The sequence below is a fragment of the Mustela nivalis genome (assembly GCF_964662115.1).
Source record: "Mustela nivalis genome assembly, chromosome: 5".
NCBI classification, from domain to species: Eukaryota; Metazoa; Chordata; class Mammalia; order Carnivora; family Mustelidae; genus Mustela; species Mustela nivalis.
The window spans coordinates 133,781,675-133,925,853 of record NC_139024.1 but is presented as its reverse complement, the minus strand read 5'-3'; the positions used below and the strand labels follow the sequence as shown (position 1 = coordinate 133,925,853).

The 144,179-nt window shown below is 44.1% G+C and overlaps 2 protein-coding genes and 1 long non-coding RNA gene across 9 annotated transcripts; 1 reads left to right on the top strand and 2 right to left on the bottom strand.

Annotated features, from left to right (window-relative positions):
• The first annotated feature begins 46,845 nt into the window (after positions 1-46,845).
• On the top strand, positions 46,846-53,865 carry GMDS (GDP-mannose 4,6-dehydratase). Of its 7 annotated transcripts, none has more exons than XR_014311870.1 (3): positions 46,846-46,865; positions 53,036-53,104; positions 53,419-53,865. XR_014311870.1 is itself a non-coding variant. In XM_082730987.1 (3 exons), the coding sequence occupies exons 1-3, from the start codon at positions 49,538-49,540 to the stop codon at positions 53,479-53,481; spliced, it is 279 nt and encodes a 92-aa protein (XP_082587113.1). In that variant the 5' UTR covers positions 49,523-49,537; the 3' UTR covers positions 53,482-53,865. The 7 variants fall into 7 exon arrangements, 1 of the variants encoding a protein (XP_082587113.1); XM_082730987.1 differs by lacking the exon at positions 46,846-46,865 and adding an exon at positions 49,523-49,684; XR_014311871.1 differs by lacking the exon at positions 46,846-46,865 and adding an exon at positions 52,075-52,200.
• A 10,367-nt stretch (positions 53,866-64,232) lies between these two features.
• FOXC1 (forkhead box C1) lies at positions 64,233-67,837 on the bottom strand. The gene has a single exon (XM_082729438.1). The coding sequence runs from the start codon at positions 67,757-67,759 to the stop codon at positions 66,101-66,103; it is 1,659 nt and encodes a 552-aa protein (XP_082585564.1). The 5' UTR covers positions 67,760-67,837; the 3' UTR covers positions 64,233-66,100.
• Positions 67,838-71,361: 3,524 nt separating this feature from the next.
• Positions 71,362-74,045, bottom strand: LOC309864842. The gene is made up of 2 exons (XR_014311784.1): positions 73,853-74,045; positions 71,362-72,216 (listed from the first exon to the last, which is right to left on the bottom strand). It is a non-coding gene; the product is annotated as an uncharacterized lncRNA (long non-coding RNA).
• Positions 74,046-144,179: the final 70,134 nt, after the last annotated feature.

Below are 144,179 nucleotides of genomic sequence, written 5' to 3'. Positions count from 1 at the left end.
AACACAAGTGAAATGAAAACACCTCTCATGTCTAAAGCTTTTATTCCCCCAAATCAGCATATCCTGTCATTTCTATATGATACCCATCCATCCGATCCTTGGAACCTATGGGGGTAAATCCTCACATCCTATTTGCTGAAATTAAGAGAAAAGCCAGCACTGAAGCCAGGCTTTCTGGGTCTCCAACATCAGCTTTTCAGCCAGTTTTGGGGGTTAAAATAATTTGTCCTTTGTGACAGGGTTTAAAGCTGATATCCTAAAACCTTTAAAACTAGGGCCATCAGTGGGGTAAAATGCATATTATAGGAACCAATCCCAAACAGAAAAGAAGTTAGCATACTCAGCAGAGTGAGGTTTCTACATACTCACTGTGCATGTGTTTTCTTTCCCTCCTCAACATTGCCCACGCAGAGACCCTCTCAGGAACAACCGAACCAATAGTGGTGCTTTCTTTATTGGAATTTAAATGTCAGAGATTTTGCAGGAAAATTCAGATTCCTCTATCTGAGAAATCAGAAGACCTTGAGCCCTGGGTGCATGGTCACACACTAATGTTGTCTGCCTGCTGCCTGGGTCTAGTGTGCATGTTGTGACCCTGCTCCACACAGGTGGCAAAAGTACCAGCATAGTCACAGAACAAAAACCTGAATCCCTTTAGCTGGGGAGTCTTTGTGAAGCTGATGAGAAATGCTAACAGTTCGCCTAATGTTGGTTGTTAGTGTGGTTGGGGTACAGAGCTGGAGAGGGGAGCCCCAGGAGATCTTGTTTGGGCTTAACACAATACTGGCCTTTTCCTATCTAAAAGTGTGACATGTTATAAAGTGTGCTAAGACTTTGGGGACGGGTGTAGACTCTTTTTTCTCTTTGCTTTGTATTTGTCCTAGAGTAAGCTGTAGAACATAGTAAATAAATCTCACTCACAATTTCTGAAGTACTTTAAAATCACTCAAATCACCCACAATTACATCTGCAATTGGAAAAGTAATGTGTAAGTATTCAGAAAGCATCCAAGTTTTGGAAGAAAAGAGCATTGCACAAACATAGAACATTATCAAATACTGAAGGTTGAAAGACTTGTTAAGTGAAGGGTACATAATTTGGAGCCAGATCTTCTAAGTCTGAATCCCATAATCTTCCCATTTAAAAAGGGAGGTAGGGTGCCTGGCTGACTCTTCTGTCGGTAGAGCATGCAACTTCTGATCTTGGGGTTGCAGGATCAAGTCCCACACTGGATATAGAGATTGCTTAAAAAATAAAATCTTAAAAAAAGGAGAAATTTCCAGGTGAATATGCTAAACGCAAGTCCACAGCATTCTTTTTATTCAACTTCCAGCACTTTATTAGGGTGTTCAAGGAGACCAGAGGGTCTGTTGGATTTCATTAGACCCTCCCAGCCCTCAGTAACCACCTTTGGTGAAAGCCCTTTCTGTCAGGCAGTCGTGCTGTACACCTAGTTGTGCCATAGTCCTGCTGGGCAAGGAGCCTTTTGTAATTTCCCAAACTTCAGATTCTGAACACTATAGGGCTACTTTCCTCTGTGCCATTTTAGAACCATGCATGCTAGAACACAGCCAACTGAAAAATAAGTGGCTTTTCCAACAATGTGACAGAATTTGCAATGCGATGTCATACATGTCTGTCAAGCAGAAGCTATTATCACATTCTGACAAGTGCCAACATGTCCAGGTAGCAGGATACCACCAAGAGGGAAATGAGGAGACACGTCCCTCTCCCTGCCCTGAAATACACCCTGTGCCCATCGCCTCTCTGGGGCGTGTGTGCGCACATGCACACTTCTTTCTTTTTAGCCGCCCTCTAGGGAGGTAGCAATACATGTGAACTGTCAGAGGGAAAAGACCAAGAATTAAATAGTATTATCTCTGGTCCACTTTTGTGCCTCTTCTTTAGGAAACACCTTCCAGAGTGATTTCCCATGAAAAGCAGTCTTTGAGGTCACTTACATCAGTTTGAGAAATGACAGGCACTCTTGAGCACTCACCCTGGACAGATGTCCTCACAGACTTAGTTCTGTAGTATGCCTGGTTGGGAGCACCCTGAGCAGAGGTAATTACAGGGGGAGCTGCTCTGTGATTCTTACAGCTCAGATGTTGCATCTAGAATATATGCCATCAATGGCACTTTGCCTTTATAATTCTATAACGTGAGGATCTATAACGTGAGGATCTCAAAGAACATTATCAATGTGACATTATGCATTCTGATACAGCTCCCAAGGGAGGAAAGCCAAAGACAAGCACCATTCCTTGATGTAAAAGACAGACCACAGTAAAGAATTAGAGCTAAAATCTGACCCAAGCTTTATATTGCACAATACTTCAGAGGACAGAGATTTAAGAAGAGAAATCAGTATTGGGGCGCGTGGGTGGCCCAGTGGGTTAAGCCTCTGCCTTTGGCTCAGGTCATGATCTCGGGGTTCTGGGATCAAGCCCCGCATCAAGCTCTCTGCTAATTGGGGAGCCTGCTCCCCTGCCCTACCTCTCTGTCTGACTCCCTGCCTACTTGTGATCTCTCTCTGTCAAATAAATAAATAAAATCTTAAAAAGAAAGAAACAAAGAAAGAAAGAAAGAAAGAAAGAAATCAGTATCATAGGCAAAGAGATTCTGATTGGAACTCCAAAACGTTTCATTCCTTACTTGGATCCGGCCCCCATTTATTCACTGTAACTCATCTCCTGTCTGTCCTGTTCACTAACCCAGCTACCCAGGACCATGTCTTGTCACTCTGGAGGATTCTGAAAGACGTCAGGTTGGTGAAGGGCCCACATCCTCAATATTTGTGTTAGTCACAGAGAAAGGCTTTGTGAGTGAAGGTTTCTTCTGAGACTTGGTGACATGATGATGCCCTGTTGAATGCCTGGATGTTAAATACGATCGAGTCTCTTAGATGTAGAATCTCCTTTCTATGGCTAACTGAAAATATAATCTACAAAACAAGTCTGAGTTCAGTTTACAACACCCAGCCTAATGTGTAAAATTACAGACTAGTTGAAATTAATGATCAATTTGACAGGTATTTGTGCATTATGACTGTAGTTTATCCACAGTACAACATCCAAGAACAATATATTCCATTGTCAGTCTTTTACTTTGTTTTCTTTCTTTTTTTTTTTTTCTTGTCTCCAGGAGACCAATTAATTGTTCAAAGGTAATATATAGAGGAGATTTCAAGAGCATTTACTTTGGCACAGTCTCTGCCCCTTTGTGGTCTATCTAACAATAAAGCTAAAATTTGTTTTGTAATGATGGTTCCAGTTGGACTGGAATCCCTTTGAAGTTCCTGCATTTTGCTGTTGTGAGAGCTGAAGATATTATTTGATTGCAATAAAACACTCTGTACATTATCAAAATATGGTGCACACCAAAGTGTAGCAACTTGCAGTGGCCAGACTTCCCTTGCAGGTGTTCTGCATGAGTGGAGCACATAGCAAATAAAGGTGTGCCTTCCTCTACATCCATTTAGTGCTCAATCATTACTCCATGGGCCATTCATGGACCTTAAACTCCCCGCGAGGTCAATATCAGCAAGTATAGGGAGCACTCATTTAGATGATAGGTTACTTTTACTATCGGAATCATATTCTGGGTCATAGAATGTGCTGGGGTGCATGCTTATTTTAAACAAATAATGAAATCCCCAGAGTGTTGAGTGACACTGCTGACTGGGCTGTGTTCCATTGCTTGTGTAAATGAAAATACTTAAAGTGATTTTTATGATAATTTTAAATAATCAAAAGAAACGCCTGAAAATATATTTTGGCACAGAGAAATCCCTCTTTACAGGAACTTATAAATATGTCACATGGAAAAATAATTATAAAATCTATTTTAATCTGTTACCTCTGGCTGAGTCCTAAGTTAAAATTTTCTACCTGTCTGATTTTTACCACTGCCTCTGCCTTATGTGTTGCCTTTTCACATTCAATCTGAGTTGCATTTAGTTGAGAAAAAAGAAATGTCCATTGAACTCACTTCTAGTTTCCACTCCAACATATAAGAAATGGAGAAGTTCTCATCCCTGTCCTCACAACAAGAAAAAAACTGAACAAACTGAAAGTCAACAACTCTTCTTAGATACTGCAGAGAACTGAGGTCATGAGGCAAACTGTTGCCCCCAAATTGGAGAGAGACGTGAATACAGAGAATCAGAGCTCATCAGGAGCAGAAACTTCCACTGGGCCAGCAGCAGGAAGGAACACATCAGTGGTGATTAGTTGTTGGAGGTTGAGTGTGGACAAGCTTGAGAGATCAAAACTCTTGGGGGCCCAGGATTAGAGGGACCCCACACTTTCATGAGTTTTCCTGGCTCTCAGAGTGAAGATCAGAGAATTAGGAATGAGGAAAAATCCCTCATGCTTTTGTCAGGAGGAGAAAAGTAACCATTTTAAAATATGCCCAGAGAGATCAGTCCCCTTTAACAAAGGCTTTCTCTCAAGGAAAAGTATTTTATCGTAGCCTACCTGATGTGAGGAAAGGCAGATACTCACCTCCAGCTCCTTCTAGCTCTCTTGCATCACTTAAGATGGAGAGGAGGAAAACTGAGAGCTTATGAAGGTCACAGCCCAGGGACACAGACCCAGCAATAGAGTGAGAACTAACCATAGGATTATAGACTGTTTCCTCCACTCCCACATTTTAACACTGCATCAGCAGGCCCCCTGTATAATAATGGGGGCTTACAACTGAAAGAGCAAGGGTCAGACTGCATTTAAGAAGGAATCTATAGGGAAACCCAAAGACAGAAGGGGAAACAAAAACAAGGATGCTGGAGGAAATTTTAGCTTCTGACACAGCTACAGCAAATACTAAACACAGCCTAACTCGTAGCCAGATAAACATAAACCTTACACCAGAGGCTTGTTGACCTTAGTTTCTTTTATCCAATACGTCAAATCTGGCTCTCACCTACAAGATATGATAAAAGGCAAAAGACACAGCCTGAAGGGGAGGGGGGGGGGAAGAAGTGGGATACAGGGATTCTTTAAGTCAGCGAAATTCTTCTGTACAACACTGTGATGGTAGGCAGATACGTGCCATTATACATTCATCAGCACCCAGAGACTTTATGAGGCAAAGAGGGAACCTAGTGCAGACTGTGGACTTGAGTCAGTGCACTGATATTGGTTCATCAGTTGTTGTAAATATACCCCTCTAATGCAATATATTAATAATAGGGGAAATTGTGCAGGAAATAGAGGAGGAAAAGCATAGATGGGAACTCTCTATACTTTCTATGTAATTTTTCTGTAAAGCTCAAAATGCTCTAAAAAATACAGACTATTGAGAAAAGAAGGAAGCCCTTTTTGACAACTTAACTGAAGAGAGGTCATAGTGAGAAACTTGTAGACTAATCATGCCAAAAAAGTGGTGGGAGGGAAGATGGGATATGGCAATGCACTGACCACGTGGCCCTATAATTTCTGGCAACCAGGCAGCCTGTGGATTTGCACAGGCATCATTCTGCTGAGGGTGAGCAGACCGGACAGCCCATGATGTTAGAGAGAAAATAATTGGTATTAGTGATGGCCTGAAACTGGAGAGGTCCTCTGAAATCCCAAACCTCATTTGTTTTCACGAAAGTTCAAACCACGGTGGGCCTGCTTGATCCTCTGCCAGCTGCTGTTGGCTGATCGATGGTTTGTTTCATGCTGTGTTTAAAAATATGGAATTAAGAATTGGGTGGTACGTTCCGAATCCCTGCTGAAATGTCTGGCTGGGCGTGGTGGGGAGTGCAGAGCCAGCAAGAAGTTGTGTTTCCCGACGTACCCAGAAAGGACACTAGGGAATGGAGTTCTCTCCAGCCCGGTGACGTCTCTGGCTTCAGACCAGCAGGACTCAGAAAACCTCCTAAGACAGGGAAGGAAGAATACAGCAAGAGACAGGCCACATCACCCATAAATAAATACCACCCCCACCCCCCAACCCCGGGCAATTTGCCTTACCACTGTTCAATTGCCTTGTGAGGTGTTTGGATTCTCTTGAGACTCTTTTCACTTTCCGGAAGATTTTCAGTCCAGCGGCAAAATAGGTCTTCTCTCTACACTGTGGGAAACCTCTGCAGTCTATCATTTCTTGGGGTCCTCTTGACCAGTCTCAGAACTGCTTCTCAGAATCTGATTTGCTTATTAAGGAGACCAGGCATTCTGAAATGCCTCTTTTTACACTGATCTTAAAGACTTAAATAATGACAGAGGATGTTTGACATAAAACTAGAAATTCCAGAAAGATTTCTCTTTCTCCGAATTATCACTCTGATGCAGGAATTAAAATTCTGGGTTTCCTTATATTTACGCATGCCTATGCGCATACATGCATGCGTGCGCGCGCGCACACACACACACAAGCCACCTAATGAGTTGCTCACTTTCTATCACATCATCCTATTTTTCCCACTGACTTCTCCCTCGCTTCCATTTTTATCTGAACCACCCACCACCCCTGCGCCCCAGTGCTCTCGCATTCTCTCACGATTCCATCTACTTTCTTCCTTTCATCTTGATGTGGGCACCAAATGGCCTTCATAATTTTGGAAAACACAACATAGCAATGGCTTCAAATTTGCCAGGACTCTCAACCCCCACCATCATCCATGAAGCCAGCCCCAAGTGTGATTTTACTGGGTGACTACTAGGCACTGTCTAATCCAGGACAGAACTTTCCTCTGTAGAAATACAATAAGGAAGTACACAGTGGTATTGGATCTGTGATTTTGCCTTTTTAAATTTTTCCTATGCATACTCAGGAATGTACAAAATGCTTACCTCTTAAATCATCAGAATGATGTCATTCATTCAGTGTCTCTGTTTACTCAGTGGTTTACGTGTCTATACGTTGGTGAGTATGAGCCTACAAAATAATAATGCCCTTTATCAGTAGTCTTTTGTGGTGGTGCGGAGTGCTGGTGGTGTTGCTTTTGGCCTAATTCCAGTGGGAAGTCATTCACCTCGTCACTGTGGCACTTCACAGAAGAGCAGCCTAACAGAAAAGCTGCTTTCAGTTGCTTACTTACTCTGAACAGGGCATAGAGTGAGAGACAGCCTTTTAAACACATGTACCAACATGAATGTGTCTGAAAACTCATAAATGAGAGTGATAAGCCTGCCACAAGGCTCCAACAGGCTGGCATCTTTGTAGGTCACAGTTTGCTTAGAAAGGGCGAGCTTAGTGAGGCTGATTAACACCTTGGACAAGCTTCATGTGCTGGGGCCTTTGTGTGTTACTGTGGTCTGCAGGACACTGCCATCAGAACTTTGCCGCCCGTCCTTAGACTCATGCCTTCCAAAGGCCCTCATGGTTGCTGGGAGATGAGCAACATGGAAATGAGCTTCATTGCCTCAAATTTCGAAAAGCCCTGCAGCAATGTGGTGACAGCAAAACTGAACAAAAGTGAGTCTGGCTGAGCGAGGAAAGATGAACAACTTGTAAGAGGCGTGGTTCATTGAATCCAGCCTCAGAGCAAGAGTTTTCATGTTTTCAGAATGAAGATGCATTTTTTTAAAGAAGTACTAGGTACTCACCCCAGGCCATGGTTTGACCTGCAGATGACTTCAGCTTTTGGAATCATGGAATGCAGAATGAAAACTAAAAATATAGCTGAAGACAAAAGACACAGGAGATGATTATCTCTTTTACTACTGAACTCTTACCTTAGGAAGATTTTGTTTAGAGAATATAAGTCTATTTAATTTTCCTCATTTTAAGTGCCCTTTTTAATTACAAACCAACTTTAAAAAATTCTAACTTTTCATGCTAATGTACTTTTTCTCTGTCTTATCCCCATATGAATAAACCATTGCCATTTAAATAGCTGACCTTCTCATTAATTAAGAAAACCTAAGCATCAATCACCAGTCATGAGGCCTCGGAAGCTTATAAATCCCTCATTCCAGCCAGTGATACCTCAAGTGGGAAAGGCTTACTAATGATCAGATAGTTTCCCCAGACATTCTCATCTCACTTTTAGTGCAGGGGAAAAAGGCAAACCAACAGAAACCCTTAGTCCTGCAATAGCCCTTTCAAATCAAAGCAAAAGAAGTGTTGTGTCTGAAAGTTGTGTACAACACCTGGGCACAGACATCCCCTCCTGCCTCTGGTCCTCGTTTCAAGCATTTCACACCCTCTCCTTTCCAAGGCACCACCCTTTCGCACTGCAATCCCAGAAGGCTGCCCAGCATGGCCGCGAAGCTCCCTCATTCTCACCCCACCTCAGCTGGGGCTGAGATCGTGCACTGGATTCTTCCTGAAGATTTGATGGGTCTAAAAACACTATTCAATATTTCTACTCCTTCATACAGCTGAGGGGACGTTCCTGAGAAGCCCACCAAGCCTTCCGTGAGAGGGCTTCTCTGGTCTCTACCATCACCTGACCACATTGGACAGGTCATGACAGCTTTTGATGGCAATCCTCTGCATCTAAGTGGAAACTCGATGCATTCACTGTGGAGTGCTCTAGAAGGTGATGACATCATTTTTCAACACCCCCATTTAAATAGCAAAACACACAATGCATATTGTTTCTTTTTATTTAAGGAACAAAGGAAGGTGTTATTCACGAAGCCCATTTTTCTCTCTAAACAAACGTTTCATACATTTGCTGAAACCTAAAGATGAGAACAGTCTTAAAGATCATAGAATTCTAGGATGCCTGGGTGGCTTAGTCGAGTAAGCGTCTGCCTTCGTCTCGTGTCATGATCCCAGGTCCTGGGATAGAGCCCTATGTCAGTCTCCCTCCTCAGTGGGGAGCCTACTTCTCCCTCTGTCTGCCATTGCCCCTGCTTGTGCGCGCTCTCTCTCTCTCATCTTTCTGGCAAATAAATAAATAAAATCCTTAAAAAAAAACCACAGAATTCTGAATTATGTCCCAGAGAAACATGTACCTGGGAAGCATAGAGCCAGAATTGAAGAGCCTGGGAAAAAATGAGATACCACCTCCTCTGAAGTACACAGTCCCAGATGAGCAGGTGAGGCTCTACAGATGCTCATGAAATTTCCAAAAACTGACTATGACAGCACCAAGCTTAGGTCCCAACCCTCCCAAGGCCTACATCAGTGCTTCATCCCTTTCTCCCATGAAATAAAGGCCTCTTCTGCCTTCTCCTTCTGAAGAAAATAATTATAATGACTCTTTTAATCAAGTTAGCAAGACATTTGACAAAGTTTCATTTGACCTCAGCATTAGAGTTGAAGGCTATGGAGCATTCTTTCTTCAATAGTGTGGATTTGAGTTAGACATATGTTCCCTTCAAATCTGTGACTCTTCACTAATTCCAGTGTATATGAGGTCCACGTGACAATCCCTTTTGAGAACTCACTGGCTTTTGTTGTCCTGAGCCAATGCCTTGCTCCGTGTTTGATGTTGCAAGAATCGGGCAGCACATATTCCAAAACACCTTATTCCTAAGGTGATAGTATTTTTTCGCCATAATGGAGAATGTTCTGTTTTGGTGTTTAGGTTCCTTTTTTCCCCTGTGTCTTTGAAAATATTTATATTTCTTGCCTTTTTTTTTTGAAAACTTATAATTTATAACTCCAAGATTTTTTTATCTTATTGATAAAACATTTTTCAAGGTAATTTCCATTAGTGTTTATAATAAATCCTACAGTGATGCAAGTATTTGTTCGTCAGTGCACAATTTTAGCATTTTAACAGAAAGTGATGGTATTCTACTTATTTGGAAACTAAGCCACAAAGTGACTAGATACTCTTTTTATACCAAACAAACAAACAAACAAAAAAAAAATTGAACACCGCCCACGTTTATCTTTTTGAAATAGCCTCACATTGTGTATATTTATTTACAAATCATAAATATATTCTTATATTTTATAGAACATCTAAGTTTCATTCATTTGAGATGTTAATAAATAAAGAACAATGTAATGATCACTACCTTCATTCTTCCGGGGTATGTATGTGGCTGCAACTTGACTGGAATGTCAGCTGCATGCAGATTTGGGAAAATTATGATATCATGACCTAAGATGCTTGCATGGGGAGAGGGTCCCAATCTTCATTAGAAAGAAACTTAACCAGGACAATAAATATGTTCAGTGTCTCTTAAAATGTCCAGGTTACTGATAACTGGGACACACTTTTTCATTTTTTATTGGAATGGTCACCTTAGAGTAAACCTTTGGGATAGAAGAAAAACTCATAAAAATATGTCACTTAAAAAAATGCAGAAGCGTTTCAGACCAACTCTCTACCCATTCTTATGCTGCCATTATACCAACTGGTCTTCAGAAAGGACTGTCACCATCAATTTTTCATTTTTAAAGGACTTTAATTCTTTCAGCATGTTCATATGGTTTTATAAAGCCCCAGATACCCAGCAAATCCCCTTGGTGTTGTAAGACAAGATTGCTGTTAAAAAATGTTTAGGCTTAGTCAGCTTCTTCTCACCGCTGACTTCATGAGGGGCTCTGGGAAATGGTGTTTATACTAAGCTTAAATTGATAGGGCAAGTTTAATGCAGCAGGGTCAAAGGTACAACTGCTTAGCTGGTCTCATCAACCACTCAAGTTTCAGCATTGGTTTATAAAGAAAGGTCTGTAATGATAACATCTGGCTGCTTGAGCGTGACTGCGTTTTGCCTACTATGATTGAATGGAATTTAATGGTGGGGAGGAGAAAACCTAGGGCAATTTCATTCTTGAATTATGGTTCCAGATGGACAAGGCAAAATGGCAGACTTTGATCAATCTGAGTCCAGCCATCTAGCAGTTTGTTGAGCAGACTTGCTTCTTCTATCTCTACCCCACCTCTGGCCCCCTGTAAGGGGGCTTGCTGAGTCAATGGCTGAGGCCCAGTGTGCACACAGCTGCAAATAGGCTCATGATACTCTGTGATCAAGGGTGACTCTTTGGTCTTGCTCATCTAGCCAGGCTCTGACTTGTTGTCCTGTGAGGACTCTAAGGGTACCTGTGCTGCACAGAAAACACGGTGCCCTCCCCTCACACGTTGCTCCATAAATGGCTGCTAACCAGCTGGGAGATTCATTTGCTAGACAGAAGGTGCCCAGCTGAGTTCATGTTGTTAAAGAAGAGGTGAAGTTATTTCCAGATCTCCACCATTGTTCCAGTTAGCTGCTTTGTGCCTAGCTTACAAAGACACCATGACATTGGGAACCAAAAAATGTAAAGATGTCATAAATCAGCTATAGATGTTACAGGAGATACCTACTACATAAGTCCTCCAGCTGATCCAAGTTATACCCCAGGGACTGATTCAAATTTTACCACAGTACCTGAAGAGTCTTGTATATTCTGTGGATACCCAATTTACTCTGTTATTAATCATAACCCCATAACATAAAAGCTTATTATATAAGTTCATGTTGGTTAAGGCCTTTTGAAGTCTTCTTGGCTATATCTTTGGATTATTGAGTATCTATGTAACTTTTCAAATTTGCAAGAATATTTTTTAAATACAAACAAGTAGGTAGACAAAAACTTAAGTAAATGATGACAGAGATTTACCTCTGTAATACCATGAGGCTATGAGAGTGGGAAGAGCCATTCTCTGATGCTTCACATTTGCCATATGCACTCTACAAATGTGCAATGTTCTTTGTGTTGGTGCATCTTCAGGACCACTAGGAGAGGAGACCTAGCCCACCAGACCCAGAGCATGAACTGAAAAGGGTAGCGAAGGAGATGTATACCTGTGGTACAGGTGAGAGGACTTGGCCAGGATGTGATTCCCACTTCTAGGACCTCAAAGCAGTCTGACCTTAGGGGGTTCACATAGCCCTTGGTTTTTTATCCATAATATGGGACAGATGCCTAATCTACTTAACCTACCACATACTTGCCCCTGTGGCTTTTTGAGAATAAAAAGTGATATACACAAAAGCCCTTCTGGGGACTCCAAGTCTACTTGAATGGAAGTGTCATTATCATTCCTCCCAAATGGCTGATTCCTATTAATGTGACCAGAGGTCAAGTTTAACTTCTCTAGGTCACATTAGAAATTAGAAATAAGGTCCCCAGAAAGATACATTCTACTTATTTCATGATTCAACTTAATATAACAAATCCAAACTTACCGAATAAATTAAGGATAGATTTAGAAAACAGTTATCATTTTAGCTCAGTGGAATCTTTTTCAGGGAGCAACTTCCTCATTACATTTAAGACATGAGTACACGTACAGAAGTTCTGTTTTTCTAGTGCTGTAGCCATTGTGTGAAACAAGGCACGTATATATTCTTCTCCCTCTTCTCCATCATCCTGCCATTGCCTTCTCTATTTTGCTCTCTTCCAGCTGAAACTCACTAAACATTGACAAAGTGCACCTGCAGATGAAATACTGAATGGGACTATATGGCCACCAAAGAGGAAGGGAGGCTTGTTCTTGTTCCAGGAAGAGAGGAAAACCCAGATCAAAAACAACATCAAAACCCTGGGCTATGCATATCCCTATCAGATACTCATTCCTGCCCTAGAAAATGGGAGAAAGTAATGTATAGCATAAGCCCGAGATAAGTCTCTATCTTCTTTGCACTAACAAGCCAAAGGTCTGCCTCCCTTTCCCTTTTATATTAATATTTCATTATTACTTTCAATTCCTAGGCCAGCCCATTACCTCTCTCACACACAGAATTGAAACCCCTTAAAATAATTGTGATTATATACTCTGTGCCGTTAAAAGCATGAGCCACCTTTGAATTCAGAGGAAAAAGATAAACTTCCAACTGCCAATTCCATGAATCATGCTCTGTCCAAGGGAGTTCTACATGTGGAAAGCCAACTGTGTACATAGAAAGATATATATATATTTACACAGCACATATGTCATGTGTAAGTGAGCTTGATGAACGCTATTGAACTAAAACATGTTAATTCCGCAGTTAGGACCATTTTAACTTCAATTTCAAAATGTTTTTACTGTCCTGTACCTTCGATATCATTGAGGTAAAGAAAACTCTACCCCTGTGTGCAGCCTTTTTACTGCTGTACTGGGATTTTTCCAAATTAAATATTATGTTTAAATATTAAATATTAGCATTTTTCTCTTAATTAGTAGACCAGAATTGCAGCTAATCAGGGAAGATTTTACATGAGGCTTGAACCCATCAATGCTGGGAGAGTCACACACTGAATCCCTTTTTATTCATTTGGCCTACACTCAGAAGAGCATCATGTCCAGCTTTATGGGGTTGTCTGTGTTCTAAATACAAAAGTGGGCCCAGACATAGTGGAGTTAGAATTCTAAGAGGACCCTCTTTCATTGAAGGCCCCTCTAAGGAGAAATGATTCCTCTCCATCAGGGGAGAAAACTCTGTCTTCCATACAAGTGGACAGTGAAGTCATAGGCGCTCACCTCAGTATCCCTTCGGATGACACAGGACAATGGAGGACAATGGGATTTGAGGGGGAGCTGGCAGGTGAGGCCCGAGTCAGAGGGAAAAAGGAGATGCCTGTATGCTCAGAAATTTCTGTAGTCAGAGGTGGCCCAGACTTTTATTGGTTTTGACCAAACGCGGATACAAGATTCAGGAAACAAAGAGCCGATTCTTGGTCTTAAAAATCAATTATTAAGATTCAAAGTTGGTTTTTTGGAATAGGAGTGAGTAACACTTTAGAGTCAGTTTGACAAAAAGAGTCACCAGATTTAAAAAAAAAAAAAAAAAAACCTTCATGGATTATTTTTTTCTTTGTAAGCAACTTAGCCTAATTATTAGAAAGAAATTATAATCGGTGATACATATAGATATTAAACACTTACCCAACAAAATCTTATTGGGTGTCAAGCATTGCTATAGGCCCTGGGGTGCAAGGTACCTGCTCATAGGATGTTTACATACTAATGGGAGGGCAGAAACCATAAATCATTGAGTATGTTCAGGGGAGATGGTGTGCTATGAAGAAAATAAAGCAAGGTAAGCGCTGATCAAAGAAGGCCTCCCTAAAGATAAGATATTTGAGCAAAGCCATAAAGGAAGTGAGGGAGCAGGCCACACAGATCTTCAGAGGAAGGATGCTCAGTGAGTGCAAAGGCCCTGTGGCAAGTGTTTTTGCCAATTGAAGGAACAGCAGGGGAGCCAATGTGCCTGAGAGAATGAGCAAGGGCTAGAGGAGGAGAGGAGGTTAGAGAAGTAACCAAGAGCCAGTCAACACAAGGCAACACAGTCCATTGTTAGCATTTGGGGTTCTAATGTCTTGTAGTGGGATTATTTTGGCAGGAGGAATGCCTCAGTGCAACTTGCGTTCATGAAAACATCTAGTTGCTATGAGAAGAAGTCTTTAGGAGGCACTAGTGGAAGCAGGGAGAAAGTGACTTGGTTTTCTACTATTCTAGGAAACTTGGGGTTCAATTAAATAGGTCAGAACAAGAGGGAATTTGGGGGTGCTTTGGTGGAGGGTGTTCTAGTTTGAGCTGGGTTCATAAAAGGAAGCAGTGACTAACTTTTTTGAGCTAACATCCTCAACTCTGGTGTGTTCTGCCTGCATAGTTTCCACACCCTCAATTCCCATTATTTCCCAGTAGCCCTCATAAAGATTTCAAACACATCTCAAGTTGAATTTATCTCTTTCCTTTTCCAATTCATGCTCTAGAAAAGCTGTAAGATGCTAGGAAAAGCTACAATCTGGTCTTTAGTACCATATTTGAGCAGTGAGCTCTCTGAAAATAAGAAATTTTATATCTCCATGAAAGGGTTCATAGAAGGAAATGTCATATTTGAGAGGAGGGCACCAGACTTCTCATGATTTCCAGAAAGGGGGGAAGTAGGAAGCTTTTAGTAAAATAAATAAATGCAAACCTCTGTCCTCATTCTGACAGTCTCCTTGTGAGGATTTGTAGACTAGGAAAGTTTCGCTTCTGAGTCCTTGTTCAGTCATTCGTTCAACCAACATCCATTCATCCCCAAAGCAGTGTTCCTCAGTGCCCTCAGCATCTTGGTAGGAGACAGCACAAATGTTATTCCAGCATAATCCCCAAATTTACATTTTTATCAAATAACCAGAGAAACATTGGGATGACTTCATTCAATTAAAAAGTCAAGACATTTTCCTTGGCTCTCATGACAGTGTGTATAAGTTAACATCAGCTAGCCCATGTGGCATCCACTTGAATGACTCCTGGATAATGTGGTGAGTTACCACAACAGAGTTCACCCCAGCCCTCCCCACTTTCCTCAGACTGTTCTCAAGTCACCCCCGCTGCAGGATTGCAGAATTCAAAGTCTGGGCCTCCAGCACCATGCCATGGTCGCCTTTACAGCAGTCCCCAAGCTCCACCGTCTCCCCGTTGTTGGGGGAGGCCCTTGCATGAATTGAAGTGCCCAGAGTCCTCCCTTGTCTCCCACGGTGCAAGGTCATCACTGTTATCTAGACCCGGTTTGAATTCCAACTCTGCCAGAAAGTGGACTGTCAGTACCTCGATTTCCCACTCCTAAAATGCAGCTTAAAATAAAGCGCTGTTTCCACCTGATGGCCTTGATTTGAGGATTAAGTAAGTGAATATAGTTCCTGGCACACAGAAGACACTCAGAAGTGCTGGTTCTCTCTCTTCCTTGCCCAGAGTCCCCTTTCTGCCCCCAGTCACCCGATTCCTCCTCTGCCTTCCGCCTTCTGCCAGCATGTTCAGTTGCCAGAGCCATGTGCCACTCAGAATTCCCGAGCCCCCCTGCTGTAGTATTTCACTGGGTTCACGGTCACCTCCCCCATGTTCCCAGTGTCCATTTGTGTTGCTGTTGTCTTAGGTGACCTTTAGGTGATAGGCTCCTGCTGCCCTGCTTTCTCTTTACCTCCAGTTTTTCCTCCCTCAGTCGTCCAGCTGGGAGATAGCACAGCTCCCTTCCCCAGCTAGCCTGCTTGGGCCTTCTCCTGCAGCTAGACCCCATAGGGCGCCTCTGGCATGGTGAGGGGGATGCAGAAGCCAAGGGCTGGGTCCTTCCACCCCACTTGCTGCACCTGGACAAAGCAGTGGGTCAGCCAGAGCATGGCTCTCGCTCCCTTGGCCCGCTCTGGGTCAAACTATTCAGGGTCGGAAAGTAATCGAGGAGTGCATCAGCTTGTGGAATAGGACAAGGTCCAACAGACAGTCTGTGGGCTCAGCCTCCTCTGACGGTTTGTCAGCAGCTCTGCCGCAAGCGCCCGCCCTCAGCCAGAGGCACTTCTTCGCTCCGGGCAGTGAGGGCTCAGGCGGTGCGGTGAGCCAGCTGACTAAACCACTAGCACACCTGGGTGCGAGTTTGGATCAGGTGCTTCTAATTTACGTTCCCAGACCCACTCTGGGCTTGTTGTGTGGCCTCAAGCAAGCCACTTAACCTGTCTGTTTCCTTATATGTCAAATGGAGATAATAATACTTAACTACATCACAGGGGTGGATAGTGTATATTAATTAATTAATGTTTGTAAAGTGCTTTGAAGATGCAAAGCTGGTTAAGTGTTTAAGTATTCTGATGATAGTCCTTGCTTATTATTAGAACCTTCCCAGGTTCCTGGACCATCACTCACTGATTACGACTAGGTTCTAATAGCACCTGCTGTGCAATCCACTCAGGGATCTAAGGCACAACCCATGAGAATTTAGCCCAAATGGATTTATAATTTGAAAAAGATGTCAGTGAGGCCTGTGCCCAAATGTTGGGCCAGTTACCGGGCTCCCTAGCAATTTTCCAGAAGCCGAGAGGACTGCATCGTGGTATTTGCTGCAAATGGTGCTTGTTGTAATTGCTTTCATCTTTTATGTGGTGCTGCTCAGATATAGATTGAAAACTGCTTGCTGGGACTTGCGGTCTCCTTAGGCCATATCTCAAGGTCACGATGGGAGAAAATGGAGGCCATATGGTGTGGCCAGCACTGATTTATTTACAAATCCATGGAACTGTGCTGGAAAGAATGAGAGTTCCTAATATACTTGTCTTCCAGGCAGCTCTCTGAAAGATTCCAGGTGCTGTGCATGAATATTTTTTGCACCTCCTCTTTTGTGGTCATGTCTATTTTTAAAAGATTTTATAGTGGGATTTGGATTTCAGATTTGCCACTATCTTCCGTACTGCCCCATTACTTATACCGCACAAATGAATTAGGTAGGTTGAACTCAGGTACGAGGCTGCTAATAATCAGAATAAAAGGACTCTATCCCTAGCCATGTTAGAGATGTGGCTCTTACCCATCTGATCGAACAGAAGTGAACAGAACAGACTCTATCCCACAACTTAGAGCTTTGATCATACTCTCCCTGATAACTTAAATAAAAAATTAATTTCTGCATATTTTTCATTAACATTCATCTTCATTTTCTTCTGCTGGAAGTACCACTCATGACCCCTTACATTCTTTTCCTCATCAGCCTTTCCATACAGCCTTTCCTATGTGTGCAGTATTTTCAAAGTTTCTAAGAGCTGAAATGGCTTTCTTGGTTTTTCTGGATAGTTGGTGTTGCTTTCTCTTCTTTTCTTTTTTTAGATGTTGGATGAAAGTCTCCCTCTTCCAAGTTTTGTGTAAAGAATTAACTCTGAAGATCTTCAAAACTCCTAAAGCTGAAATCCTAGGTTTTATCTTAAAAAACCAAAACAAAACAAAACAAAAACCAATCCCATTAAGGCCCCTTGAATTTTAATTGGCACATGGATTGGTGGATTTACCTTGCCCTTCTCATGATTGCTCCAGATATGATTATCAGGACCTTTCCAGGCACGCTTAAGCAAGGAAGCATGAGCATGTATATAAAACAGCATGCATGTTATTTTCTTCAAGGTGCTACTTAAGTACCTGCTTTAAGAACACAAGCAGGTCCTTTGGGATGGAGAAGCAATGTGACACACAGTTAAGGCGCGGAGCCAAATACACTCTGCTCACACAGAATGTCTGTGTTCAAGCCACTGATACTTGGTGGGGGTGGGGGGAGGGGCGGTTGCACCACAAGGAGACTGAGTTTAAAGAGGACTCTTTTTTTCTGGTGAACATATGTTAACTTGCTAGGGATATAAAGTGGGTTGAAAATAGATGTTACTGTTTAAAAAAAAATAGACATCATGATTATGATCATCTTCTTGCTAGCAGCTAGCTTCAGTTTCCCCGAATAATAGAGTCTTTTTCAAGTGATTATGCTTGAAAGCCCTCTAAAGTTTGCTATGGTAAACTGTCAGAGTAACAGTGCCCATTACTTTAAACAGATTTATTATAACAAGAATCTTAGAAGGGGGTTGAGGAGAACCAGTGGAAAAGGAACGTGCTCTTATCTTATTGCCACCTCGCAACACTCGCAACCTTTGGTTCACCCATGGGCTGACATTGACCTCCCCAGGGCTCTCACCTACCTGCCAATCTCCTCCTCGCCATCCAGCCCTTCCTTCCTGCCTTTGTTCTTTGATGCAACATCTGATCCACCCACATCAAGATGCTCAGATTGTGACCCACACCATGATTCGGTGTAGATGAGGTGGCCCCTCACTAGACAGCCTTGCCCCAAGAGATGCTCTTTAGTTAAAACAGCGTCCCTGGGAGATCTTATTGGGGTGACGATGTTCTAATACTGATGTATGGTAATGGTTGCTTAATTCATTCGAGTAACTAAAGATCAGTAAGTTGTACAATTGAAATGGGTGAATTATATGATATGTAAAATATGTGACAGTTAAGTTGTTTAAAAAAAAAAAAGCCTGCCCCGAAGTTACTCCCAGCATGCAATCTCCCATGTTCCTACCCACCCAGCAGTGGGATTCTCCAGGCTCCCCCCCATGCACAAATCCTCACGTACCACCACAGAGGCCAGGCAGGGTCCGTTTTGCTCAGTGCTGAAGAGTTGGTCACTAGCTCATGAGGTGGCCCCTTCTACTGTCAGAAAGCTGTTGTATTTTTTTTTCCATTAAAGCCATGTTTTCCCTATTAAACTAAAACCTGCCTCTGTATAACTTCTATATTTATCTACACCCAAACAATGCCAATTCCTCGCCCATGTGAGTCTTTCAGATATTAGGGAACAACTCTCGGCCAAAGTTCTCGTCTCTAAGCAAACCCTAATTGCACCTCACCTTCCTCATTCCTTGGACATTTTTAACAACAGGCATTGCTGGGTAACACCACCATGCTTCCAAGGTGACTTTGTCGAGACATTGACTCCCCGGGGATGGTGCCTCAGTCGCTATTCTATAAGAAGAAGTTGAGTAAAGTAACCTTCAAGTGTTTCAGATTATGAACATATATGCTAGATTTTTAAAACGTGCTCTTTTATTCTTTAAAAAATTAATCTCTTTGATTCTTTAAAAAATTGATCAAAGAAATTCCTTTTTTCTTCATGATCACTGGACTTGATATGATTATTTCATTAAGTATATGAAGCATGGCATAAAAATAAGTGAAATAAGTCAGTCAGAGAAAAGACAAATAGTGTACAATTTTACTCATATGTGTAATTTAAGAAACAAAACAGATGAACATGGGGAAGGGAAGGAAAAATAAAATAATGTGAAAACAGAGAGGGAGGCAAACCGTAAGAGATGTTGAACTCTAGGAAACAAACTGAGGGTCACTGGAGGGGAAGTGGGAGGAGGTTAGGGTAATTGGGTGATGGGCACTAAGGAGGGCTCTTGATGGAATGAGCACTGGGTGTTATATATGACCAGTGAATTGTTAAATTCTACTCCTGAAACTAATAACACAGTATACATTAATTACATTGAATTTAAATAAAGAATTTTTTTAAAATGGAAAACAAGTCTTCTCACCTGACCCATGATGTCTATGATAGATTGCCACCTTCACACAAGGTGATTATATCTCTGCGTTCTGCCAGGGGGCTGAGGGTGTCCTGGCCAGCAGTCAGCAGACCTCTGCTCTTCAGTCCAGGTGCGAAAACTCTAAATGAAATGAGATTTCACAAATTGTGACTTCAGCTTTGAAACAGTGGACAAGCTGAAATGTGCTTATTAGAGAAGCAACTGCTGGCTAATAATTGATGTTTTCCCCTAAATCCCCATAAAGAGATAGTGTCACGTAGATATTCATTTATGAAGCACAGCAATGCTTATAAAGTCAGTTCATGATGAAGCAGCCCATTTGAAGAGAAGACGACCTCCAAAATAATGTCTTCCTGTTTAGAATTCAGGGCCATGTTTTCTAGGTCATCATTTGGATATCTATCTATTTGCAAACACATACCCTTCCCACTCCCAGCCTTGAATTGTTCCATGAGAACAGTCCAGAAGTATTGGACCCTGGTGCTGTGCAAGGCACGATTGAAGGGAGGAGCCCAGTTTCCAGGCCCAGGCCAGCATGACGCTATCCACAGAGCACATCTCATACTTGGGAACAGAGGACAGAAAAATTATTATGCAGGTTTTCCACTTCGGTTCTTTGTTACAGGACTCTTTTTAAAGAGTAAAGAATAAAATTAATGAAAGAGAATTTTGCTTAACTCTCAAGGGAGAAAGAAAACGAGTTGGGTAGGAACGAGGAGCCTAGGCTGCCTGTCCTTGATCATCACTTTTGATGGAAACATTTTACAGCACCCAAATGGTTGCTGCTTCTGAAGGACTACTCAGGACAGGAAATCAGGTCTCGCTTCACAAACTCAGGTAGTGAAAGAGCCGTGTGAATACCAGTTAATAAATGCCTCAGTCTGTTTTTAACAATGGAGGGTATCAGTGTCCTGCTTGAAAGCATTCCTAAGCTGGCCAATGTTGTAAAATAATACAGAAAACTGACGTTTTTATTGTGACACAAGTTACCATATAGCAGTTATCTGCTGGCTCATCTGGTTTTTATGATCCACGGTGTAGCTGTCATATCGAGACCTGAGCACTGTCCCCAGGCTCAGGCTCTCTCGTTTCAGCACCTGCCTGAGTGCATAAGCGCCACTTCCAGCGTGGAGCCTAATGGACTCTGTCTGCGGGCCTGTGCCAGACGAGCTCCGTCCTGGCTCTGTCTCCTTCACACTTCACTCTCAGCTCTATCTGAAAGAACAGCCACAAGACAGATACCACGTGCTCACGGCTGTGTTGTCTGTACTTCCTCTCATCAGGAATCTGATGAAATCCTCCTCGGATATTAGATGTCCGTGAGTCGGGCTCCCGATTCTCCTCCGTGGCAAAGCAAACTCTCTCAAGTGTCCTCTTCACCAAAGGAGTGCGGTGTGGCTGGATAATTCCCATCATCATTCATGAACTGCTGTACTGGGACCTATCTGGGTAGACAAAGGGCTCGATGGCCGCTCCCTGCCCGCTGAAACACTTCTCAGATGCTCCATGAGAGAGACTGCGATGTTGCCATGTCCACCACCTTACTGTGGCATAACATCATTGCATGAAAAAATTAATTCAACATTTTTAATCATTCAGATCTCTTGCAATGTCATGATCAACGGCCACAGGCTATAATAGATCAGGGCTTCAAGTTTCTTTGTTATCAGCTTGGTGCAGAGTGGAAGTTTGACTTCAGTGAAATGGGGTGCTGGCTGGAACAGGGTCCTGGTGAGATGTGTCTGGCCACATACAACTGCACTTGTCTCCCCCTTGAGAAAGCCTCCAGCATGGTCTTCTGGGAGGCTAGACCTCTGTCTCTCCTTGGGCATTGTGAATGTAATTGTAGAGTATATCCTGGTGAGGGACCACTGGAAGGAATGCTTGGCCCTTCTCCAACAGGGCGTACTGGACGTTATAGACCTTCGGTCCTTCCCTCAGTTCAGTTATACAGAGGGAAAGGGCCATAGTGTGCAGCCAGGAGCCAAACTTACATCGGAAAATATAAAGTTAACATTTTCTAACAATTGAGTCAGTCTACCTTACTGCATGTACTGATTCACCACTTACAAAGCTCTTTGCAGATGCTACCTCATTTGAGCCCGAATTTGCAATTCACGTTGGTAAATCTGCCTGGGGAACAGGGGGGAAGAGTAGGACAAAAAACATTTTTCTAAAATGAATAAATTGCTTCCTCATTGACAAAAAAAAAAAAAAAAAAGATAAATCTGGGTCTAATTTAGCAACTTAAATAGTAACTGACTGTGGAGGTAGTAACTTTCTCTTCCAAACTGCGCAGCTGGAAGGCCCTGTTGCCATCGGACCCCACGGGGCTTAGCACGTGCTTCTAGCAGTCAGAGCTCAAGAAGCAAAACTGAGTGCTTAGAGTAGTGAGGACATTTCCAAAACTCAAATACCAGTGACAACACTGGCATTTGTTTCTTTTTAAGAAAATTTTAATTAACCATATCTGAAAAATTGGCCAAGTCATGTTGGAAAATTAATCTTATTAAATTAAGATAATTCAGTTAGCTTAAAGAAGTGAAAATAAAGAGACTCAACTTAATGGATTTGGCAGATGTTGTCATATACCTGGGGTTATGGAGACAGACGTCCTATGTCCACCATTTACCGTCTATATGATCTTGACCAGTCACTTTGCTTCTTTATCTCTGTCTCCCCACATGTGCACTGGGCATTGGGATGTACTTGACAAAAAGATGTGACCCTGACTCTGAGGACATTATTGTTTACCATAGTGCATATATCATGGCCAAAAACAAAGCTCTGAATTGTGGATTCTGGGTTATATGTACAGTACATCCATTATCTTCTTCTTTCTAGTTTTGTATTAAAAATGTTAAAAGCTTTTGACTTAAAAAAAAAACTAATATAAATATTTTATATAAATGGAAAATTTTTCACCTAAAAAAGGAAATATATATGATATATATCAACATGAAATAGTTTGGAGTATCTTTAGAAATTTAAGAAAGGCTAGGTGCTACATGGAATTGTTGAATCACTAGATTGTACACCTGACCCTAATATAACGCTGTATGTTAAAATAACTAAATAATTTTGTAAAGAGAAATTTAAGAAAGGAATTATCAGAGTCCATGTACTCACCCCTGTACTTTTCTTAAAACCAGTATATTGAGTTCCCATGATGGAGGTAGTATTGTGCTAAGTGCCAATGAATTAAAAATCAAAGCTCAGATACCACCTAAAGGAGTAGTTCTGGTGTGACACTTTATGAAAGATAAAGGAGAGATTTGGTATAGTAATGACTAATTTATTTATTTATTTTTCAGTTGAGTATTAATGGAGTATTTTTTAATTGTGATAAATATACATAACATACGATTTAATGTATTCATCATTTTCCAGTATGCAGCTCAGTGGTATTGCCTACATTCACATTATTGTGAAACCATCACCACCATCCATCTCCAGAGTTCTTTCATCTCTCAGCACTGAAACTCTGCCCCCATTAAATATTAATCCCCATGCTCCCCACCCCTCCCCACAACCCCTCCAGTCCCTGGCAGGCAACATTCTACTTTCTGTCTCTGGGAATCTTACTACTACTCTGGGTACCTCATACAAGTGGAATCTTATAATATTTGCCTTTTTGTGTCCAGTTTATTTCACTCAGCATAATATCTTCAAGGTTCATCCATGTGACATGTGTCAGAATTTCCTTTCTTTTTAAAGCTAAGTAATGTTCCATTGTATGTATCTACCACATTTCATTTATCCATTCATATGTTAATGGACACTTTGTTGATTCCACCTTTTTAGGTGTTGCAAATAATGCTGGGGGTGGGGCCTGGGTGGCTCAGTGGGTCAAGCCTCTGCCTTCAGCACTGGTCATGGTCTCAGGGTCCTGGGATCAAGCTCCACATCGAGCTCTCTGCTTAGCAGGGAGCTTGCTTCCCCCTCTCTCTCTCTGCCTGCCTCTCTGCCTACTTGCGATCTCTCTCTCTCTGTCAAATAAATAAATAAAATCTTCTTTAAAAATGCTGTTATGTACATGGATGTACAAATATCTCTTTGAATAGCTAAAATTAGTAAGTCAGGAACTGACAGATATTGGTGAAAATGCAGAGATCAGGGAACACTCTTACACTGCTAGTGGGAATTCAAACTGGTGCAGCCACTCTGGAAAACAGCATGGAGGTTCCTCAAAAAGTTGAAAATAGAGCTACTCTATGACCCAGCAATTGCACTACTAGGTATTTATCCCAAAGGTACAAGTGTAATGATCTGAAGGGGCACCTGCACCCCAATGTTTATAGCAGCAATGTCCACAATAGCCAAACTATGGAAAGAGCCCTGATGTCCATCAACAGATGAATGGATAGGGAAGATGTCGTGTATATATGCAATGGAATATTAGTCAGCCATCAAAAAAATGAAATCTTGCCATTTGCAACAATATAGATGGAACTAGAGGGTGTTACGCTAAATGAAATAAGTCAGCCAGAGAAAGACAATTATCATATGACTTCACTTATATGTGGAATTTAAGAAACAAAACAGAGGATCACAGGGGAAGGAAAGGGAAAAAATAAAACAAGATGGAAAAGAGAAGGAGACAAAATGAGAGACTCTTAACCATAGGAACCAAACTGAGAGTCGCTGGAGGGGAGGTTGGTAAAGGGATGGGGTAACTGGGTGATGAGCATCAGGGAGGGCATGTGATGGGATGAGCACTGGGCTGGGTGTTATCTGCAACTTATGAATCCCTGAACTCTACCTCTGAAACTGATAACTAATAATACCCTATGTGAATTGATTGAATTTAAATTTAAAACAGCAGCAAATACCTCTTTGAGACCCTCCTTTTAATTCTTTTGGGTAGATACCTAGAAACAGAATTGATGAATCTTATATTAATTCTATTTTTTAAGCGCTCGCTTTGGCAACACATATACTAATTCTATTTTAAATTTTTGAGGAACGTCCCTACTGTTTTCCATAGCAGCTGTACTATTTTACATTGCCACCAACAGTGCTCAAGGATTCCAATTCCTCCACATCCTTACCAACAGTTATGTTCAATTTTTGTTTTCTTTTTAAGTAATAGTCATCCTAATGGTTGTGAGGTAGTATCTTATTATAGTTTTGATTTGTGTCGCCATTATGTTAGCAGTGTTGAGTATCTTTTCATTCGCTTATTGGCTATTTGTTTATCTTTGTTGAAGAAATGTCTATTCAAGTCTTTTGCCCATTTTTAAAACTTTGGTTATTTTGTTGTTGTTGAGTTGTAGGAGTTCTTTATACATTCTGAATATTATCCTCCTAGCACATAGATGATTTACAAATATTCTCTCCCATTCTGTAGGTTGCCTTTCCACTCTGTTCATTGTGTCCTTTGATACACAAAATTCTTAAATTCTGATGTAGTCCAGTTTATCTATTCTTTATTTTTATTGCCTGCACTTTTGGTCTCCTATTCAAGAAATTATTACCAGATCCAGTGTCTAAAACTTTTCCTTTGTTTTCTTCTGACAGTTTTATAATTTTAACTCTTAAGTTTAGGTCTTTCATCTATTTTGAGTCAACTTTTGTACATGGTGAAAGGTAAGGGTCCAACTTCAATCCAGGTTTCCTGGCATCATTTGTTTAAGACTGTCCTTTCCCCTCTTGAGTGGTCTTGGTACTCTTGTCAAAAAGTACGTGAGGGTTTATTTCTGGAATCTCTATTTCATTCCCTTGGTCTGTTCATCTGTCTTTATGCCAATACCACACTGCTTTGATTACCAGAACTTAGTAACAAGTTTTGAAGTCAGGAAGTGTGAGACCTCTAACTTTGTTCCTCTTTTTAAAGATTCTTTAACCTATTCTCAATCCCTTGAGACTCTGTGTGAATTTTAGTATGGATTTTTATTTCTGACAAAAGATCTATTGGGATTTTAATAAGGATTGCATTAAATGCACAGATTTCTTTGGCTAGTATTGTCATCTTAACAATATTAAGTCTTCCATTCCATGAACACAAGATGTCTTTCCATTTATTCCTGTCTTTTGCACTTGTTTTTGAAGCCCCATTATAAGCCCAGCACCATCTTTGATCAGGGGAAAAGGAAAAATTTAATATTTTTCCTAGAGCAGCTTACAGTCCAGTTTGAGTGAGACAAATTATAGAATAAGTCAAGACCACCAGAATCAGAAGGGGAAACAAACTGTAAGAGGCTCTTAACTATAGGAAACAAACTGAAGGTTACTAGAGGGGAGGTGGGTGGGGAGATGGGGTAACTTTGGTGATGGGCATTAAGGGGGGCATGTGATTTGATCAGCATTGGGGGTTATATGCAACTGACCAATCACTGACACTACCTCTGAAATTAATAATATGCTGTATGTTAACTAATTAAATTTAAATAAAATAAAATTTCTTTAAAAAGAATAAGTCAACGGCATAGGTGAGAAATGACACTTATTGAGTGCATCAAGGTGATGCCATGAGAGTCAGAGGCGGAAAGCCTTTCTGACCAGCATTAGGACCCCTGGGAGACTGATGGGAGTGGCAGAACGGAGAAAAGAAGCAGTAAAGCCAGGGATCCAGTGGGCTGGTGACCTGAGTGACCAGAAGTGGACTGGAAAGCTAAAATAAAAAGCAAGCAAGGGGCGCCTGGGTGGCTCAGTGGGTTAAGCTGCTGCCTTCGGCTCAGGTCATGATCTCAGGGTCCTGGGATCGAGTTCCGCATCGGGCTCTCTGCTCAGCAGGGAGCCTGTTTCCTCCTCTCTCTCTCTCTGCCTGCCTCTCTGCCTACTTGTGATCTCTCTCTGTCAAATAAATAAATAAAATCTTAAAAAAAAAAAAAAAAAAAAGAAAAAAGCAAGCAAGCCTGAGAGGTCAAGGGGAATCTTAAGCAGAAATGGATAACCTGGCAGAGACTGGGCAGAAAGCCCAGACAGCACCCCGTGTATATATGTGTGTGTAGCAGATTTGGCACATCTGACAAGCAGGGGAAGGACAAACAGCAAAATATAGACAGAAGGAGACCTTAGACAGTGTCTGAGCAGGCAAACAAACAAACAAAAAAACAGTTTCTTAGGAAACTCCTACCAATCTCAGATCTACCGGTTCAACCAAGAATATGCTTCGATTAATTCGCAGAGTTCTGTGTCACTATCAGTAAAGAGAACATAAAACAAGGAACTTTTGGTTCCAGGCATGTACAGTGCAGAGGATAGCCAGCTGAGCATGTGATATTGAAGTTCAGGGCGTTTCTTGCCAATCCATGCTTGGAAAAAAAGGCATCTGTGCAGTTGATTGTTTAGGACAGGAAGGAGGAAAGATTCCAACATTCTGATGATTATGAAGAGCCTGGTTCTACAGATTTTCACCCATTATCTTATCTAGTCTTCCTCACAGCTCTGTGGGGGCAGAGATCATGGCTTCCATCTAAAGATGAACAGGGATTGGGGCACCTGGGGGGCCCAGTTGGTTAAGCGTCTGACTCTTGGTTTGGGCTCAGGTCATGATCTCAGGGTTGTGAAATTGAGACCCACGATGAACAGGGAGGTGCAGAGAGATCGTCCCAGAAACATGAAACACCGAGCAGTCTCACCCCTACAACACTACTTGTATAACACTACTTAAAGGCCACATCCACATCCACTCATTCCAAGGTCAGGAATGCGGGAGGGCTTTAGATCTAAAGCCCGAACCAGGGCTTTAGATCTCCTGGGCAAGAGACCCACATGTGTTCTAATCCCTGATCATAGACATGGCCAACTGCTGCTCTACTACACACAGCATAGTCAGAGCCTTGGTGACCCAAGACCCAGAAATTGAGGCTCAGGGAGCATCCTGGAAGGGTGTTGTTTCCAGGAGAATGTCATCTTCCCTTCTCTGTCCCCTTCCGGGAAAAATCAGAAACACAGATCGAAGAACCTGTGTAGGATAGCCCATGAGGAAAGTGTACCAGGCCTCAGCAATTTGCTCCAGAGCACTCACTTAGATCAGCCTGACTCTTTGAACTCGTCACTGAGTCCTCCTAACCTGCATGACAGGAGTGAGCTAGGACAGGATGAGAACAAGCCATGGGGGTGAGTGTGGGCCGCTGCCTGCGTGCCGCGGCAGGCACAAGTCTGCCAGCCCCAAAGTGGCTCCTTGCCTGATTAGATCGAAGGGGAGTGTGCACACTTAAATAGTGGTGAAACCCAGCGTGGCCATAATTACTGAGATAAGGTGCTCGGAGGGAAACATGTACCTGTTGAAAGCCAAGCCTTGTTTTCATCCCAGGAAGAGTCCGGTAAAGCTACTCACCAATTTTCATGGTCAATCTGGTTCTGTCACAGGCCGTGGAGCTGGCCCTGCCTCCCCAGGAGGGCCTGGCAAGGTCACCAGCTATTTTTTTGTTTCATTCATTTGTTCATTTTCTTCCCAATCTAAGGAGACTGCCATCATTCTCTAAAACATTTAGTCAACAGATAGTGAGTTAAGAGGAGTTTCCCCCTCTGTCCTTGTATGTTATCCTACTTGGTGATTAAAGAAAAACAATAATTGGCAGCCTTCTTGGAGCCTTTCTGGTTCTACCCGGTTACTAATGGACTGTGCCGTGTCTTACATATTCTTTATTTATTTGAGAGAGAGAGAGAGTGAAAGAAAGCACAAGTGGAGAGGGAGGGGCAGAGGGAAAGGGAGAAGCAGACATCCTGCCAAGCAGGGTACCCCATGTGCGATTCCATCGTAGGACCCTGAGATCATAACCTGAGTGGAAGGAAATGCTTAACTGACTGAGCCACCCATGCGCCCCTCACATGTTCTTTAAATAGGTGCCACCATCCCAAGCCATCAACAGTACACTCAGGGGGAGTGTGGCCGCACGTCAAGGAGCCTCTTCCCATCTGTAAAGAAAGAAATTGATGTAGAGTTACTAGTTGTTGTTTTCTTGGCACGGAGCTTGGTCATTAAGAATGCTGTCAGAAGACAGGTGTTAGAGGCGAGTGCGCAAGTTAATCCTTCACGCCTTTGCGGGGCTCACAGCTGCCCTGACAGTTTCAGCTCTCTGGGCTCCGAGTGCAGTCACTGACTTCAGTCTCCAAACACTGAAGCAAGGGAAGGAAAAGGCTGCGGTGCTGGAGCTTAGAGCCTTAGAGCTGAGAGGGGCTTCAGGTGTCAACCCCAGCCCTGTCCCTTCACAGCTGAAGAACGTGAGGCCACACAGAAGTGCTTGGCTGCTCGCACCATCAGACCACCAGGTGGCTATTTACCTGGGGCCTTTCTCATAAGGTGAGGTTCAGATTTGCTGGCCAGGAGGCGTGCTGGAAAGTTCATTGTGTTCTTTTTAGGGCTCTCTGGAAGATACATTTGGGGAACTATGAAGCCAGGAACTGGTCACCCACATAAAGAAATAAAACATGTTAGAACTATTTTCTTAAAGAGGCATCAGGACCATAACATCTAAGAGGTGCCTTTGAAACACAGTAAAAATGTCTTTATTAGAAACTGATGCAATAAACTTTCCTTTAGGAATAAATAAGAGATGGCTTGGAAAGAACCTACTATGGTAACTGACCTTTTCGTTTGAGAATGAGTTGGAATGTAGCAAAAGAGAAAAAAATGCCCTTTGGCCTGCATATAAACAAGATGTAGAGATTAGGGCAAGAACATTTGGATCTATTGCGTTTGTACCTTGTGTAACATCTTTTCATCTCATAAGGTGCAATAATAGAGGATTTCAGTTCCTCTAGGAATCATAGTTTAATGAATGCATTATTAGAAAAATTAAAATGTATTATTACTTGTGCTCTACAAGAGGCTAGGTACACAGTGTTACAAACACTTTTAATATTGTTGCCACAGAACACATGAGAAGACTGTGTTATACTGAGATTGAAAAATTACCAAATAGTCTAATCTCCCAAACTGACCTCTGAGACTGAGTTTTCTCATCTGTTGGGGTTGAGGTGAGTCATAGCAAGACTACATAAAAACCCAACAGTGCGATAGTGTCATCTCTTCCCAGGTTTATTTGCTGAGAGCTGCATCACAATATTATTCTAAAACAGGACCCTAATGACCAGAAAGGGCTATTGCACACCTGTGCCGGTGAAGCCCAGTTTTATGGCAAGTGATTTTTAGCATCATCTGAAACCTAGCATGTGAATAGTATTTTGTAGCAATACTCTAAGTTAACACTTCTTTCAAAAATAAGAATTGAACTCTGGTTTCTCTTCAGATCGCATAAATCTTTCACCTTTTACAAAAATAAGAATTGTAATTACATTTGTGTATTTTAAAAGCTTGCCTTAAAAAGGCTCATGTTCTCTCTAGTTCTGATTCCATACAGTGTTGCCTTTATAGCCATTATATCTGGAAATATAAAGCAATAAATTCAAAGAGAAGCTCTAGGGAGAAGACTGTTTATGTTTTAGATCCTTTATCAGCAAGGTCTCCGCTGTAGCCAGCAGAAATATTAAACAGAGAGGCAGCAGTCACAGATCACCACAATATTTTTACACTTAGACCAATAAAATGCAGCTATTTTACGAGAGTGATTTCATTTAAAATTGTACATAGTTGCAGTGTTTCATTATTTGGGAGTGTTAATTAACCAAGCTACCTGTGCATTAAAGGATTATGAAACTAATAGATCTGACAATTCTCTGTGCAAACAACTTTGCATTTTTGTGGAGGAAATAAGAGCCACACTTTTCCTTGTACAGAGGAAAATTTAACTGTGTATCTTTAACATTGACTCAAAACTTTCTTAATTAGATTAGCAAGGAATAAGAGTTTAGCATAAGTGATGCTTTTTGTATGTTTTACTCACATAAATTCAGTAACATGGTGTTGCTAGTTACAAAATTGAGCCATACCTTATGGCGCAGCCCTCGACAGTGATGGCACCACAACCTGTAGAGCCTCCCGTGTTGCTGAATGCAGCTCCATAGGCAGTTTCCAAGAAGTAAGAATGCACACCCACCTCACCTCAGAAAGCATGGCATTGGAGAGAAAGGTTTTCTTCAAATCAAACTAGATGCTGAAATGTGCAGGTATGTTGAGATGTGACTTCCTGTGATAGCGTTTCACACAGAATAACTTACATCATCACTTTGAAAGAATAATAATAAGAAAATCCTGAGAAGAGAAGATACCATGGCCCAAATTATCAAGCCCCACGTCTGTTCTCATCAAATCAGACTTTCCTTCCTTAAAACAAGGAATCTGATCACTCTTTCAGGAAACAGATCTTGAGCACTAACTGTAGGCAGAATATGTGTCATTTGCTTGCAGTGTGGACAGTGTGGCAATAAGCCCCCCACATCTAGGATGTGGAGGATGGAGCTGTGTCAGTGGGAAGAGCGTAGAGCTGCCCGAGTCTGAAGGAAGACCAGGTCACTTAAGATCAGCAGCTCTGGGGAGAGGTGGCATCTAAGCTGGCTCCTGAGGAGTGGGTATGCTATGAGTAGGTCCAGATGGAAAGAAGGACATCCCAAGAAGAAGGAATAGCTTGTCCTTCCCACCCTGGCCTGAGAAGGTTTCTGTGACTCTGTAGGACTCAGCCCAGACACCCTCTCCTCTGCAAAACCTGTCTGTCCCATGAAAGAATGCACACCCATCTCACCTCCCTTTTCTCCTCCACTGTCCCCATGAATAGCCCCAGTCACTAAGCTGCCATGATTGGCTTAGAGGCCTATCTCCCTGACCATTCTGTGCACAGCTAAAGGTACTGTGTTAGTATCGGTGACTGGAAGCTCAGCCACATGGATGCTTCCAGACCTTTCAGCCTACTAAGGACTATCTTTAAAAACAAACAAACAAACAAACAAAAAAACCAACCCTGCTTAAATTCCTGTCCCTGTGTGCAAAAGGCAACGCAGTGTTTCTTCTCCCAGCAGTTGTGTGAATTACCTGGCTTCAGGGCGTCTCCTGCTTCTGCTGGGCTCTCCATCCTTGTCTGAATCTCCTGCATCTGCCATTTCCCACATCACATAGCAAATAAGACGTTCTGTCATTTCAAGGATGTGGCAGATAAGGTATATCTTAATGAATAAAACAGTTTAAAATCATCTATTGGACAGGCTGGTTCTCCCAAGTCTTTGGTCATTGTTCCCTATGGAGCACCAGTGCCCCCGGGAGAGGGGCCAAGAGCCTGTCCCTCTGGCACCTGCTCAGCTCCCCTACTAGGTCTTGTCACCTTTATGCAAAGTCTATTTTTTAAAAGACTTCATTTATTTATTTATTTATTTATTTATTTAGAGAAAAAGAGCGAGACTGTGGGTAAGAGGCAGAGGGAGAGAGAATCTGAAGCAGACCCCACACCCAGTACAGAGCCTGACTCAGGGCTCAATCCCACAACCAGGAAATCATGACCTGAGCCAAACCAACAGTCGAATACTCAACTGACTAAGCCACCGAGGCACCCCTGCAAAGTCCTTTCCTACTCAGCTCCCACCTGGCCAGGCCAGGGAAGGGGCAGGAGGCCTGACCTCCCGTGTCCAAGGGAGCCATCAAGACCTGATTGGGAGGCAGGCTGATTGAGACCCACCAGCTCTCTTTGTCCTCGCTTGTGAATTAACCTTCCCTCTCCAGTCTCGAGGTGTTTAGCTGTGTACTTTCAGCATGCAGTACCCGGAATGTGATGATCAGCATGAGATTAATGCTTCTTCTTTGGATTTCTAGATTCGGAAAGGTGGGGGAGACCTGAGTATGTGTGTGCTTCCTGGTCAGTCCAACCTTTCCTGAATGTAGGGAGTAAAACTGGAAAAGTAGCTTGAGATCAAACTGTCAAAGATATTAGAAGTCAGAGGAAGAACTTGGATTTTACTTAGCAACTAATAAAACTTTCTAATTGAAGGAATGTCCCAAAGAGCTTCTGAAAGAATGAGCAGCATCCCAGGGAGATAAGGGACACTGGAGCCAGGCAGACACTGGTCTTTGAAGGGAGCGGGGACTGTCGCCATCCAAGTACATGGATCTGAAGGCTATGAAAGGAAAATCTGAGAGCAATATATTTGAAAATGATGTGGGCAAAGTAGAGAAAAAAAAACTAAAGTTGACCAGAATTCTTAGTGGGGGAGGGGATGGTGATGGTTACAATGCAATAGGAATAGTGAAGGGAATACACTGACTTCATTTTAAGCATTCCTGTATCCATCCAACAGCTACTGAGTGCGTCCTGCGTGCCAGCCACAGTGCTAGATCTTGAAGATAGAGATAAATGAGAAAGGCACATCCTGCCCCTCGTGGAGCTTACATTTTAGGGAGGCTGACAGTAGAACAATAAATTAATTGACAAAGTAATTACAAGCTGTGAAGAGGGCCAGAAGGGACACTAAGAGGATGCTGTGATGGAAAGAAGCAGGGGAGAACTTCCAAAGGGGAGGGTCTGTGCTCAGGAGGCCATCCTGCATACTGCGTGGGTCCCTGCACATGGGCAAGGAACAATTTCTGCCCCCGTGGAACTTTCTTTCACCCAACTGGGGGAAAGAAGCTCAATGGCTAAAAGCAAAGGGCTGAGGAGTAAAGCAGGCCAGAAGCTGAAGCTCATCGCCCTCCACACCCAGCCAGCACTCTGTGATCTCAGGCAGGTTACTCTGTTTCCTCATCTGCAAACTGGAGATGATATCTAGCACCTAAAGTGACTGGGAGAATGAGGTACTATAGTAGACGGAAACCGCAGAGTGAGTGTGCAGGAGTCGTGGCCGCGGAAAGAGTGGTGGCCCGAGGCACAGAGGCACGCTGGGGCACCGGCCAGTGCTGGGGGCCATGCCCACATGTGTGTGCAGGTCCTGGAGGCTTGCACCGACGCAGCAGTGGTACCGTGAAAACACACCGAGCGCGGGAGGCCCAAGTACAAGGCTCTGAGAAAAGCAGGAGCAAAGGGCAGTCTGTGAAAGGTCTTGAGCTGGTCGGGGAGTTCAGTGTAGCTGCTCTATGGCCCTTTTCTGGAAATTGAGAGAAGCAGAAGGCTTGGGGGCCATGTTGAGGGCAGAGTTGGAAGCCCGGCAGGGCGTGTCACGTTGGTAATTTACCAGTGTTGCTGACAGGCCACCAGTCACAGTCATAGTGTGCGCGCCCAGGTCTGAAGGGCACTCACGTGCATACCGTAACTCACATGTTTCCTCAACACCCTCAAGGTGGGGTTGGGGGGGTCTCACCTGGCAGGGGAGGGTCTTCCTGGAGTTGGTCACGTCATCCTAGAGGCTACAGGCTAAGTGCTGGTGCTGTGGGCGTGGGCCTGCCAGGCCTGGCCTGCACAGCTGGAGGGTATCCAGGGAGCAGCTCAAGGTTGCCAGGGGAGCAGGGAAGAAATACAGAGTCAGGACCCAGCAGGATGCCTGCCATGGGGCTGGGCCTCGGGCTGGGAGCATAGGCATCCGGGGAAGCTGGGGGCTCAAGGGGCCTGTGAGTCCTGGGAGCCGGTCTGCTGAGGCAGAATCCGGATGTGGTCTTCTGGGATCGCTCACCTCCAGGGTGTTCTTCCTTGTGCTTTTCAGTGTTTCAAAGGGGCTTTTACAGGCTCCACTTGCCTCATTTAAGCAACTTGGGAGCCACTTGGTGATGGGAGTAATTAAAGCAAAAGAACCTCCCCGGGTAGGGCAGACATGGAAATGTCCAGCTGAACTGTGGACAGTCGGGCTGCAATTTAAGGAGAGCCCATTTTTCCTTATAATGCCTGTTGTGTACCCAGAAGTGGGCTGGGTCCCAGTGACACCAAACTGAGTAAGACCCCAAAATGCATATGGATCTGAGGAAGTGATCCTAGGACAGCTTCCCTTGGAAATTCTGATTCATTCAGCCTTGCTAAGGATCCCACCAACTCCTTTAAACAAAATCCACAAATTTGCTGAGGAACACTGATTTCGCTGAGGAAACCGAGATCAAGAAAGGTAGAGATCAAGAAAAGGAAAGAAAGTACCAGCTTGATCTGCCTGATGCCCACCTCCTCAGAAGACACCCCGAGGATGTAGCTGTGTCCACTCTTTCACGGCCAGAGGCCAGAGGCGGTGGTTGAAAGCCCCTGAGGAGTCCCCCCCATAAGCAGCTATTCCAAAAGAGGAAAAAAATTAAATCACAAAAAGAAAAGGAAAAGCTCCGAGTGAGGAGGGGTGTTACGTGAGGAGCAAAGGTAAGGAGATGCTTCTGGCTGGCTGCTCCTGGTGTGCACTGGGATCAGAGTCATCCTGCCCCGAGCACCACTGAGCCCCGTGACTTCCTGTAGGACTCAAGGGACAGCCCCTGCTGGGCCCCAGCTCCTCCCAGTCCTGACAGGCCTGGCACAGCTGGCACACAGACACTACCTGCAGGTCATGAGGCAGGTTCTATTAAGTCAAGATATTACACTGTGTTTCTACTCATGAGGATGAATAAACAGACTTCATTTATAACTCGAGATTATGGTCACCGGAAACCCAGTTCTCGAGCCCAGAGCACGAGGCTAGGTTGGCCTTCACCTGAGGAGAGGGCGGTATTTTAAAGGTATAAAAGGAGAAATGTATTTTCTCCCCCTCACCGAACCAACCATTTCACACAGGCCAGAACAGTTACAGAACTGATGACAAGGAAATAAGCTGAAATGAGGCAGATTTCAGAGAAATGCAGCCTGCCACTGTCCGCCGGTGTCTACAGAACATGACCTCCACGCAGAGAGCACTGGACAAAAGGAGAGAGCAATGTGGGGTGCAGAGGGCCAGGGGCGTCCCTTCTTAGCGGGTAACCAGCAAGAACGGGCAGGAAATCCCAAAGGGGCAGGTGGGGTCAGGGCCTTCTTTTGGGTGCTAAAGAACTTTCTAAGGTGTCTTGCATCATTCTGGGGAAAAAGATGTGTTGAGTTGCTAGGAGCTTTTATAGTTCCCCTCCATGAGGGTAAGCCAGAGAAGTACAAGGAGCCCCCACGACATATATACAGTATTAAACAGAAGGTTGGCCAATATTTAAAAGCCTCTACTGTAAGTGGCTCCTTGAGAAGGAAAGGAGAGAGAAGAGTGTAGCAGAGAGAGAAACCATTCGGGAGAAATGAGCTGGGAGCACCAGGCCCCCGAAGCATGATGTTCTGAGTCTTCAGACCTGAGCTCATCTGCCAGGATGGCTAATGCGTATTTTCCTCCTCTCCCCTCTGTGCCTCCTTGGATACTACGCCCTTGCCAGGGCTCCAGTCAGAGGGATAGTGGTGCAAGAAGCACTGAGTCACCCGATAAAGATCAAAGTGGCCGTTCAGGTTCTGCCACAGGCTCGAGTCAGGCACGGCTGTGAGCTGCCCTGACCATGGGGGAAGTGTCTCCCTCCTCTGAGAGGGAGAAGGTAAATCTTCTCTCCTAAAAGACCTCCTCTGTTCCATAACCCTGCGGCACCATCTGTGTGCTATTAATTGGCCTCCATTTATTTTTGCTAACTTGGTGACAGTGACTTAGGTTATCCCACAGAAACTTACAGTATTGGGTCTCACTCTACTCTTCCAGAAACTCCAGGGTGCCTACATGTAGAAGAGGACCCGAGTGAGCGAGGGATTCCTCTTGGGCTCTGGGCTTCGGAACTCCTCACAGAGTCTGTGTGTGCTGCTCTGGCCTCCATCCCTTTCCCCAGATGCCCCAAAATGGCTCCAATCTGATCACCAGCCCCTCGGTGGTCAAGTGGATCCCTGAAGCCACCCCTAGGCAGAGGGTCTGATGAGTACCCAGATGAAGAAATATATCCAGGGATCTTTTTGACAAAGTTATCGATCCTTACATCCTTACATCCTGGATTCACAGCTTACCTCACCCCACCTCGGGGGTTTCTGACCAGCCAGCTCCTATCACCACAGGGCCCTAGCTTGAGCTGCTTCCCCCACTTGGACTGGTGAATCTCGGTTGTCAGCCTAAGTCTCTCTGCCCCCAAGTCCCATGTGTTTTCACAGGGGTACGGTTTAAATAAATGAGGACAAGCAAGACAATGACAGGCTATGGGGAACTAACAGTCTGATGAGGTGTCGGCGGCGGAGTGCCGGGCAGCCACTTTGGAGAACCAGCTCCAAGGCCTGGCGTGGCCTCCAAGGCATCTGCTAGACGCCCTAGGCCCCGATGGAGCCTTCGTGTTACACACTGACAGTAGTCGCCATTTGTGGAGAGCCCGCCCAGCATCAGGCACTGTTCTAAGCACTTACGGTATCTCCGATCTTTATTACATGCAGATAGAATGTAACAGGTTTAAAATTATAAAACTGAGGCTTGGGTAGTGAGTGACAGTCAGTACTGGTATTCCGCTGAGGCCCAGCTCCGCCCGTCATGCTAAACTAGCCCTCCCGACTGTGAACCTGGGGTCCACAGCCAGCACGAGGGGGGAATTCCACACCACGCTGCCCCAGCCATCCCAACCTGCAAGTCACAGAAGGTTCTGTAACCCCCTTGTGCGCTTCAGCTCCTGATCTGACACCTACACTGTCTTTACCTTTGCCCTTTGCTGTCCTCCGTCCCACTCATGGTTCACGATCCAGCTCAGGGAGCATTTACTCTGAAAAGATCTCTGAGAGCCTTGGTCCCTGAAGGGCTGCAGTCCCCTCTTCTGGCCCTTTGTGAGGGTAGCTCTTCCTGGTTCCAAAGGGACCATGTTAAGACGAGTCCTCCCATTACTGATTTATGCAGGTGCCTCAGGGACAGGCTTACCCCAGGGCACATTTAAGGCCACCACAATGCTCATTCTCCTCCCCTTTCTTGTCCCTCTTCAGGTCTCAACCCTGTGCCTCCTCTCTGTACTCATGTGGCTTCCTCTCTGTTCACATGCTCTGGCCCACTCTGTGCTGTGGCACAAACCAGATGATACGCCACGAATTCGCTAGTCTCTTACTACAGGATCTTGAGCCACTCAAAGGCCAGGTGATTATGGCTACTGAGTGTGTGGATGGCTGAATGTTGCCAGAATTATGTAAAAAAAAAAATAAAATAAGCCAAAATATGCTTTTCAAATAGTAAAGCACTACACAGCTATTGTTTTGTGATAAATATTACTGTTGTTACTATCATCATGATGGTGATAATTAGACATCTCCCTCTTTCTGAGCTCTCACTGTCCAAACTCCAGAACTAAGTCCATCTGGATAAAGTCTTTAGATACACGTGTTCTCCAGACCCACTCCAGTAGCGATCTCTTTCACTACCCAGACCCTGAAACAGAAAAGGTATGCACCCTGAGGACTAGTTGTATTTCTGTTAGTCACGGTCATGGTGGTGGCATAAATAAGACCAGACAACTCTTGTGAATTCTATGAGTTGAAGTCTTTTTTTAGAAAAGGGTATTCCGAGGGGGTCAGATCTGAGCAAAGTCCATTTGGAAGTTTCCCAAACTCACAGAACTCCCATGTCAGGTGTCCCTCACTGTTGCTTGTGGTCCTAGAAAGCCAACAGTACCTCGAAGATTCCACCCCAAAGCCTGGTTCTGCTGAGGAACGTCTATGAGAATCTCACAGCCCAGTAGTGGCAGGGGGCAGGGGGGGACAGATTGAAAAGAATCCTTCCACAGGCAAATTGCCCTCTGGTCTATGTTTCAGCTGCTTACAAAGTCCATGATCATGACCATTCCTTATGGTGCTTAATTAGCTGAGAGTTGTGTTTTCTAGATGACATTAACCATAGGAACCAAAACAGAATAGTTTATCTTCAACCCTCTTATAAAACCTTCCACCACCACCCCCCACTGAAGAAGAACAATGAATTCACTTTTGCTGTAAACTCCACGGCTGCATTAAACTCCTTCACAGGGTGCCATTGAGAGCCATGTGCTTATGGCAAAGTGGTATCTGCTGGTATGCCCCCTTTTTGTTCTGACTTGGGTTTCCACTTCTGTACCTGCTCTTTGTACAACCTACACAGGCAGTCTAACCAGCAGTTTCAGTATTTCTGGACCTCGATGGAAGGCAAGGATAGTCCCCTTCTGTTATGTCTTCAACAAGTTCTCCAGGGTGGGACTTTGTCCCCATCAAGGGCATCTGCTCGATGGGAATGCATGACTTGACAGATTGTTGTACACATCAGCTGTCAGCCCACTTACTAAATGGAGAAGAAGGGAGGGAGTTTAGAGAAATGGGCTAATTACCTGGGCTGGAGTCTGAGAGACTGGGCTTTGGATCCAGGCTCTACCATGAATGGACACTGGGCACGTCATTTCGCCTGCCAAAGCCTCCCTTCCCTGTGGGGCACACAGGACTGCTAGAAGGTTTAACAGTGTGAGGTATGTAAAGTGCTTCTTGGTGCATAGCTCAGACAAGGGGCCCAATAAACAGATGCTTTTACTGCTGGCTCAGAGATCTCCCCAAGTCTCCCACCCCAAAGCTAGTCATGGGCACAGAGCCATTCTGAGTGAACAGCGGCCAGAGGCCCTCCACAACTGAGTCCCGAAGGGCCAGGGCTGGGGAGTGGGGGCAGCCCCCGACCCACTGAAGAGGGCACCTCACGTAGGAGCCCCCTGAGCAGAGGCTTTCTGACCTGGTGGCACTCCATACGGCAGGCCATCTGGTGATGAGCTTCATCAGTGGGAAGTATATCCCCCACTTTCACTGTATTTATTTACCGTGCGAGCGCCGCAGTGACACGCACAGCTCTGGGCAATAAGATACTGCCAGTATGTGTTTTACAGCCACAAGAGAGCTGAAACACTCAGTCTGGCAGGCTCTGTAGGAGGCTCCCCAAATGTCCAGGGATGCTTATCTGGGGAGTGTTTGAAGCCCTAGTTCCCTCTGGGCCTCTGGTGCAGCACACCACTACCCAAAATCCTGCCTCCCTCCTCGGGTCACTTGCCTCTGAACCAGCGCCCTCTGCGTGGAGCCTTCCAGCCCTGTGGGCACAGCATCCATGGGCAGAGGTGCAACTGGGCTGCAGAAGCCTCTGCCATCTGACTGTGCACTGAGTCACCAGCTCCCCCACTGCCTGGCTATACCTGGAACCGTGCTGAGGCTAAGCCAGACCAAGGCCTGCTAGAGCAGAACTCGAGAGCCACTGCTTCTGCTGCAGCCTCTGCGAGACAATGAGCCGTCGTTAGGCAAGGAGATGCCACACAGGATCCCTAAAGGTTGATGTAAGGAACGCAGCCCTGTGCAGGCACCAGCTATGCTAGCCCAGTAGCAAGCAGGGCCTTAGAAGGGACCTTGAAAATTCTTCCAGTCCCTCCCTTCCCTCATTGACAGATGAGGAAAGCTCAAGTGAAAGAACTCAGGCGACCGGACCAGAGCTAGGCCTCACCCCTGTGCTAGCTCCCACATCATCCTGGTTCCTATACAAAATCCTGGGACAATCAGGTTTGGGCAGGCCTTTCCAGTTCAGAAATCAAACTGAAGGAATTGACAGTGGTGGCGGTGAGGGCCGGGTGATGCGGCAGTAGGAAGCCCATTCTCAGGTGGATAGTGTGGGGGCGCGGGCTCTGAGCTCCTCCAAACTGGGGGCTCCTCCCTCCACCAAGCACCAACCTTCTGGGAACCTTCATGGGGCTCTGCGTAATGATGTTGAGTCTTTGATCCTATGAAGTCTCCGTACAACACAATTGAGGTGTCGCAGTAAAACAAAGTGAACATAACTTTGAACTGTGTCCCAGTCTTCATTTTTGCCAGACTTTCAACCCTGACTAGGCCCTTGTCAGTCCTAGCCCAATCTTTAGAACACCTCTCTTCCCCAAGGCTCAGGAATCCCAGGACCTTCTGTGTTGATGTCAATCTGTAAAGATAGGCCTACCTTCTATGCCAGTGAGCTTTTATAGACTTGATGTGGCCAGAATTCTAGAACCATCCAGTACTCTATCTTTGTCCCTCTTTCCTATGTTTATTTGCAGAGTACATCATGCACACCAAAGAAAATGAGGTTCCTGTTTGGTGCTTTTGTCAACTTACTGAGCAGGAGAAACAGCACAGAGATGTAAACATTCCTGGGAACAATTTCTTGTGGTCTGAGGAATTCACCCCTTGATTTTGGAGTGTGTCATCTCTATCATCACTTATTAGCTCCCTTAGATATTAAGAATGACACCACAGGGGACACTGCTCTGGAAATACTACATAGGAAAAAGTTCTGACTGCAGAGTTGTGTCCTGAAGGTGGTCTTAGGAAAGGGGAGAAGAGCAAGTCAACAGAAGCAGCAGAGGAAGCAGCAGCATTTGACATTGCTACCATGGCTGCAGGTTTGGTAAAAGAGTAGGATCTTGATATTTCCATAACCGAGAATTCCTCACATCTGGATAGAGCTGTTATTCCCAGAGCATTTTCACATACACTCTGGTGTTATTTTAGGCAAGATGGCAGAGTGCGAACCAAACTCTCGTTTTATCTGTGGACATGAAATCCCTGCTCCGCTGTGGGCAGCCATGCAGCTCAGACGTGGGGCTTTGTCATGAAGGCTGCTCAGACTGCAAACAGGGCACCTGCCAAGGGTTACTGTGCAGAATGTCACACTTGGAGCCCCCACCAAAGCTTTCATCAAAGTCAATCTGATTATTTTCCACTGCATTTTCCTGAAAGGATGTTATGATTTTCTAGATGTTTGGTGGCTGGCGATAAATCAGGCTTTTATGATGTCATGTGAAAGGCCACCTCTCGGACTTCCTCCTGCCACAAGCCACAGATTAAAAGCGGACCATGTCGGTGGGGCCTAGTGGACACAGGCTGGCTTAACCCTTTCCTTACACATCCTAAGGCACAGCTGAAGCTATGCCCTAGCTAGGGGTCATGGAAGAAGGTGAGCTGCCTTCCCCTCTCCTTCCTTTCACACGAACACAGCTGGGGCCTGTGGAAACCGAGCTCCTTTCTCCGAGTTAACCAGACTTCCTCAGCTGAGAGGCTTTGGCATCAAATCAAGATCCAAAACAAGACAGTGTGTTCCATGGAATGATATAAGAGAACACAGGTAATTTTACAAAAGTAATCTTTTCAAAGAGTCTCTGTTTCATAATCACGAAAATGAGGGCTTTCTTCAAAAGGAGATAAAATCTAATGCTGGTGTTGTGATAAAAAGTTACACTCATACTTTGCTGGTAGCATTTGTAAATTCATATAATGTCTTTGAAAGCGATGGAAAGGTCCCCATTCAAGCCAAAATCCTAGGAGTTCCCTATAAATCCTCTTTCCTCCAAATCCAGTCCTTCGGTGAGTCTTCTCTCTGCTCGCCTCACATGCTCCCCTCTCGCGCGGCCTCTCCTCCTGAGGCAGCCCCGCTCCGGCCTAGCCTGGAGCCCGTGAAAACATCCAACAGGGCATGTGCCCCTAGGGCCTGAGGCCTCTAGTGGCTCAGAACACAATCCAAATCTGTATTGTGCGTAGCTGGCTGATAAAGGACTATGCATTTTATTTATTTTTTTCAAGATTTTATTTATTATTTGACACAGAGAGACACAGCAAGAGAGGGAACACAAGTAGGGGAAGTGGGAGAGGGAGAAGCAGGCTTCCCGCCAAGCGGGGAGCCTATGTAGCTCTGGATCCCAGGACCGTGGGATCATGACTTAAGGCACTTAAAGACTGAGCCACCCAGGTGCCCCAGGACTAAGCATTTTAAAGCAAAGCCAAATTCTTTCTACGTAGATGAGTGAACCTTTATGTACTTAGACTTTGGTTAAAAAATTGAAAATTCCAGCATGTTTCAGTCTGTGTCCCATTCTCTTGAGAACGAGTGGAGAAAAAGAAGGTGCCTTCCAAAAAGGGGAATTGGTAGGGACAGTTTAAATCTGACCAGGATTCTGCTCACACAGGAGGAAGTGAAGGGTGGGGCACCATCTTCGCCGCCCTCCGGAGCTCAAACGTGTCCTCCTTCGGCCAGAAGAGGTCTGGCCCTTCTACCGCACAGGAGGCCAGGCTCCTGCCCTCTGGCCCCGGGAAGTCCCCTGGGCCCTGTGTCCTACAGGGCCAGCTGGGCAGAGTCCTGACTCCTAACTGCAGTAGCCTGGACCTAATCCCTTCAAGAGTGGCCAGATGTTTCTAGACTGGGTGGCACAAACACATTAAAGAGTGGCGGCTCATTAGGGAGGGAAAGGAGTTAGAGCATGCCCGGCAAAAGTCCCTTAGCCACCCTTTTAAACATTTAGCTAAATGTCCCTTGCTCACTTGGAAAAATTACACTGGCATCTGAAAATCAGACTTCTGAACTAGTTGAGTTAGCCAGCTATATGATTGTGGCCGACCAGATGCAGACACTAGAGAGTCAAGTCTTGCAAAAACATGGCTTTGCTGGGAGAGGCCTGGGCCCCATGGGAGGAATTAGCCAGCAGGCCAGGCATGGTCTGGCCTTTTTTTTTTTTTACCTCTCCAAATTCTTTTTGGGCTCTGATTCCCTTCATTCAATTTGTCCAGACTCAGTGGCCTTCTCTCTGCCCCTCAGACCAGGGGTGTTGCTCCCTACCGTCCATGTACCTGTGGTGTCCCCGGGAGACCCAGCTACCTCAGGACTTAATGGGACTGGCTTTTTCTTGTCATTCAAATCTTGGATCACATGTCACCTATTTGGGAAGGCCTTCTCCAGCCAGCCTTCCCACTCTTTATCCAGCTGGCTTCCTCTTCAGTCTTCGTCGAACACTCTCAGTAGCGGACATGGTCTTACTCACATCTCCTGTACTCTGGACTGTCTACCCTGACTGGAACATAAGCTCATGGCAAGGGCCTTGTCTTGTCCACAGCTACGTCCCAGCTCTAATACTGTAAACATTTGGCAAGAAACAATCAAGAGCATATGAAACATTTATAATAATTAGGGAAAAGTAGAATACAAAATCCTGCATACTCTGGTTACAATTATTCAAAAAATGATCTAAAAATAGAAGTCGGATTACATGCAAGGTTGAAGTAACATGAAAGCATGAAAGAAACACTATAAGACAACCCACTTGAAAAAATTACATTTTTGAGCCGCCTGGGTAGATCAGTCAGTTGAACATCAGACTCTTGATTTTGGCTCAGAGTCATGAGATCGAACGCTGCTTTCGGCTCTACACAGCACAGGGGCTGCTTGAGATTCTCTGTCCTTCTCCCTCTACCCCTCCCCCAATGTGCTCTTAATTAATTAATTAATTAATCAGATTTTTTAAAAAGATTTTATTTATTTATTTGACAGACAGAGATCACAAGCAGGCAGAGAGGCAGGCAGAGAGAGAGGAAGGGAAGCAGGCTCCCTGCTGAGCAGAGATTCCCGATTCGGGGCCTGATCCCAGGACCCTAGGATCATGACATTAGCCGAAGGCAGAGGCTTTAACCCACTGAGCCACTCAAGCACCCTTAATCAAATCTTCTTAAAAAGATTACATTTTCATCCATGATGTTACTATAAGAAATTAAAAGGATAGCTTTCCCTATACCTTAGTGATAAAAGCAACAATATTAGCCCTAACAGTGTTAAATAAATTAGAAATAGTACTAGCTACATTCCATATGTCATCTTGAATTCTCACAATCCTTCAAGATAGGTGATGCTTTCCCTATTTTACACCTGGTTTAAAATCTGAGGCTCAGAAACACTGAGAAACTTGCCCTCCAAGGTCACACAGCTATGGGGTTAAGCCATGATACCAAGCCAGGTTCTGTCCCTTGATATCTCTGTGTTGGTGGTGGTGCCAAAGAATCCTTTGTTCATGAGACCTAAGTTATATACAGTGACATGCACTTCACTATATATTTTGGTCCACTTTGACAAATAGATGCACTCATGTTTGCTCTGCTCCTATCATACAGAGAAGATCACCCAAGAGTTTCTTCCCACACCTTCCCTGTTGATCCTCTTTCCCCTGTAACCACTATCTAATATCTATCACCATCGATTAGAATGCTGATACCGGAATGTCATACGCATTGAATCATATTGTATCGACTCTTCTCCATTCATCTCTTTCATCCAGCTCTGGAGTAGGTTGATATTTCCATATGTTGATACAGTATTTATTCTTTAGAGACCTTTGTGCCACTCAATTAATGCAGCATAAAGTATATTGCTCATGGTACTTTTAGGGAGAGTTTGTCCTACTGAGCATTGTGAGTGCTGGACTAAGAATCAGAAATCCTGGCTTTTTGTCCAGAACCCTACCACTAGATGGCTTTGTGACATTAAATCAAGTTATTTGTTTAAATGTCTCTATACACATGTTCAGATACAGGATTCTGTTCCTCTTATAAATATACATAAGAAAGACTGCCAGGTTACATATGCAGCAGCCTAGTAAGCTCTCTACTAACCATGATAATAGGAAACCAAACGAATGGATAGATAAAAATCATAGAAGGGTAAATAAAATATCTGTCTTAATATACTTTTTTCCCCTAATGTCTCTCAAAACCCTTACTAACAAAGGTCCTCGTAGTTGTCTTAATTTCTCCTCAAATATGAAAGTCCTCAGAGAAACAATGGAAAAACAAGAATTTGGATGTAGTGAGCTGCCTGGTTAGTCCTAGAGTTTCTTAACAAGTTACTGAGGGAATGACTGTTGGAAGGAATCTAGGGGTATACATTTGAATGACTCTGTCATATAATTTTTATTTTGGTTGGGAGAAGGATGAATGGATGGATGGATGGATGAATTGAAAGAGGGAAGGAAAGATTACTGAAGGGAGTTTCTTGAATGTGAGTGGTGTGTGGTACAATATAAATTGAGAAAAACCCCAAAGGAAAAAAATCTATATTATGGAGGCATTCGTATTACTGGCCATATTCTTTGGCACTATTATTCAGAGAGAAGGCAGAGCCCTTTCTATGGGGTGGGGCGTATTTCCTATTACACTGAAAGGCAACAAGCTGATGGAAAATCACCTTCCCCTGGTGCTATCAGGGGTCTCCTGTGGCCCTAGTCGGCCTTCCTCGAGGGGCAAGGTGTCTCCTAGCCACAGGCAGGCTGAAGATAAGCCGTGGGACAGAGCTGGGCTTTAATCCCCACTGATACTTGGTATGGTGCTTTCATCGCTAGCAAACAGCCACCTGAAACAGATATAAGATCTCTTGAGTTGCATTTTGAATGTGATTGTCTGGAGATTTAATTAGCTGATGTGTGTAAAGTGCTTTGAGGGTAAAAAGTACTAAATGGCAAAAGCAAGGCCGCCTGCTTCTCGTGCTCCAGAGTGCCACTTGCCAATTAGGTCACCACAGTCTTTAATCGGTCCGCTTAAAGGTGCTTTATCTCCTTTCCTCGGGGTTTGTGTCACCTCCTACCAGCATGGGTAAATCTTCACACCCAAGATCCAGTTATTAAGAGCAACCAGTAATTTCCAGCGAAGATGGTGCTGGCTTTGAAGCCTGGAATGCTGAGGTCACTAACAATCTTATCTCCCTTTCATTAAGCGGCTCTGCATCACAACTGTGAGTCAGCGCCCCCACCCCCCCCCCATCAGCTGCTTAGAGTGAAGATCAGTGAAGAAATCAGAACCAAGAGGGCTCCAGTTACAGTACTTAATCTAGCTTTCCCTAGCTTGATACTCCTGTAAGCACTGGGGATCAAGACATAAAGCTAACAGCAACAGCAAAAATTAACTCTGAGATTACAAGTATAGGTGCAGAACAGATACAAAAAGCCATAGGGCCTCATCAATGTGTGTGATGCAAGACTGCATTCCCCAATTGTACCACTGGTTTTATTTAAAGCAACCGACTCATGAGTAGACAGCTCCCCCACAGCTATAAGGCACAGCTTCTAAAAAATACTTTCCTTTGCTCAGCTCACTCAAAGCCTGACGGAACAGGACAGGCCGCACAGGCCCCTGGTGCCGGAGGGTGCAGATGGCCAGACAGTTGTTGGGACCGTGCTGAAAGGGCACCCTGCTCCCCTCCTGCGGCAGGAGAAGCCGGGCCTCAGCGTGGCATGAACTGTATGGAGCTGTGTGTCTGTTCCATGAAGGATAGAGGACCACTGTCCTCGTCTCTACATGTCTCAAGCCTGTCTGCCTTAAGGGACTTCCTCCACAGCATTTTTTAAAACTATTTTAAAAATTGGTGTGTTTAAGTCCTGTATTTCCTGCACACGATTGTGTTGTCAGTGTGTCTTCTAGAACCCTTTTTGCCTAATGACATTTCTCTTTTTATGCTAACCATATTTTTAGAGTACACGTAGAAAAGACATGTCTATATGTCGGCTGCACTATGAATGCCATTAGTTGGATTCTCTCTTAATACAGTGAATACTTTTTACCACCTTAGGCCGTACTGACATACAAGTGGACACCAAAGGAAGACAATGTTCTCATTTACTTTCCACGAGAGCTCTGCCATGCTCGGTATGCTTTTCCAGTAGTGTCTGGGACATACCCGTGGACAGATCTATTTCTTTCCCTTGCTTAGTAGCTCCTGATAGCTCCTGATTCCGAATGACAAATGCTATCCATTGAAACTAAGTGGCCCCCAACCCAGAAAAATGGGATCAATGAGGGGTCACAGGATCCTAGAGACGCCCTCAGGCACCAAGCAGGAGGTCACTGAAGTATACAGCCTGAGCCATAAGTAACAGGCAGGGCTCACATGCCAGGCCACCAGTGGGGGTGACAGCGGTGATGATGTGAGGGCTCTGCCAGGCTTTCAGTCTAGGGTACATATGTGTCACCCTGTGCCAAGTGCCTCCCAGCAGCCTCCACCCGGGTAACTGAGGACAGGGACACAATGCAGGGCCTGCTCACACTGTTTTGCTCCCTTTGCCACTTTATCTCTACTGTCAGTACGCCTGTCGGAGCCGGTGCTGACTGACTCAATTTCCCTGAGGTTGAGCCCGAGCATTGTTTGGGGTCTGACGGCATTCTGTCAGCCCCTGCTGATGGACAGTCCCACTGAGTCCAGCTTCCTGAGCAGACGAGACAGCCTGCTGTTTTCTTCTTGTCTCTTATCACCCCTTGTCATTAAAGGAGAGGCCTGGCTTCAACTTCAATTTGTGCTGATATACAGCAGTAAAAGGGAAGAGAGGGGGAAACGTTTGTTACCGTTATTAAGGCCGTTGCCTTTCTTACTGCTGTGAGATTCATTCCCTGTCCGGAAGGGTTTCAATCAAATGATATATTTGTGAGCACGTAAGAGTTTAAACTGCCTGGTAAGAGACATACTATATTGCGAACTTTCTGGGGGAACTCTTTGGTTTCTTTTTTTTCCCCCATTCTTACCGACTCCCAGCTGCTCGTCTTGAATCTTAACTGGGATATTCTGTGCAACTTTAAAGCTTTTTCCATTTTACTGAAGTTTGTTTTGTTTTGTTTTGCTTTTAGTATTTCTTTCTAAAAAGAAGCCTTTCCCCCAAGAGTAAAGTTTTCCTGCTCACTCCACATTAGCATAAAGTTAGATCAAGAACCAAATTTGTTTCATTCTTTTATTCCCTTGGAACCTGAGCTATTCCTCAATTTTGCTTTTTTTTTTTTTTTTGAAAAGTAGAAGGAAAGAAATGAATACCCAGTGTTACTCACATTTCCATATTTTAAATTCTTGAAGACGTCTAACCAGGGCTTTCACCCGTCTTAGTTTTCCTTATTAACATCCCCTGTCCATACATCTTCTCCTTATTTATAGCACTCAAGAGTCAGTTTATTTCAATATGCACATTAGAAATTTAACAACATCCTGCCAAAAGAGCTCACACTTTCAAAATGTTTCTCCACCTAAACAGATGTCCTTTGCAAACCTTACAGCTGACCTGTTGAGAAACATGGTATCCAACACATAATTTGAAATAAATATTAAAATTTTCCCAATGCAACCACAGTGAAAAGGGGGAGAGAAAGAACATGACTCTGTGAACTTTGAAAAATTATCCTGTGTGATCAATCTATTTAATAGCATTCCCCACAGAGATTTTAGGGAAGATGGGTGGGTGTTAAAGGCATTTAATGTGTTAAATAATGATCAAAATTAAAAAAAGATTGCAGGGAGTGAGAGGAAAGAAAACTAAGCAGTGTAATTTAAAGATGTGTTGTTATCTTGATCAAGATTTTAAAAAAGGCACCCAGGAGATTTGAGGAAAGGGAACTATAGTTATAGTAGAAGATAATGGCACAGCATGGTCTCTACTTTTCTGGATTTTATGTTAACTACTGTGGGCTCAGGAACTGGCTTAATGACTTTTCCAGGATTTGGTCTGGCCCTTTATCAGTTCACTATAACAAGAACATAAGCCAGGAAAGCCTGAAAAATTGCTGCAGCAAAACATGCCCTCCTACCGTGCTGCTGTTTGCAACTCGGGCCATTGGCATTGGGCCTGTCAGGTTTATGCCTAGACAGAGCCACTGTCAGAGGACAGCTCCGAAAGGTCTGACGAGTCAACGGTAGTCAGGGAGTCCGAGAAAAATTAAGGGGGCTCCAGGCATCTGGACATGCACGTTCTCTTTGCTCATGCTGTTTTGCTGCTGTAAAATACTCAGCTAAACCTAATTGAATTTGACAATAATAAATCACATGTTGAAACTGTATAGCTCACCTAAGGAATAGCAATGGAAACAGTGAAGACACCAGAAGCCAGAGTTCAGGAAATGTCATATTCACATAGAAATGCTTTAAATTTTTCCCAGAGCTTTATTGTCTCTTTTTTTAAAGAAAAGTTCCAGACCACCCAGTGCACAAAGTCCATTTTGGAAACTTAACATAAAATCTTCTCTTTAATCAGTTCTTGCTCCTGTTGTCACACTATGACTTCGAGCCTATAAATAAAGAAGGAACTGAACTGTCAAAAAAAGAAGAAAAGAACAAAATAGATGAATCATTCTTCTCTCTCGTCCTTGGGAGCTGATCACACCCTAGTGGAAAGGGTTTGTGAAATGTAAAAGGAAACTATATTGTGACCTTATCTGCCCCCCTCCATTGCTCCACACAGTCCTGTGAGCCGAGCAGTTAATTCCTGATGTCCTTGTAAGAATCTAGCTTCCACAGTCCCTTTTCTCTTCATGCTGGCGGAAGCTTTATTTAAAGAAGTGTTCCTATGTCCGTGCTGTCATTCCAGAGTCCTGTGTACTCCCGTGCCACACTTTCCCCACACCACCCTGGAAGTTCGTCGGTCCTGTGTCCCCAAACCCTGCAGCCTGAACAATTTACTGTCTCTTTCCTCAAAAGGACACGACAGAAAGAAGTAAGAAAGTCCTTCAGGAGAAGCAAAGTGTAAAATAAGGGGGGATGTCCCTAATCTTTCCCTTGAAGTTGACTGGAGCACAGGCACACGGACTAGTCTCGATGTTAGCTCAGTAGCAGCTGGCGTAGAGAGCTGCTGCTTTGTTTTGATGGAACCTCATCCTTTTCCTTCACAAGGTCTCTTGGTCTAATTAAATTTCAGGGAGACAGAGCCTTGGCAGAAGGTTAAAGTAAGCTGCTAGACTGGAATGTAGGAGTTGGGCTCAAAACTAAATTGGGAAGTTTAACTGGGTGCGTCTCTGGTTTCAATGAAATACTTTTACAGTGTATGGTAGCAAGGTCTGTTTCGAAGCTTTTGAAAACCATTTTTCTTTTTCCTTAATTGTAGTTCCCTAGTTGTTTTTATATTATGAGCTACTTGTAGAAAAATACAGGAAACATAATTACAATACAAAGCTCCCTTTCCCAAGCCTACTGAGATCACTTGAAGCCAAACTGGGTTTTAGGGTTTTGCTAACTGTAAGTTCAGAGCCATGAATTGCATCCTATGCAATGCTGGTTGATTTACAGCAAGTGTTGTATGATTAAACAATAACCATGTTTCTTTGAGCTGTGCAACTGCTATGGAATTGGGGGAGGGCTGTGTTGCTTCATGATGCCACATTGCACAGCTCTCCGGGGAAGAAGAATGAGTATCTCTGTGTGACTCTTATAGTAAAATAGAGAAGTATTGTGGAAGTATATACAAGTTTATTTAGGGAAAGGAAAGAGAAGTAAATGAATTTGTTTTTCCACTTCTATATCCAGCTCCATGCAAAGTTAATTGCTACTTATTAATTTTTGTATCCTACTTTTCCTGAAGAACCTGCATATGGACTGTTTGGAGCAGCAGAAATAACTTGTTTTACTATTATTAACACCCTGGAGAGGAAATCAATACTTCAGTATATTGTGAAATGCAAAGCCTTTGGGAGTTTGATTTACTCAAGCCTAAAAAGTAATTATGGATGATGGAGAATGAGGGCCATTGACTGTACTCTCCTAGGGAATGACTCCAAGCATACAGTACAGGAGCCCCCTCGATTCGAGGTGGGTCCATCCCAAGCCCCACCTCCAGTGGATGTCTGAAACTAGGATAGCACCCAACCCTATATACACTATGGCTCTTCCTATACTACATGCCTGTGATAAAGTTTAATTCATAAATTGGGCACATAAGAGATGAACAACAATGACTAATAATAAAATGGAACAATTATAACCGTATGCCATAATAAAAGTTATGTGAATTGGTGTCGCTCTCTCAAAATATCTTACTATACTGTACTTACCCTTTTTCTTGTGGTGATGTGAGATGACAAAATACCTAGTGACGAGAGGGAGGGAGGTGCGTGAGGCAGGCATAGGGTTAGGCTACTGCTGACCTTCTGACTGGTTGCCTGCTCCGAACCCAGCTGAGCGTGGGTAACTGGAACCTCAGGAAGTGACAGTGAGAAGAAGTAGCACCCAGACACCCTTTGATATGGAAGTCTTAGCAGTGAAGGTGGGCACCCAGGTCCTGCCCAGCCCCTGGTGGCCTTTCCCAGCATAAATGCCGTATGCCTGCCACCTTTCAGGGAATCCGAAGAAAATCCCTGGGGCAGGCTTCGATGTAGTTTCATTATCTGTTCCTTTCGCTCGATGTAACCGGTTTTAGGTCATTCCTTAATATGGTGTGTAACTAGAATAGCTTCTCGATGGGGTACTTGGGCTAGCTGTCCTACTGCCTTCACATCCTTCCGTTGTAAGGACTCAGCTTGTGTACTATTTGATGAATACATTCCTACAGGGAAAAGCTAAATGTTTATCTCACCCCCCCAAATGGTCTGCTTCAAAGTTATGTGTCTTTCCTTTTTTTCCTTCCTTTTTTCTTTCCTTCCTCCCTCTCTCCCTCCTTTCCTCCCTCCCTTTCTTTTTTTCAAGTCATCCTGAAATTCTCATCCCAATTTTCTTCTAAATCAGTCTTCAGCGACCTGTAATAAGAAATGGGTGAGTGAGGGCTGAGGTGCAGGATTAATGTTCTCCTGTAGCTTTTCTTTTAGACAGTTTCCTTCTTAAGGAAGTCTCTGAAATGGATGGAAACTCTCCTAAAAGCGGTTCCATGCCTGCCCAGCTGAGCAGGGCAGACTCTACCTGAGTCATTGGCTATACACACACATACACACACACACACACACACACACACACACACACACACATATACACATACATACATACATATACATACATACATATAGACAAAGGCCCTGTCAGATAGGATGAGAAAGTCAAGGATCAAGCAAATGACAGCTTGAGCTTCCTGAACAGGAGCTGGAGGTTCGTTTAAAAATTAACTTGATCTTCCATCAGAGTAGTTAGGGAACACTGGGCAGAAGACTGAGTGCTACCGAGCTGAAGAAGCCGCAGGGTGCTTGCTCTCTGGAGCCGTATTTTCAAACTGCTAGTTGCAACGGATTAGTGGATCTTGAGGTGAATGAAGTAAGTGGGCCGAGATCACTATTTTCTAAGGAAGTGGATAGAACAGAACAGAATGGAAAATACGGTGTATCGTGCCCCTGGACAGAAAGGGCGAGGATCCCTTTGTGAAGCTTCAGTTTCGTTTTCTGCGCCTGTGCGTGTGCTGGACGGCAGTTGTGAACCGCCCGCGGGTCGGGGAAGCTCTAAGCCAAGCCCGGAAAGAACTGCTCTGCGGGCCCAGAGTTAGCCCAGGCTCCGTTAGGGGGCACCCAGCTCCCCGCCGCGGAGGGCCGGGTCAGCCAGCCCTGCGCGCCTGCCCGCTGCGGGCCGGCACCCCCGCGCCGCGGAGCCTGGGGGAGAGTCGGAGCGCAGCGGCGTCGGGCCCCGGGCCGCCCGCCCTGCGGTGGGAGAGGAAAGCGGCGGCGGCGCGGCGCGCGGGGGCGACCGGGGGCGTCTGCTCATTTACTCCTCTCCTTGCCTGAGAAGTGCAGTAATTCGAAACAGTTCTCACAGTAGCGTCCCTGACAACTTAATGTTAAAAAAAAAGTCATTAAGCGTCCATGGGACGCGTCGGAGGGGAGGGGTGGACAGGAGGAGGTGGCTGTGAGCTGGGGACGGCACCGCTGTCACGATCCTCACGGTTCTGTGCGGCGCATTCTTAAACGCGACCTTCGCAAGATTTACGGCTGGGGAGCTGCACTGAGCGTGCCCGGCGGGGACCGAAAAGAGGGAAACGGGGAGACCTGTGCCTCAAGAGTTCGCCCACTGACAGCAGCGGGAGGGTGGGGGGCTCCCTGCGACTCGGGCCCCGGCCGCCCCCGACCCACGTCAGCTTTATCTTTCCCTCCCCCCGCAGGACTTTCTGCAAGGAGATTGCACCAAAGCGAAACAGAAGCTGAGCTGGAAACCCCGGGTCGCTTTTGATGTAAGTGCCTTTCTTTACGGGTGGTGGACTCCGCTGGCCCGCTCGCTGCCGGGCTGGGCCGAAGCGGGCCCAGCGGGAGGGGCGGCCCGCCGGGCGAGGCAGCGAGGCGCCCGGAGCAGCAGCGCTCCGAGCCCGCTTGGCGCCCGAGGTGCCCCAGGCCTGGAGGGCTAGAAAAGGGGGCGGGTGGAGGCGGGTAGGGTGGAGGGAGGGTGGCGGAGGCCTCTCTGGGCGCGCCACAGGGGGTGGGGGTGTCACCCGGAGAGAGTGGCAGAAACTCCTCCCTCACCGCCCACCCTCTGTGTCTCGGGTCCCAGGAGCTGGTGAGGGAGATGGTGGACGCCGACGTGGAGCTCATGAGAAACAACCCCAACGCCTGAGCGCGGCCGCGGACGCCCGCGCCGCCCCTGCCGGCCTGTGGTGGGTCCCCGCTTGGAATCAGCTGGTGCGGGGCCGCAGGTGTGAACCCGGGAGGGGCGCGAGAATCCCGCGGGTTCCCTGCTGACCCTCGCGGCCACTGCGCCTTGTCCCCGCCGTTAGGATCCCGGGCCGCAGAGGTTTGTAGCAGCCGGGACGTGGCACTTCGGGGTTCGGCCCAATTTCCTTTTGTCGAGGCCTCTTCTGAATGGTTTTGTGAAATCAACAAGATGTTTTAATCACACGTTCACTGTACTTGAAATTATGTCATTAGACAACTGAAATTGTGGGGCTTTCAAATTGTTTTCATCTTTTCTTATTAAAAATGGCCTTTCTATGAACTAGCATTAGCAGAGTCGATGTCGGTGTTTTTCCCGAGGTATAAAAGCAGCTATAAGAGCCCCCAAACAAAAATACCCAAATTTTTGCCTTGGAGTGAAATAGATTCCTTTAGGCCTCCCTCCCTTTTGAGAGAGCCCCTGCGGGTAGACCCCTGCTGCGCCTGAGCCTGCCTTTTGCCTGAGCCTTCTCCTAAGTCCCTGCCTGGGACATTTCTTTCCCCCTTTTGGTGACAATAAGCCACTCTATCCAGCGGATCTGGAAACCCAGTTCCTGAAGAAAGGAGGCATTCACACCCCCTCCGGTCTCTGCTGACTATAATTAGAACCCACGGGGCTCCCACCATCTCAAAAGAAGTCTTGAGAAAAAGAGGGGGGCCAGAAGAAGAAACTTGAAGGTAAGTAAATATTGTTGGAACATTCCATGCCAAAGCCCCTGAGTTACCCAGAGGTCTCTGAGCCCATGCCTTTCCTTGTGGTCTAGAATCTTTCACACAATACTTACTTCCAACCACTTCTCAGTGCTAGATCACTTTTAAAAATATCTAATTTTGATTTAATCATTTAACCAATTTATATGAAGTGCTTAATATATGTCAGACATTGTAGAGTTGAACTATATCAGTGTTAATTAAAAATTATAATAAAGAGGTTTAACCTAGGCCTAAGATCGCTGGATCCATTTTTCACTGAGCGCATCATTTAGAAGGCCCAGTCTTCACCACAGGCATGTGCTCCTGAGTCATAAACTCATGGCTGTACTAAGTGTATTAAGGCAGGCTAAGGCAGGTGGACACACAAATGTATGGAACCCACAAGCAGCAGGCAAAGATTTGTGTACAGGTGTATACTTCTGCATGAAATACAATATTTTGCCTAGAATAAATTAGGTCAGGACTCTTCTTTCCCCCCTCCCTCCCTCTCCAAGGAAAATAAAATAAAACTTTATAGCGAATGGAATTCCAGCCTTTGCACATGCTCGTGTGAATGCGGGTGAACTATTTGTGAATGTCTTCACCGGCAGGTTTATGATCTGGGGGAGGACCCAGGCTCCAACGGCTGGCGGCAGGAAAGAGGGCTCTTTGTGTGGCTGCCTGAGTTGCTACAAGAGTATGCTGGCCAGGGGCAGCCTCAGCTTCGATGGAGCAGAACTTGGGCGGCTTGAGGTGGCCCACCCGGTTCTCAGAAGCTGCCCCAGGACAGGCCTTCTCCCAATCGGGATGCTGCTAATTGGAAACAGATGGCTCTGGAAAGCCGGGCTCCAGGACTTAGAGGGCTGGTGGGCACACTCGCACTCACAAGTACAGAGTCATACACATTGCCACACATCCAGATATACACATCTAAACAGGCACATGCACACAAATACAGATACACACCTACAACACGCTAGCGCACGCACTGTCACACAAAACAGTCTCACAAACACACATTGATTCACAAAGTCTTGAAAACACAATTCACGAACCTGCTATCACCAACACACAGCCACACACATACCCTTACAAATCTCACAAATAAACATACTAACACACATTCCCCTTAGCCTTGACCCTGATGGACAGGCACCTCTCCTCTTCTCCTGTGACCCCCTGAACCTTCACCTCATCCCACACCCAGGCACAGAGGCCATTCTATGCTTGCAGTGGCCCTATGCACTTCAGTGTTTTGAGGCTTGTTATCCCCAAACTGTACTAAGCTCCTTAAAAAGGATCACGAGAGATTCTAGGCAGGGGTTTAATGGGACTGATGTAGAGTTATAATGTTAAATTATTCTTCTCAAATGGCCTGGAGCATCAGTTTCTGAAGGATGCAAAAGTATTTTTGGTTGCATCTTCTCTGTATTCCGGAATCTTCAACTGGGGAGAGGGGGTTGGCTCATTTGGCTTCCTGGTCTCCCACTGTTTAAAGGTTGAACAAGAGAACAGATTTGCCTGAGTATCTCTGTTCTTTCTGTGCTCTGAATTTCACTTGGACATCCTTCAAGACAATTATTAAAAAGTGTCTTCCATCTTAAATCTCAACTCAATTTCACTGAACTTCTTTTTCTCCCCTTTTTCCTGCTCTGCCAGCTTTGGTTATTCAGACTAATTATGATAAAATATCTTCCACCTTGATTTTTTATCTTTTAGTGAAAACTAAGAAAGTCAAACTTTCTGTACATTCAAACATAATACCCAAGCAGTCAAACCCCACATTTGTGCCCCAGATGACAACAAGATATATGGATACCTGGGCCACCCAGGACCTCCCTCCCTTTCCATCAGACCAGCCTGCCAGACCGTCTTCTGGGCTGTGTCACCTGCCCTTTGTCTTTAAGGAATTAGGAGGCAGCTAGGCCCCGCGAAATAAACCTGACACACCCCTCCAGCTGTTTAGGGGTGAAGGCGTGCAGTGCCGGCTGTGGGACCTTTAACGGAAGTGCGGAAATGCTAGGGAAGATAAAGTTCCCCTCAAGATGGCTCCTCAGGAACTGGATTTCAGGTCTACCATTGTGCGCCAGTAAACCAGTGCAAAAATGCATCAGGCTCCTCCTGGTTTTTAATCGCCTTACCAACACCAACCACCAAAATTCCATAGAACCCCAGATCGCCGGTTGGTCGACTGCTGGCAAATGAAACTTGCCTTGTGTTCTTAAAGGTCCCAGCTGGAAATTTTCATTTCAAATAACCTTAAACGCAGTTTACAAATGACTTTCTAACCCCCAAGAAAGCGTCCCAGGCACCTTGTTTGTATTTGGGAATTTCAACCGGGTACTCTCAGTTTTAGCATGGATCCCCATAAATCCAAGCCCACGCGTCATCTATTTTTCACAACCTGTGCCGCAGCCTTGCGCGATCGATCTGTGTATGGTATGCGAGAAAGGGGTGCGGAGAACTCCCACCCGGGTTTTACAAAAAGATCGTGAGCGCGCGCGCGCGCGCGTATCTTACAAACAGATCAACATGTCCCATCACCCACCTACACCTCTCCAAAAATCGTGGGCTTTAATAACTGATGGTGCCGCGAAGCTTCACAAACGGGAGGGACAACTGCGACACAAAGCTGCTCTGGGTGCTGGCCCACCCTCCGCAGTCGGGGTTTTCCCACCATCCACGGCTTCCTTTTGGAGCTCCCCGGGTCTGGGCCTGATTTCTTCAGGGAGACGCAGGGGGCGCTGCTGCCCTACCCCAAGCACGCCCCAGGCCAGGGCTCCCAGCGACCTCCCAACCTCGCTCTCTGCCCCGCGAAAACCCCGAAGCGTCGAGCACATTTTCAGGGGCTGTGCCATCAGGGTTATTACTTGTCACTGGGTCTCTAGTCACGTCGCTTTCCCCGGCCTGTGAGGTTGCCTCTGCCGCCCCCAGGCCCGACCCACGGTGCTTCCCGCCGGCCGCCTGGGGCTCACCCTCACCACCGCCTGGCCCTCCCGTAGTGCGCTCTGTCTCCAGAGACCTTTCCAAGGCCTCCGTTACGAATACGACGGCATGGCCCCACCCCCACCCTCACCCGTTTCCTCAGCCAGAGTGTCTCTCTCTGCTGCAAGGGCGACGACCGCAGCCTGACCCCAGCCCCACCGCCTACTCCCCAGCTCCCGCCCTTCCTCCAGGGTCAGGGATCACACACAGCGGACGCCCCGTCTCAGCTGCCCTTTTGATCTCTGAATTCAGGGCCATGTGCCCGTCTCTGAGCGCACCCACTATGCCAGGTACTAAAGGGTCCAGACGGCGGTTGCTCAGGCCTAGGCTGGCCTGCGTACTCGGCTCACTAGCTCTGCAACCACCCGCGCGGCTCAACTCCGGACCTCCAAGCTTCCGCGGGGACTCGGGGAAGGTGGTTGCTGGGGTGGCGGACTGCGGGACCGAACTGCGCCGCGCGCGTGCGCATGCGCCGGCTTAGCTTCCTCCGCCCAGACCCCAGTGGGCTCGGCCCCGCGCACTTGTCCCGGGGTTCGCGGCCTTGTGCTCCCCACCTCGCGAACACGGGTGGGAGCTGAGGAGGTGCTGGAGAGCTGTCTTTAAGAACACCCTCCTTGTCGCGGCCCTGGCTTCGCTAATGCGCCAGTGTGCAAGCGGAAACGGGCGTTTGGAAGCCTAAGACCCAAGGCGCTAGAGCTTGCGGGTTGGTGAACTGGGGGAGGCAACTGAAATCGGGGCTCCCCTAACCCCCGCCACTGTGACGCGAGGCGCTGGGCTCGGGCCAGCCTCTGAGGAAACCGCGCAGCCTGAGGCCTGGGCCGGAGTGGCGGGCCGCGGGCAAGGGAATGTATATTTGGAAGGGGTCAGGACCTCGGCTGGAGTCTGGCTTTTTATGGCGAGGAAGCCGCCTGGGAAGGGCCTTCTGGCCAGGCTTTCCTGTTGTGCCACTTCCCCCACCACCACCACCACACACACACACACACACACCACCACCACCACCACCACCACACCACACACACAACTCCCCCCCCCCGCCCCCCGCAGCGCCGGGGAGGGAGGGAGGCCCAAACCTGGCGGAACCCCGGGTCCCCATGCTCCACGGACTCTTTCCTGGGGACTGAACCGGTGAGCAGGCCGGTCCCGGAGGGAGGCCGCAAATGCAGAGCAATGGCACATTTCTTAGTGGGCAAATGCACTGTAAACAACCGCCCTGCACCCCCTGGATAGTCCCTGGGAGTGGGCGCACAGGAAGCCTGGACAGGTGACCTAGGACATCACTCCTCGAGTTCTCTCTCGGAATTTCTAGCACCTAGGCAGCCCTCGGCTCTGGGAACAACGATGGGGGTCTCCGTGTCCCACTTCGGGCTCTCCCAGGACACTTCCAGCAGAGGCTTGGGACCCTCACACCCTTCCACCCCGAGTTAGCCCACCACACTGTTCTCGCCGTCACCGTCACCGAGCGGCCAGCTGCCAAGCCCATCGTCCACTGTCCGTGTGAGTCCTCTGTGGGTGATAGTAGAAATCCTCTTTGGAAGGGCAAGGAAAGCCGTCTGTTTTCTGGGGTGGCGGTACTGCAAAGAGGCCCCATGGCCCCACCCGAGCGCGAACCCTGGCGCTGCAGAACGAGCCTGATTTGGGGACTATGGGGCCCCTCAACAGGGTCCCTGGCGCACGGGTCTCCCAGGACAGGGGCCCTCCCTGAGCACCTTCCTGAGTGCAGATTTTGCTCAGCTCAAAGAATAGTTTTCATTTTTCCTCCAATGGCAGGTTTTTAAGAGTCTCATTGCCACCTAAACACTTGCTCCTCAACTCTGAACTGTTTGCATATCTCTACCATTAACAAGATCCCCGGTATAGCTTCCAGGACCAATGACCTGCTTTTATACGGAAGGAAATGCGAGGCCTTAAGAGTTAATGGTGCTAAATATGTTGGTTTTCCTGCTTTTTCCCTAGGGTAGGTAATGAGGGTGGGAGGGTACCTGTCTTCCATTTCTTATTCTCCCCCTCTCCCTTCTGCTTCCATTTGTGTGTGTCTCTGTCTCTCTCTCATCTCTCAATCTAAATCAACCTCAAAGCCTTACCTCAGACCTCTTCTTTCCTCAACCTCCAGTTCTGAGACTCCTCCAAGCCCTGTCCTTAGGCCCTGCCTGGGGTTCCACCACCCAGGTCAATGGAGAGGCCCCACCACCTGGCCCTGGCTGCCAGCCTGCTGCTCACCCCATAGGCTCACAAATTGCACTTCCATGCCCACCCAAGCAGCACCAAGCTGTGTTGACTTAGGGGGCAAATGAGCAGCCCACCCAGTCTCCTTCCTGGGAATAGGCACAGCTAAGGGAAAAGATAGGCAGTTTCGTACAAATGACCAGCAGTGCTGACCAGTGGGCTTGGAGGAACCCAAGGGCAGACCAGTGAAAAGAGAAGATGTTCTTTGGGAGAATAGAGGCAGGTGCCATCTGGAAGAGGAAAGAGGCCTATGGAAGCACCCTTCAGGTTTTCAGAGTCACCCTCCAGACTCCAGGTGGGTAGACTGAGCAGGAAGCAGTGTCAGGCCCTCTCTGAGGACCACTCAGACCAGCCTCTCCTCTCAGGCTATCTCTCTATGAGAGCTCCACCACTCTCTCCAGTCCTGAAGACAGACTCAGGCCTATATGTAAGGAGATTCCAGATCCTACTGCATCTCCTATAATATGCTCAATATGCCACAAATTTGAAATCAGTGAGGGAAAAAATCAAGTAAACAATAAAAAAAATAATATAAAACAGAGATTTTCTTTGGAGCCATGGTAAGATGGGAAAGGAGCACGACAAAGGTCTTAAGTCAGGCCTCATGCTCTCTACACCATATTTTGGTTTCCAGTAAGGCGGACATGGTACATTTTGCTCAATTTTCCACTCCTAATCACGTTGAGAACGTCGTCGAGAAGGGGCTTTCATTCTTCTGAATGGATTTTTGAGCTGGAATTCATTTAATCAACTATTGCTCCTTTTCCAACTGGACTCAGACCTGGAGCCTGCCAGTCCTGCTCACATGGGGCCCCAGCTCTGTCCAAGGCCTGAGTCTGTGCTCCAGGTCAGGGTCCCATGTGGCCCATCACCCAGAGGGCTCAGAGCCTGAGCATACCTGCCACTGGGTAGGTAGCTCAAGCTGGGAGACATCTGGGAGAAACTTGGGGGCCCCCAAGGCCTTTTAAAAAGGCCTGGCAGGAACGCAAGGGAGAAAATGACAAAGAGAGAGACAGAGGTACAAAGACACATAGAACTCCATGAAAAACTTAATGATTAAGTTGGATTCACACTCAGGGAGAGACAGAGTAAAGGAGGTATCAGGTCACACAAGTCCAGTTATGAATGTAGAACGCAATTTGTAAAGGAAGACTTTCTGTTTAAGTTCGAGTGAAAATGCCATTAATAAAAGCTCATTTCAAAGACCCTCTTAGTCTCCTTATAAATTGAAATAGGAGCTTTCAGAAAAGTAGGGTGTCTGAAGCTGACATTTAGGGCCCCATAGCAAATCTCAGCAGTTTTGTTTTGTTTTGTTTTTAATGCCATTGTGACCACTGTCTGAATAAACTAGGTCTTAATTTTTGGGAGCTCTCCTGAGCTTAAGGCTTCCCCACCCTCTGCTCCCCCACACCCCACAACTTGGTGGAGTGAGGACTATGACATAGTCTCTTGGTCCCTTTTCTGCCTGCCTCTCTCCAAAGCTCCCTGCTTAGCTAAAGAATGACTGTCCGCACAGAGTCTATCCTGCCTGGCCAACTTTATTACATGGCCACAATCAATCTTGCACTTAACGCGACATTTGTTTATGACCCGATGGGAAGGGCTAATGGTTTCATGAACCCACTCTGAAAAGAGTTGAGAGGAATCTAAAGAGAAGATCCGGGATAGCCGGCAGGAGCCAGTAGGGAGAACTGGGCTCAGAAGCAAAGGGGGTCTCTCTCCAGGAGCTATAAGATGTGGAGTGAGGGTAGAAAGAAACAGTTGTTCCAACCACCCTTATTTCCAGTACCACTAACAGCTGGGGAGAACACAGATCTGAGTGTCCAAGACCGGGCTCCACAGATGCCTCCAGTCCCTCTTGGGCAGCCTGGTCAGGCAGCCTGGACCTGCAGAAGGTTCAGGGCCTCTCTGGAACCTTGCACCATGAAGAACAAAACTAAAGGCCCTCCATCTTAAAACTGAGACCCACTCCCTAGAGAACAGGATGGGAGAGAAAAGGTCCTATGTCTCATTTTTACCTATCTGAGTTCAGGGGAGCCTGAGAGGGCTATAAGGCACTCTTGTTTCCTGACCCTTATTTCTGACCCCTATAGGGAACAGCCAAGAGCTTACAGACCACCAGCACAATTGAGTCTTATTCCTCTGCAAACATGATTATTAATGACACAAACTGTGTAGAATGATAAATTGTAAAATGCATGCTTGTTTGTATGCAGTCTGGTCAGAAAAGCTCTGCTAACTACATAGCCCTGGAAAATAGTAACATGTTCCTACCACATACGCAATACGCCAAAATGCAAGTTTTTATATGGCATGTAACATGCTGGCATTTACTTGCTTGCTGTATAAATTGCTAAGGAAATAAATGCACCCACTGCTACATAAAGGACAAAATACTCACTATCCCAAAGCTTTCTACAGAGGTTCACTTCAAAATTCGCCAAGTCCCAACCACTAGATCCTGCCTTGTGTACTGTCTGTTAGGTAAAATAGCAAGAAGTTTCTCTTAGAATATTTTACAGAAAAAAAATATCCTTATTGCTGAAAAAGTGCAAATCAAACCTGCAAACTACTACGGAATAAGTAGTTCTCCCAGATTCAATAAGGTCAGCCATACTTGTTTTCTCTTAAATTGGATGAGAAGCCAAAAGCACGTGTGATGAGAGTAGAAAACATTACCTATATGGTTTAAAAAATCAGAATAATTAGCAGAACTTCTGACCTTGCACTCAAACACAGCTTCTGAACTACTACTTAGGTAACTCCCATAGAAATAACTATATATGAATAACACAAACACCTTCCTAGACACATATGTCTTCCATGCCTAATTTTCAAACGTTGCACTAGAAGAGGGCAAGAATGACTGCTAAGAAGCTTGTCCCCGGGGCAAGTGTGTAAACACTCCCAGGAGTTTAGGAGAGGAGCTCTACACAGCCGCAGAAGCCCAAGCACTGCACTCATGCCGATAACCTTCTTCAGCCTCAGGAATTCGGGCCCCGAAGAAGGAAGAGCGAGGTGGTGCCGCTGCCCACTCCGTGTTCTGGCGTGGTGGGGCAGGGTCCCTAGTCGGGAGAGCGGGTTCTGCCCCCGCCAACCACCCTCCCCTCGCCATTCCGTGCTCACCCGGGCAAGGCGGCTCCTGCGCAGGCCGCGTGCGTTACCTCGGGGCGCGAAGGCAGAGGCTGCCCCGGGCCGCGCCTCCCACCCACAGCGCCTACCCCACTCTCCCTCAACCCACCCCTCGGAACCCAGCGGTCAAGTTCTCAAGAGCCAGGCTGGGGTAGGCCCAGGGCTGGCAGCGGCAGCGACGTGCTCTGGCCTTAAAGCTCAGGCCCAAGGAGCAGCAGAGGGGTGCGAGCACGTGGACCCCGAACGCGCCGAACCCGCTGTTCGCTTTGCATATCTCTTGCGTCCCTTAGGCCCAGCGACTCCTCGCGCCGGCCACCGCCAAATGATTTGTGGCCTCTGTAAACCGACCTCACAAGCCGCGCGAGGACGCAGCCCAGCCGGGGAGGCCGCCTGGGGCCCACGCGCTGGCCCAGGCAGGTCCGGCGCGGGGCGGGTTGGAAGTTGTCCCTCAAATCGTGCGGCTGCCGAGGCTGCGGGCTGGCGCGGGTCGCGTTGTCACCCGAGAGCAATGGAGTGACTGTGACCTTTCCACCCCGGCTGAGCACCTAAACACACGTGTGTGTTCAAAACAAAGGCGGCAGCGAACAGTATAAAAAGGGAGCACCGTGGGCCAGGGGCGCGAGGCGGAGGTGCGGGATGAGCGGGACAAGCTGCTTTCCGGCGGCTCCGCGGGCCCAGGCGGCGAGGGCCCGAAAGCGCTCCTCCGGGCTTCGCAACCCTCGTCCCTCCACACAGAGCCCTGCTTTTTGCCATTTGCTGTTCAGCCCGATCTTCCAGGCACCCACGCCCCAACCTGTGATTAATCCATCACACCTAACGAGAGGTTTCCACGGACTCTTTTTCCCCCCAAACAACTGATTTCGGGGGAGAGGGAGCGGGGAGGAGAGCGAGAATCCGGGGACTGGAGGCGGCGGGGGGGCGGGGGGAGGCAGGGGTTAGGGGTTGGGGGGATAGAGGAAGGAGCTCCAAACACAAACAGAAGCCGGGCCCAGGCCGCGGCGGGTAATTACAACTAATTAGCTGCAGAGCGTTCCCGTCCGGGAGCGGCGTCCGGGAGGCCGGCGTCGGGCCAGGGGCGACCCGGCAAGACCAGGGCCGCGGAGAAACGCCCAAGCAGGAAAGCCCCGGGTGGGCCACAGGTCTACCCTAGCCAAGCCCCCATTCCAAAACGTTGCATCAGGCAAGTCGAGAAAGTCACGGTCTCGGCTGCCGGAGCTGACGGGCCTTGGGACAGATCACCCGTCCGAGCGGACGGGGCCATTCCGTTGGTCACCTGCTGCCGCTTCGCATCTGGGCCTAGACAGCCCAGCTCCAGCCACCGGACCTTTTGTCCGCAAATCCTGGCTCCACGGTCGGCTCCCAAAAGTGGACCAACGCACAGACTCCACGAGGTCTGGCAGTGGATTCTTTCCCTTCACCGCCCACCCCAAGTGGGTAACCCGACGCAGCGCCAGCGCCACGGGCTGAGACAGCCAAGCTGAGGTTTAAACGCAGCAGTCAGCGAGTCTCAGCCGGCCTGACCCGGAGAGACACCCGCGCCCTGGGCCGCTGCGCTATTCCTTAGCTATTAGGTTACGACTCTGAGCGAAGAGATCCAGCAAATCAGAGGCCACGTAAAGCAGGTTTTGACTGAAATTAGAGTGTATTTATTTGCAGCAATCCTTTAACAATGATCAAATTTTGACAACAAGCAATAGCAATTACTGCTAAGTGTTGCCTCTAGATAGGAGCGGCAGATAGGAGGAAACTGTATTATCTCGAAAACAAACTGAAAGGCCCTGAATGTCTGTAATCAAATCGCCATCTCTCCAAAGTCTGATTGACAGGGCAGATCACCCTAAGATAATGAATTTATTACATTTCCTGGGTTATTTACAAAGGGGGAGGGTCAATCTGAGTTGCCCCCTAGGTTTAACTGTAAATTAACAAGAGAAAATGGATTGAAAAGAAACCACCCTAGACTAAAATGTTCTGCTCTTCTCTCCTTCCTTCTTATTGCTTTAAATCTTTTTCAAAAAATAATTGTTCTACAAACACATCTTCTAAAATAGTTTCCCAGAGATTAAATATCCCTTTCCAACCCACAGTGTGTATATATATATATATATACACATATATATGTGTATATATATGTATATGTATATATATAGTTTTAAAAATCAACCCTTCTATGTAACACATGAAAGATTGTAAATGTGAATGAGTTAAATATATACATTTAAAAACTGGTTTATTTTTCCTCTTATAAAGTAGTGAAATTAATAGGCGAAATATCTATCCAGCATTTGGCTCATGGGGATGTATAATAGAATCACGATTTTGTATGTGCTACACAAGCCAAATATTCATTTGTGTATATCTGGAGGCACAGTCACATATCTCTACACACAGGTATCTCTGTGGTAACACCAGTGCTGATTCATGGGCTTAGAATTTTCAGATCATGTTCTGTCCTTACTGAAAAAAAATATATTTGTGTATATGCCAACTCAGATCTGTTTAGGAAAATATCTTCTGACTAGCCACAAAGCAAGCTGACTATATAGTACATTTTGCAGAAGATGCTGCAGGAAAAAAAAAAAATCTAAACAAAAAGAGACTTTCATGTGAAATTTGACAAGGAATAGTCAGAGGGTTCTTCCATTTTTCAGCTACTTAGGAGAAGAATAGGTCACTTCTAGTCTTTTAATCTGAAATCTTTTTTCTTATAATAATTACGGCTGTATTAAAGTATCCAGACATATAGATCTCATTCAAACTGAATGGTAATTTATTAATAAACAATGAATATGTTCAACAAAAAGGAAAAAAAGATGATAGAATAAGATTAATACAGTTTCCCTTTTTATAATGAAAAAAAAAAAAGCACAATTTAAAGTTTCAGGCAATTTAACGTCAGGTTTTGGAAACACTTTCTGGCGTTTGGTCCACGACATCCAACTACAAATTAAAAATAAATTACTATGTTGCAATTTACATTTTAAAACAAGTCCATGAATAAAAAGAAAGCGATTTTCATATACGGGGACTTTCCCCCTCCTTTCAACATAGGATAAAATATCTTACAGGTGAGAGGTGGAGGAAAGAGAAGGGCAGGGGAATGGGAGAGAAGGGAGAAAAGCGTGATCTCTGAAAAGCAAGAAGAAACTTACGTGTTATCTGGAGTAACACTGTCCTTTAATAAACCATGATTTTGCTGTCTCTGTACAAAATAGTTTACTGTTTTGTTTATTTAGATAAGGCAAAGTGAAGGTGGCTCTGAATCTTTTAAGAAAATAGTTTTCTTTGTGCTGGTGAGTTGAATTTTTGGAGGGATTCTGTTCGCTGGTTTTGTGAATATTTTTCAAGGTTTTTTGTTTTTTGTGTTTTGTTTTTAATTGGATTTCTTTTTCTCTTCTTTTTTTGGTTTCGATTTTGCACTGATGGTTCTTTTGGCTGTTCCTGCTTTAGGGTTCCATTCAGTCCGACTCTGGAGGGGGGGCTCGGGGGTGTCAAAACTTACTACAGTCGTAGACGAAAGCCCCGGACGTGCGGTACAGAGACTGGCTGGAAGGGAAGGCCATCTGACAGCTACTATTCCCGTTCACCGGAGAGTTGTTCAAGCCGATCCTCTGTGACTCGAACATCTCCCGCACAGAGTGGAAGTTCTGCTGCTGGCCGGGATAGCCCGCGGCCGCCGCCGCCGCCGCCGCGCTCGCCAAGTGGCCCAGGTCTCCGCCCGCCTGGTTCAGGTACCACGAGGTGAGGCGGCCTTGGTGGGCCGCAGGGTGGTGGCCGGTCTCCTGGCCCCCGCCGCCGTGACTCAGGGACGAGGAGCTGCTGCTGGTGACTGGGGGCAGGGAGTAGTCGGGCAGGGGGTCGTCCACCGCCGAGCCGCCCGCGCCCCCCGGCGCGCCCTGCAAGTGGCCGCCGCGCTCTCCGGCCGCGTACAGGCTCATGGCCTGCAGGTTGCAGTGGTAGGTTCCGGCGCCCGCCGCGCCGCCGCCGCCGCCGCCCCCTCCGCCGCTGCCCCCGCCAGAGCTGCCGGCGCTGGAGCTCTGGCTGCAGGGGGAGCTGTAGAGAGAGCTCTGGCCAGGCGAGTAGGCGCCTAGCGCCAGCGGGGGTGCGATGCCCGAGCGCGAGGACCCGGTTGCCGAGGCCAGGAGGCCTGAGCTGAGCTCCGCGGCCGCGCCCTGCGGCGACCCCCGAAGCGATGTCATGATGTTGTCCACGCTGAAGCCCTGACTGTGGTGCGGCGGAGGCGGCGCGGGCTGGGCGGGCGGCGGTGGCTGCGCGGGCTCCGCGCCGTCCAGGCTCAGTGGCCGCGCGGAAGGCAGGCTGCCCGGGGGGCTGCTCCCACTCGACAGGCTGCTGCTACTGCTGTCGGGGCTTTCGATTTTGGGCACCGCGGCGGCGCTGCCGCTGCCCAGGGCGGCGGCTGGGGACAGGGGCTGGGGCGGCGAGGGGCACGTACCGTTCTCGGTTTTGATGTCCTGAATGCGCACTGGCGGAGGCTGCGGTCCGGGCGCGGCGCCGTCGGCCTGCTCCGGCGGCGCGGGCGGGGGCTGGCGACCGGGCTGCGGCGGCGGCGGCTCCTTGAGGTGCAGCCGGTCCTTCTCCTCCTTGTCCTTCACCGCGTCCTTCTTCTTGAAGCGCCGCCGTCGCCGGAGGAAGCTGCCGTTCTCGAACATGTTGTACGAGTCCGGGTCCAGCGTCCAGTAGCTGCCCTTGCCGGGTTTCTTGTCGTCGCGGGGCACCTTGACGAAGCACTCGTTCAGGGAGAGGTTGTGACGAATGCTGTTCTGCCAGCCTTGTTTATTGTCCCGATAGAAAGGGAAGCGGTCCATGATGAACTGGTAGATGCCGTTGAGGGTGATCTTCTTGTCCGGGGCGTTCTGGATAGCCATGGTGATGAGCGCGATGTAACTATAGGGAGGCTTCACCATGTCCTTGGGCTGTGGCTGCGGCGTGTAGGGCCCATAAGCTCGGGCCATGCCGCCCGGGTACTGCTCGGCGTGCGCCGGGTGCGAGTACACGCTCATGGGGGCCGGCATGGCTGTGTAGCCGCCCCCGGCCGCCGCCGCCGCGGCGCGGTAGTAGCTCTGCTCTCCGCCAAGGTAGGGCACCACTCCCAGGGAGTTGGGGCTGGACACGGAGTAGCGCGCCTGCATGGCCCCCGCTTGCCGCCGCCGCCCCGCGCCTCCCGCCGCCCCCCACCCTCCCTAGGCCGGCCACGCCGCGCCGGCTGCCCAGTCCGAGTCCGGGCCCCACAGAGCTGGTGCCGGGCCGCCGCGCTGAGTCCGGCTCGGCCGCCGCCGCCTCCCGAAGCCGCCGGCCGCGCGCGGCCTCTCCCTGGGCTTGATCGAGCTCTTGGGGCGCCTCGGGCCACTTCGGGGTCCGTGCTAGGGAAGAGGGCCGGACGAGGACGCGGCAAACGGCCTTGGAGGAACCCGCGGAGCAACTTCCAGGCGAAAACGGCAAAACAGAGTCAAAACTATAAAAACAAGAAGGCGCCCTTCTCGCCACACTGCCTGCGCCTTCCAGGAGACTCTGCCCTGAGCCGCCGGCGAAGGCGGCCAAATACCAGGGGCGGGGGGCAGCGCGCCGGCCGCCTTCCCGGGCCCCGCGTCACCTTTTTTTCAGTCTCTCGCGCGCCGGCCGCTTAAGGAAGCATTGGGAAAACTTCTGAACTTTTGAGCATCCGTCACCCAGGCGAGGACTTTTTTACGCAGTTACATTTTTTCCGGGCCGCGGAGCCCCGCCCCACCACAGCAGCAGCAGCCAATGGTCGGCGAGAACCGCCTCTGAATGAGCCGGAGGCCGAGCCCTGGCGGCCCGCGCCCAGCTGCGGGAGGACCGCAGGGCTGACCACACGCGCGCCGGCCGTTCGGAGCCCGCGCCCCTACCCCTGCCCCTGCCCGCGCCAGGCCTGCACCCACAGCAAGATCGGCCCCCGAGCCCCAGCGGTCCGCTGCCGCCGCCCACACGGTCTTCCACTCCCGGCCCTCCGCACAGGCGTCCATTGTTCTCGCAGACTTCCTGGGTCCTCCTGGGCCCCACGCAGACCCTTCCTCCGTCCACCGCTCCAAAATGTCACCGAGTACTCGAGCCCCAACTTGGGATGGCTCTCTCCCATTCCCTGGTCGATCTGGCTGATTCCAGTGCCGGGATTTCCTGGGCTTCTCTTCCCCTCCTCCTTTTCAAAACCCTCACCTTTCCTCTCTTTCCACTTCTTCCCTCTCGTTGCCAGTCTCACTCGGTTCACAGATATGTTCATTTGCCCCTCACCTGGAGATTCTCTTGTCCGGAGGTGGGTTGCAAAGGACAGGGTTTTAAGGCTCAGTCATAGCCATGCTTTCCCGGCGGGGCAGGAATTGTCGCCCCCACCTCGGCTGCCTCGTGACACCCACCCAGTAGAAATAAGGGAGAGGGGATCTGGGGCCTTGCCGGGACCGCTGCCCAGGTAGGCTCCGCCTGCGGCATTTCAGGCCACCTTGCTCCTCGTCTCCCCCGGGGCATTTGACTGGGTGTTAGAGGCTCTGGCTGCAGGGGCCAGGAGGCTTCCCTGCGCTCCCCTGTGGCGGGAAGGGTGGGGGGTGTATGTGATCCCTAAAGTTCGCCACAAGCCGCAGGGTCTTTGCTTCTGGTCCGGCATGTTTCGGCTTAGAGGAGGGGTCACGCTTCGGGCTCAGTGACATTAGCAGGTGTGATGACAAGAAGCAAATAAACACGTCCAAGAACTTAACGCGTTTCAGTTCAACCTCCATCTCCACACGCGCGGTGCTGCCGACTTGCAGATAACGGGTGTGTTGGCTGGGTGGGGGCGCAGTTAGAATCGCACCTGCGGAACAGCTCAGGGATGGGGGGGGGTGGTAAGCACCGAGGGCATATCCTTGTGCACGCCTGAAATGTACAGTTTCTGAAAGACTGGAATGGGATGAAAAGAGGAGAAAGGGGAAAAAACGAAGGAGCAGGAAGAAATTTGGCCACCCTCCGCCTGCAGCGCAATTCTGCCTTTTGGCAACTCTAGAAAAGACCCTCCTGAAGACTGAAGACTAGATCCTTTACCAGAAGCCGGGCGGGGTGGGGTGGGGGGGCTGCCAAGCTTAGGAAACTGTGAAGAAGAGTAGTGTGACGCATTTAACACCTCCACTCCCCCAATTTCTGACAATCTTTAATTGCAAGCCCCTTTTGGCTTCCCAGCTGGAATCCCGGCTTCCTCACTGCACAAAAATTCTCATTGTCGCTTTAGTTGTTAGATATCGAAGGTGCTGACTTGTGTAGCAGACTCAGCTCCGTGTTACTTGAAAATTTAAAAAATAGCGTGTTTCAGAATGGACTTTTACATGGAGAGAAAAGGACCTGCTACTTCCAGAACTAGCGTGGGGGTGGGGGGTTGCCGGAAGTTCCGATTCCTGAGGCAGCTGCCTCTTGGCCTGCTGTGCTCTTGGGACACTTGGAACTCATTTTTCAGGGTGTTTGCAACGCCTGGGAGGGCTCGGATTGGAAGAAACACTTGATTTATCAGCAGAAGGCTCAGTATTTGATGGTTCTTAAAAATACTTGCAAAGGGAGGAAGGGGAAAGAAGATTCCCCCCCCCAACTGAAAAATTAATTCTTGTCCAGCTCCCATCCCTATACTCCTTGGCTGATGCTCTATGGGGCACTCTGGCTTCAACCTGGAAGCCAATTAATTGGTCTCCCTAAACGCCCCAGTATTAGGTGAATTTCAACTTTAAACTGCATCTCCACTGCTCACAGTGCATGGAAAGGAAAGCAGCAATAGCGACTCGTTTGTGTTCCTAATGTGGGAAACGGCTGCAGCCCCGGGTTTTGCAATGGACGGTTGTGTTTAGCGGTCTCTCCCCAGCACACCGTCTCCTTCCCTCCCCTCGCTGTCTTCCTCAGCCAGCCCCAAGAAGTGCGAACAGCTTGTTATGTAAATTGCAAATCGAACAGAGGTGGTGTTCTGGGCTCCCCACTTTGGATATAAAAGTTACCGTTGTGAAATTAGTATCTGGCATGCGGAAAAAAAAATGGAGGGATGCAGTTTTATAAAGATCAACTTTCCACTGGTTTAGCTCTGGATATTCGCCAGGAAAAGATATTTGCATTTGTGTTTTATAAGCTTACTCGGAAACAAATCTCCAGTAAACGGCTTGATTATATTTCAAGTACTTTGCTTATTTTATTATTGTTGTTAGTGGTGTTATTTTAACGTTAAGGCACAGAAATGAAGTCTTTTGGGGAATGGGTTAAATTTTTTATTTTCAGTTAAAGTTTTTGATGCCCCTTTTCCCAGCTCCTTGGGGGTAGTTCAGTCATCAGTCTCCCAAACAACCCTTGACTCAATTGGCAGAAATGCCCCGGCAGGAAACCTTGGGCTTCTTTTCTGACGCCTCCCGTGCTTGCAGCCTGAAGGTCCGGCAGTCGACTGCAGTAAAATAGGTATTTGGGGGAACTGTTACTTCACCCGCCCTGCCAGCCCCCAGCCCCGCCTTGACCTGCCAGGTGGGGTCACAATTCCCGGGGCCCACTGAGGGGTTCTTAGCTCTGAGGAGGGGGCGTGACGTCACAGCGATATTTAAAACAAGGCCTCCCCAGGGCCCCTACTGTAGAAAAGCAGCAGGGGGATGTGGTGAGCACTCCAGGAAATGCCTGGATTCCGAACGTGGTGACACCGCAGGAATGTGTATTTTGGGGAGAGTGGGGGCGGTGGTGGAGGAGATAGTGCCCTAATGCAGGTCACCAGGAGCCTGAAGGAGCTCTTTCCCTTTTCTTTTCTTTTTATTCAAGTCGAGTAGAGGGAATAAGGATTCACGCGAGCCCTGAGTTCAAGAAATGACTCCCGAGCTGTCTGAGACTAGCCCAGGGTGCACACACTGTCCTCTGAGTCAGAGACCCCTCAGGAACTTTCCAGCCCCAGCAGCCCAATCGTCCCTAGACCTGCGGAGACCCCCTCCCAGTCAGCAGTGCCGGCGTATCCAGCTTTTGGCTCTCCCTTATGCCCAAGAAGCTGGCCCGCCGGGGGTCTAGGCCACCCTCATGCGGATTCCCAGTGGCCCCCACTTGGTCCAGGAGCTGCAGGAAACGGCAAACGCAGGCTTAAAGATGAGGGAAGGGAGTTCTGCTCTTGATGATGAGTGGAATCCAGAGGATTCTGCAAAATCAGGAGGGAGGCTGCAGGTCGGCTGCCGTCTTACCATCTCCCACTCCGCTGCCAGGAGACAAATTGGAAGATTAAGGCAATTACCCTGCCAATGAGATTTGAAAACTCCCCACTAGACCGAAATCACAAATGACCGGATCAAAGTCCGTGTGGGGGGTGTCTTTGAGCTATTTAGATAAATGCCTGTGGTTCTACATATGGCCTCTTTTGCGCAGACCAGGAATGGGGGGGGGGGATATTTCGGTGTCAATAACCGTTATTCGTTATCAAACCGTCAGCCCGGAAGGTAGCGTTTGTCTTCAGTGAGACTTGTCAGCAGAGGGAGGAGGCGGGGACCCAAAGTCTGGGTGGCCGAGACTCAGAGGCTTGCTTTCTTCTTCCCTCTTAGTTGGGGGTTTTCTGAGTAGAAGTTCTGCTAACGTGGTACCTGTAATTCAGCCCTCAGCAGAAAAATAATTCCTACAAGAAATTTTAAAAAGCGTTTGTTTTTCGATTATGTTTAAAGACAAAGTGATCCACATCGCCTGTCTCCATGATTGAACTGATTGGAGAGTTGCCCTCATAGAAGCAGATCTCCACAGGAAGTTTCTGTGATGCGATAATTTAATGTCATACCCCAAGTTACCCAGATGGGCCGTCCCACTAATTACTTACTCAGGAGAATGCTCTTTGTTACCCCGTTGGGTCGGCCCACCTGTCACCTCAGAGCCGGTGAGGTGCACAGGGCATGCACAGGGCATGTGGGAAGTGAATCTTTAACTTCAGTGCCTGGCTGCGAAAGACGGAGGGCTTCCTTTGTCCAGGCAGAGGTAGGTAGACAACCGAACTGTTGTCTTTCATTAACAATGCAGGACAAGAATAAAGTCCATGAAGGGGTGGGTGATTGAAAAGGACTAGGTGCCTGCATGTGCATGCGCACACCTGCTTGGCCTCGCATCCTGGTCCCCAGCAGAGTCAGGACCGCTGCAGCAAGCCAGGTCCTGAAGTAGAGGCCCCGCATCCTCGCAGCTTCCCGACACCGGCTTATTTGAGGCGCGCGCAGCGCAGGGCCCTGCGGTCCTTCATCCCCAAAGGCGGTAGCACAGCACTGGGATTGCAGGGTGCTGGCGGGAGCCGGCGACCAGAGAACCCGCGGGGCGAAGGCGCATTCCGGGGGCTGGAGTGTAAAGCGCGCTCTCCTGCACTGACGCGCCCGGGCTACGGATCCGCGGACAGACCCACTGACAGTTCAGAGCTTCAGGCCAGGTGAGGTCGGTTGCACCTTACTGGTGGCTGGGCCTGTGTCCCGCGGGCGGCGGGAACTTCCCGGGTCTCCAGCAACGCCCCGCGCGGACCTCGAGCCCGGGTTGCCACCCTTCCTCTCGCTGGAAAGCGACCGTCGCAGAGCCTGAGCCTCGACGCTCCGGGGCCTTCGCTTGCTTGTCTGGCGGGCCATTGCTCTGGGATGTCCCTCCCTACGTCCCTCACCCTACCCCCAGGGCGTCCCACCGTGCAGAGGCAAGGCTGGGCTTGGTGTGCGAAAAGCGCGGCCAGCTGCGCACCCCAGACCATGCGGGGAGCAGCCGCGGAACCCTCGGCCAGAGCCGGCCGTCGGCACCTCTCAGGGCCAGGACGCGGCCGACACCTCTCCCGGAGGGCAGCTGTCCTCGCGTGCGCCTGCGGCTGGAAGCGGTGGTCTGCTGGTCGGGGTCCCCTTCCGCCCTCCACAGGCTTCCCGCCTTTTCCCCGCGAATGCAGAGCAAGGACGAAGAGGTGTGGGAAGTCCCAAGACCGCTCGGCCGCACTGGGCTGGGGCTACCCGACTGGCGGTGCAAGTCCCCAGCCAAGTCCCGCGGCCTGGGGCCGGGGACTCTCTGGCGGCTCCGGGCTCCCTCACCCGCCTCTGCGCGTGCTCCGAGCGCCCCCTGCGGTCCGCAGCTTTGTCTCCGCTGCGCCTCTGCAGCGGCGTGAGGTCCCCTGCCCAGCTCGGGCCCTTCACTTCCTGAGCCTTTCCCGGGGAAAGGGTCTCCTGAGGAAGGGGTCCTTGGGGGTGGCCACGCTTCTGGAGTGGGACCGCGGGGTGTCCGGCTTCTTGTTTTCTCACCCTGAAACCTACCTGGGATCCAGACGAGAATAGTCTGAAGTCCCATGAAGAGATCGTCTCAGACTCCGAGGCATGGACCAGGGACGTTTTTGTTCCTGGAGCCCTAGGTGACCTGGGGCTTGCAGGCACCGGCTACATTCCTTCCAGGCGGCCCCTTTTAACTGATGTGCAGGTTACAGAAAAAAGCAAGGCCGCTTCATCAAATGAATTACATTCTGGGAGATGCCAAGGAATGTATTTACTGGCAGCCAGGTTTGCCAATAAAAGTTGCAAATGAAGACTGCTGGTTTCCAGGAAAATGTACTTCTGTTTTCTAACCACACCTTAGTCTTAATTATGAAAAAACTGAACCTCCAAAGAACCTGTTTAGAGAACAGGACTAGTGAGTGGCAGTGATAGTGGCTACTAGTGCGGTCTCACACCCCCACACACATTTACACACCCCAGAGACACCGTATGACAACACAGACCATGCACACTGCAGCTTTACCCAGGGAAAGACTTGCCAATATTTACATACACAGTAGACACAGACACAAGGCTAGACGCTGGCACGCAGAGAGGTATGCATTCGGATTAGTGCTATTTAGTTTGGAAGCAAAGAACTAAGAAAAGATAAACTATGGCAAATAAAGAGGCAAATTTCCACAGAATATTAAATAGAAATAAATGTATGAAAGGAAAGGAGGCACTTGCTCCGCAGTATTTAGCTACTCCTACGTTTGCCCTAGTGTTTTTTAAGGCCAATAGTTGAGTAGGGTTAAACTCTAAGTTAGGAGTGACCAAAAAAAAAAAAAAAAAAAAAAAGAAAGAAAGAAAGAAAGAAAAGAAAGAAATCCAGAATTTACTTTTACTGAGGTCCCTTTTGGCTTGGGATCACAAAAACCCCTGTCAGAATTGGGGAAAAAATGGGACAGCTCTTTGTTTTCTTCATCGTTTACTCCTTTAGACACTTGGCAGAGGAAGGTTCCAGTGAAGTGTAAATTTGTTTGATATGACACTTCTCTAGTCTCAGCCACAGACCCTTAGACAATGACACGAATATGCACAGCGCATTCCTTATGTTGTCATTCTGCTGAGGGCTTCAAGTAATCCTTTCCTTTAATCCTCACAAGGATGTGGACACTATTATCTGCATCTTATGTGGGAGGGAACTGAGTCTCAGAGAGAGTCAGTTACTTGGCCAAAATTACAATGCCCTCAGAATTTTATTTTGTGTGTTTTCTGAGTCTAACATGCCATTTTAAAAAAAGATTTTATTTATTTACTTGAGAGAGAGTGAGAAAGAGAGCATGAGAGGGGAGAGGGTCAGAGGGAGAAACAGACTCCCAGCTGAGCAGGGAGCCGGATGCGGGACTTAATCCTGGGACTCCAGGATCATGACCTGAGCCAAAGGCAGTCGCTTAACCAACTGAGCCACCCAGGGGCCCTTAACATGCCATTTCTGATAAAGTACATCACTTATGTGCTACTAAGGGAAGAAAAACTAAACCTGTGTCCATCACCAGTGTATTAAGTCTCACCTCTATTTTGGATGTTAAAATGTGCATTTCAGATCAATATATCATTTCAGATCAATATATATTGGCTGATCCATTTAGTCAGGAAATACATGGAGGCTTTCTTTGTGTTCAGTATGATTCTAGCAGCTGATATATGACACAATACCCTTTGCTGGACACCTTTGTGAAGGTAAATAGTAATCACTGTGGGGAAACATTGATCACAGCCATACTTGAATCTGTTGTATGTGTGGAAGCTTACTTGACCTGCACAGAGCTAGCGTGTCTGCACACAGATGTTCTAGAGATGCTTCTCAAATGGGTGAGGCAGGGGCCTCATCCAGCACTTGCAAAGTCCAGTGCAGCTTTCCCTCATCCAGTCATCCCAGCTTTCCGCTTTAAAGTGTACCAGACCCTGGAGTCTAATCCAGTGGAGGCCTTTGGCCATGTGGGGCTTGGCGGGGGGGGGGGGGGGGGGGGGGGGCAGGGTGGGGATAGCAGTAGGGAAGGCCAGAGGCAGGGGTGGGGGGGGTGGTGGTGGGCGTGGGGGAAGAATAGGCAAGAAGGCCCTTTTCCCCTTTCCAGGAAAGAATCCCTCCCCTGCCCAACTTGGACCTGGCCTGGGCCTGGAGGATTGATCCAGAAGACAATAGGGTAGGAAGAGGTTCACCTCCTAGGAGCCAAAGGAAGCCTCAAGACCTCCGCTAGGCCTGTGGGGAGAATCCTGCGTCTCCCATCCCGGGAGCTTCTGGGAGTGAGAGGTTCTGCTCTCCCAGGGAAGGAGGGAGAGCTGTGTGCCAGACCTAGCCTGCCGAAGGGCCCCTCTGCACCAGGATCTCCCGTGTCTTTCCCGGAAGAGCCGAGTGTGCCCAACCCTGGCAACGGGCGTGTCCAGCACTGTTGGGTGCGTCCCATCAGCTGGTAGCCGCAGCAGGCGGTGGGCACCAGGGCCAGAGTCCTTTGGGACCGCCCCAGCCCTCGCTAGCTGCGGCGACAGTCTGCGACTGCCCTGCTTCTCTTCAAGGCCAGCCAGTATGGGCGTCTGGTCTCCCTTTGTCTGTCCCTGCAGTGAGCGGAGGAAGGTTCTTTTAAAGGCCAGGCTGCTGTGTTCACACAGGCACACGCACGTAACCCCGAACCAGGGCCTGTGTTTAGTCTATCTCGCTGACGTCCTTCCTGAACAGATGGGAAGAGGAAACGATTCTCTTAGCCATTTTTGCCTTCACGGCACCCCTGCCCATCCGTCATTTTCTCGCCTAGCGTCTCCAGGGCGGTCGGCCCTGGCTGCCCAGAGAGAGTCCCCACCGGCAGGCTGTCACAGGAGACGCTGGCCGCCGCCCACCCCACATGTGCTTTTCCTCCTTCCTTTCGCACAAAGGTTTACATTATGGGCTATCCTTATGATGAAACAGGCTCCAGATTAGATAAGGTTAAATTACACTTTTATAAGGTGCCAGTATGGTCTTGGGAGACATTCTCCTTTTACTTGTGAGTGTGCACGTATAATACTAGCTTGTTTTCATACTTATCTCTCTTCCCAAGTAGACAACGTATATACACACTGTGACTTATTAGGGAGAGGACCACTCACTGCCCCAAGGGGGGAAAATTAGCTACTTGCCAAGAAAGAGCAAGTTGCTCCCGTTGCGGACTTCTGGGAACTGGCCCAGTCAGCAAGGCAGAATTGTTTTGCTTTTGTGTGTGGTAATTCTTCACAGTGCTCAGTGCCATCTTAAGAAACACCCGATAGTAGTTTTCATTGTTTGCCTTTATGAGTATTTGCTATCAAAGATTATTTGTTAGGTGTATTTGTTTTAGTAAGGAACACGTCCAAAGGCAGGCAGACGTGTCACTGGGAAAATGTTTTGGCAGGAGTCGCGCAGGGGTTTTACATAATAGGAAAACAAATGGGGCCCCGCCCTCCTCACATCAAGGCAAACAGTCACATATTTTGTTTAATATCAGTCACACTGTCTACTGTCTGCTGGAAGTAGGTTAATTTTCTAGTAAACATCACTATCATTGATGTCAACTGTTGTTTTTTTTTTTTTTTTTCCCCTGGAACAGTCTCAGACTTAGATCATGATGCTTTGTCCTTTTTAGTTTGTCTTTGGATATTTTAAAAGAGATGGCTGATGCAGGGCCATAACGTTTCCTTTTATATTCAAATGAATTGTGAAAAAAACCTGTGTTTCTTCTCTTTAGTTTGGCAAATTTCGAATTTCCCTCGATTATGGATTAAATGGAGTAAAATAAACAAGTTTGTCTTACTTTTTCCCTTCTCTTGCTGGTTTGTACATCAGCGTTCCTGATGATATCTATATAGCTTTGCTGATTTCAAGGAGATTCGATTATCAGATGGTGTTGACAGTCCGCTGTAAATCTCATAAAAGAAGAGTTGTATTTTATTCTCTGACTGTGCCAAACTTTTTCCAAGTAGGTATTTAGAACCCAGAAAGCATCCCTTAGCAGATCAGAGTAATATTAAATACAGGTCAAGTGCTGGCTTCAGAATTCTTGGCAATGTCCCTTTAAAAACAAAGTCTCTGATATGCCTAGATCTGCTTTTCCAATATTAGCATGACTTTCAGTTTTATCCACCAGACAAATATTTTAAGTGTGTACATTTGGTGGAAAAAGAAAATGATGGATGCATAATTTGTGCTTTCTCTTAGGATGTGTTTGAATTTCGAATAGCTCTCTCTAATATATACCTTGAGAAATTCAATTCATTTCCCCTTCCTGCTGTGCTTCATTTCTGACCATTTAATATTACACTTAAAATTTGAAGTCAGCTGGGTGTGGGGGCATGGGAAGAGAGAGTGGAGGTGAGGTCAGAAGGAGAGATCAAACCAAGAAGAAAAAAATTTTTTTAAATTTAAATTTAAATTTTTTTTTTTTAAATTTGACAGAGATCACAAGTAGGCAGAGAGACAGGCAGGGAGAGGAGGAAGCAGGCTCCCCCCTGAGCAGAGAGCCTAATGCGGGGCTCCATCCCAGGACCCTGGGATCTGAAGGCAGAGGCTTTAACCCACTGAGCCATCCAGGTGCGCCAAGAAGAAAAATTTTGAAGAAAAAATTTGAGGGGTCTTTTACTGATACCACTTTCTCCTAGGAAGCATAATGACTGTGCTTCTGAATTCTTTCCTATGCTGAAGGGCTTTTTCCTGTTCATAAGGGGTCATGTGGATGCTGCAGGGGAGCCCTTCTGGCTGGTGATTTGGTGTGAGACCCCACTGGGAGCCCCTAGGCTAGGAAGACATAGGGCCCCCTTGTCTGTTGACTGGGTTTTGCTTTGTATTTTATTAGTACTAGTATTAGTATTTGCAGGAGGAGGGTAGTTTTCTTTCAAGCATGGCTCCTTTTTTTTTTTTTTCCCCCCCCTTTAAGCTACATGAACTCTCTCTCAGTTCAGGGCAAACTGCTTCTATATCTCCATTTTCTTCCATTGCATCCCTGGGGACGGAAGAGAAATGGCAGGTGTGAGGTGGGGCTGGGTACTGGTGGCAAAGAGAAGGAACCTGGGTGGAGAGAGGGAGAGTACTGGAGAGGTCCTTCCCCTCCTCTTTTTCCTCTCTGTAGTCACAGCCCCCCTCCTCCTGGCGGGGGGCGGGGGAGCACCTGAGAGATCTGTGTCCTGGCTGTGGACACCCCTGGAAGCGGTTCAAGAAACTGAATGCAGCTTCTGGTCACAGGGGCGGGAGGGGTCCAGCTAGCTGCCCTGCCAAACACAGGCTCACAGAGAAAATGCTTACACCTGACAGGAAGCTGTATTTGTATCAACACTGGGAAACTTTGGGGCCTTCTTATTGTGCCCCCCAAGGGGAGGGGAAAATCAGGGGTCCCGCAGGAAGAAGCTGGGTGGGCCAAGAGTCCTTCTGCCTGCCTGCCTTGCCCTCACCTTCCTGGTGGGGTGGGGTCCATCTGGAAGCAGCTGGAAGCAGAAGGAGAGGTCTCCTGTGCATTCTGTTTGCTGGGCCCAGCACTGCTGCCCGCTGCCCTCACCCTCTCTCTGCGTGAAGTGTGGGTGTTCTCCGTGAATATTTTCCATCTCCATGTGGAGTTCTATGTCTGCCTGGTCCAATTTCTGCCCACATTTGGTAGACACCATGAAAGGCCATTTTTCTTTTTGAAGCGGATCCAAAACTATACACATGATGAAGTGCAGGCAGGACGCCTGTGGAAAAAAATAACTTCTCCCAATTATTTCAATGGAACGGAATGGTTGGGCCGTGGCAAGCAAAATCTGACAGAGAAGTGAAACCTTGCCCCACTCAGGTCCAGGCACTAGCCGCAAGGTGGAGGTCAGTGGGGGGTGCTCTGTGGCCACAGCATTTGGTTATACCCTGCAAGGCCCAGCAGCTCGGGCACGGGGCGTCTAGCGGGAGGTGCTGAGTGGTGCCTCAGTTTACCTTGTTTTCAAAGGAGAGCATAATCTCTGTCTCTTTTAACAGAAAAGTTTTAACTTAAAAAGTTTTAGCTTAAAAGTTAAAAAGAGGGATTTTTATGACATGACCTCGGTGGAGAAACTTTGGAATGCCTTTGAAAAAAGAAACTGTGCAAATACAGGAAATTAAAAAACGCTGATTATACATAGTGAATGCAAGCATGTACCCATGCTCTGAAGCACCAGTGAGCTTCTTTGGAGTCTCACATTTCTACCCTAATCTGTACATGCTGATGGGAGTTGTGTGTTCAAGTCTGACTGCGCTGAGAAGAAAAGCTGCAGTTAAGGAAGTCACAGCCTTAGGGAGAGCAGATCGGATCAGAGGAGTCCAAGCAGGGGTTTATCCTCAGAGGCCCTCCCCAGACTTTATTGCTGGCAATGGTTTGTGTATGAACCACCCGGCTGAGCTGCAGAAGAAAGTGTGTTACAGGGCCAAAAAAAGGGGGGCGTGTGAGCCCCAGGGGGAGGTCCCGAATGCATTGCAACAGATATTTCCATTTGTAAATATATGTAAATGTCACAGTCTACTCCAGGAGGAACTGGGGGGTTAAACACCAGTGAGGTTTTCAATAGTGCTAACTTTTGAAGGGAAACCTTTTTGAAGACATTTTTTGAATCAAACTAGATGTCTGTTAATGAGAACATCAACTCAGTGAGCTCTCACACAATCATAATTACGAGGACCTTGCGAAAGTGAACCGGGGATAGATTCCTTTGGATACAGAATATCAAAGACAACGCCAAGTGAAAATGATCCCCATAGGGTGGCAGGATGGTGCTTTCTCCTACCTAAACACTTCTTTAATGTATGGTTGTATGGGTTTTTATATTACAAAGTGGAAAATGGATTTGGAAAAGACCTTTTGTGACTGGAGAGACACAATCACACGAAGAGAAGCTTCTCTGGAAAGTCCTCCAGCTGGCGGCTGGGCCTGGAAATTCCCCGTGAACAAGCATGGGACAGGCAGAGGGCCTCCCGGGGAGGTGTGGGAAGAGAAACAAGTGGGGGAAGAAGAGGTGTAAATGGCCCGAAGTAATTTGGTGAGAGGAAGAGATAAACAAGGGGTCTAAAGCCTCTGGGAAGGCAAAGAAGGAAAGCCGCAGCTACTCCCAGTACCGTGGGCATTGAGTTTCACATAAAGCTCTTTATCTTCCTCTGCTCTGATGTTATCTCACCTTTAAAATGGTAAATCGTTTATATAAGGATTGCTGATTCACAAAATGAAGGTGCTGCAAATTAACATGAAGACAGAGCAGGGCAGTTCAAGGGGAACGAGCGTCGAGCGTGGGGGAACACTGATTTCTCTCTCATTTTGCAGGAATCTTTCCTGGGGGGTAGGGAAGGGGGAGAAGTCTGGGTGTTGTGGACGTTTAGGGGACTGCTGGGGGAGAGAGATGATGGCTTGCGGGCTGTTCTTCTGGTTTTTCTGGGTGGTGTGTGTGTGTGTGTGTCTGCATGCGCTGCTCCGTGCTGGGGAGGCTCTAGGGCAAATGGCTCTAGCTTCCCCGTGAGAGAAAAGTTTTCACAAGGACTGGGTCTCTTGGCAAGCCAAGGATTGGAGCTTCACCCTGTGTGCTGTTAGCAGGGGGAAAAAGCCTGAGTTCTTATGTGATGTGAGCCTTAAACAGAAGAGAGGTAAAACTAGAGGTAGGTTCCATGTTTTATTTGTTGCAAGTTTAGTTGCTATGGATTTTTATGTTTTCATGTTAAGTGTTTTCTTATGTGTGGATGTCAATAAATTAGAATGGGACTTGAGTTTTGAAGACTGGAACCAACGGTTTTAGTTATTTCTTGACTCCAGAAGAATGTACTTAAAAAAAAAAGAAAAAAAATTATTTCCCACCCCACCCCCAGGCCCTTTCTTTCCTTTTCTTTCTTCCCCTGGAATCCAAGCTGTGGGTCCTTTAAGCTTGGGGTCTGCAGGGACTGTGATGGAGCTCTACTGCCATCTAGTGCCAGTACTGGGGAAGTGCACTTCAGGGCCTCTCAAAAATCCAAGTTTCACACCAGCTGGCTAGATGAGTTTAGTAGGTAAAGTCCTTGAGGTTTATGGATAAATATTTGCAGGTCAAGAGCCTTCACAATGGATTTGGAACGGCAATACCTAACATACGTGTTAAGTAAGCTCCATTCAGCTCATTAAGGAGAAGGAGCGACTGAATTTCATGGTGTCAAATTGGGGTCTGTTTTTTTGGTGGCTGTTTCCCTACAGTGGGCAAAAAAAGCCACGAATGAATTGCATTCATTTGTTTTCTACTTTGATCCATCCCTCTCCAAATCCAAATGCACCCATGAGAGGTAAACTGAGGCCCAGAAAAGTTCAAAATGAATGCTTGGTCACACAGCACTGCTGACAGAGCTGAGGGCCTCCTGCCCTCCTGCTCACAGTATTTTCTAAGCTGATTTTGAGCACATCACAGCCCCTCCTTAAGGAGACTCCCCAAGCCAGGCTATCCCTCTGCTGCATGTGTAGGAGGAAGGCCGGGCCAGAGAGGAGGTGAGGGAGAGGGCTCTGAGGAGTGGTCCCAGACAGATTAGTTTAAGGGAAGAGTATGTATAGAGGTAAAGGAGCTGGATGTTGTGTTTCCTAAAACTCTCCATCCCGAGACACCTGCTGGAAAGTCTTTGGAGAACAAACACTCACTACATCGAGCTGTCAGAGAAGGTATCCGAGAGAGGGTAGGAGGCTCTACTGTGGAGAGGGCAGGCCTGAGACTCTGGGGGTGGTCACCCCAGCAAGAGCTGCCTCAAGGCCCTCCTGGGAATGAGCCACAGGCTGATGGGGGCTCCTTGGGGATCCCCCCAACTCAGCTGGCTGACATTGTCTGAACATCCTGGCAGCGATGTGTCACCTAACAATCTAGTCCTTGGGAAAATTTTCACTCTGTTTCCCATGAGGGGGCCCAGGTGGCTGCGTTGGCTGATTTAAATATTTACTATAATGACTAATATTTGGTAATAAATGATTACTGTTAATATAGTAATAAACTATAATAAAACAGGACATTTGTGACTGTCTTGAATGACCCCCTGGGATTATCTGGAGCTCAGCCCCATCTGGGAGCTGGTCATTGGTTCACGCGCCACATCACCCCACGGTGCTTCTCAAATTTCCACACTAACGGGCTGGCTTGGTGGGTCACTGCTGTGCACAGCACCATTGTGCCTTTTCTCCTGTTTTGCCAAAAGCAGTAACACTGGAGGGGAGAGAGAAGAGAGACTTCCTGCCTGGTGATTCAGCCAGTGCGCAGGAAGGGCTCGCCTGTGGTGGTAGTAATGAAGAAAATCTCTGCACTGACCGAAGACAGAACGTGACTCATTTCTCTCTCCTAGGACAAAGTTGGACTTCCGGTGGAAGGTTTTCAGGGCACACATGTTGAATTTTAATTTCTAAGTGCCAAAGCCTGCTTCAGCCTTTATAGTTGGCTATTCCGTTGGCACAGTGACCAAAGTATCCCAGTCACAAAAGCACTGGTGGGTTATTAAACAGTGTTGTGTGAGGAAGCCTTTTGTTGGGTTGATGGGCTCACAGATGCTCTTCATCATGGCCGAGGTACCCGGGTGCTGCCCCTCTGCCCTTACTCCGCTCATGGCCCTGATGGACCCCAGAGGCATTAAGGTCTGATTCCCATTTGGGACAGAGCAGCTGACGGTGAGGCTGGTGGGAAGGAGCCTGTGGGACGAGAGAAGCGAGAAGCGGTTGCTGAGGCGTGGCCATGTCAGGCTGAGACACTCCTGGGTATTGTGGGGCTGTGTGAACCGGCTCCAAGGGCATCTGCTGCCTCAGGCACGTGGTTATCTCCCTGCAGACTCTCCCTGCCCAGGTATTGCCTGACTGAAGTTATATAAAAAGGCTTTATGAGCTGGGAAAGTGTGTAATTTGTTCTGGAAGAACATAAAGTTCATTGTTTTCTTTCGGCTGTGGCTTACGCTCCCTTCAATTTGTCTATTAAGAATGCTCACTACTTTGTCTCATTTCCACAGGAAAATTTTCCATGGGCTTCAGTGAGTGGGGCAGTTTTTAGAAAATAGAAATCTAGTCCTTTAGCAGTGAGAGAGAAAATAGGGCTTTCTCTCCTTCCCATGATTTTTAAAAAGGAGTTTTCTTAAGGATTAACTCTTGATAAGTTTCCTTGTTCCCTGGCATTTCAAATCATATAGAATTCATAATACAACCCCAAAATCTGTTTTTAAAATCAGAAGTGTTCAATCATGCTCGAACAAAGATAGTAGATGTGGGTACTTTCTCAACTCGGTCTTCTGGGCTTTCGCCTTGACGGACTTGTAACTTGCAGGGTCAGCTGAAATCTTAGTGGGGAGAGTCCTCAGCAAGAAGACTAGCTCTTCCTGTGGACGAGCAAAGTGTTCTGTAGCTGCGAGAAAGCTAGTAGCTGGGTTAACCTACACTTGCCAGCAATTTCTTTCTTGGCCAGACGTTTTTTGTGCCTTTGTCTGGCTTTTTTCTTTTTTTGAAGACAGCAAAACGAAACTTAAAAAAAAAAAAAAATTACACACACACACACATACACACACAGGGTTCACCTACAGAAGCTACACACAGTTTGTGGCCCCCAGCTACTACGCAGGATCAAGCAACGGCAAAATGAAGACCAGCCAACTCAGGGGGTGTTTTTCCCCTTGCCATGTACCCCAAGACCCAGGAATCTGCTTTTATTAAAACTTCAGAGGAAGAAAAAACCACCTGGTTACTGCCTTATTTGCTTCTTCCTGCAAGGAAAGAGTTTTCGTTTTCTTTGTCATTGTCCCCTTTTCGTCCTCTGGAAAAAATGCCAGGACAGCTTCCCTGGCCAGCAGGTGAGCAGACAGGGAGGGTTGACTGGCACTGGTGATGCACCTACCTGGGGCATCCTTCCCATGAAGCAGGAGAGGATGGCTTCCTTTGGTTTGGTGACGAGCTATATAGACACAGAGCAGCTTACCACAGTGACCTCGTTCATCGGATATGTTCATCAGCGGGGAGCAGCCTCATCAGGCTTCCAGAAAACGCATCCAAGAAGGAAAACCTCCTCCTGAAACTGATGAAGCTGAGGAGACAGATTGTGCGCCTGTTTCCCTGGAGCCCATTGTGTGTTGGCCCAAGCTGAGCAAAACCCCTTGGAATCACTGTGCTGCTTGCGAGCACTTGGCGTCGCTCTCAAAATTGCCCAAGGATCTTTCCATCAGTTCAAAGAAAAAATGTGCTATTCAGCCCATGAGCTTATCTCCTTATAGCTATAGAACCATCGCATCATGGAGGGAACGTCCTGCGCGCCGGGGGTGGGGTGCCTCGTCATTAAGAGCTTTTTTCCTCAAAACATATTTTCCACCGAATATACTTTAAAGTGAGATTTATTTGGCTATAACCTTCCATTCATAGGCTGAGTCTAGAAGCATGTATTTTTTTTAAAAGACAGAACAAAATTAATCTTGCTGAGGGTTGTGTGTGTGTGTGTGTGTGTGTCAGTGCAGAGGGGGCACAGAGAGTGTGTCAGAAGGAAGCAGGAATGTGGATTTTGAACTTTTCTTCCTTTATCATTTTCTTTTTTAGAGAGAGAGGTGAGGGTGGGGCAGAGGGAGAGAGAGAATCTCAAGCAGGCTCCATGCCCTGTGCAGACCCCCACACAGAGCTCGATCTCAGGATCCTGAGATCATGACCTGAGCTGAAATCAGGGGTCGGATGCTTAAGCGACTCAGCCACCCAGGTGTCCCTGAACTTTTTTAGTTAGAAACGAACGTGAGCCATGTTGGCAGCTGTGGAACACCATCATGGCTCAACTTCAGGAGCTGATGTTGTTGGTGAGGTTTGTCTTATGGACCAAACAGTTCCAAAACACCCACAAGCTTTCTTTGAAGTCAGCGGGAGCTGTGGGCCAGGCCAGGCCACGAGGGCTGTGGGTGTTACCACCGGGGACAAGAGCCGACATTACGTTAACAGTGGCCTCATCAAGGAATGATCTTCTAATGAGCGCTGGGTGTTAGGTGCCACTGATGAATCACAGAAGATGACTGATGAAACTAATGATGGACTGTAAATTGGCTAATTGAATCTAAATTAAAAAAAGGAATAATCTTTTAGATTCTTTAGAGAAAAGATGAAGTTACAATGTCTAAAAAAACATTTGATGATGTCAGCTCAGCAGATCTTTATGAGATTGTTTGAGGTTACTCGATTGTCATGATGTTTTATTTTTTAATTTTTAAAATTAAAAAAAATTCTTAAATGATTTTATTTATTTATTTGTTTGTTTATTTGACAGAGAGAAGGGAAGAGAGAGAGAGAGAATGAATGCACAAACAGACGTATGGAAGAGAGAGAGGGAGAAGCAGGTTCTCCACTGAGCAAGGAGCCCAATGAGGGACTTGAACCCAGGACCCCAGGATCATGACCTTAGCTGAAGGCAAGACACTTAACTGACTGAGTCACCTAGGCACCCCTGTCAAGATCTCAACTTAAAATGAGCCCAGATAAGCACAGCAGATTTGAGACACCATGAAAACTATGCCTTCTAGGGCATCATTTGGTAGTTTCCACCAGGAGTTGAAAGAAAAACTTAATTAAGGTTGGAGTAGAAGAGATTCAACACTTAGGATGGAGTCAACAAACTGGCTGCAGATTTCATTTTAAAAAGCACAACATCTGCTAACTCTGTCGGCAAGGACCACAAACACCCAGTTGCTGATGGAGTGGTTCTAGTTTCATCCAAAGTTTTAACATCTGCAATATCTACACTTACTGGCAGCTTGTTCACCTTCTTCTTCTTCTTTTTTTTAAAAAAGATTTTATTTATTTGACAGGCAGAGAGGCAGACAGAGAGAGAGGAGGAAGCAGGCTCCCCGCTGAGCAGAGAGCCCGATGTGGGGCTCGATCCCAGGACCCTGGGACCATGACCTGAGTCGAAAGCAGAGGCTTTAACCCACTGAGTCACCCAGGTGCCCTGCTTGTTCACCTTCTTGAAGCAACTTCTGCAAGACTTTTTCTTGAAGGAAGCTGCACATTGCTGCCCAAATATAATATACAGTCGATTCTCACGATTCTCAGTTGTTAAGCTCTATAACGTTACTGTGTACTCAGAATTAGCAAATACCGGACCATTGCTCCTGGGGGAAACACAGGGTTGGCTTCCTATGGAGTTACAGCACTTCTGGCAACTGGTCAAGACATAACTTTGTTTTACGTGTGCTTCTGCTCGAAGACATTGTATTTAACATATAGATGGTCCCCAACTTACAAAGGTTCGACTTATTTTTCAACTTTATGATTCATTAGAAATTGTACTTTGAATTTTGATCTTTTCCTGGTCTAACAATATGGAGGACGATGCTCTTTTGTGATTCCAGGAGGCAACAGCAGCAGCAGCAAGACTCAGCTCTCGGACAGCCACACAATCACGAAGGTCAACAACATACACACTTACGACCATTCTGTACCCATATGGCCATTCTGTTTGCACTTTCAGTATTGCATTTAATAGATTACATGAGATATTCAGACTTTTATTATAAATTAGACTTTCTGTTAGATGATTTTGTTTAATGGTAGGCTAACACAAGCATTCTGAGCACATTTACAGTAAGCGGAGCTAAGCTGTGATGTTCAGTGGGTTAGGTGTATTAAATGCATTTTTTGACTGACAATATTTTCCAACTTAGGATGGGTTTATTGGGATATGAGGAAGGTCTGTATATTGTTGATTCATTGCCACTGACCTCTGGCCAACAGCACTGTAACTAAAGTCTGAACGAAGCCCATCTCACACAGGTGCTTTCTCTTTGAGGCACAGCACAGTCGTTCTGCCTGTGGAGACACTGAACTGCACTCAGGACTCTGCTTGGAGACTATGTTAAACAGTAAAATCACCAATGAAGCCCCCCAAAATGCAAAAATGGGGGCACTAAATAGACTGGGGAAAGAACACTTCTTTATCATGAACTAAGGAAGAGGAGATTCAACTTGCTTGACCTCTGTTGGGAATGTGTAGGGCAACTCAATTTTCTTACTGTTCTGGGCATGTCCATGGATGGCCATGAAAACACCGAAAGCATTGATCTTGGGGTGACAAGTAAATCTTAGTGAGTAGGAGAGTAGGAGAATTTGCAAATAAAGAATCTGTGAATAATGGAGATCAACTGTACGTTGATAAAAACCAACATGCATTTTTAAGATCTGTTGATTCTGGGTAATGATTGTTGTCTAGTAAGTTAATTTTTGGTCTTATTTAATGTCAAAACAAATACAACTCACATTTTCAAAATTAACTGCATTTATACAGTGTTTTGTTAATAAAGACATGACTTTGAAAATAACTCTTTACCCTTTCCTCCTCTTGGAGTCAATAATCCTTCCGCCCCATCTTTTCACACCCATCAAAAATTGCTCATCAAACACCCTCTGCATTTCTGGGTATGATTGGTCCTTGCTGTTAACCTGATTTGCCAGTCATCAATGATAGAATTTGGGGATGTCTTAAAAGACCAGAATTTCATCATTGTTGAAATATCATATGAGAGTGTGTCAGTGTACTAGAAGGAGTAAATACTTTCACTTAGAGATGATGCTTTTGCCTTTTGGGACTATACTGGGAAAAAATGTTTCAAGTGAAAGATGTCTTTCAGGTGTCCTTCCCACATTTTCACGACAGGGAAGGCTCATCAGTTTTCTGATAGTTTCAGATTATGAAGCTATCCCTAAAGTGAGTTCCATAAAGCATGAATAATGTGGATTTTGCAATTGGATAAATTTGCGAAATTCTGAGCAAAGTCAAACTTGTTTTTCTACCACAGGACTTCTTAGAACATTCAGCTGCTAACGTACATTTTGAAATTCCAAGAGGTACGTAGTGTGTCTCACCCAGCATCGACCACGGAATTATCTCCCAGGTCATGTTCTTTGGGCTCCTTCTTGGGAACACTGTAGAGGCTGGATCATGCACAACACGGACAGAGCATGTCTCCAGTGGAGGGGCTGACTCTGGGGTGCGGGTTCAGGTGTGGTTTCCAGTGGACAGATGGCAGCAGGTGGGAAGCACACCATGATGGGGGGTTTGGCAAACATAGGATCTCCCATTGTCTTTGGTAAATGAAGTGATGCTCTCCCTCCTTTTCGTTCACTGTTTCCTGGAGATCGTTTCCTGGTTGTTAGGTACCTAGGTAGATACATACCTCCCTCTAGGTGACTTTGTAAGAAACATCTTTTGACCACGGATTATGAACGAGCACAGTGCTAAATGTGGATAATGCAAAAACGAATGGGTTATGGTTGCCCAGGAGAGAGAAACCATGGTGACTTGCCTTTGATCTTGTCTTCATGCTGCATCAATAATGACCTCAACCTGTTACCAAATAGAAATATTTCAAAAGAATGTTTAGGCATTCATTGCTCTTTGAACCTCACTGAATGCAGTGGAACTGATACTAGCCTGGTAATGACTATTGATGAAATACTGTGGGTTTTCTTTCTCCTTTTGCATTTCTCATGTAGGCAGGGTGACATGCAGAACTGGATAATGGCAATAACCTTAAAAAATCATCCCAAAGTGGACTTTTGAGGGAGAGTCAATTGAGGTATCACATGGGTTCTCCATGTTCCCCTTTTGTGCAATTTGAAGTTTGATATTGGTCATCTCTGTCTGTAAGAAAAGCACAAAAGCATTATTACTGAATAACACATGCCAGGTGTCGTGCTAGGTACTAAGCAACAGTATAAATGAGATTTAGTTCCTATCCTTATAGAAAGAAGGTCTTGCCTTTATAATTAGATTGTAACAATTACAGCTACCAGTTCTCAAATCTCCACTCTGTGGCCGATGCTGGAATTCTCCACGTTTGCTCTGAACAACAACTCTGATATTTTTGGGGGACAGAGAGTTTTAAAATCAAATGGACTATCATTGTTGGGGATTAACTAGAAGAGATGGCAAAGCATCGAGGACACTGGCTGGAGCAGGGAGTGTAGGAAAGGTTGCCTCTGTTGTGCACTGTAATTGTCACACAGGAAGGCAGCTGCTGCTTATCCACCTTCATCTCTTCAGTGCCTGGCTCAGAGCTGATGCTCTCTAGAGGTTTGTTAAACAAATAGTGATGATAATTTCCAGATGAAATGACAATTGGTTACTTACCAAAACAGGGTAGATATGAGGTCACTTATTTTACCTTTAGTTTTAGAAGAATTTTCCTTTTTGATCATTCAGAGAACTAAATTGTCATGGAGAATTGAGTTAATTCATCAGATTAAAAGAGCCAGTGGCATGTACTTCTATGCTTTACCTAGATAATTCAGGAGCAAGTGTTCTGAGATTGAATACTATCTGAAAAATGGCCTCACCTCTCCATTTCACACTGGGATTGGCAGACGTTCTGGAACATTACACACTCTTCCCATGAACTTAATGACAAAAACTCTCTCATATGTGTGTCAGTGTTTTATAGGGAGGATTATCCTGGTATTCTGAGCGTGGAAGGTTCTATATAAAGGAGATGGCTTTAGGATATATATGTAAATTTTTCTGCGGAATCTACAGTGTGTGCTCTTTCCATAGGGTCACTTTACATGAGCCCACATACCTTCTTGGGGCTTAATTCTGCGGCTGCCAAGCCAGGTGAGCCAAGTGGGGCTGCTCCCGGGGACTGGGCCTGGAGAAAGGCTGCTCAAGTGCCTTCCGGGGTTAGCAGGAGCGAGCCTGCTGGTTACGGGGAGGGTGGAGTCACATTTCTCAGCTCCTTTATTCACTTGCTCATAACTTTCTGCCAAATTCTTTGGGGCTGAAACCTTTTGCCTGGTGCGGGGCCATGTCTGCCCAAAGGTAAATTTTTTGGAGAGTTTCTGCCAGAGCTATAAAACCTTTCCTGAGTCAATGAAAAAAGAAATTCTTCATTTGAATTGGTTGGCTTCGGTTCACCAGTAATTTCGAAGTTTAATCCAGTCACACAAGAGATGTTCTCCCTCTCCTCAGCCCCGTACACCACACACACCCAACATACTCTCACAGCCACACACCACATACCCACACATACGGACTCACACGCCCACTCACCCACCCAACACACGCTTACTCAACACACATACCCAATGCACACACACTATACACACAAGCACACACACACACACACCACATACTCAGTATAGCTGACCAAACCCTGAACCAAGGGGTCATTCTTCCCTTGGGAAAAACAAAAATTCTCTCTCTGCATGGTTATATGTAACAGGAAAGGAAGGGAAACCTAGCCCCAGAAGGACTTACTAGACCTTGGTAGTTTACAAGTACAAACAAGTGCACTTATTTGCTTGCTGCTTCGAAATTAGGAGCGTGGAATATGAATTGGGCATTGCAGCAGCTGTGAAATCTAACTCCTCAATCCTATTAAGGCTGCATTTTTGTCACAATGGGCTAGGGGAGGGGAGAAATGTGTTCCCCGTAACCCACAAGGATTTGCTCCTTTGTGAATTAATGTCTTTTGGGTGTCTTTCTGATTCTGACCATTCTAGTCACAAAGAACCCGTGTTTACGCACACTGGGGGAAAGCCATCATTCTGGGGGAAAAAAGGTAGGGGGCAGATATCTGTGACCACACTAAGTCCCAACAGTGAGCGACACCCCGCCTGAGTACTGCTCTTAGTTTTCTGCACATTAAATATTCTGTTGATTTAACATTGCTTGTCAACAGCTATAGTCGTACTGTTATCTCCAGTTTTTTGGGGGAACAAAAAATGACTGGCTTTGATGCACTAAGTGACCACCAGTCAGTGAGAGCTCTAGAGTTAGAGCTCTAGAGAGTTAGAATCAGAACTAACAACTTTTTAGGGGCACCTGGGTGGCTCAGTTGGTTAAGCATGGAGTTCTGCATCAGGTTCCCTGCTCAGCGGGGAGCCTGCTTCTCCCTCTCCCACTGCCCCACCCACTGCTGGTGCTCTCTCTCATTCTCTTGTGCACTTTCAGATAAATAAATAAAATCTTAAAAAAAAAAACAAACACTAATAACTTTTTTTTTTAACAGCCTTTTTACAATCTGAAGATCTCTTCAGAATGGCTCTGAGTGATAATTTAACATTCTCTCTTTTTTTTTTAAGATTTTATTCATTTATTTGCCAGAAAGAGACATAGTGAGTGAGGGAACACAAGCAGGGGCAGTGGGAGAGGGAGAAACAGGCTTCCCACCGAGCAGGGAGTCCGACGCGGGGCCCTATCCCAGGACTCTGGGATCATGACCTGAGCCCAAGGCAGACACCTAACAACTGAGCCACCCAGGCACCCCAGTTTGACGTTATCTGATTCGGAAAAACTGAAGTCTTCCCGCTTTACGTATTTAAATATTTTATGGCCCTCTGTAATTTTGTTTTGCAAAAGGAAAACAAAAACTTAAGGCCACAGGAGGGAAAATGCTAAAGGATCTAGGAGAGAAGTTGAAGATTGTTCCAGAGGACACGTGGCTGTAAGAGCAGGCCCTCAGCCTCAGGGAGCCTGTGCCTTCCTGGCCCCCCACTGGGAACTGTGACTTCAGAGGATGGCTCACCCCAAGCTGCCCAGGGGGAGGGCCAATCAGGCTTCTGGCCCAGAATCACGTGCTTAGAAGGCCCTCTTCTGTGGGCACAGAGCAGCAGCCCAAGGTCATTTTCAGCTAGGTGTTGACCTCGCTTTGGCAGCTATGAAATCCTATAAATAGCCTGTGAACCCACTGTGCCCCCAAGGAAATGTACCCCTTCCTTTCTACTCACATTTCAGGGTGCATATGCCTCTTAGTGAATGTTATTTTTCTCTTCCAAGTTGATTTAATCTGCATAAGAGCACACAGTAGGGTGTCAGGATGTCGGGAGGCTAAGAGATCCTTGCAAGATTGGAGCGTCTCTGTCCCATGGCATCACTGCTCTGGGCAGTATGGCAGACCAGGGACATCCTCTCAACAGAAAGCCACATTCTGCAACACACTCTTCTTTCATGCTAAGCCACTGGTTCTGGGAGGGTGATGGTTTCAGGTGGATCCTTAAGCTCCCTGCACAAAGTGCAGGCATTTCAAACATTTGGGCTTTTCAGTCTTAAGAATACACTAGAATGAAAAGAGTCAATACATGTGGCTTTTTGGCATCTGGGTGGCTCAGAAGGGTGGGGATGTGGTTTGGGTTGTTTTTTTGGATGAGATCCATGAGGAGTAGTACTTCTCCTCACCCTCCTTGAGCAGCAGCCAACTGTCTTACACAGTTGATTTTCTCACCTCCATCTTTGTTTATTAAGTATCTGGAAAGAGGACTGTGTGAGCTTATTGAGATGGATAGCACCTAGAGGCACCTGGGAGAAGACAGTCTGTGTCTACACAAGCAAACTCCCTTGAGACAGCTCATGGGGTAATTTAGAGCAAATCCCTTGTCTCTAGTTACTGAAGAAAGGAATTTTTTTGTTCTGAATTGTTGAGGTTAGTTGTCTACAGGAACCAAACTCACCAGGTAAGCAGTTGGATCTTTATTTTGCAAGATTTAAAAGAGATGACAGAGGTTATAGAGAATGTTGGGAATCAAACTGCTGACTAGAAAACTCATAGAATAATCTTCAAAATAATTATCACTAACATTTAAGAAATTTTTATTTAAAAATCAGAAGAAGTGTTTGCAGACTTTCTCCTCTTTCTTTTAAATGTTAATGTTTTAACAGGCTGTACAAGAACATGGTTTAAACAGAAAAAGGATATAAAAATGTAGACATTGACAAGTCTTTCTTTCATCCAGGTGGCTGACCTTCTGTTCCCAAACCGCAGCCCCCCGTGTAACTACTTTTATTTGGGGTGTGTGTGTGTGTGTGTGTGTTTTGGGGGGAAGCATGTACATGCTGTGTCCCTCTAGGATTTCATTGTGGAAATATAAATAAATTAAAAATATGAGTACTTATTTTTCTTCTTTTTACTCTTTCCAAGTAACATTGTATACTGCAGATCTGTCCTTAGTACACAGGAAGCTTCTCTTAGACCCTCCTGGTCTTCTTTGGGGTGGATGTGCCAAGATTTACTTACCCAGCCCCACAGAAATGGATATTTGTGTTGGTGTCAGTCTTTTACTATAACAAAGAATGATTCATAAATTCATCTTGGAAATCGGTCATTTTATATGTATGCAGGAGTATCCATAAGGGAAATTCCCAGAAGTCAGATTGCTGGGTGAAAGGAAAATGCATTCATGACTTTGATAGATGTGAAAGCCTTACCACTGTCATTTGGGCATTTTGCCCTCCTACCAGCAAACTCTGAGAGCATCATCTCCTTGCAGTCTCACGTGTTGTCAAATGTTGGAATTTTTGCCAATCTGATAACGTGAGACACGTGACCTCTGTGTAGTTTTGATCTGAATTTATTTTGAATGAGATCAAGGATATTTTCATGTTTTGGATTTCCTTTCCTGTGTCTTATTTCTTCCTTTACCTCCTTTTCTATTGGGTTATTGGATTTTTTTCTTCTTGACTTATAGAATTGCTTTATGTATTAGGAAGTTTAACCCTTCTCTGTGATGTGTGTTACATAGCTTGTCATTTGTCCTTTGACTGTTTATGGTGTATGTTTTTCAACTTCCTGTTATGAATAAATAAATCATCAAAAGAACAGTGTAAAAATCACCTGATTACCCTCTCAATTCAACAATTGGTAACAGTTGCCACCTTTGTCTTACTGTGTGTATGAACGTGTGAATGCATGTGGGTGGGCACATACAGACATGAGCATACAAATGCGTGAGCTTGTGCGTGTAAACACAAGGTACATCCAGTAGGTCTCTTTAAACCCAAGTCCTTCAGCAAAGGACCTCCTAAAAGAACATTTTCTTACACAAGTATACCATTATTACCCCCAAGAAAATTAACCATAATTCTCTAATATCACCTAATATCTGTATTGCCTATGATATCTTTGCTGTATAAGTGTTTTTCACTTTGGTATCATCAGATGAACTAATCCCTCAATTTTTTATGGCTATTGAATTTTTAAGACTTAAAAAAAAAAACTTTTGAGTTAGAAAAAACCTTCTTAATTCAACATTATAAAAGTCTTGGATTTTTCCTGTACTCGAATTTTTCTGGCACTTCTTGATGGTTTTATTGTCTTACATTTAAATTTTTGACACATTTGGAGGCTATTCTAGTATTTTCTGTGAGGGATGGATCCAGTTTATTTTTTTCCAAATGGCTGCCATGTTGCACTAGTCTCCCTTATTATAATGTCCATCTTTGTTGCCATAGATTTAAGATGTAGCATTAGACACTTACTTCACATACACATTTGACCCAATTTCTGGATTTTCTAACCCTTTTACACTAGTGTGTCTTCCATTCAGTTTTAATTACTGCATGTCTAAGGTGTTGGCTCTTTAGAGTGTCTTTAATACCTCTTAAATTTTGCCTTTCCTCATTCTTTTTTTTTTTCATAATTTCTTTATTTTTCCTATGTTTCACATAGACTTAAGAATTATTTGTCCAGCAGCGCCTGGGTGGCTCAGTGAGTTAAGCCGCTGCCTTTGGCTCAGGTCATGGTCCCAGGGTCCTGGGATTGAGCCCCGCATCGGGCTCTCTGCTCAGCAGGGAGTCTGCTTCCTTCTCTCTCTCTGCCTGCCTCTCTGCCTGCTTGTGATCTCTCTGTCAAATAAATAAATAAAATCTTAAAAAAAATAAAAATTAAAATTAAAAAAATGAGAATTATTTGTCCAGAAAAATCCCCCCCCTTTTTTTTTAAATTTTTTATTTTTTATAAACATATATTTTTATCCCCAGGGGTACAGGTCTGTGAATCACCAGGTTTACACACTTCACAAATCCCCTTTTTTAAGTTGAGATGGTATTGATGTGCAGTATTCATCTTTAATTAAATGAATTTAAAGTGAGTTGACATCTTTTGATGTTGAATCTTCCTATGAAGAACATGATGTATCCTTCCATTTAAAAAAAGGCCACCTTTCTATTCTTCAGGAACATCTTGAAGTTTTATTCTGAAGGTTTACACATTTCTTGTTAAGTTTTTCCTAGACGCTTTGTCTTTTTTATTGCTCCTGTAAATGGTGTTGCTTTCCCTGCTATCTGTTAAGTGAGAGTTGAACGCAGCTTGCCCTCTCCTGGTCAGGCAGCATGCTCGTGGGGCCTTGATCACCAGAAAGAGGTATCTTTTCTAAACATCTCCCCAGATGGGACATATTTTCTTTAGCTGAAAAAGGCATGGGAGAGTCTAATGTCAATTTTGCTTCTACCTTCCTGAACTATTGTTTGTAGTAGCAGTTTTGGTTGATTCTCCCATTATTTCTTGGTTGCAGTGATACCATCCATTAACAGTGATAGTCTCACCTGTCAATTTTTATATATCTGGTTTATTTTCCATATCTAATTGCTGTGACTAACATCACCAGTATACATCTTTGTTTTGTTACTGATATTAGTAAGAATACCCCTAGTGTTTCCCCAGGTTAACTTAAAAAACTATCTTTTTTTTTTTTTTTTTTTTTTATTATTTTTTTTTTAAGTAAGGTTTACACCCAACATGGGGCTTGAACTCATGAGCCTGAAATCAAGAGTCGTATGGTCTACTGACTGAGCCAGCCAGGCACCCAGGAAACATGGAGCTTTCTTTTCTTTTTTTTTTTTTTTAATATAATTTTTTATTTTTTATAAACATATATTTTTATCCCCAGGGGTACAGGTCTGTGAATCACCAGGTTTACACACTTCACAGCACTCACCAAAACACATACCCTCCCCAATGTCCATAATACCACCCCCTTCTCCCAAACCCCCTCCCCCCAGCAACCCTCAGTTTGTTTTGTGAGATTAAGAGTCACTTATGGTTTGTCTCCCTCCCAATCCCATCTTCTTTCATTTATTCTTCTCGTACCCACTTAAGCCCCCATGTTGCATCACCACTTCCTCATATCAGGGAGATCATATGATAGTTGTCTTTCTCTGCTTGACTTATTTCGCTAAGCATAATACGCTCTAGTTCCATCCATGTTGTCGCAAATGGCAAGATTTCATTTCTTTTGATGGCTGCATAGTATTCCATTGTGTATATATACCACATCTTCTTGATCCACTCATCTGTTGATGGACATCTAGCTTCTTTCCATAGTTTGGCTATTGTGGACATTGCTGCTATAAACATTCGAATACACGTGCCCCTTTGGATCACTACGTTTGTATCTTTAGGGTAAATACCCAATAGTGCAATTGCTGGGTCATAGGGCAGTTCTATTTTCAACATTTTGAGGAACCTCCATGCTGTTTTCCAGAGAGGTTGCACCAGCTTGCATTCCCACCAACAGTGTAGGAGGGTTCCCCTTTCTCCGCATCCTCGCCAGCATCTGTCATTTCCTGACTTGTTGATTTTAGCCATTCTGACTGGTGTGAGGTGATATCTCATTGTGGTTTTGATTTGTATTTCCCTGATGCCGAGTGATATGGAGCACTTTTTCATGTGTCTGTTGGCCATCTGGATGTCTTCTTTGCAGAAATGTCTGTTCATGTCCTCTGCCCATTTCTTGATTGGATTATTTGTTCTTTGGGTGTTGAGTTAAAAAACTATCTTAACCATTTAAAAAATGATGGTATCCAGAAACCAATATTGCACTGTATATTAACTACATAAAATTTAAATAAAAATAAAAATATGGTAAACTACACATAACAAGATTTACCATTTTAACCATTTTCAAAGAGATTTATTTGTTTATTTTAGAGAGAGAGGAGAAAGAGCATGAGTGGGAGAGGCAGAGAGAATCTCAAGCAGACTCTGTGCTGAGTGCAGAGCATGATATGGGGCTTGATCTCATGAACCTGAGATCACAACCTGAGCCAAAACCAAGAGCCAGACTCTTAAATGACTGGCCCACCCAGGCACCTGCCATTTTAACCATTTATAAGTGTACAATTTACTAACATTAAGTACATGAATGTACAAGGTATTATTGTACAACCATCACCACCATATCTCTCTCTGGAAATTTTTCATTTAGCAAACCTGAAACTCTGTACCCATTAAATATTATCTCCTCATTTTCTCTCTCCCCCAGGCCCTGGAAACCACCACTGTACTCTCTGTCTCTCTGAATATGATACTCTAATAACCTCATATGAGTGGATCCATGCAGCCAGAATTTGTCCTTTGTGACTGGCTTATTTCACTTAGTATAATGCACTTAGAGCAATGTCCTCAAGGTTCATCCGTGTCACAGCATGAGTCAGAGCTCCCGCCCTTGTAAGGCTGAATCATATCTCATTGTATGGATACACCACATTTTCTTTATCTGTTCAATCTTAAAGGAATCCCAGTTTCACTTTTGAATATTAATGCAATGTCCTCATTGAAATGTCTGCTTTCGCTCACTGCAGTTTGCACAACACCTAGCATAGTGCCAGGTGCCTAGCAAGCACCAAATAGATGTTTACTGAGTGACTAGATAGCAAATCAATATCCAGCTATAAGTAAATTATGAAATGGGAATTTATAAAAGTTACTTCTCCCATGTGCATGTTGCTTTTTAGGATTTAAAGCATTAAAACAATACTCATTTTAGCTATACAACAACCCTTTAAGGTAAGACCTATAGCCCATATTTTACCATTTATATATTGTATAGGTAAGAAAATTGAAGCTCAGGAAGATTAACCCTTATTAAGTGTTTAATAAGTGACAGAGATGGGAACAAAATCTGTGGATTTGTTTCTAAGTTCAATTATCTTTCTTTCCTCCCCATTGCTTTTGTGATAAAGTAGAACATAAATTCAGAAAATGCCTTCCTTGTGTATGTATAAGTTAGTGAAACCACTCCCAGGATCAAGATATGCAACATTCCAACACCTCAGAAACTCATCCTCCCCCTAGGAGAGGGTACTATGGACTCTTCCACTTACATCTTTGTCCCACTTCTCTGGAGATTCTTCTTTTTCTTTCCATAGTTTTACCTCTTGGATATAACCCCTAAACAATAGAGACTGCATGTGGGTTTTGGCCCGTGTTTATATAAATGCGGGTATATTATCATTTCCTCTGTCACACTTCTCCAATGTTTGTGAGTTATGTGTTGTACTTTGTTGTTCTCGTTGCTCATAATATTCCTTTGTGCTCACTATTGATTCGTTTCATTAATGATGGATGTCTGGGTTGTTTCCACTTCGTGAATCTTAGGGTGAGTATTCTATGAAATTCCTGGGTGTGAATCCTGATGTCATGTGCATGAATTTCTGTTAAGCTACCCGTAGGTACAGAGTTATCAAGTCCTAGTTGCCTATGACCCTGGCATTGTGGGAGAGTCCTGATGGCCCAAATTCTTCTCAAGTGACAGCTCTGTTTCTCTGGACTCAATGAGGGTCCCAGTTCCCATCTCCTGGATCCTTTCTCCCTCTCTGGATTGTCCCCTTTCTGGTTTGGGGTGTTAAACACCCTCGTGCTTTCCACCAGCCAAAGAGCTATGTCCTCAGGGGGGCAGCAGCCCTTGAGTCATTGGCCAAGGCATGCAGCATCATTTGAAGAATGTGGTCACTGAGAAGGCATATGTCTTGGAGGTCCAGAGCAGGAAAAATACCTGTGGAGACCTTCAGTAAGCTTAGAGACTGAGTTGGGCTGGGGCAATGCTTGTTTTCCTTTATTGTTTGTTTGTTTGTTTTAAAGTATTTTCCATGTCAGTGGAGATTGACATTTTCCATATCAAGCTTGGCCAACCCTCCCTGCCCCATGTAGCTTATCAAGGAATGGATTAGCCCCTGATTGAGGGACCACTCTGGAGGCTTTACGTCCATAGTCTTCTGCTTGGAGTCATTGGTCTATCTGAGCTTTGCCTCCTCAGGTGTCCTGGCACCTCCAGACAGGTAGTACCCTCTCTAGGTCCTTGGAGGACCTAGAGATTTCATAGGACACTAGTCTTCATCTACTCTGTGCCTGAGTCTCTCCAGAAACCTCTCCAGTATTGTCTGTCAAGCTGCTCCTTTAACACAAGGGTAAGTGGGAGGCACTGGTGAAGACTCACGTTACAGCCCCAGATCCTACAAGAACAAAAGGCTCAGGTGACAAAAGAACAGGAACTCTATGGATTTTGGGTGGGTGGGTGGGGGGGACTTCAGGACAGAAAGAAGAAAGCGAAGAAGTTGAGGAAGCTCAAATTTTACTAAAGCAGATTCACACACAGCCCAACTAAATATTGAACTGTGCTTGATTGTTCACTTATCTCTATTTCATAACTGTGAGTCAGCAGATATTTCATCCTGTGTCTTTCATCCTTACATCACAGATGAACACAGATCACAGATGGACATGCAACCTTAACCAAATCTGAATTATTAAACAATTATCATGTTTATGAAGATTTCTTTCTAAGGCAGAAAAGTGGACATAAGTTAGCAAGATCCTGGTAGAATCTTAGCTTACCAGGGTGTAAGATTCCTGTAATGGTCCCTGGTTTTATCAGTAAAGCATGGCAGTGCTTAGAGGACACCCATCAAGCCAGGCACAACCCCATGTCACCAAAACCTCTTCTTCCAAATATGCTGGCTAAAGGAGTTCTCTCTTCACTGATTTCATCACCTAATATAAAATTGTAGCCTGTTGTTCTCAGTCAACACAGTATTATTTTTTTAAATTAATTTATTTATTTTCAGCATAACAGTATTCCTTATTTTTTCACCACACCCAGTGCTCCATGCAATCCGTGCCCTCTATAATACCCAACACCCGGTACCCCAACCTCCCACCCCCCGCCACTTCAAACCCCTCAGATTGTTTTTCAGAGTCCATAGTCTCTCATGGTTCAGCTCCCCTTCCAATTTCCCCCAACTCCCTTCTCCTCTCTAACACCCCTTGTCCTCCATGATATTTGTTATGCTCCACAAATAAGTGAAACAACACAGTATTATTTTTTGGAGACTCAAGACAACTTTTCCCAGCTGAAACATGAGTAAACCATTTCTAAATTGCTCCAAATCATATTAGTGTACCCAAAAGCCATTTCCCCCCTCAGATCATTGATTGGAAAGATAGAATATGGCAAGTAACATTTCCATATATTCCTGCATTAAAAAAATTAGAATAAGAAGTTATGTGTTTCAGGGGAGAATAGGTTCAGGCTAGTTGAGTAGAGAAGGAGGACAGACATACCATGCCTGAAGAGTACAGCCCTTGATTGCTCTTAGAGCTTGAGCCTGGATGGGGAGCTTGCAGTGGGGCAACACCAAGAGAGATGAGAGCTTCAGGGACCCTCCCAGGGTGTTATCCATGACCCCTTTATTCCGCTGCACTCTCCATCTTTGCAGATCCTCTTGTCTTGGAGGTTAACCTACAGAATCACTCATACCTCAAGTGGGTTAGTTCAGCTATCTCATTTTCTTCTTGGACTGGGGAAGCGAATCTAGCAAAAGGTCACTAAGGATCACTGCGGTGGGGAATAGAGGGGGAAGGAAGGTGCAAGGAAGATGGCAAAGGGGAGTAAGAGAGGAAAGAGGAGAGGAGCAGTGGAGAGAGGAGAGATTGAGAGAGCATACCCACATTAGTGGGAGTTCCTGCACTCTGTTTCTGGGGCCACTTCTGCTTGAGCTTGTCACCCTCTGTGGACATCTCTCTGACAGCTGACTTTGCTAATCCCAGTACAGGCAGGCCAGCCAGCACAGTCTGGAAGCTGCAGGTTATAAATATATTGTTGGCTCTTTGGCCAAGAGCCCGAGTGTGGTCTGCAGCTGCCCAGGTCCCACTCCTGGGGAGAATGGAAACCTTCTTCATGGGGGAGGCCTCGTGATTATTTTTAGGTTGTTCTTGCCCTGGTTGACTTACAGCCGCCGTACTTAGTGCTGTGTGCTATTGACCCTCCCTGCATTGCTCAACCCTTAGCAGCCTGTAACTCAACTCTGTGGCTCTTTTCTGGAAGACTTCCAGTGTCTCAATGCTCTTCTGAACTTGGGGTGCTCCAAGCTGTCTGCGGTCTTCTTAAAGGCTGAGCTAAGGTTGGGATGTGCAGAATAAAGAAAGTCTTGTTACATCTCAGGCACACAGCGTCTGGCCTCTTTGTATACACCCAGTGTATCGTAGGTTTTTTTTTTTTAAAGTCCTTTTTGTGACTGTGTTACATCATATATTTATAAGTACTTCTCTATTCATTGATATACTTAGACCTTTCCTGGAATCTTTGCTTTCGCCACATCATCTTTCTATTGTTTCTCTATAGTATCTGTCAAAAGAGCAGAAATTAGCTAATAATAATGTGGTCACTCTTCTTTCCAGAGACATTTCATGTGGTGATAAGACATACTCTTTCCAGGCTAAGACATGTATAACATGGGCTCTCTTTTCAGCATGGGAGATGGATTCACTTTAGACCAAGCTCTCTTTGCCTAGAGGGGCTGCTAAATTCAGGCTACAACATCTCTCTAGAAATTAGAAAAACTGAAATCTGATTTAAAAACAAAGAGGGATCCCTCTAGCTCTGGTTCTGGGAGATAGGGTTGTCTGCTACCCTTATTACTAATTCCTCCTCTGTCTATTCTGCCCACGTCTTCCAATATATTATCTGATTTCCTACCCCACCCCACCCCCGCCTCTTGCAGATTACAAGATAAAATCATGGAGTCTTAGAGCAGGAAGCCTATAGAGACTAATTTTAGGGAGCAGACACCTAAGCTCCAGAAGAGTTGCAACTCAATCACAATCATGGTTAGTTAGGAGTAGACTGACCAGAGCCCAGGAAGGGTGAGGTTTCCTTGCTGTTTATCCAACTAGTGAATAAATGGTCAATGGGTCTGGATGTCAGCAAGAACTCTCTGGGTATTTCCCCCAAATCTCATTCTCAATTTATGGGGAGGGAATTTGTGTGATTTTTTTCCCCCTGTGCATGGCTACTAGGCTTGAATTCATCATACCTTGCCTAACCTTTGTGGAAAGAACTGTGGTCAAAATCTGACTAATTCATCAATGGATTTACGGTCTGTTCAAAGCCCATGTAAGAAATGGAAAGAACCGTGGCTATGAACAGCAGGATTTATTTGGTACGAGGTGGTTACCATAGAGGGACTCTACAATTTGCTGGCTATGAGGTTTTTGAAATGGTGGAATTTTGGACATGTGGCATTATTGCTTTTGGAGAGATGATGGAATACCCCACTCAATTATCTGTTGTGCTTGGATGAGTAATAAATTCCAGCAAAGAAATGCAGAAAACAGAATGGTAGGTTTTCTTCTTGAAAATGTTGGATGGTGCTTTAATCCCTCCCGCCCTCCTCACATCCCAGCCATTTTTTCCTTGTGGTTCCTTCAAATGGTTCAAAACAATGATTTTTCTATGTAAAATAGTAAAACATAAATCCCACCAATGGCTTTTAAAGTCAGGCTGTTCTGTGCGCAAGTACTGGATTCACTACTGAAAGCTGGGTGTCGCTGCTGGGTGCGGGGTGTCTGAGCCCGGAATCTCCGAGTGTTCTTCATTCCTGCACTTGCCGTCGGGACTCACTGCTCCTGTTCTCCAGGGACGTCTTGACACGAGTGGTATCAAAGGTTCTCTTTGTCCTTTCTAGTACAGTTGTTTCTTAACTTTAAAGACCACAATTTGAAAAAAAAAAAAAAAGAAAAAAGAAAAAAAAAACTGTTAGATTTTAGGGTGTTTCTAAGTGCTTTGACAGCCGTACTCGATTTTATAACCTTTTACTTCTCTCCCTCTGGTACCACTTTAAACTATTCTTCTTTATGTGGCACTTGCCCCCCGATGCAGGGAGATCCTCGCAAACACTGCATGCAGTAGGTAAGCCTCCAGATCGAGGATAAAGAGGTGAGTGTGTGGCAGCTCCCACCGGCAGGGATCTGGGGCAGGACACTGGTTGCCTCAGATTGCTATCATCCTTTGAGTCTGCTTGATAGCCGATGATTCATGGTACACAACCGGCAAAAGGCTCAGCTTCATTTCCAGGGCACAACTTTCCACATCACAAACCTTTCCCAAATTTGGCTTGCAGTAGTGAAGGGTTCTTGCAGTCCAGGGAATGGACAAGTTGGCACTCTGATCTCATACACTGTCCCCATTCAGTGTCCCAGCTGCCAGGGTGGCAGGTGCCCTGGGCATGGTTAAGTGACCCTTCATCCCTTCAGGAGGTGTTTCATAGCATTGAGTCCTTGGTGGAAGCTGGCAGGACAGCTGACTCAGAGTAGTGGTGGAAGGAATGTTGTGCCAAAGAGGTGATGCCGAGTGCCTCTGAGTGGGGCTGGGGGTGGTCAGTTGTATTCCTGCCACTGGACCCTGTCTTTTCAGCTTGCCATTTACCTACTTTGTTTGTTAAGTATGATTAAAAATTCATTTTAAAGGGTTTTCTCAAAAACTCTCAAGTATATTTAACACTTTTGTATCTATTTTTTTTAAAGATTTTATTTATTTATTTGACAGACAGATCACAAGTAGACAGAGAGGCAGGCAGAGAAAGTGGAGGAAGAAGGCTCCCTGCTGAGCAGAGAGCCCGATGCAGGCCTCGATCCCAGGACCCTAGGATCATGACCTGAGCTGAAGGTAGAGGCTTTAACCTACTGAGCCACCCAGGCGCCCCAACACTTTTGTATTATCTTTTTAAAAAATTTATTTTATTTCTTTATTTGGGAGAGAGAGAGAGGGAGGAAGTATGAGTGGAGGGCAGGATCAGAGGGAGAGGGAGATGCAGGCTCCCTGATGATCTTGTTCCTGGGATCCTGGAATCATGACCTGAGTCCAAGGCAGAGGCTCAACTGACTGAGCCACGCAGGTGCCTAACACTTTTGCATCTCAATTGCTCTGGAAAAGTATGTAGCATATATTCCATGGTCTCCAGCACAGGATTTCCAAACCCCAGAGCTTCTGGAGGGCTGGCATGGCTACTGTGGACACCATACAGCTTACCTAGGAGGCAGCTGCTCTCAGCCTAATAGGCTGCTGCCCTGTTGGATGGCGGGCCCAATGTAGCTTCATCTTCTAGTAAGTGGAAGTTGAGATTCATAAGTGTGATGTCATGACTTATGAATGTTGGCAATTAATTCAACTCCTTTTAAAAATTTTTTTCTCATTTTTTTAATTGGGTCAAAATATACATAACATAAGATCTACCATCGTAACTATTTTTATGTGTACAGTTCAGTAGCATTACATGTATTCATAGTGTACAACACCGTACAACAGATCTCCAGAACTCTTCACCTTGGAAAACTGCAACTTTGTATCACTAAACCACTCCCCATGTCCCCTTTCCTTCCAGGCCCTAGAAATCACCACTCTGCTGTAACTATGAATTTGGCTACCTCATATAGGTGGTAACTCAAATTAAAAAAAGGAAAAGAAAAAGGCTCTGAGAGTCAAACAGGACCATTTGGGAGCTATTTGGTTTTTTGCTGGTTCTCTCTAGAACCCCTCCCTGATGCCAATGAGACATATATATGTTTATTCCTAAAGAGTTTTTTCTTTTTTCTTAAATTAATGGTAGTTAAGTTACCCGTAGTTAAGTTACTCATTGAGCAATGGTTGATTCTGAGCCTGGCTGTCTGTTTATCCAACTACCCCTCTTTCACTTATTGTCAGGACTGGTTGTTCCACATATGTTTCGTAAACTGACCTCAAAGAAATACACAGCAAAGCACCAGACCTCCTCTTAAGGCAATAGCATGGGAGACTTTGAAAGATAAAAGCTCATCAGGTCAAGACTTAAATGTCCAGGTGCGAAAGTGTGGAAATCATTAGGTAATTGATACAAGCGCAAGACTTTAGGGATGTTTATCAGGATTTTCCTAACTGGTGTGATGCTGCTATGATACAGAATAATTTTGCGACCACCAGATTGTGCCTTTGGTGCTTTTGCTGTACAAGGAATTGTAGGCTGGTAGACTGACTTTGAATATGGCATTTCAGATCTTTTTCACAGCTAGGGTTCCTAAACCCAGGTTCTGACCCTTCAGAATTACGGATCATAACTAAAAATTGAAAATAAAGTTTTAATTTCCTTTCCCACTGGGTCCAGAAGTTCAGAGAAAACGAAGCTGGCAGACGGTTCACTGGCAGCCTCCTCTCAGACCTCACCCAGAAATGTCTTTCACAAGGCCTGTTGAAATGCACACGTTAATCATCAGAACTGCATTTTCCAATTGTGGGGAGCCACAGCCCTGCTTTCCCACCAAAACAAGGCTACCATTTTATTCCCAGTCATGGGCTGGACTCAGACAGTGTTGCCTTCTCCCGCACAGGCTGAGGTCTGGGTGTGAAGAAAGGTTTCAAAATAGAGTATCCGGGTTTGCCATTTTTGGAATAAGAACTTTTGGAGCTCCTGGAATCCCTTTCTTTTTGAAAGCGAGAACACGAAGGCTGAAACCCTGAGACTGTGGCCTCTGAGGGCCTGTGGGGGAGTCAGTGTTATGACTGGGCTGAGGTCCCAACTTCGGGATGCTGTGGGGATTTTTGGCTCCCTTCCCAATAGAGCAAACTTATTGCCCGAATCTTCTAGTTTCCCAGGTAGAAATGATATCTCCTGTGAGAATATCACTCCAGGGGCTCTTTCCCTGTTTTTCCTTTCTCTTTGCTGCTCGCAGCTTTAAACTGGGAGGGAACTGACAGCTTCTTGTGTTTTCTAAAAACCAGACTTGCACTTTTAAACATTTCCCTGGGGAACGCTGGGCCACAGTCTGCATTAGCTGTGAGGTGACATGGCGTGGTGGGTTGACAAAGAGCCTGGGAACTCAGAGGTTGTGAGTTTTATAGTCCCAGTTCTGCTCCTTCCCCCAAACCCTCGGGGTCTATTAAGGACCCAGGTTCCCACATCTACAGAGAGGGGGCAGACAAGGGGAGGGGGTTAGAGAGTGGGCGTGTGGCCCCAGAGAGTGTGGTGGGTGGTTGTCAACATGACACCACAGGGCAAGCTCAGGGCCTTAACACAAGCTTTGCCCTGAGTGAGTAGTGGGGGCTCATGTTGAAATAAAAATCTGGTGAAGGGGATTAGGAGGAAAGGAACTCACATTATTGGAGTTTCTAACCAGAGACCATGATTAACACTTCAAGGTACGGGGAAAAGAGAGCTAGTGAGCTCAAATGTTAAGTCATCCCTCCTGGCATTGTCCAGACAGTTAAAAGACCCCAGGAAGAGATCACTCAATCTTTTCCACAGACGAGAAACCTGAGGCCCAAGAGGAGAAGTGCAGGACAGAGAGCTGGTAAAGGCTGGGATGTGGCCGAGGTTTGTGAGAATCAAAGACCCTGCATTTTCTGCCTCAAGAACTGTCTTTCTGCAGCTAGTGATGCAACTTTTGGAACAGAGAAATCTATCACGACCGGATGAAGGAAACATCATTCATAACTGAGACTGCTCTAGAATACCAAGGCTGTGGTCATCAGATGATTACAGATAAAGTAGAGGGCCCTCTGTGTGTGCCAGGCCCGCAGTGGGTCCAGGTGGGAGTGGGCCTTTGATGGGCCTTTGATGGGAGGTAAACAGTCAGAAGGAGGTTATGCCAAATCGCTTTCTCCTGTTCCAGGCTGTGAAATTTGGCTCACGTTTGAGGATGAGCCAGAATTGAGATTAGGACTTAGTGAGTCCCAGTTTGCTTTGCTCTGGTTTCCTCTTGAAGGAGGAAATGAACAGTGGGAAGAACAGAAACAAGACTGGGATGCAGGCAGGGGCTGTGACTCTCCCCGGCCCCTGCGAATCTCTCAGCATGGAGTTTCCTGGCCTTGGCAGACTACAGCTCAGTGTGGAGAAACAATGATTTGTGTGCTCACTGCCTTTTATATTCCCCGTCTCATCAGCTCAAGAGACAGCCGATATGACCATGGGAGGCAACAATTTAGATCCTTAGTGGGCAGGCCTGCCAAGCCTGGTAGGAGGGACGCTGAGATGTCTGCGTGCAATGCTGGACCTGTCACCCTTTATCTGGGCCAAGGAGTTCCCCTCTGATGTCTACCAGAGGCTCTCTGGGAGCAGGCCTGGCTATGCCCACGTGCCGTAAGGAGACTTGACTTTTCACCAGAGGTTGTAACCTGGCAGCCCGCAGGTCAGATTCATTCTGCAGATGTGTTGTTGGACCCATATGGTGTTTCAAAATATTCTGAGTCATTATTTTAAAAAGTCATGAATTAAAAAACTAAAACCTGGATTTCTTTTCCAAAAGGTAGACATTCTGGTAAAACTGTGCCTGCATTTCCAATGAGTCAGTGATGGGAAGCCCTTGTTACTTAATGAAGGATGTTAACACATTTAAAGATTATGTGTCCATCAGAAAGGGAGCAGCACATAGAAATTCCTGTCCCTACTCTGCTCTCCTTTACTTCTGGGTGAAGGGGATCTGAATATTTGTATTATTTAACAATACCCTTTGCTCTGATCCTTTGGTTACCAAACAAACTTCTAATTGCTTTTCATCTTCAACATCACGCTACCTAGAATGAAAGAAGGCATTCAGTGATACATTGCATTATCTGTCTCCTATGGGCTTGGTGAGTGTCGACAAGTCCACTTTGTGAAACTGCAGAGCTGGGCTCCAAATTCCTGGACTGTGGAGCACTCAACCAGATAAACTCTACCTTGTGGAACTCTTCAGCCCTCTACTTCATTGTATTCCTGCTTTTTGGGGTCCATAACTCTAGGAGCTGGTGACTATTGGGGGATTCAGGGGCCTAGCCTAAGGCCATTGGAGAGAAGTGGTCCCAGTCTTACCTATATCTTAAAACACTCTTGTTAATTTCTACCTGCTGATTGAGATGTATAAGAAAAAGAAATCCAAAGCACAGAACTATTATTGGAACATATCCTGATTGTGAAATTTTCTTTTGTTCCAGTTATTTATTACTGTGTGACAAACGACCCCAAAACTTAGTAGTGTAAGACAGTCGTTTTATTATGCTGTCAGATTCTGTATGTCAGAGTTTGGACAGAGCACACCAAGGATGGTTTGCATTTGTTGTACAATATCAGGTGCCTTGGTTGGGAAGATTTGAGCAGCGGGGGACGACATGAATGTTTGGAGCTGGTGCCTGGACTGAGATGACTTGATGGCTGAGTTCACCTGCATCTCTCCCTGCAGTTTGGGCTTCCTCATAGCATGGTGGCCTTGGCATAGTTAAGGCCACAGATGGCATAGCACTCCTAGAGCAAGTCTTTAGCAAACAGGGCAAAATCTGCTTAGTCTTTGGTGATCCAGCTTTGAAATTGCTCATTTTTATTATTTACCTTTAAAGAAAAATAAATATATTCCAATACAGATTGGTATTAAAGGAAAGTAATTTTATATTTCCCTCTACCCTTTTACACACAATTTCGTCAATATTCTTCTGCACACTCTATCAGCTAGCTCAGCATGATGGAAGCTACACTTCATGTGTGTGTGCCCAAGAACATAAGCCTTTCTGTCCTACCAGCTTGCAGTTAAGTGCTATTTTGTGTTCTTGGTTTGGGAAGGACTGCCAGCATTTCTCATCTCCCCTGGTTCTGTGTTAAATAGGCTGAATTCCAGATGAGTGTGGCTGAGGTTGACGATTGAAGTTGAATGTTGAGGGAAAAGACTCTAGTCATAGAATGGAAACTATTCTAGTTGCAAGCCAATAGTACTGGGGCTCCAGTTGTCTTTACCTCAGCTTATTCATAGGTGGAGGTTTCAGGCTGGGGGAGGCAAGGTGAGAAGACCAGAGACTACTGTCCCTGCTCTGCATGCTTCTCAGAGAAAAGCAAGTCATTACCCTTGCCCCCAGCTCTGGAGCAATTTGAGAGATTTTGGCTGATAGGAGAGGTGGGACTTAATAGTTCTAATGTTCTCCCCAGATTAACTGGCCTTATTTATAACAGAGTATGGGAAGTTCAATTCTAAGAGAGCTCTTAAAAACAATAGAAATTCTGGTGGTAAGTGATGAACAGAGTCTGGTAGCTCCATAAGAGTAATTTAAATTGTGGGACCACTAGTTTGGCAAAGAGAACCAGGGAAAGAAACAGCTCAGAAGAGCCCTCTGGAGGTAAAACAAATCTTAAAGACTAGACTCAAAAACTTCTCTCTGTATTTTATTGAAACTATGGAGCAATTTCTGCACCAAGACATTATCTAAAACAGTAGAGCAATCAACAGGCCATTAGTAGAACCTAACAGCTGGATGTGGTATTAAGAGAGACAGGTAGCCTAATGGCTAGATCAGAGAGAGAAACAGTAAAAGAAACACCTGCTGAAACCACTGATATCCTGGGGTGACTATGCAAATGCTCATGGCTGGGCTTTCAGAGGAGCAATATTACAGACTGCACAGGGGAAATGGACTTTCCTGTTTTAAACCAGCCAAACCACTAAATGAATGCACAAGCAAATGACCACAATATACCCCAAAGGGAGGAGGTAATTAGTATGCTGAGTTGCTATATTACTTAAATGTCCCATTTTTAATGAAAAAGCCCAAGCCATTAAAACAACAACAACAACAACAACAACAATCAAAAAACAAAAAAATAAAAAACAGGAGAGTGAGAACTTCACACGGGGGAAAAGCAGGGAAAAAAACAGAAACTGCTTTTAAGAAAGCTTAGACATTAGATTTAATAAAGACTTCAACACAGCTATTGCAAATATATTCATAGACCTAGAGGGAGACGTGTTAAAGGAAGTAAAAGAGCATGATGATAATCTCATCAGATAAAGAATATTAATATAGAGATGAAATTATAAAAAAGATCCAAGTGGAAATTCTGGAGTTGAAGATTATGATTGATAACTAAAATGAAAAATTCACTAGAAAGGCTCAACAGTAGATTTAACTGCCAGAAAAAAGAATCTGAAATCTTGAAGTAAAGATTATGCATCTGAAAAACAGGCAAAAAAATGAACAAAAATGAACAGAGCATCAGAGAAACACAGGAGTGCACCAATACACAGGTAATGATTGTACAAGTAGGAGTACAATATTGTACAATATTTTGCTACATTAGTATAAGGAAATTATGCCCGATGACTATTGGAATCTATAAGAACACAAGAAAAGGTAAATCAGAAGGGTAATATAACAGACTCTACAAATAAAAAGTTGCTTTCCTTTCCATTCAACTTCTTTGAAAGACATAAATTTATATAACCTAAAAATTATAACAATGTATTCCTTGGTTTGATATCTATTTATCTATCTATCTATCTATCTATCTATCATCTATCTATCTCTCTCTCATCTATCTCAACATTACAGGGAAAAAATTATAACAGAATACTACGAACAATTGTACACCAACAAATTTGTTAACTTAGATGAAATGGACAAATTTCTAGGAGGCTCAAACTACTAAAACTGACTCAAAAGAAATAGAAAATTTGAACAGACCTATAAAAGCAAAAATCTTGGGGCACCCGAGTGGCAGTCATTAAACATCTGCCTTTGGATCAGGTCATGATCCCAGGGTCCTGGGATGGAGCCCTGCATCAGGCTCCCTGCTCCGCAGGAAACCCGTTCTCCCTCTTCCACTTCCTCTGTTTGTGTTCTCTCTCTCCATGTCTCTCTGTCAAAAAAATAAATAAAATTAAAATTTAATTAAATAAATAAAAGAAAGAAAAGAAAAAAAGAAAACCAAAATATTGTATTAGTAATTTAGAAATTCCCCATGAAGAAAAGCCCAGGTCCAGACTTTACTTCTGAACTGCCTAACCATTTAAAATAGGTTTAATTAGAGGCAAGAATACATAATGGGATAAAGACAGTCTATTTTACAAATGGTGTTGGGAAAATTGGACAGTAACATGTAAAAGAATGAAACTTTACCACTTTCTTACACCACATACAAAAATAGACTTAAATGGATTAAGAACTTAAATGTGTCACATGAAATCACAGAAATCCTAGAAAAGAGCACAGGCAGTACTTTCTCTGACATCAGCCATAGCAACATTTTTCTAGATATGTCTCTTGAGGCAAGGGAAACAAAAACAAAAATAAACTATTGGAACAGCATCAAAATAAAAAGCTTTTGCACAAAAAGGAAACAATCAAGAAAACTAGAAGACAACCTACTGAATGGGACAACGTATTTGCAAATGACAAATCCAACAGATGGTTAATATCCAAAATATATAAAGAACTTATAAAATTAACAAAACAATCCAAATAGTTCAATTAAAAAACAGCAGAAGAGATTTACAGATATTTCTCCAAAGAAGACATACAAACAACCAAAGACACATGACAAAATGCTCAACATCACTCATCATCAGGGAAATGCAAACCAAGACCATAAAGAGATATCACTTCTCATCTCATAATGGTTAATATCAAAAACAAAGAAACAAGTGTTGCTGAGGATGGAGAAAAAGAAACTTTTGTGCCCTGTTGGTAGGAATACAAACTGGTGCAGCCACTGTGGAAAACAATACGGAGTTTCCTCAAAAAGTTAAAAATAGAACTATCCTATGATCCAGTCATTGCACTGATGGGTTTTTATCTCCCAAGTACAAAAACACCAATTTGAAGGGATACATGTTTTCCTGTGTTTATTGCAGAATTTACAGTAGCCCAATTATGGAAGCAACCCAAGCATCTACCTCAGATTAATGGGATAAAGAAGATGTGGTACACACACACACACACACACACACACACACACACACAGGAATATTATTCAAGTATAAAAAATAATGAAATTTTGCTCTTTGCAACAACATGGGTGGATCTAGAGAATATAATGCTAAGTGAAAAAAGTTAATCAGAGAAAGACAAATACCATATGACTTCACTCATACATGAAATTTAAGAAACAAAACAAATGAACAACAACCAAAAGAGAGACAAACCAAGAAATAGACTTTTAACTATAGAGCAAAGAGGGGGTTACCGGAGGGGAGGAGGTGGGTGGGATGGCTGAAATAGATGGAGAGAATTAAGAGGACACTTATCGCGATGAGCACTGAGTGATGTGTAGAGTTACTGAATCACTATATTGTACACCTGAAACTAATATAACACTCTATATTAACTATACTGGAATTGAAATGAATAAAATAAAGTAGAGTTAATATAAATTTTTTCCAAAAAAAATAGAAGGAACTGTTACCAAGCCATTGAGGTCTTTATTACCCTGATACCAAAACTTGGCCGTCATCATACACACACACACACACACACACACACACACACACACACATCTCTTAAGAATATAGATATGAAAATCCTTAACAAAACACTTGCAAATTGAAATCAGCAACATACAAAAAATATTGCACACCATGGCACTTGGATTTATCAAAAACATTAAAAAATCTATTAATATGGGGGAACCTGTGTGGCTCAGGTTGGGCAACAGCCTTCAGCTCAGGTAGTGATACTGTAGTCCCAGGATCAAGTTCCACACTGGGCTCCCTGCTCAGCAGGGAGTCTGCTTCTCCCTCTGACCCTTGCCCCTCTTGTGCTCTCTCTTTCATTCTCTCTTTCTTTAATAAATAAATAAAATCTTTAAAAAGATCTATTAATATGGTATACCATAGCAATGCAATAAGGACAAACTGAGGGTTTTGGAGAGGAAGAGGGAGGGGGGTTGAGTGAGCCTGGTGGTGATTATTAAGGAGGGCAAGTATTGCATGGAGCACTGGGTGTGGTGCATAATAAATGAATTTTGGAACACTGAAAAAAAATAATAAAATCAAGTGAGGAAAAAAACCTGCATCATCATCTCAATAAATTTAGAAAAAGCATCTGATAAAGTCTAAAACCCCTTCATGATAAAAATACTCCAAAATTGCGAATGGAAGAGAACTTCTGCAATTTGATAAAGGAGAGCTATAAAAAGCCCAAAGGTCACATCATACTTAATGGTGAAAGACCAAGTTTTTTGTTTTTTTTCTAAGGCCAGGACAAGGCAAAGATGTTTGTTACTACCACTTCTATTCAAAATTGTGCTAGAAAGTCTAACCTAGGAATTTATTTTTGTTTTTTCTTTTTAAGATTTTATTTATTTATTTGACAGAGAGAGAGACAGCAAGAGAGGGAACACAAGCCAGGGCAGTGGGAGAGGGAGAAGCAGGCTTCCTGCTGAGTAGGGAGCCTGTTGTGGGGCTCTATTCCAGGGACGCTTGGATCAACACCTGAGCCCAAGGCAGACGCTTAATGACTGAGCCACCCGGGTGCCTCTAACCTGGAAATTTAAACAAGAAAAAAAGGCATCGATTTTGAAAAGAAAAAAGTGAAATTGTGCCTATTTGCTGGTGACATGCTCTTATATAAAAAAATCCTAAGGACTCTACTAAAAAACTACTTGAACTAATAAATTAGTTCAGCAAATTGCCAAATGAAAGATCTATATACAAAATCGATTGTTTCAATTGTATTTCTGTACACTAGAATCAATCCCAAAATGTGTGTTAACTAACTGGAATTTAAATAAAAATTTTAAAAAATTCCACATACAATAGCTTCAAAAAGAATAAATACTTAGGAATAAATTCAACAAAGAAAAACTTACATGATGAAGCTATAAAACACTGTTGAAAATTAAAGAAGGGGCACCTCAGTGGCTCAGTTGATTGAACATCCAACTCTTGATTTCGGCTCAGGTCATGATCTTGAGATCATGAGATCTAGCCCCATTAGACTTGGCATTCAGTGGGGAGTCTGCTTGAGTTTATCTCCCTCTTCCCCTCCCCTGGCTCATGCTCGCTCGCTCTCTCTCTCTCAAAATAAATAAATAAATCTTTAAAAAAAGAAGACGTGTATAAATGGAAAGACATTCCATTTATGGATTAGAAGTCTTAATATTGTTCAAATGGCAGCACCCTTCCCCCCAACAATTGACCTACAGAGTCAAAGCGATTTATATCATAACACCAGCTGATTTGTTTGAAGAATTGGTGATTTGATTCTCAAATTCATATGGAAATTCAAAGGATCCAGAATAACCAAAGCATTCCTCAGAAAGGGCAAAGTTGAAAGGCTTGCACTTTTTGATTTCAAAACTTATTACAACACCATGGTAATGAAGACAGTGTGGCATTAGCATTTAGCCGGACCTACAGATCAGTAGAATAGGATTGAGAATCCAGAAATAAACCATCATATTTACAGTGAATTGATTTTCAACAAGTGTCAAGACATTTTAAGGGAGGAAAGAATAGTTTTTTGAACAAGTAGTGCTAGGATAATACTGGATATCCACATGCAGAAGAATGAAGTTCGGCCACTTATTCACCTAACACACATTAAAATGCCTACTTAAAAAAAAAATCAAACAGAAAGTGACAAGTGTTGGTGAGGATGAGGAGAAACTGGAATCTTTATGCACCGTTGGTGGGAATGTAAAATGGTGCAGCCACTATGGAAAACTGTATGGCAATACTTCCAAAAATAGAAAGTAATTTTTTACATACCAGTAATTCCACGTCTGGATATATGTCTGAAAGAACTGAAAGCAGGTATGAAAGAGATATTAGTACATCTACATGCCTAAAAGCATTATTCACAATAACCAAAATGTGAAAATACCCCAAGTGCCCATTAACAGATCAATTCTCAGTGGAATATTATTTAGCTTTAAAAAAAGAAGAAAGAATTCAGACACATACTACAATGTGCATGGACTTTGAGGACATTATACTAAGTGACATAAACCAGTCACAAAAAAATAAACACTGTATGATGACACTTGTATGAAGTATCCGGAATAGCCAAATTCATAGTAACAGGAAGTAGAATGGTGATTGCTAAGGGGAAGCAACGGGCAATGGGGAGATGTTGTATCATGGATGTAGAGTTTCAGTATTGTAAAATGGAAAGGTTTTAGTGACTGATCACAAAGTAATACTCTACTGAACTGTACACTTCAAAATGATTAGAATGGTAAATTTTAGGTAACATGTATTTTACCACAATTGAAAGAAAAGGTACTATTAATACATGATACAATATAGAAGTACCTTGAAAACATGGCGCTAAATGTAAGAAGCCAGTCATGAAACAACACCTATCATGTGATTCCATTTATAGGAAATGTCCATTAGAGGCAAATCTATAGAAACAGAAAGCAGATTAGTGGTACTTAGGCTGGGGAGAGGAAGTACAACAGGAAAATAAGCAGGGACTTCTAATTGGCTATCGAGTTTCTTTTTGGAATGATGAAATGCTCTAATGTTTATTTCAGTGATTTTTTAGGACTCTGATGATAAACTGAAACTTTGGAATTGTACACATTAAATGAATGAATTTTGTGGCATGGCACCTTAATTATGTCTCAATGAAGCTACTATATTAAATTCTAAGAAATAAACTTAAACAAAACAGGAAACAACATGTGTTGGAGAGGATGTGGAGAAAGGGGAACCCTCTTACACTGTTGGTGGGAATGCAAGTTGGTGCAGCCTTTTTGGAGAACAGTGTGGAGATTCCTCAAGAAATTAAAAATAGAACTCCCCTATGACCCTGCAATTGCACTCCTGGGTATTTACCCCAAGGATACAGATGTCGTGAAAAGAAGGGCCATCTGTACCCCAATGTTTATAGCAGCAATGGCCACGGTCGCCAAACTATGAAAAGAACCAAGATGCCCTTCAACGGACGAATGGATAAGGAAGATGTGGTCCATATACACTATGGAGTATTATGCCTTCATCAGAAAGGATGAATACCCAACTTTTGTAGCAACATGGATGGGACTGGAGGAGATTATGCTGAGTGAAATAAGTCAAGCAGAGAGAGTCAATTATCATATGGCTTCACTTATTTGTGGAGCATAACAAATAGCATGGAGGACAAGGGATGTTAGAGAGGAGAAGGGAGTTGGGGTAAATTGGAAGGGGAGGTGAATCACGAGAGACTATGGACTCTGAAAAACAATCTGAGGGGTTTGAAGTGGCTGGGGGGTGGGAGGTTGGGGTACCAGGTGGTGGGTATTATAGAGGGCACAGATTGTATGGAGCACTGGGTGTGGTGAAAAAATAATGAATACTGTTTTTCTGAAAATAAATAAATTGAAAAAATTAAAAAAATGAGCACGCACATAGGAATCTTAAAACAATTTTTTCCCCCAAGAAAATAATCTGGTACATTGGAGAAAGTTCCTGGGACAAGTTGGCAGGGTTCCTGAGGCCTGTGATGGAAAGGAAGGTTTGATTCTGCTTTTGTTCAAGGTTCTGGAATGCAGAGGGGCTGAGGTGTGGGAGGAAACAATCACCATTTTCCTGAGAGGCTAGTTCAGTTCATCAGCAGTGAAGTACATGTTCATGCCTATAGCTTATACCCCAGAGTTATTTCCTTCAAAGCTGACCTCCAGCAGGTAGCTCTCATCCCCTAGTGCTCACTCTGCAGTTTCATATTTCCATCTATGACAATTTTCCTTCAACCCTTTAGTATTTTTAGTATTTCTTACTAGTGTCAGTATGTTGGTGATGAATTCCCCCAACTTCTTTTCTTTTTTTCTGTGGTGTTTTTATTTCATTAATTTTCAAAGAACTGTTTTACTGAGCATAGAATTCTAGATTGGTTTTCAGTATTTTAAAGATGTAATTTTTCTGATTCCCTAAGTTTCTGTTGAAAAGTCAGCTATTAGTTTTTATTGTTGAGTCTTGGAAGATAATGTATCTTCCCCCAGCCCCCACCCATGGCTATTTCTCGGATTTTTAGGTTTTCTCTGGTTCCTGAGTACTTTGACTATAATATGCTTAGGTGCAGTTGTCTTTGATTTGTCCTGCTTGGGGTTCTTGAGATTTTCAAAACAGTGTTTGGTGTCTTTCACCGAATTTGCAACATTTCTGGATATGATTTCCTCGCTCCAATCTCTCTCTCTTCTCCAAGACTTTGAGCACTCTATTTTTTTGACTATGTGCCCTACTGTCTCTTATATTATTCTTTTTTCTCTCTGTGCTTCTGTTTATATATCATCTAGTGAATTGTCTTTAATTTCACTTTCCTTGTTTCCAGCCTGCCTTTATATCTCTCCAATGGAGATTTAATTTTATACATTGTACATTTTAGTTTTATAATGTCCATCTGATTGTTTGGTTATGTTATGTTGAATTAAACATTTTTTTCATTGATTTTTGTCCATCTTTTTCTCTATTTTCTTTAATGCATTAATTAATTAATTTAATTCTTCTCTGCTACTTCCAAAATCTGGATTTTCTGTCTGTTTTTATTATTTGTTTTTGTTTTGATTATTGGACACATCTTCCCATTTCTCTGTTGTTATATGCCTGACTAACGTTGTATAAAAAAAACCAACTACAGCAGCTCCATATAATATCCTTCCTAAGCAAGGGTCTTAATTTTCTTCTAGTAGCATATAGGGAAAAGGGATGACTTCTTCAATGAAAGCAAGAATCAAGCTGAACAGGGTCTGGGTTCCAGTGTCTGTGAAATTTGGCTCAGCCTGGTTTATCCCTATCCCCATGGTGTGGACATTCTTGGCTTTGAATTCTCAGTCTGAAGAGACTATTCTGAGAACTATTCTGAGGTGTTAGCTCAGTTCTTTACATCAGCTGCTACACAGCAGCTGCAAAATCTAACTATCTTGAGGTGGAAACCTATTCATTTCAGACTCCTTAGCTGACCTTTATCTTCAGAGCACTGTAAGACAGGCAGATGGGGGGTGGTTGTGGTGGTGAATTTTACTCTAGCTTTCTGGCCAAGTTTTCCAACTTCTACATCATCTTAGCACTAGCCAGTGACTAGTGGGTTTCCAGTTTATATGGCTTCCAATTTCAATGGCTTTTGTGTTTAATTGTAACTCTCTTGGTTTTTAAATTTTTCCCTGCCCATTGCTTGAACATGAGGAGCTGCTTGAAGTAAAAGACTGTGTGTCAGTTAGAGATCATAGATTCAGAGTTGGAGTGAATATATTTCATGCAGGCATCAGTGTCTTGCATGGCAAGAGGAATGTGGGTGGATATTGGTAAGTTAAAGGGGTGGACTGTTGTTGACACTGTTGGTTGTCCACTCAGGATTTATTTCCTGCTTTTTTCCTCTTAACAGGACATTAAATTCATTCAAACATCTACCATCCTGTGTGCAAGCCATGGTTCAGGGAAGCTAATTCCATCCTCAGCTCCAGGGAGTAGATCTAATTGGTTTAGAGGTAACCATATCTCTATTGCCAGTGATTTGATTAGTGAAGAAACAGGTGGTTGCATGGCTTGGAGCAATGGATCCTTGGCATCGCCTTTACATGTGGGGGGTTTATAGCTGGGAAATTGGGAAAATGACAGAGTTATGCAAGGTTTTCTAATATAGTCTCCAAAGTAGTATCAGAAGCTGAATAGTGGTTTTCCTCCCCCTCAAAGAGCATCAGTTATCAAGCTCTTTAGACAGCTCAGTGATCTTGATGTTGGCTTCTAGCATGTGACAGAATGTGTCCCAAGTAGTCTCATAGGGGCAGAGTGTATCTATTTCTACTCTGACCCAGTATTTGATCATTACCATGAAAGTGCATAAGGCCTCATTGTGATGTGGGGTGTTAGATCATTTTGCAACTCATAGTGTCATAAATCAGAACCCTGTGGTTGCCTTGGCCTTTCAGTTTTGTCCATGGTAAACATTGAAGCTCTGTCCTTAAAACTGCACTGAATACATTGCTAATGTCAACCTGGGGAATGATTGATTTTCTCTGGCATTATATTTTCATTTCCCATGTAATTCACTTGAACAGGAATTTCTGTGGTTTAAGCCAAATAATAGCAGCCCATTCACATTTATAAAGCCTCCTGGATAATTTCATATCTTTTATAACTGGGCCCTAGTTCTAGCTTAGTTTTATGCCCATTAGCATATCATTTTTGAATGAATGAGAAAATGTTACATTTTAATTTCTTTCTTCAACAGACACTGATTGAGCACTTGCTATTTCAGGTACTATGTTAGGATTTGGGACATCATATTTGTGCTCCCTTCACCCAAGAAACACTCACATGTGAGCACAAGGACAAAGGTTTCTGGTGGTCCATTGGAGCACTGTTTGTAATAACAAAAGGGTGGAACCTCTCCAACCATTTCTCAGTAAGAAAATGGTTAAGTAAATTTTAATTCATTCATATAGTGGTGTACCAAACAGTAATTAAAATTAATGAAAGATGGTACATATTATAATATGAATAAACCTCAAGAGTATAGCAATCAGTAAGTAAAAAGCAAGCAACAAAATAATACATACAGCTTGATACTACATGTACAATCCTTACAGACCTAATGTATACAATAGAATATATTGTACATATGAAATAAATGTATAAAAATATCCTTCAGATGGGCATTTCCTTAGGGAAGGGAAGAATAAAATTATAAGGGTGAGGGTTTATCTGGGTCAGTAATATCACTATTATTTTTTAAATAGAGATAGAAGAAGCCCAACATTAACCATTGCCTAATTTTAGTAGAAGGTAAATAAGTGTCAATTACATGTTTTTTTTTTTCTGTATTTTATGGTATGATATATTTAATTAAATAATTAAATACAAAATTAAATAAATTAAACAAACAAACATAATTAAAACAACATTTACATTAAAAAACACATAGAAGCATTATCTATAGTAGCTCACATTTTAGTGAAGAAACAAAGCAAGAAACTAATAGTGGTTTGGTAAATGCTCATAACCTAAGAGACAATGAGGATAAAATGGAGGAGATGATAGCTGAGACTGGGGGTTTGGGAGCACCTCCAGGAAAGGTAATGACTGATTAGAGAGTTGAAAAGCAATATTGAGGTAGGAGACACTGTGGGAAAGAACATTCCTGACAGAGAGCAGACATCCTTAAGACCTCTAGACTGTTAGGGTAATAACACCTACAATTAAAAACTTACTATGTGCTTGATGTTTTATATGGGCTGCTCTCTCTAATCTTTACAACAGCCTTTTAAGGAAGTCAGTATTGTCTTATTTTACAAATGAAATAGCCAAAGTTTAAAAAGCTTGTTCAAGACCACATAACATGTAGGTGGCGGGTCTTCCACTAAGGTCTTTTGGGTTGCAGAGTTCGTGTTTAAAGAATTTTTAAAGAACTGCTGTTATAATTTTTAAATGTGTGATGATTATAATATAATTTTCCCCCTGAAAACAGTAGTTTTATTTTGAAATGCCGATGGAAATACTTTTAAATGAAATGATATATCTTGTATTACTTCAAAGTAATTGGAGGAAATGGGTATTAGGTGTAGGCATATAAATAAGATGTGTATTGATAATTAGTGAATTGACCAAAGGCTACAGAAAGGGTTCATTACAATATTCTACTTTTATGTGTCTATTTAGAATACTTTTCAGTAAAAAGTAAGAAAAAATGGGGAGTCAACAGAGATGATCTCATCTAATTTTCTCATTGATGCTTGAAACCTCTTTGTGTAATGTCAGTTACATAAAAAATATGAATTCATCCATTCTTCCACTTTTTTAAAACTATTTTTTTCTTCAGAATTTAGTGTTTTTTTTTTTTTAAAGTAAATACTTACTGTGGAAAAAGGAAAGTCTAATTTTCCTGGCAATATTGTTTGGTCTAGGAGATTTTTTTATTATATGGCATACGCTTAAATCTTTCAAATGTAAAATTAAGTACCTCAATTTTTGTCATTTACAGGGGAAGCTTAAATATTTCATGACACATTTAGGCTTAACGTAACCTAAAATAAATGTTGAAATGTTTGATTATTAGTTAAGTTGATAGATAGTCCTAATTCATAAATTAATTTTAGAGCTTTTTAGAGGTAAAACGGTATAGAAGTCTTAGATATGAACTAAATGTTAAAAAAAACTTTTTTATTTTAACATGTTGGCATTATTTGTCTTTGTAGCCACCCTTCTTATTTATGTATCTTATATATCTGCATTTTCCAAATGTGGATTGCATATAAGTCTAATGAAAGGATAATGTAACTGATTAATTAAGCAGAAACAGTTATGAAAAAGTAATAATATGATGGTTAAGTACAAACCCAAGTTGAACCCTGGGCTCTTTTACTTTGGGCACATTAATTATGATCTTTAAGTCTCAGTATGCTCAGGCAAAGAATGAAGGTGTGAGATTTCCATGTGATAATGCATGCCTGGCTCATAGAATATGCCCTGCAACTGCTAGCTCTTATAATTTATTCCTCGGGTTCCTATGTGCATAGTAAATATAATATAAGCACCAGAAACAGTTACAGCCTCTGCAAGACATGGGCCACTGTCCTCTGGTTTATCATCTGCTTGAGAAGCAAGTGATTACTCTGCATGGAGCTGCTATGCCTGGTCTCCCGTGCGGTGAGAGAAACCCATGTCCTGAATGTTCTCTAGCACTGAACAGCCACACCAAACTTGAACACCCATCAAAGCAGACTTCTGCTTAAAATGATATTCCACATGTTTCAGAGCAGGAAATTAAAAGTTTGTCTCTGACAATGATGAAAAGGAAGGATTTCAAACATGTATATGCTCACACATTTTTGGAAGCAGTTAAGACACTTTTAGTAATATATGCTTGTGTTTATTACCAAATTTTACTTTTAATAAAGAGGACTTCAGCTTTTTAAGAGAATTAAAAAATGTATCTGGGTCTTTGCCTTTACGTAAACATAATCAAGAACACTACTGCGTGATCCCATTTACATTTATATAGAATTATTCATATCTTTTAAAGAGTTTTCAATATCTTGAACTGAAAACTTTTTAAAGATGAAGTTACAGATACCTCAGATGGCCAGTTCCTGTGATGTTCCAACTTTTTAAGGCCCATCAGCTTTTCAAAGTAGTTGGGGGCTTAGGAATTCACAAGGTTCCCTAGAGTCTCTTTATTCTTCAATGTTTATAACATGATAGGTGGCAAATAATAAAAATGTTTAGAATGTCCCCAAATGAAACTTATGGCCATATGTTTAAATTGTTTTAATAACTGGTTGACTTCTGTGAGACAAGCATTTTGTACATGTGTAAACAAAAAGGCATGTTACATAATCCATTTATTAAAGGAAAGAATAATTAAAATAGGGATGGGTCAATAACTTTAGCAACGAAGCTAACTTTCCAATGAAAGAATCTCTTAGACTTTAGTTTTAGTTTTAAATGCTAAATGGTGGGGTGCCTGGGTGGCTCAGTGGGTTAAAGCCTCTGCCTTTACCTCAGATCATGATCCTAGGGTCCTGGGATTGAGCCCTGCATTGGGCTCTCTGCTCAGCAGGGAGCCTGCTTCCTCCTCTCTTTCTGCTTGCCTCTCTGCCTAGTTGTGATCTCTGCCTGTCAAATAAATAAATAAAATATTTTTAAAGAAATGCTAAATGTTGATTCAGTGACACTTCACACCTTAGCCTCATCAGTTGCTAGAGAAAGTGTTGACTTCCTTATTCAAAGAATATTGAGTCTTGGAAATAACACATGAACACATAGAATTGACAAATCAATTTTCCTTGCATTTTTCTTTAGTTTCAAAAGCTATATAAAAATGTAGATGACACTGTTAATTGCCAATTGTCATCTCTTTTGATTTTCTAAATTGTTTGGTGCTATTGCCAAAGTCTGATAATATGCGTAATTATAGATTCATGATATCACTTCTGAATGAGGCACTTACAGGTTAAAAAAAAATAGTGACTTTAGGAATCACAGTTAATGAGAAATATGATTTATGTATTTTCTAATGGTTTCTTACATATTTGAGACATCACACAGCATATTAGTGGAAATGATCTCATTTAATTTTCCTTTGGTGTTTGTCTTTAAAACTTACAGTGAGTTTATTTCTGTGTCTTTCTTTGCCACTTCTCTGGGCCAAACGAAGAGTCTACAGCTGAGAAGTGGAACAGAGGTGTGGTGGGGAAGCAGGAGCCGTCTCCAGGAGGGGGTGTATGTCCTCTACTCACCGGATTCAATGGATCAAGGTTCCAGGCCTCCTGAAAAGTGAAGATGTTTTGCTGACAGATTTGAACAGTTTCTGGAAAGAATGTTGTCATTAGCATGATTAGCTGCCGTGTAGTTTTGGTGCCAACTGCCAGGGATTATGGGAATGGGAGAGATAAGGAAAGTGGAAAAAAAATATCTTGAACAACTAGAGGAGCTAAGTTTTCACATCTTTCACCATCCCAGGCTTAAACTAGAGCTTTTCTTTTAAGTCCTCATCTGCCTTGCTAGGTCAAAGTACTTTTTACTAAAGATGTGAAAAATGCTTCCCAAGGGAAGTACTCTGACTCTGTTTCTGAATCTGATTAATGCTTTTAGTGTCCCCAAAGAGCCATAACTAAGTGTCTAAGTTACAGTTTCAGAGGAAATGGGATGTGTTTTTGAACCCATCTAAAATGGCTTCATGGAGGGTAAATCTCAAGTTGCATTTTAAAAAAGGGAAAGCCTGTGGTTTGGCCAAAAAGAATGAATTATATATTCTAATTCCATGTGTGGTAACTTGGTTTGGGGAAAAGAGAGGATACATAAGGAGAGGCATAGCAAGGAGAGCCCATTATCCACGTTTGCTTACAGGCGATAGAGATCATCCAGTTAGTTTAAGTAGAAGGGATTTATTACAGGATGCTTGTTGGGAAGACTGAAGAAACAGCTTTCAGACTGGTCTTTTAAGAGCACTGCCTATAGCTGTCCTGCAGAACTAGAGATGTTATTGCCTGTCCTCTAAGTCAGCCGACATCTACCATATTGGGACATGGTGTCCACAGCTGCTAGTTCAAAAGCCTACCATCCGCCATGATCAGGAAAGCTATCCTGACAGGTAGTTGGCATAGAAAGCAGCTGGCTCCAAAACCATGCTGAGCCTTGTGCAGTCCACACCAGCAAAATACTTACTCTGGGCAGTGCTTTTTAGTATCCCATGGAACCAATAAACAGACACTGGTTTCACAGAGGAACAGATGCCTCCATTATGGTCCTTGTCAGCAAGAATATTAGAAAGATACCTTCCACTCTCGCATTTATATTTCTAAATAGTGGAACCTAAATCATTATAGAGCTCTAGAAGCAAGGGAATTGAGAAATTGCAGTAAAAATTAGATTCCTGGGTGCCTAGGTGGCTCAGTGGGTTAAAGCCTCTGCCTTCGGCTCAGGTCATGATCCCAGGGTCCTGGGATCGAACCCCACATTGGAAGCCTGCTTCCCCCCACCCCCTTCTCTCTCTGCCTGTCTCTCTGCCCCCTTGTGATCTCTTTCAAGTAAATAAATAAAATCTTAAAAAAAATCCTAGATTCCTTGTTTCTGAAATACATGAAAGTATATTGGAAGGATACTGGCATGGATGCTGGTTGAGTTAATTCACAGTGCATGTCATTGTTCTCCCCTTGGGTTACTCAACTCTCATACATGCTCTTTCCCCATATTTAAACTTCAAAACTTCAATAATTCCTTGTGTAATAAAAGTTAGAACTCATTTTGGGCTCACCAAGGTGGTGAAAGAGAAGACACTTGAAGTCCCTACTCCAATGGATATCTTAAATGGGCGGCTATTTACCAAGCAATTGCCCCAGAAAAAAATCCAGAAATTAGTTGACTCCTACAAATTGGGAAAATGAGAAAATACTCACTTTGAAATAAATAGGAGATGTTGAGACATACTCTTCCTATAAACCCCACCCCTGGCGCAGGCCTGTACAATTGGGATTGAACTGCTAACTCTTAGCTTCTCCCTGAGGGGCAAAAGATTTGGGCCCAACATCTAGCACCCTAACTTTTAAAACTTCCACCTAAGAGATGGGCCCCCCAAACACCTAACTCTGAAAGCCAATGGGGCTCATATCTGCAAGATTCGCACGACTGTACAGCAAACAAACAGTTCTTAACAGGCTCTCAAGAATTCACCATGGTTATTCCCCCAAGGCTTAGTACAAGAGGAACAGACACAATGCCCACCTTCTAGTCTTCCCCTAAAAGGGTCTATTTGCATACATTAAGACATACTTACTGTCTTAGGGTCAGGCTTCTAATTTAGCACACATCTACAGGATGCCTGCCACCTTCCCCAGAGATCAGCAAAACCAAAGGATACTCCCTTAATCTTTGCCTCTAAGTCATTCCAAATAATTGGTATCTTCCTGGAAGGAGCTTGTTGTACACATATTAGCCCCCCAGCTTTGGTCGCTGCCATCAAGATCTCTGGATTACATAACTCTAAAATTCCACGTATGAGTGAAATCATATGTTTTTTTTTTCTCTGACTGACTTATTTCACTTAGCATTATACTCTCTAGCTCTATCCATCCTTTGTGTGTGTATATATCTACATCTATATCATCTATATCTATATATCACATCTTCTTTTCTTCTTTATCAATGGACATTTGGCCTGTTTACATAATTTATCTATTGTAGATAATGCTCCCGTAATTATAGGGGTGCACGTGTCTCTTTGAATCAGAATTTTTGTATTCTTTGGGTAAATACCTGCTAGTGTAATTACTGGACTGTGGGTAGCTGTATATTTAACTTTTTGAGGAACTTCCATACTGCTTTCCAGTTTTCACTCTCACCAACCATGCACCAGGGTTCCTTGTTCTCCACATCCTCGCCAACACCTGTTGTTGCTTGCATTGTTGATTTTCACCTTTTGACAGATGTGAGGTGACATCTCATTGTGGTTCTGATTTGAATTTCCCTGATGATGAGTAATGTTGAGCATCTTTTCATGTGTCTGTTGGCCAACTGGATGTCTTCTTTGGAAAATGTCTAGTTATGTCTTCTGTCCATTTTTTAAGTGGATTATTCATTTTTTAAAAAGATTTTATTTATTTATTTGACAGAGAGAGATCACAAGTAGGCAGAGAGGCAGGCAGAGAGAGAGGGGGAAGCAGGCTCGCTGCTGAGCGGAGAGCCTGATGAGGGGCTAAATCCCAGGACCCTGAGATCATGACCTGAGCTGAAGGCAGAGGCTTAACCCACTGAGCCACCCAGTTGCCCCTGATTATTCATTTTCTGGGTGTTGAGTTATGTAAGTTCTTTATATGTTTTGGGTACTGACTAATAGATATGTCATTTGCAAATATCTTCTGGTCAGAAAAGGTGCATGGTATGACTTCAATCTTTTTGCATTTGTTGAGGCCTATTTTGTGACCTAATATGTGAGCTATTCTAGAGAATGTCTGATGTGCACTTGAAAGAAGGAGTATTCTGCTTTTTTTATGATGGAGTGTTCTGAATATATCTGTTAAGTCCATCTGGTCCAATGTGTTATTCAAAGCCATTGTTTCCTTGTTTAGTTTCTGTTTAGATGATCTGTCCATTGGTGTAAGTAGGGTATTAAAGACCCTACTATTGTTGTATTATTGTTAATTAGTTTCTTTATGTTTGTTATTATTTTTAATGTATTTTCATATGTTTGGTGCATAAATATTTATAATTGTTACATTTTCTTGTTAGATCTTGTTAGATCATCCCCCCTTTAAAAAAAAACATATTATTTATTTATTTTAGAGCGAGAGTGAGACAGAAGGGGGAGGGGAAGGAGGAGGGACAAACAGACTCTGTTCTCAGCATGGAGCCCAACATGGGCCTGATCTCACGACGCCAGAATTATGACCTGAGCTGAAACCAAGACAGTTGCTCAACTGACTAAGCCACCCAAGTGCCCCTGGATTGTTCCCTTTATCAATATATAGTGTCCTTCTTGGTTGGCTATTTATTTATATCAAGGTTTTATTTAAATTCTAGTTAGTTAGCATATAATATTGATTTCAGTAGTAGAATTTGGCGATTCATCACTTATATATAATACCTGGTACTTATCACAACAAGTGCCCTCCTTAATACCCCTCACCCTCTTAGTCTATCTTCCCACCCAACTCCCTTCCAGCAACCCTCAGTTTGTTTCCTGTAGTTAAGAGTCCTCTATGGCTTGCCACCCTCTCTATTTTTTTTGTCCTTTCCCTATTTTTAATGTTTTGTTTCTTAAAATCTGCATGAGTGAAATCATATAGTATTTATCTTTCTCTGGCTACTAATCTTTCTTAGCATAATATGCTCTAGCTCCATCTATGTCTTTACAAGTGGCAGGTTTTCATTCTTTTTGATGGCTGAATAATATTCCAGTGTGTGTGTGTGTGTGTGTGTGTGTGTGTGTGTAAGTGTGTGTATGTGTGTATACTACTTCTTCTTTATCATCAGCCAATGGACATTTGGGCTCTTTCTATAATTTGGCTATTGTTGATAATGTGGCTGTAAACTTTGGAGTGCATGTGCCCCTTTGAACCAGTATTTCTGTATCCTTTGGGTAAATACTTAGTAGTGTAATTGCTGGATTATAGTGAAGTTCTATTTTTAACTTTTTGAAAAAACTTTTATACTGTTTTCTAGAACATTTATATAGATTTGTATTCCCACCAACAGTGTAAGAGGGTTTCCCTTTCTCTGCATTCTTGCTGTGTTCTTGTTACAATCTTTGTTTTAAAGTCTAATTTGTCTGATAGAAGTATTGCTACTCCCACTTTCTTTTGACATCCATTTGTATGATAAACATTTCTCCATCCTCTCACTTTATTTATTTATTTTTAAAGATTTTATTTATTTGTCAGAGAGAGAGCAAGCACACAAGCAGGCAGAGTGGCAGGCAGAGGTAGAAAGAGAAGCAGGCTCCCCACTGAGCAAGGAACAGGATGTGGGGCTCGATCCCAGACCCTGGGATCATCATCTGAGCTGAAGGCAGTGTGGCTTAACCTATTGAGCCACCCAGGCATCCCCATCCACTCACTTTAAATCTGCAGGTCTCTTTATGTCTAAAATGAGTCTCTCGCAGGCAACATATAGATGGGGTCTTGTTTTTTTAATCCATTCTGACACCTTATGTCTTTTGATTGAAGCATTGATTTCATTCACTTTCCAAGTTATTATTGATAGATACGTATTTATTGCCATTTTATTAGTTGCTTTGTCATTGTTTTTCTGGAGGTTTTCTCTGACCCATTCTTGTCTTTATCACTTTTGGTCTATACTTTCCATTCAAAGAGTCCCCTTTAATATATCTTGCCGGGTTGGTTTGGAGGCCACTAACTCCTTTAGTTTTTGTTTGTCTGGTAAATTCTATCTCTCCTTCTATTCTGAATGGTAGCTTTGCTGGATAGAATATTTTTGGCTCCATATTTTTCCCATTCAGCACTTTGAATATACCATGCCATTTTCTTCTGGCTTGCAAAATTTCTGTTGAGAAATTTCCAGCTAGCCTTATGGGCTTTGCCTTGAAATTTCAGGACTCCTTTTGTCTTGCTGCTTTTATGAATTTTTCCTTTATCACTATATTTTACAAATTTAATTACAATATGTCCTGGTGTTGGCTTTCTTTTGTTGAATTTTGATGGGAGTTCTCTGTGCCTCCTTCCTTCCCCAGATTAGGGAAGTTTTCAGCTGTTAGTTCTTCAAGTAAATTTTCTGCCCCCTTTTCTGTCTCTTCTTTTTTTTAGGACTCCTATAATACAAATATTATCAGAGTTGATGGAATCACTGTGTTCCCTAAGTACCTTCTTGTGCTGTGTCATTCTTCTTCCTCTCTTTTGTTCATATTCATTATTTTCCATTATTTTGACTTCTTGGTCACCAATTCATTCCTCTGCCTCTTTTAGCCTGCTATTAATTGCATGATTTTTTTTTAAGGATTCTATTTATGTATTTTAGAGAGAGAGCGAGCACAAGTGAGCACACAGTTGTGGGGGAGCAAGGAACAGAAGGAGAGTGAGAAGCTGACAAGTCAGGTCCCCTGTGTTCTCTCTCCCTCACCCTTCTCCAAGACCACAGATCCCTCTCCTCTGCTGCAACCAGAGTCTGTTTCTTCCCTAAATCATGTCTCTGTACTTCTTATCTTCTTCAGTGTAACTTCTTTTCTCCCTTTAGTTGTGGAGTTTATGCTGGTTTTCAGGTCTATTTCTGGTGTATTTTGATAACTCGATAGTTATCTAGTTGTGTTTGTGGGATGAGGTGAGCCTAGGGTCCTCCTATTCCACTGCCATCTTCTCTTTTTATGCCTAAAATCTAAATGGGAGATTTATAGGAATAAATATATACACTAAAAAAAAACCCCTCAAATAAATGACCTAAATTTACACCTCAAGGAATCTGGAAAGGAAGAACAGCTAAGCCCCAAGTTAGCAGAAAGACAGAAATAACAATGATCAGAACAGAAATAAATGAAATAGAGATTAAAAAAGCAATAGAAAAGACCAATGAATCTATGAGTTTTTTTTTTTTTTTTAAGATTTTGACAGAGATCACAAGTAGGCAAAGAGGCAGACAGAGAGAAAGGAGGAAGCAGATGCCCTGCAGAGACCCCGATGTGGGGCTCAATCCCACGACCTCATGATTATGACCGGAGCCAAAGGTAGAAGTTTTAACCCACTGAGCCACCCAGGCACCTCATTAGGGTAAATAAAAGAGACACACCTTGATTTAGACTCACCAAGAAAAAAAAGAGGATCCAAATAAAATTATAAACAAAACAGGAGCTATTGCAATTAATACCACAAAAATACAAAGTTCATAAAACACTACTATCAACAAGTATATACGTACAAGTTGTATGACAGAATAAATGGATAAATTCCTAGAAACATGCAACCAATCAAGACTGAATTATGAAGAAATAGAACATCTGAACAGAATGATTACTAGTAAAAAGTTGAATCATTAATCGGAAATTTCCCAACAAGCAAAAGTCCAGAGCCAGATGAGTTCGTGGGTGAATTCTACCAAACATTTAAAGAAAAAATTAATACCAATACTTCTTATACTATTCAAAAAAATATAAGAGGAGGGAACACTTCCAAAATCACTTCATGAGGCCAGCATTCCTCTTATTTCAAAACTAGAAATAGAAAATAAAATTACAGGCTAATATCCCAGATGGACTTAGGTGTAGATATCCTCAACAAAATATTAGCAAAGCAAATTCAACAGTACATTAAAGGGATCATACACCATGATCAAATGGGATTTATCCCTGGGATGAAAAGATGGTTTAACACCTGCAAATCAATGCGATATACCACATTAACAAAAGGAAGAATAAAAATTATATGGTTTTTTCAAATGATGCAGGAAGACATTTGATAAAATTCAACATCTTCTATGATAAAACTCTGAAGAAACTGGGCATACAGTGAATGTACCTCAACATAATAAAGGCTGTATATGACAAATCCCTAGCTAGCATCATACTCAATGGTGAAAAATTGAAAGCCCTCCCTCCAAGAACAGAAGCAAGACAAAAATGCCCTCTCTCACCACTTAAGTCCTAGACAGAAGAATTAGCTGGAAGGAAGGAAGGAAGGGAAGAAGGAAGGAAGGAAGGAAGGCCAAAATTCCAAGTCAGAAAGAAAGAAGAAAAATTGTCTCCATTTTCATATGACATAATATTATATATATAATTCCCTAAAGATTCCACCAAAACAAACAAACAAACAAGCAAACAAACTATTGGAACTAATAAACCAATTCAGTAACATTGCAAGATATAAAACCAATAAACAAAAATAAGTTCTATTTCTGTACACTAAAGACAAATTTTTAAGAAAGAGAAAAGGGTAAAATGGTCCCATAGATACTAAGATCAAAAAGAATAAAATACTTAGGAATAAATTTAACCAAGGAGATGAAAGATCAATACAGAAAAAGCTATGACATTGATGAAAGAAATTGAAGAAGCCACAAATAAATGAAAAAATATTCCATGTTAGTGGATTGTAAGAATTAATATTATTAAAACCTCCAAACTACCCATAGTGATCTACAGGTTCAATACAACCCCTATCAAAATTCCAATGGCATTTTCCAAAAGAGAAAAAAAAATTCTAAAATTTGTATGGGTCCACAGAAGATGCCAAAGAGCCAAATCAATAATAAGAAACAATAACAAAGCTGGATGTATCACATTTCCAGTTTTCATGCTATATTACTAATCAAAACAGTATAGTATTGGTAAAAGCAGACACATAAAATAGAGAACAGAGAACCTAGAAACAAACCCACGCATTTTTGGTAATTAATTTAACACAAAGTACTAGTCTTGTATAGCTGAGAACTGGATAGCCACATGCAAATAAGTAAGTAAGTAAATAAATAAATAACTGACTCTTCTTTTATACCATACACAAAAGTCAACTCAAAATGGATTGAAGACTTGAACATAAGAACTGAAACGGTAAGACTTCTAGAAGAAAACATAGTAGGTAAACTTTTTGACATTGGTCTTGGCAATGATTTTTTTGGATTCAACACCACAGGCAAATGCAACAAAAGCAAAATAGACAAATGGGACTACATGATACTTAAAAGTTTCTGCACAACAAAGGAAACCACTGAACAAAGAAAAGGCAACTTATGGGGTGGGAGAAAATATTTGCAAATCACATATCTGATAAGGGATTAATATCCAAAATATATAAAGAACTCATACAAGTCAACCGACCCACCAGGACCAACACAAAAACAAAACAAACAATACAAAACAAACAATCTGATTTCAATCTGATTGAAAAAAGGAAAAAAGAACTGACTAGACATTTTTCCAAAAAAGGCATACAAATGGCTGACGGGTACAAGAAAAGGTGCTCAACATTACTAATTATCAAGGAAATGCAAATTAAAATCATAACGGGATATCACCTCATCCTGTTAGAACAGCTAACATGAAAAGCACAGGAGATAAATGTTGGTGAAGATGTGGAGAAAAGGGAACCCTGTGCTCTGTTGGTGGGAGTATAAACTGACTCAACCATTATGGTAAACAAGTAAGTAGAGTCTCAAAATATTAAAGTTAGAACTGCCATTTGATCCGGCAATCTCACTTCTGTGTATGTATCTAAAGAAAATGAATACAAGATTTTAATGAGTTATCTTCATTGTAGCACTATTCACAAGTAAAGATATGGGAACAACCTAAATGTTCATCAACAGATAAGTGGATAAAGAAGATGAAATAATTATATTAATATATTATATGTGCTCATAATTATACTCATGCAATATTGCACATAATATTGTATAATTATAATTAATAACTAATAACATATAATTACATCAATCTATATTAATATATCTATATACAGTGATCTACAAAGTGATAGGATATTTCTCTGCAAAGCAAAAGGCAACTTGCTCCACCTTGCATAACCTCCACTATTAAATAGCCACAGAATGTGATGGGACTCTGGATTTGGGAATTAATATTTACTACATATGAGTGTACAGTTCTGACCCATTTTCTGAATAACCTATTAGACCACCAACTTTGAGAGGAATCCAGGGAAAATTATTCAGACCAAGAGTATGAAACTCTACTACCTGGGCCTACAACAGGTCTAATAGTATTTGAAGCGTCAATGGTAGATCAAGATACTGGTGTTGCTCACAGAAGCCCAGGGAAAATCGCAGCTGAGGGTGTCTGTCCCATCATGCAAGTTAGTGGGAGATGACAGCATTTCAGTACAAGAAAGACCATCCAGAAATAGACCAAAGGTGTAGTGGCATAGTTTGGTATACATATACATTGTGGCAAGATTACCAAGGTCAACATAATAAACATATCCATCATTTCAGATAGTTGAGTTTTTTTTCTTTTTGTGATGAGAATGCTTCAGATCTATTCTCTGTATTAATTCTTTTTCACTTTTTCTGTTTATAGGAATAACTGCTAGAAACCCCTGATCACAAAATAAAGTTGATAGGAGTGGAAAAGTGTTTGTGATAGTTCTATCAATCAGTTTTTCCAATTCTTTCCTAGTTGTATTTCCAAAATCACGTAATAGTTCTTATCCAAGTTCTCTTCCCCTTTTCTCACAAGACTCTCCTTCCAAAATGATGTATTCTTTGACAATAGTTGAAAGATGTTGAAATGTTGAAATTATTTTGAAAGAGGTAAAGTTATGAAACAAAACTTGTCATTACTCTCACAGCTTCATGATACACGTGAATTCAGAACATTCCAGCACAAGCCAAAATACACAGTTACTAAAGCCTAGCCTCACCCTTAACAGAAGGTAACACAAGACGGGGAAGATGGAAAGGCAGGAGGGCTATGGTGCGTTGGTGAGTTATCAAGGAAGGCTTTCCCTGTTTTTGGTTGCTAATCTTAAGACAATCACCTGATTAAGTCTTGGAGAGCTGAGGACTATTGTTGTCTGTTATAAATTGGGTGAAGGACAATTGTGCATTTAATTGTCCTTAGGGCAGGAATATATATGAAAAGAGTATATATGAAGGCTATAGAAATAGATTCCTTTAAAATGATCTGTGTACCACTTGGACCTAGCAATTGGAAAATCAGTGAGATAAGGGACCTGTCATTCCTAATTCCTACGGGTCCTAATAAGTTCTGTAACCCCTTCTGGTACCAATCATTATATCGGTTAGGGTTTGGTTACAAAATAGAATTCACCCTCAGTAGTTTGTGCAGGAAAGGATTTCTTACAGAATACTAAAAGGCTCATAAAATCACTAGAGAAGGTGAACAAACAAGCTCTAGACCAAGCTCTCAGAAGTGACTCTTACGGTCCCATGTAGCAAGGAGGCTTGTGGCTCTTTCATGGAGTGTGAGCATTCTGACACTTCGGGAAGCTGCTGCATTAGCTGCAGCTCCAGCTCTATGGCCATTGCCAGGAACCAGGTGGTGTTTAGATTTCTAGCCATTGAATAAAGGAAGGCATGCTCCAAAAAAGGATGAAAGAGATGGAGCACCAGAGTGCATTTGCACAATAGCAAAATGGTGGTAACACAGAGTTGGTGGGAAGGGTGCCTAGTGGAGAAGGAAAGGAAAAGTCATCAGGGCCATAAAGAAGAGATCCAATCTGGGCAACACACAGGCACAACTTGCTGAGTCCTCTGAGAAGGTGCTGAGATTTATTACTCTGATAACATTTGTTGGACTTATCACATTGAGTGAATGGAGTAAATGGGATGGACTAAAAGAAAAGGGTAAGTGTCTTGAGGCTTGCTTGGTTTGTGGAAGAAACACTATCAGAGGAGGGAGCGAGGTAGGCTTCCTAAGAACTTTGGGCAGTTAACTGTCACCCCAGGACTCAGGGTACCCATTTTTGCCCATAGAGATGATTCAAATTCAATGTGCCCCAAACTATGTGTATGGATACAGACTATGGTGGCAGTATGTGCCTGCCAGCCTGCCAATTCCCTTCACATGGAACGGTATTTTCTCTCCCTATGTATTTCCAAAGACCCTGTGAAGTAACGTTATGTTTCTTCAAAGACTATAAGCAACATGAGGCAGGACTTTTGTTTATTTTTTCCACCACTGTATTCTTGGAACATAGATAAAATAGTACCTTGTGAAGAGGATGTGTTTAATAGATTTTTACTGAATTAATTGAAGAAATAATGAGTTCAGAAAAAGCCCACACTCACGAACAGGTTTGTGAAAAGGTTTTTCTCAGTGTCTGAGTAACAAATTGCCAGTTCCAATGAAAGTTGTCACTGAAGAGTCATTTTAACCAAGTCCGAGATCTAGAGAGCAGAGTAAGTTGTCTGGATTACCTGGCCGACACTATCTGTCCCTGATAGCAAAGTAAAAGACACACTAGTATGGCTTTAGAACTACAACCTCAATAGCAACAATTTAATGAGTGCTTACTATGAGTAGGGGCTCTATCAGTTACTTAATCTTCATTATCTCATGCAGTCCTCATATACACCTTGAGATAAATTCTATTATTCCTGTTATGAATGAGCAAACTGAGTCTCAGATAAAGTAACAGAGCCAAGGTCATTGGCTTAGAATCTAACTTTTACTTGAAGCCATTTACTCTGGTTTCTGAATAAGAACATTGAAAGGAAACTCACATGACTTGGTTCCAGACCCAACTCCTTTGCTGAGTACCTTGGTTTGGTGAATGTTGCAGCCTCATGCTTGTCCTGCACACTCACAGATCTATTTTTCCCAGCCATTGCTGGTGAGATTGGGTCTGTGGCCAGCCCTGCCAGTGAGCGGTGAGTTGGAATAACTTGTGTCTGTTGCTGGTGGAAGCACTGTGGTCTTTGTTTTCTCTCTCTTTCCATTGTGACTAAAGAGGATGTGTGCTCCCAGCCTGTAGCTGCAAGATGGCGGAGCTCCCATTACCCTTGATTCCAGTGGTTTTATAGAGCAGAGCCCCCTGACAACCCATCTGGACACACTCTGTGAGTGAGAACACATGTGGGATTTCAAGGATGTTGTTATCATAGGATAACCCCGCTCATTCTGACCGTTACTTTCAGTCAACTCTCCTTTATCCCGAGTTTCAGTTTTTTTTAAAGATTTTAAAAACTTATGTATTTGAGAGAGCGAGAGAGCATGAGGAAAGGGAGGGGGTAAGGGAGAGGGACAATCAGACTCCCTGCTGAGCAGGGAGCATGTCATGGGGCTTAACCCCAGAACCTTGGGATTGTGACCTGAACCGAAGGCAGGTGTTTAACTGACTGAGCCACCCAGGCACCCCCCAACCCCGAGTCTCAATTTTATCATCTGCAAAAGAGTAATAATAATGTGGAGAGAGTTAAAGGAGCCAACAGTTCCATCCAGACCTAACATTCTCCAATGAATATCTAACTTAGCAAAATAGCATGCTTTGAAACAGTTTTCTTCATGATCATCGTATGGTGTGCTTAAGGTCTTAAAATCTTCATTTTCCTGTTCTCAGATTTGGGGATAGCCAGAATTTGAGACACAAAGCATTCCTTCTGTCTTTGAGTTGTAATTTTCCCCACTGCCACCAGAGGTCAATTCTGTCACCTTGAAAAAGATTCTGTGGGTTAACATTTCCCTTGTCCTCCTGTCCCCCAGCATGGCCTTTGTAAAACCCAACAAGGCAGGTATGGATCATTCCCGAACCTCCACAAGACTTGTTCTGGCTAATGAAATGTGAGAGACAGTGACCTAGGTCATTTCTAGATGGAGTTGGGAAAGGCTGGTGTGAGACCCTCCATGCTCTCTTTCCTTGAAGCAGTGAACTCGAATACTGCTAAAATGGCTGTGATCTACGATGGTGGAACTCTTATAGTCCACAGCCTGACAAGCTGAGGTGAGCAGAGGCCCCCCACAGACCAGCTGCGGGCATACAGTATGGGAAAGAAATCAACCTCTGTTGTTGAGAGCTGCTTCTTTAAAAAAAAAAAAAATTATTTGAGAGAGAGAGTGAGAGAGAGCATGGGCAGGTGGGGAGAGGGGCAGAGTGAGAGGAAGAAGCAGACCCCCCACCAAGCAGGGAGCCTGATGGTGCGGGGTTCTATCACAACCCTGGGATCATCACCTGGGCCTGAGGCAGATACTTAACCACCTAGTCACTCAGGTACCCCTTGAGGGTTACTTCTTATTGTAGCATAACTTAATTTAAACTGACTAATTCCACTGTGAATGAGGCAAAGTAATAGCAATAGACCTCTAGACTGGGAGTCAGGAGTCTTAGATAATAGGTACCACTGGGGAAACATCGGGTTCAGTTTCTCTGGGAATTAGTCTCCTCATTAATAGACAAAGCAAACTAAACTAGATTTTCTCTAAGTCATCTTCTGATTATAATTGCACTCTCTCTCTCCTCTTTTTCTCCTTCTCATTCATCTATTCTTATTCTATAGCCTAAAGTGAATCACTTTGTAAACCATGATATTTTTGCTCTGAATATTTATGTCCCTCCAAAATTCTTATGTTGGAAAACCTAATGCCCAAGGTAATGGTAATGATGCTTTGGGAGGTAATTAGGCCATGAAGGTGGAGCCTACATGAATGGGATTAGTGTTCTTATAAAAGAGACTACACAGTAGTCCTTCATTCCTTCCACTATGTGAAGACACAGCAAGAAGTCGGTAGGCTGCAACCTGGGATTAGCCCTCACCCTTGCATGCTGGCACTCCAGTCTCGGACTTCTAAACTCCAAAACTGAGGGAAATAAATTTCTATTGCTTATAAGACACCAAGTTTGTGGTATTTTGTTATAGCAGCTCAAAATGACTAAGATAATTTTCAGAAAATTCAACTCTTACATTCCACTTACCATTTTATGTAAAAGTTAACTTAGGTCTGGTCACTGACTTTTCTTTAGATGACATGATTTCTGAGATGAAGAAGAAAAATATTTTCACTCTGAAAAGGCTATTGTTTCCCTGCAGGGCCTTGCATCATTTTTGTTTTGCACACAGAATTAAATAAGGAACACTTGAATTTGGATTAGACAGCTGGAAAATGTATCTAAGCAAGCCTACTCTAATCAAAATAGTTTTGCTCCTCTTTTTACATCAATTTACTGAATCAAAAAGAAACTTCCTCTTACTGGAAACTCAATTCCTGACAGATGGAGGGAAAGGGGTAAAAACCTGGAGAAAATATCACAACCAAGTGACATGGCAACCTTGTGGTGAGAGGCTCCATCCAAAAGGGAGATGCACTCAAAAAAACGAGAACAAGATTTACAGGAGAAATTTACACTGAGAAAAGCAGCCATCAGTGAGAAATCACGTTGTGTAACTCTGTAAGGGATCTGGCAAGGAAAATATAACTCCTATTCTGCAGAAAGGACATAGGGCCACAGGCTAAGATTCTGGGGTGAGGAGGAATCCCTAGATGGAAGGAGAATTTTGCTATTGGTTATCAGATAATAGATCATGCTTTGCTTGGAATAACAGCTGGGGATGTGAAGTTTATTGGAAAGTTGGCCAATAAACTCCTGCACCAGAAGTATCAATAAACTCTCTGTTTCAAGTAGTTACTCTCTATTCTTTGGTTGAGATTTGGTTCCATTGTTTATAAAAGAAAACCTCAAATGACAGTGATTTAAATATATAAGTCTTTATTTTAACAGGTAAAGCAGGTCCAGATAAAGACATTTTGGGGGCTGATGTGGTAGCCTTAGGATGTCAGCAGGGACACAGGCCTCTTCTGCCTGTCCACATTCAAATCCTCAGTGCTTAGCTCCCATTTTCAGGGTAAATTCATGGTCCAAAATGGTTGATAGAGCTCCTGCAATCACATCTGCATTCCAGCCAGCAGGGGAAAAAGAGCTATGAAAGGGCAAACTAGTTTCACTCCCCAAGTTGGTTTTCTTTAAGAAATCTTTCCAGAAGTCCCACCATTAAAACCTCATTGACAGAAGTAGTTACTTGGCAATTCCGAATTGTAAGGGAGGCTGGGAAATGGAGTCTGTCAGTTGGGGGCCCGTTGCTACTCCCAAATAAAAACAGGGTTCTGTGACTAAATAAGGGGAGAAGGGCTATTGTGAGGCAACGAATAGCTTCTGTCACTTGCTTTTCCATCTTTCTTCCATCTTTGTCTCATTTTGTGAGATAGATGGTTATTGAGACCAGTTATAGATTCAGAAATAGTAAAACATACTAAATTATCAGTTGATAAATTTTTGTATGGGCTCTAAATTCTGAAATTTCTCATATAACTTAAATAAGGAACAGTCCTTAAGTAATTGTTCATTATAAACTGGGTTGTCTACAATTGCCAACAGTTATCATAAATACAATTTGGAAAAACAAAGCTTCAGCAACAAATTAATTTTAAATTAATTTCCCTAAGACTTCAGTATGCAAATGTGCATTGTGACTCTCCAGAAAGAACGGTTTCCCAAATAATTTGATGACTGAGATTTCCTCCCTACTTTCCAAACTTTCTTTGGAATTACTGTTCCATGGAATACACTTTCTTTCTTTCATTTTTTTTTAAAGATTTTATTTATTTATTTGAGAGAGAGAGAGAGAGAGAACATGAAAGTAGAGAGGTCAGCACGAGAAGCAGACTCCCTACCAAGCAAAGAGCCCAATGTGGGACTCAATCCCAGGACTCCAGGACCATGATCTGAGCCGAAGGCAGTAGCTTAACCAATGGAGCCACCCAGGTGCCTGGGAATACACTTTCTGAAATGCACGTGTAGAGTACAATGCCTTGGGGAGGACTTCTCAATGTTCCTCTTCTAACGACATGATTGGAAATGATGAGATGGTAAGCGTCTAAGGACTGAGACAAGGTTTCTTATTTCTTTTTTCCCCCCTATATATTGCTTAGAATATTACTTGTATGCTGCAAGGCATCTCAATATATTTGCTAACTGGTGCTTAATTAGTTGGGTGGTTATAATCATTTAATTGGGGACCTGGAAAAAGAAAATTTTTGCCCTATGATCAAAGATGGATTGGATCCCATGTTAAAATGAAGGTTTTATTATTATTTAGGTATGGTGAAACCAACAGATAAGAAGATGATTGCCATGGAGAAAATAGAAAATCCCAAGAGGAAGGGGTTGTGCAGGGCCATAAAGGGAAACACCAATATTGGTCAGAAGGCAGATGGAGTCAGAGGAAGGCACAGGCCAAGGCCTTTAATGTGGTTTCAACTGGAAAGAACAGGTAAAGCAGAGTAAGAAAGCTTAGGGTTGGCTATTTTGAATAATGTCAGTGGGCTCTGGGGCACAAGGGCTGACCCTGAAGATTTGGTACCTGGCCTTGAAGTGATTAAGGTAGGGGGACGAGGGCTGGAATGTGAGAACTCTACTTCCAAGGGCTCTGGATTAGTTGGCTTGTATTGCAAGGCATGCACACAGATAAATCTTTTGTCATCTCCCAAAGACTGGCTAACTCTGGTAAGGACAGTCTCTCCCTTTCAGTGAAACCCCAGATGTCAGATCATCACAATGCAGAAAATAAGAAAATATACCAAATCCACCATGAGACGGAGTAGGGTTTCCTGCCACCTGTTTTCTCCTCCTTTTTCATCTCAGACTGACCTATCCTGGAAGTTTGAGTTCTAGAACCCTTCCACTTCTTAGTGAAACATTCTCAGACACTAGTTGCAGAATGTATGAAGTTGTTATTAAACAAAAATTCTCTCCCCTCTTTATCACATATCTGGATATAGAACCTTCCTACACAGGCCAACCACTCCATTTGTCAAACCAGCTTCACCTTCTCAGATAGAGCATCAGGTGGGAAGTCCGTGGGAAAGATAAAAAGTCCTATGCTAGCTTTATTGTTAATGAAGGCTCTTGTGCTTTGTCTTCCTGGAGGAGGATGTTCTCTTTTGTGAAGTGGAAGAGGTGGTTGTGAACTCTCAACTCTGGGATGCTCTTGGGGAAAACACCCATTTGGGCTGAGAATCTGGAAATGGATTTCTTCCTTGTCACCATCATCCGCCTGCGTTTCTTGCTCTGCTTGGATCACTGTGGAACAGAATGTGACCTCTCAACTTCTCCCCTGCTCTCTGAACTGGAGTGGTATCACAAACTCAAATTACTTTAGGGGCCTTTGGAGAAAGCCAATTAGTGAGTCAGCTGGGTGGAGATAACAGGACATAGAGGGATTTGTGCTTAACTGAAGAGAACATCCCCTGCCCATTTCACTGATATTAAAGAATTTTAAGGCACTGTGTTGGTCAAATTAAATAAATTCCTGATAAATTGGCCAAGGGGCCTTATGTTTGTGGCCTCCTAGTCCATCTATACTAATTTATTTTCTTAGCAACCGTCCAGAGACAGCATTAGTCCAGAGACAGCATTAGTGTTATTGAAGAGGAAATATGTTCAGAGAGAGGAAGGCAGAGTGGGTTTTGGAGTGGGACCAACTTTTTGTTCCAATTCCCACTCCTGTCGGTTATCAGATGTGTGACCCAAGGCCAGTAACATGACCTCTTGACTTCAGTTTTGTCTCAATAAAATGGTACGTGACCTCTTTAATCCATAAGATTGCATAAGGAAAGAACAAGTGAAATGGAGCTAATCATGTTTGCCTTACACAGTTGTTGTAAAGATTAGAAATAAATAATACTTAAGCCAACCACCTAGTATAGTTCTTAGAATTTACTAGGTGCTCAACCAATAGTACCTGAAAACCATTAAAATATGTTGTAAGTTATATTTTCAATATAATAAAACATCTGGATATGGAGAGTATACTGTGTTGCCATAGTTTAAGTTTTTATGTTCAGGAACATCTGGAGAATTTGACACTGTGTAGGCTGACCATGGACTGATCAGAGCTCTTGCTTGGCCATCTTTCTGGCAAATGGGCATGAGCCAGGAAGCTGAAACATAGCAGGCTGGCTGTTCTGGACTTGTTACTTGTCCTCTTTATAGCCCAGCTTATCACTCTGGAAAAAGGACCATGACTGGATCTTCCAGCTATTTGGTTCAAAGTGTGTGGCTCCAGCAAAGATCTTATCCAGAGGCCCTAAAACACTGAGGACAGAAATAAGTTTGTCAGCACAAAAACTTCCCCAGGCTGGCCCAGATGTTTGTGCTCCTAGATTGGAGCATAGCTGAGTGCAGCACTTCCCACAACAGATCCTAACAGCACCAATTACATGGAAATTGGCCATCCCTATCAGAAAAATTAAATTCCCAGCAATGCAGGAAGTTTGGAAAAGGAAGTTTTAAGCCCACATTACTTTGGAAGATGCTGTCCCAGTGGGATTGTTGATACCATGGGGTGTGGACGCGGCCCATGGAGACTCTGAGGAGATCGTCTTGGGCATTTGCTTCAAAGTGTTTCACCAACAAAGAAAAACTCATCTTAGGAAATTAGCCCCTGATGTCTACTAATGTCCTGCTAAGAGCTCCATCTGGTATCAGACACAACATGCATACTGCAGCAGTCTCTGCCCTCAGGTGACTGAGACTGCATTTATAGTCAGAGGCCAGATTGGCATGTGAAAGACAAGGCAGGAGGGACAACAGAGGTGAGGGCAGGGTGCAAAGTGCATTCCCCATCACGACCCTTGACTTTCCTTAGTCTTTGTTTATTCATTGTTTTTGTAAATTAAGGCAATTGCTAAGGTCTGTTATTATTATTATTAGGTTTAAACATTACTCTTGCTGTAACATGCAGTAGACACACACACATGCACACATAATTTTCCAAAGTCATGATCACTGAGCATAATGGAAAAACCAAAAGAAAATGAAATAAAAACTTGGAAGAGATCACCATTTTTGATCCATTATTTTGATCCATTAGACCACAGATAGATTTTGTTCAAGTGAACAATCTTGTAGCTATAGACTAATCAAGTAAAACAGATAATTATCAAACCTGCTCTATGCTTTTGCAGGCAATAGAAAAATTTGTTACTTCCACTGTAAAATGGGCCCCCAAATAATTACTTGCTTCGTATACAAACTCATGATCTTCTTCGGAGTATACTTGAACTCCCCTAGAAACATGCCTTGGTTTAAATGTAACCTATTATCACCATGTAACCCCTAATAATGTTCCCAAATAATACTCCCTTGGTCTGGATGAAGTACTTCCTCTCGATTTCCCTTGGTTTCCTTCACTCCTTTTCATGGGACTCTGACCACCCAAGCGTCTGGAATCCTGCCTCTGTGGCTTAGAGGAATGAACTCCGAACAATTTTGAGGTCTCTGTTGTTTTTACAAATGGCACAGTTGGTACTGAGAGGAGAGCCAAATTATATCATTTCTTTCTTTTTTAGACAAGATTTCATTCCCTTCAGACCACTGAAAGCTATTCTTTAAAAAAAAAAAAAAGGTTATTTATTTGGCAGTATCTACTATTTCTTGGTTTATTTATTTTTCAGTGTTGTGTAAGTGGCTTATATAGGCTGATTTCCCCTACCTGGAAGGATCAGGCTCCCTCTAGGTCATAAGGTAGTTCTGGGACTTGATCTTGACACCACTGTTACTAAAACAAACCGGACATAATCTATTTGAGGTGTCTTTGGGGAGTAAAGTCCATACTATGTAATAAAAGCAGCTGCAGGAAATAAATCCAAGAGCCCTTACTTACAGCTTGCATGTGCTAGGATTGTTGAAGGTGGAAAGAGAGTTGGTTTCTCTGAAAGCAAGGCATCTGAAAAGTTGGAGAACTCTTTGGGCCATTATTTATGACAATTGCAATTGCACTGCAAGGGAAGGTCAAATGTTCTTATGCCTATCTATTTCACACCTTTCATAGTAATAGAGTATTTGTGCATATTTCTGGATGCATGTGGACAGTGTTAGCACAGAAGTATTTTGGAAATTTAGAGCACCAAGTAGCAGGCATGGGGCCCTCAGGAGGTGAGCAGTGCTGAGAAGAGATCCCGTGGGAACATCGGACTTTTCCATAGAGTCAGTCCTGGGCTGCTGGCCTCTGGAGACATGAGTCATACATAAGGAGATGGTGAAAGCTAATGGGGTCTCTGATCCTGGCTCACTTCAAGCTTCCTAGATAGTTTTGTTTTTTTATTTTTAAGAGTTATGACCAGATCACAGGGTAAGCAGTAAGAATAAAACTAGAAAATTCTGGTAATATGGGAAAATATCTGGGTCTTATACTGAATAAAACTTCAAAAAAATTACACAATGAGATGACAGCACACATTTTACTGACGTGGATGTATTAAAGGTCAAATGTTTATATTTTTGGACATTTTACTAAATAAGATAACATCCTAATACAAGAGGATTAGCTACAGTCTTCTAACTACCTGTGGGAAACCACTATGTTAATCAATTAATTTATTTATTGCTGATACATTTATTTTTATTTTAATTTTTTACTCTTTTTCTTCACGTTTTTATTTAATTATTTATTGAGAGAGATGGAGAGAAAGAGAGAAAGAAAAAGCATGAG

What these genes read in the sequence shown, in the direction of transcription:
- GMDS (XM_082730987.1), top strand. Translation starts at nt 49,538, where the DNA reads ATGTCCGTGCTGTCATTCCAGAGTCCTGTGTACTCCCGTGCCACACTT. An exon ending in AAAGGACACGACAGAAAGAA is followed by an intron (nt 49,685 to 53,035) that starts GTAAGAAAGTCC and finishes CTCCCCCCGCAG; the next exon opens with GACTTTCTGCAAGGAGATTG. An exon ending in AACCCCGGGTCGCTTTTGAT is followed by an intron (nt 53,105 to 53,418) that starts GTAAGTGCCTTT and finishes CTCGGGTCCCAG; the next exon opens with GAGCTGGTGAGGGAGATGGT.
- FOXC1 (XM_082729438.1), bottom strand. Translation starts at nt 67,759, where the DNA reads ATGCAGGCGCGCTACTCCGTGTCCAGCCCCAACTCCCTGGGAGTGGTG.